Source organism: Oncorhynchus tshawytscha, linkage group LG19, assembly GCF_018296145.1.
Source record: "Oncorhynchus tshawytscha isolate Ot180627B linkage group LG19, Otsh_v2.0, whole genome shotgun sequence".
Lineage (NCBI taxonomy): Eukaryota > Metazoa > Chordata > Actinopteri > Salmoniformes > Salmonidae > Oncorhynchus > Oncorhynchus tshawytscha.
In genome coordinates, this window is record NC_056447.1 from 57017459 (window position 1) to 57142027 (window position 124569).

At 44.5% G+C, this 124569-nt stretch overlaps 4 protein-coding genes and 1 long non-coding RNA gene across 14 annotated transcripts; 2 read left to right on the forward strand and 3 right to left on the reverse strand.

Moving 5' to 3' along the window:
* Nucleotides 1-1401: 1401 nt before the first annotated feature.
* On the forward strand, nt 1402-18090 carry best1 (bestrophin 1). The gene is made up of 9 exons (XM_042301966.1): nt 1402-1637; nt 2400-2494; nt 7114-7347; nt 8402-8556; nt 9016-9093; nt 9331-9483; nt 10252-10332; nt 10414-10565; nt 15996-18090. The coding sequence occupies exons 1-9, from the start codon at nt 1486-1488 to the stop codon at nt 17176-17178; spliced, it is 2283 nt and encodes a 760-aa protein (XP_042157900.1). The 5' UTR covers nt 1402-1485; the 3' UTR covers nt 17179-18090.
* Nucleotides 18091-21743: 3653 nt separating this feature from the next.
* Nucleotides 21744-42588, reverse strand: fth1b (ferritin, heavy polypeptide 1b). Of its 2 annotated transcripts, XM_042301967.1 has the most exons (5): nt 42442-42588; nt 35318-35423; nt 30919-31065; nt 25675-25800; nt 21744-22650 (listed from the first exon to the last, which is right to left on the reverse strand). In XM_042301967.1, exons 2-5 carry the CDS (start codon nt 35417-35419, stop codon nt 22498-22500), a joined length of 528 nt encoding a protein of 175 aa, XP_042157901.1. In that variant the 5' UTR covers nt 35420-35423; nt 42442-42588; the 3' UTR covers nt 21744-22497. The 2 variants fall into 2 exon arrangements, with proteins under 2 accessions (XP_042157901.1, XP_042157902.1); XM_042301968.1 differs by lacking the exons at nt 35318-35423; nt 42442-42588 and adding an exon at nt 31450-31512.
* Nucleotides 42589-43077: 489 nt separating this feature from the next.
* LOC112219045 (inner centromere protein) lies at nt 43078-57220 on the reverse strand. Of its 3 annotated transcripts, none has more exons than XM_042301970.1 (18): nt 57021-57220; nt 56267-56415; nt 55552-55659; nt 52827-53482; nt 52343-52391; nt 50283-50346; nt 49742-49889; nt 49425-49540; nt 48851-48988; nt 48591-48608; nt 47864-48094; nt 46285-46407; nt 45867-46024; nt 45537-45633; nt 45121-45315; nt 44439-44495; nt 43992-44145; nt 43078-43467 (listed from the first exon to the last, which is right to left on the reverse strand). In XM_042301970.1, exons 1-18 carry the CDS (start codon nt 57021-57023, stop codon nt 43283-43285), a joined length of 2649 nt encoding a protein of 882 aa, XP_042157904.1. In that variant the 5' UTR covers nt 57024-57220; the 3' UTR covers nt 43078-43282. The 3 variants fall into 3 exon arrangements, with proteins under 3 accessions (XP_042157904.1, XP_042157903.1, XP_042157905.1); XM_042301969.1 differs by having other exon boundaries at nt 52343-52394; XM_042301971.1 differs by lacking the exon at nt 48591-48608 and having other exon boundaries at nt 52343-52394.
* Nucleotides 57221-62075: 4855 nt separating this feature from the next.
* Nucleotides 62076-63292, forward strand: LOC121840116. Its single transcript, XR_006079421.1, has 4 exons — nt 62076-62471; nt 62518-62662; nt 62930-63099; nt 63250-63292. It is a non-coding gene; the product is annotated as an uncharacterized LOC121840116 (long non-coding RNA).
* Nucleotides 63293-64763: 1471 nt separating this feature from the next.
* pgghg (protein-glucosylgalactosylhydroxylysine glucosidase) lies at nt 64764-91699 on the reverse strand. 7 transcript variants are annotated; one of them, XM_042301972.1, is made up of 16 exons: nt 91185-91697; nt 90909-90977; nt 89135-89424; nt 88380-88590; nt 84000-84181; nt 81163-81416; nt 80669-80788; nt 79278-79409; nt 75780-75891; nt 75379-75451; nt 71465-71601; nt 71180-71313; nt 69730-69825; nt 68379-68476; nt 67494-67717; nt 64764-64967 (listed from the first exon to the last, which is right to left on the reverse strand). In XM_042301972.1, exons 1-16 carry the CDS (start codon nt 91223-91225, stop codon nt 64891-64893), a joined length of 2250 nt encoding a protein of 749 aa, XP_042157906.1. In that variant the 5' UTR covers nt 91226-91697; the 3' UTR covers nt 64764-64890. The 7 variants fall into 7 exon arrangements, with proteins under 7 accessions (XP_042157906.1, XP_042157907.1, XP_042157908.1 ...); XM_042301973.1 differs by lacking the exon at nt 90909-90977; XM_042301974.1 differs by lacking the exon at nt 90909-90977 and having other exon boundaries at nt 89135-89456.
* Nucleotides 91700-124569: the final 32870 nt, after the last annotated feature.

Consider the following 124569-nt stretch of genomic DNA (forward strand, 5'->3'; position numbering starts at 1 on the left):
CTCCAACATTCAGACTGACAACGTACTTTCCCTTATCGCACAGTGAGTATATCATATACAATCTATCTGATCAATCCATCTAGTTATCTGATGGACACAATGGGATATAGATAAAGGATGTTACTGATATCGTTGCAATGTATGTGATGTCCAGTGAGTATATTGTAAATATGATAATACAATCAATCTGATTCACTCTGTAGTTAACGTAAAGATTGAATAGAGTGAAGATTTAAATAAAGTAATATAAATATTCTGAATATGTTTCTCGACTGAGTTGGACAGCTTGATTTTTTTTTTTAAAAACATTTTTTAGGCTCAATTGATTAATTGTGGATATCTCTGTATCACAGTAGTTTGGTGAGGAGAACACCCTCGTTCTAATAACTGGAGCAGAATCAGACATCAAACACGTGGTTTCCATGGTTTCCAGGTGGTTCATTCCATTCCATTCGCTCTGTTCCGGTTATTATTAAGAGCCGTTCAAAGTTTATATATGACTCTGTTAATTACCAACATCTTACTTCCTCTCTCTCTCTCTCCCCATCTTCTGCTGAACTTTACCCCCACTAGCACCATGTCTTCAGATAGTGGATCCATGAGCTAATATCTATAAGAATTGTCTCTCTGGATAGTTTGTTATCAAGTAGATATGTGATCGATATGTGTCACTATCAGGGTTTTGGAAAGTTGACATGTAAAGCAAACAGAGAAAGTGACAGTAGTTGACCATTTTGATACACCAAGGGCAGATTTCTCTGTTCCAGCCAGCCAGCCAACCAGACAGTAGTTGACCATTTTGATACACCAAGGGCAGATTTCTCTGTTCCAGCCAGCCAGCCAGCCAACCAGCCAACCAGCCAGCCAGCCAACCAGACAGTAGTTGACCATTTTGATACACCAATGGCAGATTTCTCTGTTCCAGCCAGCCAACCAGCCAGCCAGCCAGCCAACCAGACAGTAGTTGACCATTTTGATACACCAATTGCAGATTTCTCTGTTCCAGCCAGCTAGCCAACCAGCCAGTAGTTGACCATTTTGACACACCAAGGACAGCTTTCTCTGTGCCAGCCAGCCAGCCAGCCAACCAGACAGTAGTTGACCAATTTGATACACCAAGGGCAGATTTCTCTGTGCCAACCATTCAGCTAGTCATCCATCCATCCAGCTCTCCATCCATCCATCCATCCATCCATCCATCCATCCATCCATCCATCCATCCATCCATCCATCCATCCAGCTCTCCATCCATCCAGCTCTCCATCCATCCATCCATCCATCCATCCATCCAGCTCTCCATCCAGCTCTCCATCCATCCAGCCAGCCAGCCACCCAGCCAGCCACCTATCCATCCATCCATCCATCCATCCATCCATCCATCCATCCATCCAGCCAGCCACCTATCCATCCATCCATCCATCCATCCATCCATCCAGCTCTCCATCCATCCATCCAGCCAGCCAGCCTGGCCAGGGAAGGGTAGTGATGACGGTGACGTACTCGCGGAGGGTTGCTGACGCGGGGCTAGGGACCTTCTCTCATCTGCTCCTCCGATGGAAGGGGAGCATCTACAAGCTGCTGTGGAGAGAACTGATCATCTTCACCACACTGTACTACTCCTTCAGCATCATATACAGGTAACCTCACAACTTCACAGGTAACCCTGTAATTTACACAGGTAACCTCATTATATACAGGTAACCTCACAACTTCACAGGTAACCCTGTAATTTACACAGGTAACCTCATCATATACAGGTAACCCCGTAATTTACAGGTAACCTCGTCATATACAGGTAACCTCGTCATATACAGGTAACCTCGTCATATACAGGTAACCTCGTCATATACAGGTAACCCTGTAATTTACACAGGTAACCTCATCATATACAGGTAACCTCATCATATACCGGTAACCTCACAACTTCACAGGTAACCCTGTAATTTACACAGGTAACCTCATCATATACAGGTAACCTCATCATATACAGGTAACCTCATCATAGACACAGGTAACCTCGTCATTTACACAGGTAGCCTCGTCATTTACACAGGTAGCCTCGTCATTTACACAGGTAGCCTCGTCATTTACACAGGTAACCTCGTCATTTACACAGGTAACCTCGTCATTTACACAGGTAGCCTAGTCATTTACACAGGTAACCTCATCTGATCTAGTAGAGTTGGTCTACCTCTTTACAGTGACCATGCATTTGTGTATTTCTTTGCTTATATTGCTGGTCCCTTCAAATCAAAGAACACAGCTTTTTACAATCAAATGCCAGGGAACCGTTGTGGGAATATTAGGCCCCCTTCTCTTTTTTTGCAATTGTTGTCACTCCCTCCCTATCATGTTCAATCATACAGGAGTTAACTTTGTGACAGACCTGTTCTCTCTAGGTTTGTGTTGAATGAGGGTCAGAAGAGGCTGTTTGAGAAGCTGGCCATCTACTGTGACCGTTATGCAGAACTCATCCCTGTGTCCTTCGTATTGGGTGAGAATACTGTTCTGTTCTGCTCTGTTATGCTCTGTTATGTTATATTTTATGCTGTCTAACCGATTTGTGCACAGCAGGGTTTTGTGCACAGCAGGGTTGGGATCAACTCCATTTCTGAAATTCCAATTGTCCTCATTGCTTACAATTGTATTGGAATTTATTTTTACTACCTGAATTAAAGTGGATTTGACTCTTTCAAACACTGGTGCTCAGTAATCATTTAGCCACTCACTCTCAGGCCACAAGTCAATACTTCTCAAGCATCAAACAACCCCCTTTTGACAGACGTCATCAACAATTCTGAACTTCCTCTCTACAAAAACTTTAGCAGGTGTGAGCGGACCAAGTAATTGGGCGTCACTCTAAAGCGGAAAGGTGGAATAAACGAGTCAGGAGTAGGTTTTCTTGATTGAACACAGTTCTCTATTGAGGGCATTTGGTCAACACAAACACTCCAACATAATCAATGAAAATCTTCTAAGGAAAAAACATACATCTTCTTCTCCAGATGAAACAAGAACACAATAGGATTATCTTTAAACTACAACACAAGTCACGGGATTGTCACCGTCTTAGTGGTTCTTCCTGGATAGCTCCTCTCTCTCGGTGGCCATCTTCCAGAGATAGTTTCCCCCCCCATCTCTGCTGGTTCCATTCTCTCTCTTATAGGGGAAGGAGAGTATGTCATTAGTACCGTCAGCTGTGCTTAATTGCCTCTGGTTACCTTGTCTCCCATGCCTTGTTGGGCTACTATCCATGAGCCCAGCCTGCCCTCTGGTGGTCCTTCAACACAGGTTACAAATAAACACAGTGCGGTAGTGTAATAGTGTGGGGTCAAAGATAACCATTTTGAGGTCTCTGTACAGAGCCTCCTCTCTTTTCATTGTTCTGTCTTTGAAAGCAAAGAATGTAAAAAAGATTCAAATAGGTACATATGTACAGTTGAAGTCGGAAGTTTACATACATGTACACCTTAGCCAAATTTAAACTCAATTCCTGACATTTAATCCTTGGAAAAATGCCATGTCTTAGTAGGTCAGTTAGGATCACCACTTTATTTTAAGAATGTGAAATGTCAGAATAATAGTAGAGAGAATGATTTATTTCAGTTTTATTTCTTTCATCACATTCCCACATTCCCCTCACATACTCAATTATTATTTGGTAGCATTGCCTTTAAATTGTTTAACTTGGGTCAAACCTTTCGGGTAGCCTTCCACCAGCTTCCCACAATAAGTTGGGTGAATTTTGGCCCATTCCTCCTGACAGAACTGGTGTAACTGAGTCAGATTTGTAGGCCTCCTTGCTCGCACACGCTTTTTCAGTTCTGCCCACAAATGTTCTATAGGATTGAGGTCAGGGCTTTGTGATGGCCACTCCAATACATTTACTTTGTTGTCCTTAAAACTAAGTCATTTTGCCATAACTTTTGTGACCAAGCTTTAACTTCCTGACTGATGTCTTGATGTTGCTTCAATATATCCACATAATTTTCCACCCTCATGATGCCATCTATTTTGTGAAGTGCACCAGTCCCTCCTGCAGCAAAGCACCCCCACAACATGATGCTGCCACCCCCATGCTTCACGGTTGGGATGGTGTTCTTCGGCTTGCAAGCTTCCCCCTTTTTCCTCCAAACATAATGATGGTCATTATGGCCAAACAGTTCTATTTCTGTTTAATCAGATTATTATTATTTCTCCAAAAAGTACAATCTTTGTCCCCATCTGCAGTTGCAAACCGTAGTCTGGCTTTTTTGGAGCTTCTTCCTTCCTGAGTGGCCTTTCTTTTTACCTTTATTTAATAGTTTTAGTTTTAATAGTTTTAATTTTAATAGTTTTAGTTTTATTAGTTTTAGTTTTAATAGTTTTAGTTTTAATAGTTTAGTTTTAATAGTTTTAGTTTTAGTTTTAATAGTTTTAGTTTTAATAGTTTTAGTTTTAATAGTTTTAGTTTTAATAGTTTTAGTTTGAATAGTTTTAGTTTTATTAGTTTTAGTTTTATTAGTTTTAGTTTTATTAGTTTTAGTTTTATTAGTTTTGAGTTTGAGTTTGAGTTTATTTTTATTTTTACAGGGACAGTGCACATTAATCAACGTTTCAGTAAAAGTGCCGGTTTTAGCCAGCCGGCTAATTTTCAACCGCAGTCCCTGGGCAGGTTATTAAAAACAATTACAATACAGACAATAGCAACATAGAACAAGCAAGACATAGCAACATAGGACAAGCAAGACGTAGCATACAGACAGAGCAACATAGGACAAAAAGCAGCAAGACAAAATTCATAAAAGCAACAAAGTGTTTCCACACCTCACAAGCTACAGACAACAGACAACATGGAGAGCGGCAACACACAGCTAGGGACCATGTTCACAAGTCTGATTGACCTTTAGCCATGTCTTCAAGCATTTTGTGAAAGTGTGATATGTGGTGCAGTTATGTGTGTCTGATGGCAGTGTATTCCAGACATGGGAAGCTCTCACAGAGAATGCAGATTTACTAAAGGTGCTTTTCCTTAGGGGAACTATACAGTCACCTCTCATGGCAGACCTTGTGGATCTGCTGCCATATGTCTGGGTTTTCTGTTTAACAAAAATATTGAGTGGAGGGGGAGGAGCCAGGCCATTAAGGATCTTGAATACAAGACATGCGTCGGTGTATTGCACAAGATTTTCCCAACTCAAGAGCTCATGCTTTCTAAGGATGTGACAATGATGATGGCTATTGGGCTTCCTATCAAGCACTTTGAGAGCCTGTTTGTAGACAGACTGAATAGGTTTTAATGTTGTACAGCAAGCTTGGGCCCAACTAGTCAAGCAGTATGTTAAGTGGGGGAGTATCATAGATTTGAAGTACAGTTTTGCTACCTCTGTAGTCAAACAATTTCGTATAAATCGGAAATTAGCTAGGTTGAATTTGGTTATTTGAATTACCTTTTTCACATGCTTTTTGGAATCAAAATGAGGTACTTCAAATCAGATACCACCTGTTGGAATCTGGCTCAAGCATCAGATATGATGCCAAGGTACTTAAAATCATCTGGATACCACCTGGAGCTTCTCCCCTGACACATAGACATCTGGCTCAGTAGCATCTGTTGCCCTCTTTGTGAAGAACATGCAAACAGTTTTTTTCACATTGAGATGCAGACATGAGTCACTGAGCCAGAGTTCTTGTGCAGCTTGTTGTTTGCTCTTTGCATGCACATATCACTGTATCATCTGCATACATTTGAACTTCAGACCCTAAACTTTTAGTTTTAATAGTTTTAGTTTTAGTTTTATTAGTTTTAGTTTTAATAGTTTTAGTTTTATTAGTTTTTGTTTTAATAGTTTTAGTTTTATTAGTTTTAGTTTTATTAGTTTTAGTTTTATTAGTTTTAGTTTTAATAGTTTTATTAGTTTTATTAGTTTTAGTTTTATTAGTTTTAGTTTTAATAGTTTTAGTTTTAGTTTTATTAGCTTTAGTTTTAATAGTTTTAGTTTTAGTTTTAATAGTTTTAGTTTTAGTTTTAATAGTTTTAGTTTTAGTTTTATTAGTTTTAGTTTTAATAGTTTTAGTTTTATTAGTTTTAGTTTTATTAGTTTTAGTTTTATTAGTTTTAGTTTTAGTTTTAATAGTTTTAGTTTTAATAGTTTTAGTTTTAATAGTTTTAGTTTTATTAGTTTTAGTTTTAGTTTTATTAGTTTTAGTTTTATTAGTTTTAGTTTTAATAGTTTTAGTTTTATTAGTTTTAGTTTTATTAGTTTTAGTTTTAGTTTTAATAGTTTTAGTTTTATTAGTTTTAGTTTTATTAGTTTTTAGTTTTAATAGTTTTAGTTTTATTAGTTTTAGTTTTATTAGTTTTAGTTTTAGTTTTATTAGTTTTAGTTTTATTAGTTTTTAGTTTTAATAGTTTTTAGTTTTAATAGTTTTAGTTTTATTAGTTTTAGTTTTATTAGTTTTTAGTTTTAATAGTTTTAGTTTTATTAGTTTTTAGTTTTAATAGTTTTAGTTTTATTATAGTTTTAATAGTAGGTACATATAGAGAAATCATTGATGTGTACCCAGAATGTACTGTTTCTGGTGAAGGTGTTTTTCCATTAAATGCTTTCAAAAGTGATTTATTCAAGTATGTGTTGATGACTAGAAATGTACTTTTTTTTTTTTCCTTCCCATTCTTTGAATGTTTTTACTTAGTACATTTACATGTAACATACGTTACATTGTTTCAAGTACATCGCCCACGAGCAGCCAGGACTTCTGTGTATGTTCTGATAACGAGCTGGCCGAGAAGGGAAACCGACTGCTCAGTCCCAGAAAATACTATTTTAAACTTTATTTTACTTTATTTTAAACTTTATTTTAAGTTTTATTAGTTTTAGTTTTAATAGTTTTAGTTTTATTAGTTTTTGTTTTAATAGTTTTAGTTTTATTAGTTTTATTAGTTTTGAAATGGAACTATGGATTTTTCCAGAAGGGAAATGGGAAGTATTGAACCACAGAAATTCAGCTGGTTACTACTGATGTGGGTGGAGATGATGAGTATGAAGTAGATACATGGTGACATTTCCCTTTTAATGTCATTGATAAATAACATATTTTTTTGTCGTCTCCATGTGTGTTTGTCTCCCGCAGGTTTTTATGTGACCCTGGTGGTGTCTCGGTGGTGGGGTCAGTTTGAGAGTGTTCCCTGGCCGGACCGGTTGGGTGCGCTGGTGGGCGCTCACATCCGTGGTACCGATGAGATCGCCAGGCTGACCCGCCGCACCCTGATGCGATACGCCAACCTGTCCGGCGTGCTCATCTACCGATCGGTCAGCACGGCAGTCTACAAGAGGTTCCCCACCATGAAGCACCTGGTGCAGGCAGGTACGACCTACGACCTCAAAGCCTATGACCCCTAACCCTTACCCTCGTTGACTTCTAGGGTACGACACCAAACCTAGCCATAACCCTTAACCTAGTTGACCCCTAGAGGTTCCCCACCATGAACCACCTGGTGCAGGTACAGCCAGGTACGCTGTGATGTCTGATGTCACAACCCTCTACACCCTAGAGTTAAAACTCACAGCTCAACAGACTCTACAGGGCAGAGTAAAATAGCACATCTCACCGGCAGCCTGTATTCTCAGTGCCACCCTAAACAGATACCACAGCTAGTGCTAAACTAGCTTGCTTGTAATCTAGAACATTACATTTACACTTTAGTTTAACTCTTTTAAAAATATGTTATATAACCAGGTACATTGGCTGAGAACACGTTCTCATTTACGGCAACAACCTGGGGAATAGTTACAGGGAGATGAATGAGCCAAATGTAAGCTGGGGATGAGTAGGTGACCATGATTGTATGAAGGACAGCTTGGGAATTTAGCCAGGACACCATGGTAAACACCCTTACAATAAGTGACATGGGATCTTTAGTGACCACAGAGTCAGGACACACATTTTAACGTCCCATCCCAAAGACAGCACCCTACACAGGGCAATGTCCCCAAAAACTTGCCCTGGGGTATTATTTTAGACCAGAGGAAAGAGTGCCTCCTACTGGCCCTCCAACACCACTTCCTGCAGCATCTGGTCTCCCATCCAGGGACAACCCTGCTTATCTTCAGAGGCAAGCCAGCAATGGGATGCAGGGTGGTATGATGCTAGTGAGGAAATAACAATAAATAATAATAGTGTAAGAGGGGAGTTCCTTGATGCTGTAGCCAGCTGTTATTATAAGGCCATAATATTGGTTATCACAGTAAATGCCAGAATCCCCCACCCAGATCAAGCTTAGTCCTGGACAAAAACACTGTCAATTTGAGAATGACAACTAGAAGTAGGTTAAATCTGGGTCTCGGAAACCGGCTCTTACAGAAGGTTTGAAGCTCCTCCTAATTCCTACCCTTCGTGTGTGTGTGTGTGTCTCTCTCAGGCCTGATGACAGCAGAGGAACATAGGCAGTTGGAGGAGTTGCCCTCACCTCATAACAAGTTCTGGGTTCCTTGTATGTGGTTTGTTAACCTGGCACTGAGGGCCCGCACCGAGGGACGCATCAACAATGATGTGGCGCTGTCAGCCATTCTCAATGTGTCTGTTTCTGTGTGTGTGTGTCTGTGTGTCTGTGTGTCTGTGTGTGTCTGTGTGTGTGTGTCTGTGTGTGTGTGTGTGTGTGTGTGTGTGTGTGTGTGTGTGTGTGTGTGTGTGTGTCTGTCTGTCTGTCTGTCTGTCTGTCTGTCTGTCTGTGTCTGTCTGTCTGTCTGTCTGTCTGTCTGTCTGTCTGTCTGTCTGTCTGTCTGTCTGTCTGTCTGTCTGTCTGTCTGTCTGTCTGTCTGTCTGTCTGTCTGTCTGTCTGTCTGTCTGTCTGTCTGTCTGTCTGTCTGTCTGTCTGTCTGTCTGTCTGTCTGTCTGTCTGTCTGTCTGTCTGTCTGTCTGTCTGTCTGTCTGTCTGTTTATCTGTCTGTCTGTCTGTCTGTCTGTCTGTCTGTCTGTCTGTCTGTCTGTCTGTCTGTCTGTCTGTCTATTTGTTCCATCTTATCTCCTCTGCAGGAATTAAATACATTGCGGACACAGTGTATGAAGCTATACAGTTATGATTGGATCAGCCTACCCCTTGTGTACACCCAGGTTCTGTTATCTACATGTAGTAATGGTAGTAGTGGTAGTGGTAGTAGTAGTGGTGGTAGGAGTAGTAGCAGTAGTAACAACTAATAGTTGTTGTAGTAGTAGAACTAACACTAAAATAGTGAACATCGATCTTGATCCCACAAATTCTTTGTTAATGAAATCATGTGTCTGTTATTGTCAGTCATGATGAGGAACTAACTACAGGAACCTGGATTGTAAGTACTTCCTCTCTGTTAGGTGGTGACAGTGGCGGTCTACAGTTTCTTCCTGGCGTGTCTGATTGGTCGACAGTTCTTAGACCCCGCCCAGGGCTACGCTGGTCATGACATCGACTTCTACCTGCCTGTCTTCACCCTGCTACAGTTCTTCTTCTACGTGGGCTGGCTCAAGGTGGGGAGGGAGGGAGGGAGGGGAGGGAGGGAGGGGGAGGGAGGGGGAGGGAGGGAGGGAGGGAGGGAGGGAGGGATGGAGGGAGGGAGGGAGGGAGGGAGGGATGGAGGGGGGAGGGATGGAGGGAGGGGGGGAGGGATGGAGGGAGGGGAGGGAGGGATGGAGGGGGGGAGGGATGGAGGGAGGGGAGGGAGGGATGGAGGGGGAGGGAGGGAGGGATGGATGGAGGGGGAGGGAGGGGGTTGATGGAGGGATGGATGGATGGAGGGAGGAGGGAGGGGGAGGGAGGGAGGAGGGAGGGGGTTGATGGAGGGAGGGATGGAGGGAGGGAGGGAGGGGGTTGATGGAGGGAGGGATGGAGGGAGGGGGAGGGATGGAGGGAGGGAGGGAGGGGGTTGATGGAGGGATGGAGGGAGGGGGAGGGGGGAGGGAGGGGGTTGATGGAGGGAGGGAGGGTGTGGAGGGAGGGAGGGAGGGTGTTGAGGGAGGGGAGGGAGGGAGGGAGGGGGGAGGGAGGGAGGGAGGGAGGGAGGGAGGGAGGGAGGGAGGGAGGGAGGGAGGGATGGGGGTTGATGGAGGGATGGAGGGATGGAGGGAGGGAGGGTGGGGGTTGAGGGAGGGAGGGATGGGGTTGATGGAGGGAGGGAGGGATGGAGGGAGGGAGGGATGGTTCACTGATTGATACACATACACACAGTTCTTTTCACAATATGACAGAATTACTTGATGATGTATAACACATTTTACACTTCATTGTGATGTGGACAGGTGGCAGAACAACTGATAAACCCATTTGGGGAAGACGACGATGACTTTGAAACCAACTATCTGGTTGATCGTAATTTACAGGTTTGGCTGCCTACATTATAAAAATCTGTGTTTTCTTCCGTTTGATGCCAAATGAACACAATCTTGTTCTATCCCTCTCAGGTGTCCCTGCTGTCTGTGGATGAGATGTACGACACTATCCCATTGGTAGAGAGGGATAAGTACTGGAACGAATCAGAGCCCCAGCCTCCATACACTGCAGCCAGCGCGGAGCATCGCAAACCTTCCTTCATGGGCTCTGCTCTGGACATCAGGTACCTTACACACAGATACAGACACACAGATAAAGACACACACATATACAGACACACACAGATACAGACAGACACACACACACACACACACACACCGATAAAGACACATACCGATACAGACACACACAGATACAGACAGACACACACCTATTGGACCCGTTTCCCAGACCCCAATTAAGCCAATTCCTAAACTAAAAAAGCAATTTTGTTTCAAAGGAAATTCTTGCAGGAATAGACCTAATCTTTGTCATAACAAGCTTAATAAGATATACGCATATAAAATGCCAAGTAACTTCGTTTTCTTTTTTGTATTTATTATATTTTTTGTTAATAAATATATATATATATATATATAGATATATAGATATATATACATATACTTTTTTTTTTTAACGAATGTGTTATTAACCCCTCCCCCTCTTCGGAGGACAAATACACTACCTTTTTTTCAAATCCATAAACAATGTTTTTTTTAATGAATTTGTATATTTGAGTTTAACCACAACATTTGTTGTAATATTTGTTCTATATTTTCTGGAGGATAAAACTGAAATTGTAACGAGCTTTGTATGGCTTTTTAAGAAAGGGCGATACCTTTTTTGACCCCTTTTCTCCCCAATTTCCTAGTATCCACTTGTTAGTAGTTACTATCTTGTCTCATCGCTACAACTCCCGTACGGGCTCAGGAGAGACGAAGGTCGAAAGCCATGCGTCCTTCGAAACACAAACCAGCGCGCCTCCAACCCGGAAGCCAGCCGCACCAATGTGTCGGAGGAAACACCGTGCACCTGGTCACCTACCATCTACCTGCTCTGTTACTTCCTCTATTTCCTTTATTAGTCTAATCTCTTTTGACCTAAACTGGTTTTGTTTTAATGATGAGTATTGTATTGCATGGCCTCTAAAAGTACATTTAAAAGTGTCCCATACAATTACGGGATCTGCTGTACCTATGTTGTGCAAAAAAAAAGTCAATTATGAATTATTTTGTCTTAGCTAAGAACAAATTGTCATCCAATAGGCTTTGATTACATTTCCAATATCCCTGCCCATGTGGATATTCTGTAAGAGTTATATTGAGGTCATTTAGAAGGTGGTCCGATCGCACTCAATCTCCTATTAATACTTTTTTAAAATTTTGATGCCAGTGTAGCCGATGTGAAATTGCTAGCTAGTTAGCGGTGGTGCGCGCTAGTGGCGTTTCAATCGGTGACATCACTTGCTCTGAGACCTTGAAGTAGTGGTTCCCCTTGCTCTGCAAGGGCCGAGGCTTTTTTCGAGCGATGGGTAACGATGCTTCGAGGGTGACTGTTGTCTGTGTGCAGAGCGTCCCTGGTTCGCGCCCAGGTCGGGGCGAGGGGGACGGACGTAAAGTCTATACTGTTACACCAGCAAGAACGAGACTAAGAAGTAATCAAGATGGCTAGCTTGATTAAGCCTCCTCCATGTATATCTCACTAGGTCAGGATATTAAACCTCCGTGTATATCTCACTAGGTCAGGATATTAAACCTCCTCCATGTATATCTCACTAGGTCAGGATATTAAACCTCCTCCATGTATATCTCACTAGGTCAGGATATTAAACCTCCACGTATATCTCACTAGGTCAGGATATTAAACCTCCTCCATGTATATCTCACTAGGTCAGGATATTAAACCTCCATGTATATCTCACTAGGTCAGGATATTAAACATCCTCACTCAGGATATTAAACATGTATATCTCACTAGGTCAGGATATTAAACCTCCTCCATGTATATCCTCAGGATATTAAACATGTATATCTCACTAGGTCAGGATATTAAACCTCCTCCATGTATATCTCACTAGGTCAGGATATTAAACCTCCTCCATGTATATCTCACTAGGTCAGGATATTAAACCTCCTCCATGTATATCTCACTAGGTCAGGATATTAAACCTCCTCCATGTATATCTCACTAGGTCAGGGTATAAACCTCCTCCATGTATATCTCACGAGGTCAGGATATTAAAACCTCCATGCATATCTCACTAGGTCGGGATATTAAACCTCCTCCATGTATATCTCACTAGGTCAGGATATTAAACCTCCATGTATATCTCACTAGGTCAGGATATTAAACCTCCTCCATGTATATCTCACGAGGTCAGGGTTTTTCAGCATCCATTTGTCCACTAGTTCTAATGCATCCATGATCTTCATGATCTCCTTAAGTGCTTGAGGGTGATAGTTTGTAGAGTGATTTCCTTTACGATCCATTTGAGGTACTTAAAGCCGTATTATAATCTCCCACCATAATAATAAATTATTTCGTTGCTTGTGAGCTCAATAGATTATTATATATTTGAAAAAGTGTGTGGATCATCATTATTTGGCCCAGATTAATTATCCAGATCTGTTTTTGATCCAATAGCATATAATAATCCATCTTCCTTGCGGATCTGTTTACACAATCGGATCAACATTTGTATTAATTAGTATAATCACCCCTTTTGAGTTTCTTTGCCCATGACAGAAATATACTTCTCCCTCCCAATCCTTTTTCCACCCAACCTCATCTATACTCGTAGAATGAGTTTCCTGTAAATAATAGATATTATATTCTCTCTCTTCTTCTCCCTGACTCATGACACACCTTTGCAAAGCCTTGGCTGCCAATTGGCGTTGGCCAGAGGGAAACATGGGATAAGGATATGAAAAATTATTTTATCTAACAAAATGACACTTCATGTTATCTCTGGGACCCTTTGGATGATAAATCAGAGCAAGATTTCAGATTGTTAGTTCACATTTCCCCTTCAGAGGTGAATTCATCAAACCTATCGCGTTGAAAACAAGTATTTTGCGGTTAGGAGCTCTCCTCAAACAATAGCATGGCATTTTTTCGCAGTAATAGCTACTGGAAATTGGACAAGAATTGAAGCTTTTCAGCTGATATAAGACACTTATATGTACCGACATTTGTTGTTTCTCTAAAATCTTGTGACACAAAAAGCTGCTGTCCAGTTAACGGGACGCCTATCCCTTTAAGATAACTAACCAAATAACATGGAAAACAGTCAGAAAAAAATAATAGATCATAATTATAGAAATAATAACAGCACAATCTTATAAATGCATGCTCGTATTTTGAAACTCCTAGGGTCGTTGTAACTTTGTTTGTATTTGTATTTATTATGGATCCCAGTTAGCTGCTGCCAAAGCAAAATCAAAGCAGTTTATACAATTTTTACAAAACATTACAAAATATTCACAGATTTCACAACACACCATGTGCCCTAAGGCCCACCACTACCACATATATACAGGACTAAATCCATGTGTGTATAGTGCGTATGTAATCGTGTGTATGTATGCCTGTGTCTGTGCCTATGTTTGTGTTGTTTCACAGTCCCCGCTGTTCCAAAAGGTGTTTTTTATCTGTTTTTTAAATCACATTTTTACTGCTGCATCAGTTACCTGATGTGGAATAGAGTTCCATGTAGTCATGGATCTATGTAGTACTGTGTGCCTCTGTTCTGGACTTGGGGACTGTGAAGAGACCTCTTGTGGCATGTCTTGTGGGGTATGTATGGGTGTCACAGCTTGGTGCATTCAACATGTCAATACCTCTCAGAAATAAAAGTAGTGATGGAGTCGATCTCTCCTCCACTTTGAGCCAGGAGAGATTGACATGCATATTATTAATATTATCTCTCTGGTACATCCAAGGGCCAGCCGTGCTGCCCTGTTCTGAGCCAATTACAATTTTGGACAGACTTCTCCCCATCTTAGCTACTACTGCATCAATATGTTTTGACCATGACAGTTTGCAATATAGTGTTACTCCAAGCAGTTTAGTAATCTCAACATGCTCAATTTCCACATGATTTATTACAAGATTTGGTTGAGGTTTAGGGTTTAGTGAGTGTTCTGTTCCAAATACAATGCTTTAAATTTTCGAAATATTTAGGCAACTTATGCCTTGCCACCTACTCTAAAACTAACTGCAGCTCTTTGTGAATTGTTGCAGTCATTTCAGTCTCTGTAGTAGCTGACGTGTTGAGTTATCCACATAAATAGACACTCTGGCTTTACTCAAAGTCAGTGGCATGTCGTTAGTAATCGTTTTAAAAAGCAAGGGGCCTAAACAGCTGCCCTGGGGAATTCCTGATTCTAACTGGATTATGTTTGAGAGGCTTCCATTGAAGAACACCCTCTGTGTTCTGTTAGACAAGTAACTCTTTATCCACATTATATCAGAGGGTGTAAAGCCATGACACATACGTTTTTCCAGTAGCAGACTATGATCGATAATGTCAAAAGCTGCTCTGAAGTCTAACAAGACAGCCCCCACAATCATTTTATCATCAATTTCTCTCAGCCAATCATTAGTCATTTGTGTAAGTGCTGTGCTTTTTGAGTGCGCTTCCCTATAAGCATGCTGAAATTCTGTTGTCAATTTGTTTACTGTGAAATAAGTTTACTAAGGGTTGGTAACAGGTTGATTGGTCAGCTATTTGAGCCAGTAAAGAGGGCTTTACTATTCTTGGTTAGCGGAAACACTTTAGCTTCCCTCCAGGCCTGAGTGCACACACTCTCTAGTAGGCTTACATTGAAGATGCGTAAAATAGGAGTGGCAATATCGTCTGCTATTATCTTCAGTAATTTTCCATCCAATTTATCAGACCCCGGTGGCTTGTCATTGTTGATAGACAACAAAACAATGTTCACCTCTTCCACACTGACTTTACGGAATTCAAAGTACACTTCTTGTCTTTCATAATTTGGTCCGATATACTTGGATGTGTAGTGTCAGTGTTTGTTGCTGGAATGTCATCCCTAAGTTTGTTTATCTTGCCAATGGAAAAGTCATTAAAGTAGTTTGCAATATCAGTGTGCTTTGTGATGAATGAGCCATCTGATTCAATGAAAGAAGGAGCAGAGTTGGCTTTTTTTCAAAAAATGTAATTTAATGTGGTACCAGTGGTAGTCTTTTTTCTATCATTTTTAATATAATTTTTCTTTGTTTCATAGTGTAGTTTATTTTTATTTAGTTTAGTCACATGATTTCTTAATTTGCAGTATGTTTGCCAATCAGTTGGACTGCCAGACTTAATTGCAGCCTTTTGCCTCATCCCTCTCAACCACATAATTTTTCATTTCCTCATCAATCCAAGGGGTTGATTGTGCGCTATAACACTTCCAGTACCTAACTAGCTTGATACTTTGAGATCTATTACATTGCTCAGGGAAGTTTCTTCCTTTTAATCACTGAACTAGCTAACACTTTCCTATCATCACTCCAGTGTTCCTAAAGAGCAGATGGAATTAAACTAGCTAACACTTTCCTATCATCACTCCAGTGTTCCTAAAGAGCAGATGGAATTAAACTAGCTAACACATTCCTATTATCACTCCAGTGTAAAGAGCAGATGGTAAAGTCGTCTTCTTCTTCTCTCTAGTGTTCCCAAAGAGGAGATGGAGTTCCAGTCCAACCTGGAGCAGATCAAGGAGCATGAGGAGGCCAACCACTCTACTCCTCTCCTGGGGGGTCTGAGTCGCCTCCTGGGGGTTCAGTCCCCCGTTTTCCCCCGCTCCTCCACCTCCTCCCGGGTTTCTCTCCTGCGCCGGCGCCCAGGGGCTCCATTCAGCCGCTTCCCCCTCTTCCTGCACTCCGAGGGGGACCCCTCAACGCCGAGCCACGGCCCTGGTCCCCGCCACGACTCCAGCCACCCGGACTACGCCTTCTCCTCCATGCCGCTGTATGAGAGGTCCGGCTTTTATAGCTGTCCCCAGACCCCCATCCACTGTGTTCCCCCCGCTATGCCTCGTCCACGGCCCACCCGAGGAACTTACACCTGGGATCGCAGCTCCAGCTCGCTGGCTCCTCCGATGGTTGGCTCTGGAGGTCTGCTGCCCCCTGATACTCCAAGTCATATGCTCCCTCCACCCTCCTCTGCCTTCCCCTGGCTGAGTGAGGAGGGAGAGGGTCCTTGTGTTCCAGCCTTCTCCTTTCCTGACCCTGGCAACCTTCCGGAACTCTGCCCCATATCAAAGCTCCGGCCCGGGCAGGGCCTGCTGTCTCGACGGCCTCCGCCTCCACGCCTCTCTCTGGATAACACACCGTTGGCCGAGGGCCTGCAGACTGGACCCATCAGCCCACGGGGAGTGGGAGGTGGAGGAGAGCGGGTGTTCTCCTTTACCCCTCCCTCTCGCACCCCAGCTACCAATCCCAACAGCTCCTCCTCTAGTATCAATGCCACCAGCACTATCAACACCACCAACCCTAACACCACTACTCCAGCCAACGTCTTGAGTGGTACCAACACCACTTCTACAACAAACTTCTGCAATGGTACCAACTCCAACACCACTACTACGTCTAACGTCTGCAATGGTACCAACCCCAACACCTTTTGTAACCATGCCAACTTCAACAGCACAAGAGCAGCAGGTATCAACAGTGGAACCAATGGTGGTCTAAGCAACAACGTCGTGAACACCATTTCCATTTCTGGATCCTCTCAGCAAGAAGCCAATCAGCATCAAAACTCGCCAAACGATTCAGGGATTTCATTGGCTGAGGGGGGCCCTCACTGGCTGGGAGCTCTGAACAAGGCCCCTGGGGGGCGGGAGCAGGACTGAAGAAGGAGGGAGATGATTGGACAAGGCCCCTGGGGGATGGGAGCGTGGTTGGACAGACTCAGGGTTCAGAAGTAGTGTAAATATGACATTTCTTCTTCATGCTATTCCAGCTAGTAAACCAGTACGAAATCTACTGAAGAAAGACTCCTTTGTTTGCTGAATCTCACGAGGCCTACATACTGGAGGCCTACGTACTGGAGGCCTACGTACTGGAGGCCTACGTACTGGAGGCCTACGTACTGGAGGCCTACGTACTGGAGGCCTACGTACTGGAGGCCTACGTACTGGAGGCCTACGTACTGGAGGCCTACGTACTGGAGGCCTACTTGAACTACTGAAGAATCTCTATATCAATCATCAACCCCTTTTAGAAAAGATTGACTGATAACATTCTGGTAAGAGGTGCTAAGTACCTCAGCCGTCAATATCTCTGGTGTGTTTCTGCTAGGGTTGCCAGATTCCGGTAATTATTATTAACATTGTCAGAAATCACAGTTGGAGGATTCCTGGATTTCCTGATTTCCTTATTCTCTCCTGATTCCAGGATTCTTCCAACCAGGATTCCTGGATTTCCTGCTTATTCTCTCCTGATTCCAGGATTCTTCCAACCAGGATTTCTGGATTTCCTGCTCAATTCTCTCCTGATTCCAGGATTCTTCCAACCAGGATATCTGGAAAATTGTATTTGTCACGTGCACCAAATACAACAGACTTTTCCGTGAAATGCTTACTGACGAGCCTTTAACCAACAATACAGTTTTTAAAAAAGTAAGTATGAACAATTTGCTCAGTAAACTAAAGGAAAAATAGTAACACAATAAAATAACATTAACGAGGCTACATACTAGGGGTACCGGTACCGATGTGCAGGTATACAGGGTAGTCGAGGTAATTGAGGAGGATACACTGCATTCGGAAAGTATTCAGATCCCTTGACTTTTTCCACATTTTGTTACGTTACAGCCTTATTCTAAAATTGATTAAATAAATACAAAATCTCAGCAATCTACACATAATACCCTATAATGACAAAGCAAAACAGGTTTTTAGAAATTTTTGCAAATATATTAAAAATAAAAACAGAAATAGCTTATTTACATAAGTATGAATGTTTTAATTTGGCCCAGCCAGAGCCAGGACTTGAACCCAATCTAACATCTCTTGTAGCATCATACCCAAGAAGACTCGAGGCTGTAACCGCTGCCAAAAAGGTGCTTCAACAAAGTACTGAATAAATTGTCTGAATACTTATGTAAATGTGATATTTCAGTTTTGTATTTATTTATAAATAAGCAAAGATTTCTAAAAACCTGTTTTTGCTTTTTTCATTATGGGGTAAAACATTTGAATAAGAATAAAATAAGAGGGTCAATGCAAATAGTCCGTTTTGATCAACTGTGCAGCAGTCTTATGGGGTAGCAGCTGTTCAGGGGCCCTTTGTTCCCAAACGTGGTGCTCCAGTACCATGCGGTAGCAGAGAGAAGAGTCTAACTTGGGTGGCTGGAGTCTTTGACAATATTTTGGGCCTTCCTCTGACACCGCCTGGCTTAGATGTCCTGGATGACAGGCAGCTTAGCTCCAGTGATGTACTGGGCCGTACGCACTACCCTTTGTAGCGCCTTGCGGTCGGTCGCCGAGCAGTTGCTATACCAAGCAGTGACGCAACCAGTCAGGATGGTCTCGATGGTGTAGCTGTCTAACATTTTGAGGATCTGAGGACCCATGCCAAAACGTTTCAGATGACTGAGGGGGAATAGGTGTTGTTGTGCCCTCTTTATGACTGTCTTGGTGTGTGTGGACCATGATAATTCCTTAGTGATGTTGTCACAAATGAACTTGAAGCTCTCAACCCGCTCCGCTACAGCTATGTGGATGGGGGATGTTCTCGGCCCTCCGTTTCCTGTAGTCCACCATCAGCTCCTTTTGTCTTGCCCATGTTGACGGAGGTTGTTGTCCTGGCACCACACTGCCAGGTCTTTGACCTCCCTGTAGGCTGTCTTACCGTCGCGTCGTCAGCAAACTTAACGATTGGTGTTGGAGTCGTATGTGGCCACGCAGTCGTGGTTGAGCAGGGAGTACAGGAGGGGACTAAGCACGCATCCGAGGGGTGTGAGGGTCAACGTGGCGGATGTGTTGTTGCCTACCCTCACCACCTGGGGGCAGCCCATCAGGAAGTCCAGGATCCAGTAGCAGAGGAAGATGTTCAGTCCCAGGATCCTTAGCTTAGTGATGAGCTTGAAAGGAGCTATGGTGTTGAACGCTGAGCTGTAGTCAATGAACAGCATTCTCACATACTGTAGGTGTTCCTTTTGTCTTATTCACATCTGCTGCCGAGAGCGTGATCAAAGTCTTCCAGAACAGCTGGTGATCTCATGCATGTTTGTGTTATTTGCTTCAAAGCGAGCATAGAAGTAGTTTAGCTCGTCCTGTAGGCTCGTGTCACTGGGCACTGATGTGGTGTACTCCTCAATGCCATCGGAGGAATCCCGGAACATATTCCAGTCTGTGCTAGCAAAACAGTCCTGTAGCTTAGCATCTGCTTCATCTGACCACTTTTTTATTGATCTAGTCACTGGTGCTTCCTGCTTTAATTTTTGCTTGTAAGCAGGAATCAGGAGGATGGAATTATGGTCAGATTTGCCAAATGGGTGGAGAGTTTGTATGCGTCTCTGTGTGTGGAGCAAAGGTGATCCAGAGTTTTTTCCTCTGGTTGCACATTTAACATGCTGATAGAAATTTGGTACAATGGCTTCAAGTTTCCCTGCATTAAAGTCCTACTAGGAGCGCCACCTCTTGGTGAGCGTTTTCTTGTTTGCTTACAGCGGAATACATCTCATTCAATGCTGTGTTAGTGCCAGCCTCAGTCTGTGGTGGTATGTAAAACAGCTACGAAGAATACAGATGAAAACTCTCTAGGTAGGTAGTGTGGTCTACAGTTTATCATGAGATACTCTACCTCAGGTGAGTAATAGCTTGAGACTTCCTTAGATATCGTGCACTGGCTGTTGTATAACCAGCCAGCTGTATGTTGATATATGTTGATAGTGTCGTAGGCAGGTTATTCGGGCGTTCTTAGGCCCAGGGATGATCGTGGTCTGCTTGAAACATGTAGATATTCCAGACTGGGTCAGAGAGAGGTTGAAAAATGACAGTGGAAGACCCCAGTGACCTGAGAATTATGCAACCCTAGTTTCTGCTATATTGTAATCATCCGTTTCTTACGCACCCCATGGCTGGTGTTTATTTGTCCAACAGCTCTAGAAAAGGAAGGAATAGGGAACCCTCTTGGTCTCAACCACTGATCTGATCCCCCCTCATATCTATTCTATACATTACAGATCTGATCCCCCCTCATATCTATTCTATACACTACAGATCTGATCCCCCTCATATCTATTCTATACACTACAGATCTGATCCCCGCTCATATCTATTCTATACATTACAGATCTGATCCCCCTCATATCTATTCTATACATTACAGATCTGATCCCCGCTCATATCTATTCTATACATTACAGATCTGATCCCCCTCATATCTATTCTATACATTACAGATCTGATCCCCCTCATATCTATTCTATACATTACAGATCTGATCCCCCTCATATCTATTCTATACATTACAGATCTGATCCCCCTCATATCTATTCTGTACACTACATATCTGATCCCCCTCATATCTATTCTATACATTAGATATCTGATCCCCCTCATATCTATTCTATACACTACAGATCTGATCCCCCCTCATATCTATTCTATACATTAGATATCTGATCCCCCCCTCATATCTATTCTATACACTACAGATCTGATCCCCCTCATATCTATTCTATACATTACAGATCTGATCCTCCCTCATATCTATTCTATACACTACTAGAATAACTTACTCAACGGGGATCAATTAGCATGACATGACATCCCAGAACAATATAAACGTTTTGAAAAGACGTATCGTTCTAGAAGTCTCTGTAATGAGTAGTTCGTAGGGTTGCAGGAAAATTTCCCCAAATTCCCAGGTTTTATAGAACTCTGGGAGGGATTAAGCAGGAAATAGAGAATCCCCCAAACCAGGATATCTAGAACACTCAGGAATTTGGGAAAAGTTACCAGTATTTTGCAACCCTATGAGTGAGGGCGCAACACATTGCCCAAGTGGTCATATGAATAGGAAGTGCTGTATTAAAAAATAATATATGTACATATATTGTCTTGCCCTTAATGATACTGTGTATAGTTAGCTGGAGTAGTAGCCTTATTTTGGATGTTTTGCTCTGTAATAAATATGAACCTTTCAAAAAATATCCAATTTGTTTTGCTTATGTAATTTTTATTTTACCTTTATTTAACTAGGCAAGTCAGTTAAGAACAAATTCTTATTTTCAATGACGGCCTAGGAACAGTGGGTTAACTGCCTGCTCAGGGGGCAGAATGACAGATTTGTACCTTTTCAGCTCGGGGGTTTGAACTTGCAACCTTCCGGTTACTAGTCCAACACTCTAACCACTGGGCTATGAACATCTGACCCTCCTAATACTGAAACAGTCAACACACACACAGTGATTCTAATGTTTATCATCATACATCACCTTACAATAGATAAGAGATACAGACCAAATTCCAAAATATAGACATAATTTCATTAAAATGGCCAATTAATGAACTGTGTAGAAATAATAGAATGGAAAAGGTATTTTAAGTAACGTCTTTCCTACAATCACTCAATATTGGCTTCACAAATTAAATATGAAAAGCATTAGAGAGAAACAAAAACAAAAGTTACGTGGTCCTACTCACCACAGTCTCACTTTTAAACTCCACTAAGCTACGAGATATCTCTAGGGAGCAGTTAAGTCTTTATTTTGGCAAAACATGTCAATTGTAACGGACACATAGTGTAGGTAAACATAGGACCAGATCTGTTTGTGCTGTCTTTGTCAAGCCAAACTGAATGACAAGGAGTTGGTATGATAGCACAAACAGCCTGGAAGTCAGCTTCGGGAGATCATAGAAAAAGTAAATCACAATATAGAGCAGTCATGTAAATAGAGCAATGGCTTCTGGTCATTTTGGTCTTTAAAGCCAGCATATCTATGATACTAGAAGATTACCAGTCGTAAGGACAGACCAAACATGAAAAATTGACCAGCAGGCGGAAAATGGGTTGTGTTCATTCCTCACAAAAACGGGCTGAAACTGAGGTACTACAATCTGAATTTATCCAATAAGAAATGGCCGTTTCCTGTTTCAACGTATTTTGCTACAGTGTGCCCTAATGAACACGACCCTAGTAAAAGACGGGATGTTCAGCTGCTACTCCTTCCCCAGGGTGTGTTTGTCGAAGAGGTACTCTGCCATGCCGTTCTGAGGGGCACCCATGCGACGCAGGTTGGTGACCCAGTCACTCAGCTCCTTGATAGACTTGACCTGCTCATCCAGATAGTGGGTCTCTATGAAGTCACACATCTGAGGGAGGAAAGGTGTTTTGTTTCAGTCATTAGGAAAAAGACAAAATATCCAAACAGACACTGGTTTTTTTTCCCTGAGTTGGAGTCCATTCTGTTTAAATTCCAGCCAATTAAGGAAGAACACTGACATTTAAATTCCAATTCTCTTCAATGAGGAAAATATATAATGGCGGTGGAGAGGATGATGTTTTATGGACTCCTAACCAACTGTGCTATTTAATGTTTTTTCACATTGTTTTGTAACATATTTTGTACATAAAGTTGCTGCTACCGTCTCTTATGACCAAAAAGAGCTGCTGGAAATCAGAACAGCAATTGCCTCACCTCGAACTGGACAAAGTTTTTTTTTTCTCAATAAGTCCGATGCAAAGGATATACTGCTTCCCGGAGACCAGGCCCAAATCCCAGTCATTCGCGTGAAGAAAAGACAGAGATACAGAGGGCAAAGGCAGAGGTGCCTTGTGAGGATTTGGAGGCGACTGAGTAAATCACCACTACCATCGATTCTATTGGCCAACCACTGGAGAATAAACTAGATCTCCGGTCGAGACTATCCTAACAACAGGACATTAACAACTGTAACAACTTATGTTTCACCGAGTCGTGGCTGAACGACGACACAGATAATATAGAGCTGGCTGTGTTTTCCGTGCATCGGCAGGACAGAGCAGCTACGTCTGGTAAGGCGAGTGGTGGGAGTGTGTGTCTATTTCTCAATAACAGCTGGTGCGCAATGTCTAATATTAAAGAAGTCTGTTTTGCGGCACTGACTGGAATATGTTCCTCGATTCATCCAATGGCATTGAGGAGTACACCACCTCAGTCACCGGCTTCATCAATAAGTACATCGATGACGTCGTCCCCACAGTGACTGTACGTACATACCCCAACCAGAAGCCATGGATTACAGGCAACATCTGCATCCAGCTAAAGGCTAGAGCTGCCACTTTCAAGGAGTGGGACACTAATCCAAACAGAAATCCTGCTATGCCCTCCAACAAACCATCAAACAGGCAAAGCGTCAATACAGGACTAAGATTGCCTCCTACTACACCGGCTCTGACGCTTGTCAGATGTGGCAGGTCTTGCAAACTATTACAGACTACAAAGGGAAACGCAGCAGTGAGCTGCCCAGTGACGCGAGCCTACAATACGAGGTAAATGCCTTTTATGCTTCGAGGCAAGCAACACGGAAGCATGCATATGAGAGCACCAGCTGTTCCGGACGACTGTGATCACACTTTCCGTAGCCGATGTGGTCAACATTCACAAGTCCGCGGGGCCTGACGGATTACCAGGGCGTGTACTCAGAGCATGCGCGGACCAAGTGGCAAATGTCTTCACTGACATTTTCAACCTCTCCCTGATCAAGTCTGTAATACCTACATGTTTCAAGCAGACCATTATTATCCCTGTACCAACGAATGCAAAGGTAACCTCCCTAAACGACTACCACTCAACGTCGGTAGCTATGAAGTGCTTTCAAAGGCTGGTCATGGTTCACATCAACACCATCATCCCGGAAACCCTAGACCCACTCCAATTCGCATACCACCCCAACAGATCCACAGATTACGTAATCCCAATCGCACTCCACACTGCCCTTTCCCACCTGGACAAAAGGAACACCTATGTGAGAATGCTGTTCATTGACCACAGCTCAGCGATCAACACCAGTGCGTGCCCACAAAGCTCATCAAGCTAAAGACTCTGATACTAAACACCTCCCTCTGCATCTGGATCCTGGACTTCCTGACGGGCCACCCCCAGGTGGTAAGGGTAGGTAACAACACATCTGCCACGCTGCTCCTCAACACCGGGGACCCTCAGGGGTGTGTGCTTAGTCCCCTCCTGTACTCCCAGTTCACCCACGGCTTCGTGGCCTGGCACAAGTTCAACACCCTCATTAAGTTTGCTGACAACACCAGTGGTAGGCCTGATCACTGACAACAATGAGACAGCTTATAGGGAGGTCAGAGACCTGGCAGTGTGGTGCCAGGACAACAACTTCTCCCTCAATGCGAGCAAGACAAAGGACCTGATCGTGAACTGTCGGAAAATGAGGGCAGAACAGGCCGGGTCGGAACGGGTCGAGAGTTTCAAGTTCTTTGGTGTCCACATCACCAACGAACTATCATGGTCCAAACACATCAAGACAGTCGTGAACAGGGCAAGACAAAACCTTTTCCCCCTCAGGAGATTGAAAATATTTGGCATTGGCCCCAGGATCCTCAAGAAATTCTACAGCTGCACCATCAAAAGCATCCTGACTGGTTGCATCACCGCCTGGTATGGCAACTGCTCGGCACCCGACCGCATGGCGCTACAGAGGGTAGTGTGTACGGCCCAATACATCACTGGGCCAAGCTTCCTGCCATCCAGGATCTCTACACCAGGCGGTGTCAGAGGAAGGCCCAAAAATGTTTCAAAGACTCCAGTCATCCAAGTCATAGACCACACTGCAAGCGGTACCGGAGCACCAAGTCTAGGTCCAAAAGGCTCCTAAACAGCTTCTACCCCCAAGCCATAAGACTGCTGAACAATTAATCAAATGGCCAACCAGACTATTTACATGGACCCCCTTTCGTTTTTACAGTGCTGCTACTTGTTGTTTATTTTCCCCTACATGTACAAATTACCTCTACTAACTTGCACATATTGACTCGGTTACGGTACCCCCTGTATATAGCCTCGTTATTGTTATTTAATCTTACTTTAGTTTATTTAGTAAATATTTTCTTAACTCTATTTCTTGAATTGCATTGTTGTTTAAGGGCTTGTAAAGTAAGCATTTCACCGTTATATTCGGCGCATGTGACAAATATAATTTGATTTGAAATGTGGAATCGGAATTTGGTTTACTCTCTGAATGGACTCGAATTAAAATGGAATTGACCCCAACCCTGCTAAAAAGCATGCTCACAAGAGAACCTTACTTGAAAATTGAAAGTTCTTTTTAGTCTGTGACTAAGCTTAATTGGTGTCCTGGAAACTGTCCCCATGAACTGTGTTTGTAACTCACGTGCGGGTCATTGTGCTCTACGGCTACTTTGTGCAGGTCCAGTAGAGACTGGTTGACACTCTTCTCCAGCTGTAGGGCACACTCCAAGGCCTCCAACCCACTGCCCCACTCATCTCTGTCAGGTTTCTGAAACATACAGAGTAAAAGTTGATTCTAATGATGAATATCCATGCATCAAACTGCCAGAGCCCATTAAATGGTGACAATATGTTGAACCTATCAATCAATCTCTTTATTGGCCCAATTAGGACATGTGTTGTGCAGTCAGTGTTCAACAGTAAAAACAGCATTAACAACAGGGACCATACAACAGATATACACATAAGATAAATCAATAATGAGATCGGTTGCAGTCTTAGAATCAGTCAAAAGGAACAGTCATTGAATCAGTAAAAAGGAACAGTCATTGAATCAGTCTTAGATCAGTCAAAAGCAGCAGTCATTGAATCAGTCTTAGATCAGTCAAAAGGAGCAGTCATTGAATCAGTCTTAGATCAGTCAAAAGGAACAGTCATTGAATCAGTCTTAGATCAGTCAAAAGGAACAGTCATTGAATCAGTCTTAGATCAGTCAAAAGGAGCAGTCATTGAATCAGTCTTAGATCAGTCAAAAGGAACAGTCATTGAATCAGTCTTAGATCAGTAAAAAGGAACAGTCATTGAATCAGTCTTAGATCAGTCAAAAGGAACAGTCATTGAATCAGTCTTAGATCAGTCAAAAGGAACAGTCATTGTGAAAAAGTGCACCAATAAATATACATTATTTAATTTCATGTTCAGATTCAGGAAGTGTATGGCCTGTGGGATAGAAATAGTTATTGGATCTGTTGCTCTTGAGTTTGGGAAGTCTAAAACAACAAACCGAGGGGAGGAGCTCAAAGATCAGCAAAGAGGGCTTACTCAGGACAGTCGAGGATGCTGTTAGTGCTCCTCAACAAGATTACCAAACCAGAACATCATTAAACATCAACACTGATTCAATAAAGAGAGTTGTTGTTGTCCCCCATTTTACAGAGGGAGTCAGTGTTCTCCTCAAAAGGCCAACTTTTTGTCCAGCACAGTTCCCAGATACTTACAGGTACTGACCAGCTCAATGCCATTGCCCCTGACCAGAGTGGGTATGAGGTTCAGTGGCTGCCTTCTAAAAGTCAATGACCAAAAGACATTCAGTTGAAGGAAGCAGTTCTCACTCACACCATGACACACAGTCATCTATCACAGACCTGTGTTCTCAGTCTCTATCCTGCAGTAGGTGATCACTGTCTGTTTTCATATTCAGTGCCACAGTCATTGGTGTATAGTATATGTACAGGAGAGGAGAGGGTTGTGGGGGATCTGAAGGAGGAGCAGAGTTGGAGAGGAGAGGATAGGGCTGTGGGGGATCTGAAGGAGGAGGAGAGTTGTACAGGAGAGGAGAGGGTTGTGGGGGATCTGAAGGAGGGGAGAGTTGTACAGGAGAGGAGAGGGTTGTGGGGGATCTGAAGGAGGGGAGAGTTGTACAGGAGAGGAGAGGGTTGTGGGGGATCTGAAGGAGGGGGAGAGTTGTACAGGAGAGGAGAGGGTTGTGGGGGATCTGAAGGAGGGGGAGAGTTGTACAGGAGAGGAGAGGGTTGTGGGGGATCTGAAGGAGGAGCAGAGTTGTACAGGAGAGGAGAGGGCTGAGGGGGATCTGAAGGAGGAGCAGAGTTGTACAGGAGAGGAGAGGGTTGTGGGGGATCTGAAGGAGGAGCAGAGTTGTACAGGAGAGGAGAGAGCTTTGCTTTGACAAGACTCCATTCACTTGTCGGGACCGGTCGGTAAGGAAGTCCACTATCCAGCTCACAACACTCAGGTCCAGCTTAAAGCGGGAGAGGAGCTTCTCTGCTAGTATGTGAGGCTGGATAGTATTGAAGGCCAACGAGAAGTCAATAAACAGAAGGGCTGGAGTGGTGTCCTCCACCACCCCTCTTGACCCTGTAAAGCAAACTTCAAGGAATCTAGGGAGTTCTCCACCTGACAGTACATTCTGTAGGGGTCCACAGAGTTCTCAACCTGACAATACATTCTGTAGGGGGTCCACAGAGTTCTCAACCTGACAATACATTCTGTAGGGGGTCCACAGAGTTCTCAACCTGACAATACATTCTGTAGGGGTCCACAGAGTTCTCAACCTGACAATACATTCTGTAGGGGGTCCACAGAGTTCTCAACCTGACAATACATTCTGTAGGGGTCCACAGAGTTCTCAACCTGACAGTACATTCTGTAGGGGTCCACAGAGTTCTCAACCTGACAATACATTCTGTAGGGGTCCACAGAGTTCTCAACCTGACAGTACATTCTGTAGGGGTCCACAGAGTTCTCAACCTGACAATACATTCTGTAGGGGGTCCACAGAGTTCTCAACCTGACAATACATTCTGTAGGGGTCCACAGAGTTCTCCACCTGACAATACATTTCATTACCAGGGATGTCAGTACCACTGGCCTGAAGTAATTTAGTAGCTTGTGGAACTACAGTAGCATGCTTACAGAGTTCAGGCACCTTCTGGCCACAGGAACTACAGTAGCATGTTTCCAGAGTTCAGGCACCTTCTGGCCACAGGAACTACAGTAGCATGCTTCCAGAGTTCAGGCACCTTCTGGCCACAGGAACTACAGTAGCATGTTTCCAGAGTTCAGGCACCTTCTGGCCACAGGAACTACAGTAGCATGCTTCCAGAGTTCAGGCACCTTCTGGCCACAGGAACTACAGTAGCATGCTTCCAGAGTTCAGGCACCTTCTGGCCACAGGAACTACAGTAGCATGCTTCCAGAGTTCAGGCACCTTCTGGCCACAGGAACTACAGTAGCATGCTTCCAGAGTTCAAGCACCTTCTGGCCACAGGAACTACAGTAGCATGCTTCCAGAGTTCAGGCACCTTCTGGCCACAGGAACTACAGTAGCATGCTTCCAGAGTTCAAGCACCTTCTGGCCACAGGAACTACAGTAGCATGCTTCCAGAGTTCAGGCACCTTCCGCAGCTCGAGTGACAAAAGGAAAATGTGATGGAAAATGCCAGTGAGTTGCTCTGCAAATAACTTCAGTACCTGTCCACCAATGTTGCCTGGTTCTGGGCTCTGTGTATCAGACAACCCTAACCAGACAAGGTCCTGGGCTCTGTGTATCAGACAACTCTAACCAGATGAGGTCCTGTGCTCTGTACTAAACCCGGCTGGTGGCGCCGCACCCTGTTAGTGGGGACGCACCCTGTTAATAGTGACGCACCCTGTTAGTGGTGACGCACCCTGTTAGTGGTGACGCACCCTGTTAATAGTGACGCACCCTGTTAGTGGTGACGCACCCTGTTAATAGTAACGCACCCTGTTAATAGTAACGCACCCTGTTAATAGTAACGCACTCTGTTAATAGTGACGCACCCTGTTAATAGTGACGCACCCTGCTAGTGGGGACGCACCCTGTTAATAGTAACGCACCCTGTTAATAGTGACGCACCCTGTTAATAGTGACGCACCCTGCTAGTGGGGACGCACCCTGTTAATAGTAACGCACCCTGTTAGTGGCGACGCACCCTGTTATTGGCGACGCACCCTGTTAGTGGCGACGCACCCTGTTAGTGGCGACGCACCCTGTTAGTGGCGACGCACCCTGTTAGTGGCGACGCACCCTGCTAGTGGGGACGCACCCTGCTAGTGGGGACGCACCCTGCTAGTGGGGACGCACCCTGCTAGTGGGGACGCACCCTGCTAGTGGGGACGCACCCTGCTAGTGGGGACGCACCCTGTTAATAGTAACGCACCCTGTTAATAGTGACGCACCCTGTTAATAGTGACGCACCCTGCTAGTGGGGACGCACCCTGTTAATAGTAACGCACCCTGTTAGTGGCGACGCACCCTGTTATTGGCGACGCACCCTGTTAGTGGCGACGCACCCTGTTAGTGGCGACGCACCCTGTTAGTGGCGACGCACCCTGTTAGTGGCGACGCACCCTGCTAGTGGGGACGCACCCTGCTAGTGGGGACGCACCCTGCTAGTGGGGACGCACCCTGCTAGTGGGGACGCACCCTGCTAGTGGGGACGCACCCTGCTAGTGGGGACGCACCCTGCTAGTGGGGACGCACCCTGTTAATGGTAACGCACCCTGTTAGTGGTGACGCACCCTGTTAGTGGCGACGCACCCTGTTAGTGGCGACGCTCCCTGTTAGTGGCGACGCACCCTGTTAATGGTGACGCACCCTGTTAGTGGCGACGCACCCTGTTAGTGGCGACGCACCCTGTTAGTGGCGACGCACCCTGTTAGTGGCGACGCACCCTGTTAGTGGCGACGCACCCTGCTAGTGGCGACGCACCCTGCTAGTGGCGACGCACCCTGCTAGAGGGGACGCACCCTGTTAGTGGCGACGCACCCTGTTAGTGGCGACGCACCCTGTTAGTGGGGACGCACCCTGTTAGTGGGGACGCACCCTGTTAGTGGGGACGCACCCTGTTAGTGGGGACGCACCCTGTTAGTGGGGACGCACCCTGTTAGTGGGGACGCACCCTGTTAGTGGGGACGCACCCTGTTAGTGGCGACGCACCCTGTTAGTGGCGACGCACCCTGTTAGTGGCGACGCACCCTGTTAGTGGCGACGCACCCTGTTAGTGGCGACGCACCCTGTTAGTGGCGACGCACCCTGTTAGTGGCGACGCACCCTGTTAGTGGCGACGCACCCTGTTAAGTGGCGACGCACCCTGTTAGTGGCGACGCACCCTGTTAAGTGGCGACGCACCCTGTTAGTGGCGACGCACCCTGTTAGTGGCGACGCACCCTGTTAGTGGCGACGCACCCTGTTAGTGGGGACGCACCCTGTTAGTGGCGACGCACCCTGTTAAGTGGCGACGCACCCTGTTAGTGGCGACGCACCCTGTTAGTGGCGACGCACCCTGTTAGTGGCGACGCACCCTGTTAGTGGCGACGCACCCTGTTAGTGGCGACGCACCCTGTTAGTGGCGACGCACCCTGTTAGTGGCGACGCACCCTGTTAGTGGCGACGCACCCTGTTAAGTGGCGACGCACCCTGTTAGTGGCGACGCACCCTGTTAGTGGCGACGCACCCTGCTAGTGGCGACGCACCCTGCTAGAGGGGACGCACCCTGTTAGTGGCATATATTATGTGGACTTAAATGTTCAGACAAGAGAAGGCAAAATGGCCCCTAGTCTAATCAATATGAAGCCTTGTATAAGGTAACATAACCCCCGGTAGTGCTGTTGAGTTTATTTATACCCTGATGTCCTGGAGAAAGATGCGTCCTCCTCTCTGGTTCTGTTGACTCATCAGTTTCTCAGCATGCTCCTTCTCCTCCTTGGACTGAGTCAGGAAGAACTTGGAAAAATTGGGCAGGGATTTGTCGTCTCTGTCAAAGTAGTAGCCCTAGAAAAAAACACGTACAAGACAAAAGTGGAAGTGTCACTAACATGTCAAATGGTCAACACCATCCTGCAGAACTTTGAGCTGTAGTTTGTATGAAATGTTCTATAGTTAATATAGTTAATTATTAGATATAGTCTAAATTCCTTTAACTCATGTCTCCCTGTGCTAGAGATGTAAAGAGCAAACATGAGAATTGATCCAATTTCTCATTCGACTTTCGATCCCATCCCAAATTGAACCCATTCTCTTTTGGCACTATTTAGGTACGGGGAAGACACAGCAATGTCTTGCTATGGACATGCATAGCTATATTCACTGTGTTTAAATAATAGACCAGACAAAGATATATTAATTATGAGAGACAAACAGCTCTATTGGTCTCACCATAGACAGGTAAGGGTCAAGCAGGTGGATAACTATTGGTCTCACCATAGACAGGTAAGGGTCCAGCAGGTGGATAACTCACCATAGGCAGGTAAGGGTCCAGTAGGTGGATAACTATTGGTCTCACCATAGACAGGTAAGGGTCTAGCAGGTGGATAACTCACCATAGGCAGGTAAGGGTCCAGGGTGGATAACTCTCACCATAGACAGGTAAGGGTCTAGCAGGTGGATAACTCAGGCAGGTGGATAGGTGGATAACTATTGGTCTCACCATAGACAGGTAAGGGTCCAGCAGGTGGATAACTATTGGTCTCACCATAGACAGGTAAGGGTCCAGCAGGTGGATAACTATTGGTCTCACCATAGACAGGTAAGGGTCTAGCAGGTGGATAACTATTGGTCTCACCATAGACAGGTAAGGGTCTAGCAGGTGGATAACTATTGGTCTCACCATAGACAGGTAAGGGTCTAGCAGGTGGATAACTATTGGTCTCACCATAGACAGGTAAGGGTCTAGCAGGTGGATAACTATTGGTCTCACCATAGACAGGTAAGGGTCTAGCAGGTGGATAAACTCATTGGTCTCACCATAGACAGGTAAGGGTCTAGCAGGTGGATAACTCACCATAGACAGGTGGTCTCAGGTGGATAACTATTGGTCTCATAGACAGGTAAGGGTCTAGCAGGTGGATAACTCACCATAGACAGGTAAGGGTCCAGCAGGTGGATAACTCACCATAGACAGGTAAGGGTCAGCAGGTGGATAACTCTCACCATAGACAGGTAAGGGTCTAGCAGGTGGATAACTCTCACCATAGACAGGTAAGGGTCTAGCAGGTGGATAACTCACCATAGACAGGTAAGGGTCTCAGCAGGTGGATAACTATTGGTCTCACCATAGACAGGTAAGGGTCCAGCAGGTGGATAACTATTGGTCTCACCATAGACAGGTAAGGGTCCAGCAGGTGGATAACTATTGGTCTCACCATAGACAGGTAAGGGTCTAGCAGGTGGATAACTCACCATAGACAGGTAAGGGTCTAGCAGGTGGATAACTCTCACCATAGACAGGTAAGGGTCTAGGGTGGATAACTTGGTCACCATAGACAGGTGGATAACTCTCACCATAGACAGGTAAGGGTCTCAGCTCTCAGACAGGTAAGGGTCTGGATAACTCACCATAGACAGGTAAGGGTCCAGCAGGTGGATAACTCACCATAGACAGGTAAGGGTCCAGCAGGTGGATAACTATTGGTCTCACCATAGACAGGTAAGGGTCCAGGGTGGATAACCAGCAGGTGGAGTAGGTGGATAACTCTCACCATAGACAGGTAAGGGTCCAGCAGGTGGATAACTATTGGTCTCACCATAGACAGGTAAGGGTCTAGCAGGTGGATAACCAGCAGGTGGATAACTATTGGTCTCACCATAGACAGGTAAGGGTCTAGCAGGTGGATAACTATTGGTCACCATAGACAGGTAAGGGTCCAGCAGGTGGATAACTATTGGTCTCACCATAGACAGGTAAGGGTCTAGCAGGTGGATAACTATTGGTCTCACCATAGACAGGTAAGGGTCCAGCAGGTGGATAACTATTGGTCTCACCATAGACAGGTAAGGGTCTAGCAGGTGGATAACTATTAAGGTCTCAGGTGGATAACTATTGGTCTCACCATAGACAGGTAAGGGTCTAGCAGGTGGATAACTATTGGTCTCACCATAGACAGGTGGGTCTCAGGTGGATAACTATTGGTCTCACCATAGACAGGTAAGGGTCTAGCAGGTGGATAACTATTGGTCTCACCATAGACAGGTAAGGGTCTAGCAGGTGGATAACTATAGACAGGTAAGGGTCTGGATAACTACTCACCATAGACAGGTAAGGGTCTAGCAGGTGGATAACTATTGGTCTCACCATAGACAGGTAAGGGTCTAGCAGGTGGATAACTCACCATAGACAGGTAAGGGTCTAGCAGGTGGATAACTATTGGTCTCACCATAGACAGGTAAGGGTCTAGCAGGTGGATAACTATTGGTCTCACCATAGACAGGTAAGGGTCTAGCAGGTGGATAACTCACCATAGACAGGTAAGGGTCTAGCAGGTGGATAACTATTGGTCTCACCATAGACAGGTAAGGGTCTAGCAGGTGGATAACTCACCATAGACAGGTAAGGGTCTAGCAGGTGGATAACTATTGGTCTCACCATAGACAGGTAAGGGTCTAGCAGGTGGATAACTCACCATAGACAGGTAAGGGTCCAGCAGGTGGATAACTCACCATAGACAGGTAAGGGTCTAGCAGGTGGATAACTATTGGTCTCACCATAGACAGGTAAGGGTCTAGCAGGTGGATAACTCTCACCATAGACAGGTAAGGGTCTACCATAGACAGGTAAGGGTCTAGCAGGTGGATAACTATTGGTCTCACCATAGACAGGTAAGGGTCTAGCAGGTGGATAACTATTGGGTCTAGCTGGATAACTCTCCATAGACAGGTAAGGGTCTAGCAGGTGGATAACTCACCATAGACAGGTAAGGGTCTAGCAGGTGGATAACTATTGGTCTCACCATAGACAGGTAAGGGTCTAGCAGGTGGATAACTCACCATAGACAGGTAAGGGTCCAGCAGGTGGATAACTATTGGTCTCACCATAGACAGGTAAGGGTCTAGCAGGTGGATAACTATTGGTCTCACCATAGACAGGTAAGGGTCTAGCAGGTGGATAACTATTGGTCTCACCATAGACAGGTAAGGGTCTAGCAGGTGGATAACTATTGGTCTCACCATAGACAGGTAAGGGTCTAGCAGGTGGATAACTATTGGTCTCACCATAGACAGGTAAGGGTCTAGCAGGTGGATAACTCACCATAGACAGGTAAGGGTCTAGCAGGTGGATAACTCACCATAGACAGGTAAGGGTCTAGCAGGTGGATAACTCACCATAGACAGGTAAGGGCCTAGCAGGTGGATAACTCACCATAGACAGGTAAGGGTCTAGCAGGTGGATAACTATTGGTCTCACCATAGACAGGTAAGGGTCTAGCAGGTGGATAACTATTGGTCTCACCATAGACAGGTAAGGGCCTAGACAGGTGGATAACTATTGGTCTCACCATAGACAGGTAAGGGTCTAGCAGGTGGATAACTATTAAGGTCTCACCATAGACAGGTAAGGGTCTAGCAGGTGGATAACTCACCATAGGCAGGTAAGGGTCTAGCAGGTGGATAACTCACCATAGACAGGTAAGGGTCTAGCAGGTGGATAACTCACCATAGACAGGTAAGGGTCTAGCAGGTGGATAACTCACCATAGACAGGTAAGGGTCTAGCAGGTGGATAACTCACCATAGACAGGTAAGGGTCTAGCAGGTGGATAACTACCATTGGTCTCACCATAGACAGGTAAGGGCCTAGCAGGTGGATAACTCACCATAGACAGGTAAGGGTCTAGCAGGTGGATAACTATTGGTCTCACCATAGACAGGTAAGGGTCTAGCAGGTGGATAACTCACCATAGACAGGTAAGGGTCTAGCAGGTGGATAACTCACCATTGGGTCTCACCATAGACAGGTAAGGGCCTAGCAGGTGGATAACTATTGGTCTCACCACCATAGACAGGTAAGGGTCTAGCAGGTGGATAACTAACTCACCATGACAGTCTCACCTCACCATAGACAGGTAAGGGCCTAGCAGGTGGATAACTATTGGTCTCACCATAGACAGGTAAGGGTCTAGCAGGTGGATAACTCTCACCATAGACAGGTAAGGGTCCAGCAGGTGGATAACTCACCATAGACAGGTAAGGGTCCAGCAGGTGGATAACTCACCATAGACAGGTAAGGGTCTAGCAGGTGGATAACTCACCATAGACAGGTATACATAAGAAGCATACAGTTCCAGGTTGATCTGCCTGTTGATGGCAGCCTCACATTCCTGGTGGAAGTTCTGTCGCACCTGGGATGTCATGGTTCTGGAAAGAGAGACAGAGGCAGACAGACAGGCAGACAGACAGACGACAATTATCAGCAACCATCACTCCTGTGTTCCAATGGCACGTTGTGTTAGCTAATCCAAGTTCATCATTTTAAAAAGGCTAATTGATCATTAGAAAACACTTTTGCAATTATGTTAGCACAGCTGAAAACTGTTGTTCTCATTAAATAAGCAATAAAACTGGCCTTCTTTAGACTAGTTGAGTATCTGGAGCATCAGCATTTGTGGGTTTGATTACAGGCTCAAAATGGCAGGAAACAAAGATCTTTCTTCTGAAACTCGTCAGTCTATTCTTGTTCTGAGAAATGGAGGCTTTTCCATGTGAGATCACGTACAACGTTGTGTACTACTCCCTTCACAGAACAGCGCAAACTGGCTCTAACCAGAATAGAAAGAGGAGTGGGAGGCCCCGGTGCACAACTGAGCAAGTGGACAAGTACATTAGAGAGTCTAGTTTGAGAAAAAAATGTCTCAAAAGTCCTCAACTGGCAGCTTCATTAAATAGTAACCACAAAACACAAGTCTCAACGTCAACAGTGAAGAGGCGAATCCGGGATGCTGACCTTCTAGGCAGAGTTGCAAAGAAAAAGCCATATCTCAGACTGGCCAATAAAAATAAAAGATTAAGATGGGCAAAAGAACAGACACTGGACAGAGGAAGATTGGAAAAAAAGTGTTTTGGACAAACAAATATAAGTTTGAGGTGTTCAGATCACAAAGAAGAACATTTGTGACAAGCAGAAAGATGCCTGAGGAGTGAACCATCTGTCAAGCCTGGTGGAGGAGTGAACCATCTGTCAAGCCTGGTGGAGGAGTGAACCATCTGTCAAGCCTGGTGGAACCATCTGTCAAGCCTGGTGGAGGAGTGAACCATCTGTCAAGCCTGGTGGAGGACCATCTGTCAAGCCTGGTGGAGGAGTGAACCATCTGTCAAGCCTGGTGGAGGAGTGAACCATCTGTCAAGCCTGGTGGAGGAGTGAACCATCTGTCAAGCCTGGTGGAGGAGTGAACCATCTGTCAAGCCTGGTGGAGGAGTGAACCATCTGTCAAGCCTGGTGGAGGAGTGAACCATCTGTCAAGCCTGGTGGAGGAGTGAACCATCTGTCAAGCCTGGTGGAGGAGTGAACCATCTGTCAAGCCTGGTGGAGGAGTGAACCATCTGTCAAGCCTGGTGGAGGAGTGAACCATCTGTCAAGCCTGGTGGAGGAGTGGTCAAGCCTGGTGGAGGAGTGAACCATCTGTCAAGCCTGGTGGAGGAGTGAACCATCTGTCAAGCCTGGTGGAGGAGTGAACCATCTGTCAAGCCTGGTGGAGGAGTGAACCATCTGTCAAGCCTGGTGGAGGAGTGAACCATCTGTCAAGCCTGGTGGAGGAGTGAACCATCTGTCATGCCTGGTGGAGGCAATGTGATGGTCTGGGGATGCTTTGGTGGGGGTGAAGTGAGAGATTTGTACAGGGTCAAAGGGATCTTGAAGAAGGAAGGCTATCACTCCATTTTGCAACGCCATGCCATAACCTGTGGATGACGCTGAATTGGAGGCAATTTCCTCCTACAACAGGACAATGACCCAAAGCACAGCTCCAAACTATGCAAGAACTATTTAGGGAAGAAGCAGTCAGCTGGTTTTCTGTCTATAATGGAGTGGCCAGCACAGTCACCGGATCTCAACACTATTGAGCTGTTGTGGGAGCAGCTTGACCGTATGGTACATAAGAAGTGCCCATCAAGCCAAACCAATTTGTGGGGGGGGTGCCTCAGGAAACATGGGGTGAAATCTCTTCAGATTAGTGATGGTCATTCTGGCTATTTTCGGAGAGCCAGCTCGTTCGGCTCAGCTCACCAAAAAGCGTCTTTTGGCTCCCAAACGGCTCTTTAATTTGTATTTTTTTGGTGTGTATTTTTTCAAGTCAAACAGTTTGCGATAGTTTGACTATGATTGGTGTTAAAACAATTCTAATTAATTTATTAAATGAAATCATACTCTACCTTAACCACAATGTATTTAAACATGCATTGGTTTGTTATGGAAAATAATGCTGTGAAACATTTGCATTTAAAGTATAACTTTTTAATGTATATAAACAAAGTGTATATCAATCCATATTCCATTCGGTGTATCTTCCTGTCCATTGATGAACATAGGTTGTCCATCAACTCTGTCACATGTCCTGTGGTTACGTTTGCTTCTCTCTGACAGCTGGCTGTGATTGGCTGCAGACCCTTACACAGGAGTATTATTGTTGAGGCTGTCACATAGCTGAAAAGAGAGAACAGGTAACTTATTAGTTCAGGTTCATGTTTTGTCTACTGATACTACATTCTCATCTACTGCTCATATACATATATAATACTGGATTAAATAGTGATGTAGTAATAACTGCTTACTGTACCTCTCTCCACTGACCTCCACAGTGACCTGCTCAAAGGGTTCCAGGACTCCTCCTCCTCCACCTCCCATTCCTCTTGGGTCAGAGCATCAACAGGTGTATTGACAATGGCCAGGGTAGAGATGCTGTCATCCTTTGACTCAAGAAACCACTTCAACATATAAAATGTTGAATTCCACCTTGTAGTGGAGTCTTGTTTAGGCCTCAGCTCAGGCATCTCCCATCTAGCGTTGTGTAGACGTTTAGTTTTTCAGCACCTACTGTGCTCCTGTGCTGCTTTCACTTTGTCCACAGTGGACTTCATCACCCGCAGAGCATCTCTTACAATCAGGATGATTGTGTGGGGAAGACACAGATGATGGGTCCATTTAAACATTTTCATTGCTTTGGTTTTGTTAGCTGCATTGTCGCTAAGACAACAGACCACTTTTCCATCTACTTGGCGTTCTCTGGCCCCTCTGCCAAGTTCTCTGAGGTGTGTCTGTCGCTGAACTCATAGTAGTCCAGAAGACAGCTAGACATCGATAAATCTTCAATGAAGAGACGTGTAAGAAGTGGTTACCCCTGATGTCCAGCAGTCAGTGGTAAGGCAAACTGCAGTAGCTTTCTGGACTCTTTCCCGCATTGAAGCCTGTGTGCTCTGGTACAGTTGTGGAATAAGTGATTTTAAAAGGGTTTTCCTGTTTGGAATTGTGTACATTGGATTTAGACTATTGCTATAATTTCTAAAACCTCTGTCCTCCACGATCGAAAATGGTTGGAAATCGGTGGCAATCATTTTAGCCAATGCAATATCAATTTGGCCTTGTTTTGCTACAGACATAGACTTTGGCATAAACTGGTCCATAGAAGACTGCGTTGCTGTGGGTCGCGGAGTAGGCCTACTTGACTGAGTGGATACATCTCTACGTGTGGAGGTGCTGACTCCACATGTGGAGGTGCTGGTTCCACCACTCACTAGCAGGCCTAGACTGCCTAGGTGCTGACTGACCTGACTGAGTTGATATATCTCCACATGTGGAGGTGCTGGTTCCACCACTATCACTAGCAGGCCTACTTGACTGAGTGGATACATCTCTACGTGTGGAGGTGCTGACTCCACTACTATCACTAGCAGGCCTACTTGACTGAGTTGATATATCTCCACATGTGGAGGTGCTGGTTCCACCACTATCACTAGCAGGCCTACTTGACTGAGTGGATATATCTCCACATGTGGAGGTGCTGGTTCACTCCACTATCACTAGCAGGCCTACTTGACTGAGTGGATACATCTCTACGTGTGGAGGTGCTGACTCCACTACTATCACTAGCAGGCCTACTTGACTGAGTGGATATATCTCCACATGTGGAGGTGCTGGTTCCACCACTATCACTAGCAGGCCTACTTGACTGAGTTGATATATCTCCACATGTGGAGGTGCTGATTCCACTATTATCACTAGCAGGCCCGCTAGTTTCTGGAAGCTCCGCTACAGCTTCACAGTTGGGTGCACAGTTCACATATGCTGGTATAGGTTGTGCGTAGAACCGGCTTTATGAGATTTTGTTTTGGCAAATACTACACTGTGCTCTAACATAGTCTATATTATTAAAATGCATCCAAATGCTACTGTGCTTTCGACTCGTTTTCACAGCTGTCCTTCCTCGCTCTCCTCAGCTGCTAAGTGTGTGACTGAGTGAGTTGGCTCCGCCTTCCCTCACACATCTTTGGTTCATTGGTTGACTCTGCGTGTCTGATTGACAGGAACAACAGGTGAGGCTGTTAGTCTGAGCAGACAGTCAGATCAAATGTGTGTACGGTTGTGCATTTAGGCCTATACTGTTTTTGTTCTTTGAAATAGTAAATTCTACTCATTTAAATCTTTTGATTATTCATATATAATTTAAAAATATATATTTTTATAAAAAGATTTGGCTCTTCTGATATGCGAGCCGGATCCCAACGTTCGCTTACAAAAGCCGACTCGTTTGCGAACAACCCATCACTACTTCAGACTACCTCAACAAATTGACAACTAGAATGCCAAAGATCTGCTAGGCTGCAATTACTGCAAATGGAGGATTCTTTGACCAAAGCAAATTTTCACTATTATTTCAATTAAAAAACCTCGTCAACGTCTTGATTATACAGTTGAAGTCGGAAGTTTTACATACAATTAGGTTGGCGTCATTAAAACTATTTTTTCAACCACTCCACAAATTTCTTGTTAACAAATGATAGTTTTGGCAAGTCGGTTAGGACATCTACTTTGTGCATGAGACAAGTAATTTTTCCAACAATTGTTTACAGAGATTATTTCACTTATAATTCAAGGTATCACAATTCCAGTGGGTCAGAAGTTTACATACACTAAGTTGGCCTTTAAACAACTTGAAAAATTCCAGAAAAAAATGTCATGGCTTTAGAAGCTTCTGATAGGCTAATTGACATAATTTGAGACAATTGGAGGTGTACCTGTGGATATATTTCAAGGGCTACCGTCAAACTCAGTGCCTCTTTGCTTGACATCATGGGAAAATCAAAAGAAATCAGCCAAGACTTCAGAAAAAGAATTGTAGACCTCCACAAGTCTGGTTCATCCTTGGGAGAAATTTCAAAACGCCTGAAGGTACCAAATTCATCTGTACAAACAATAGTACGCAGGTATAAACACCATGGGATCACGCAGCCATCATACCGCTCAGGAAGGAGACGCGTTCTGTCTCCTAGAGATGAACCTACTTTGGTGCGAAAAGTGCAAATCAATCCCAGAACAGCAAAAGACCTTGTGAAGATGCTGGAGGAAACAGGTACAAAAGTATCTATATCCACAGTAAAACGAGTCCTATATCGACATAACCTGAAAGGCCACTCAGCAAGGAAGAAGCAACTGCTCCAAAACCACCATAAAAAAGCCAGACTACGGTTTGCAACTGCACATGGGGACAAAGATTGTACTTTTTGGAGAAATGTCCTCTGGTCTGATGAAACAAAATTAGAACTGTTTGGCCATAATGACCATCGTTATGTTTGGAGGAAAAAGGGGGAGGCTTGCAAGGACGAACACCACCATCCCAACCGTGAAGCGCGGGGTGGCAGCATCATGTTGTGGGGGTGCTTTGCTGCAGGAAGGACTGGGGCACTTCACAAAATAGATGGCATCATGAGGGAAAATGTGGATCTATTGAAGCAACATCAAGACAGCCAGGAAGTTAAAGCATGGTCGCAAATGGGTCTTCCAAATGGACAATGACCCCAAGCATACTTCCAAAGTTGTGGCAAAATGGCTTAAGGACAACAAAGTCATGGTATTGGAGTGGCCATCAAAGCCCTGACCTCAATCCTATAGAAAATGTGTGGGCAGAACTGAAAAAGCGTGTGCGAGCAAGGAGGCCTACAAACCTGACTCAGTTACACCAGCTCGGTCAGGAGGAATGGGTCAAAATTCACCCAACTTATTGTGGGAAGCTTGTGGAAGGCTACCCGAAACATTTGACCCAAGTTAAATTATTTAAAGGCAATGCTACCAAATACTAATTGAGTGTATGTAAACTTCTGACTCACTGGGAATGTGACGAAAGATAAGATTCTCTCTACTATTATTCTGACATTTCACATTCTTATAATAAAGTGGTGGTCCTAACTGTCCAAAGACAGGGAATTTTTACTAAGATTAAATGTCAGGAATTGTGAAAAACTGAGTTTAAATATGGCTAAGGTGTCTGTACACTTCCGACATCAACTGTATATACACACACACATTGTGGGACGCGCTGTATATTGTACAATTCGACTGCGCGACAGACCACACCATTTAATAACCAGCATACTAATTTATGTTAGTATTAAACGTATCAACTTCCTCAAACCATAAGATTAATGTGTAAAATAAATAGAGACATTATTTAGTTACAACACTGAAGAGGTTGATGAAGAAACTACATGAGGGCGCACCGGGCAACCCAATATAAAAGTAGGACAGACAAGTGATTTGTACTGGAAAGTCAACTAATATATTTACTATAGTCAACCAGCTCCCTTAGCATCCCAGGCTGGTCTCTTTCTTTGAACAAAATTAAAAAACAGATATATCTTGTATTTGAACAAAATAGTAAAGGTGGTCAATAACTGGGGTCCGTATGCCGATAATACGGAAAAACCGCTTATGGAAAAAGCTGATTGTAGTAAAGGTTAGTATTTCCACTGAAATGGCAAACATGCTAATTGCTAACCCGTTAGCTATTTATTTTTATTTTTACGACACCCAAAATAAAATCACTAAACATTGATGGCTTGATCACAAGATAACACTGTTTGAAGGTAATATATTTCTTAAAACCCTGTTGAATTAATGCCGATAATACGGGCTTTACAACGTCGTCCGCTAAGAACAACAATAATGGTTTTGGTAGAAACAGGTCGGATGTTTGACGACGTTGAAACAACGTTAGTTGGCTACTCATGACAAGGCGCTTAGGAAACGGGCTCTCAAGGTTATTGTCGCGAACAGGTAACGTCTAGTAGCAGAGCTGCAAAAGTGGCCCAACAAATAAATGCAACGTCTGGTAATAATATTATACAACTAGTCATCACAGTAACGCAGGTATAAAACACCGTAAACTACCTCGGGAGTGGTACGAAAGCTTGCCGGTCGACTCCCCTCCAAATGGTATCCACTTGCCCAGTTAAATAAAAGGTTAAAGAAATAAAAAAGCTGTGTTGACTGGGTGACAGTGGTTTCTGACGGACTACAGCATCACGTACTAGTCAGCGTACACTTTTCAAAATAAAAGTCCTCAACACTGCCAAAACATGTTCATTGTTGATCCTGTGGTGTAGTCCCATCTCCATATTCAGAAATAAAACTGAATGTAGTGCTCGTTAACGCATATAAAACCACAATTCAATAAATGCATATCTAGAGCTCTCTAAATATTGGAGTCAGGGAGGCAAAAACACAGTGATTATATCTGTATTCACATCTATGAGCTACTTGTATGTATGAGATATTCCCAATTCCTTTTTCAATGTGCAGAAAATGTATTTTATTTGTAAATGAGATTATTACACTATATAGAATAACGTTGTGTGGTTAGTATTTCTGCACAGACGAGTAGCTCATGTTTTAACCCCCCAGTCCCTTATAAAATAATAATTGGTTGTACAGTTACCTTCAAGTTGTGATCCTTGCCTGTCAAATAGTTAATGGATTTCCCTTCATGTGAACTTTTATTTTATTTTAAATGACCATCTTCAAAAGTTGTGGAGATGTTATATCCATTTTATTCAGAAGAAATGTAAAAATTTATACAAGATTTATTTTTTTTAAAGAAATTTTAAAAAAGAAAAAGGTTCTATATTCCTTACACTTCCCTTCAAGTGTCCGCCAGCTAGGAATCTTAATATAATACATGAAAGAACAAACATTACCAAAATGAAAAAATAAAACCATTTTATCCCAGTGCTTAAAGGGGTAGAGCTCCCATTCGAGGCGGCGAGTGCCAGACAGCAGAGCTGGTACGTTTAAAGTAGCGAGGTTTGCTCTTGCAAAAGATGCGATCCAGCTTTGGGGGTTCAATCGCCCCGTAGTGAGAGTCCACGTCAGCTGGGTGAAAATATTGCTTCATCATAGACTGCTTCAGCTGGTTGCCTAGAGGGGAGGGAAGAAGGAGTTCACACTTTAGCATCGTGACCAAGGTCTTGTAGTTATAAAAGCTAGCACTTTGCCATCATGCTTCCAGTCGTGCTAATGGCTAGTTAGCAATGGCACCATGAACACTTGACTTGCCTTCAAACTGCGCAGCGACATAAACAAATGGTATAAACAAATGGTATCCATGAGTTCATCTAACTCTGGGTATGTAGAACCCCCCCCCCCCGAGCTTGATTACCAAAATCTCAAACTATCCCTTTAAGATAGTTTGGGGCGGCAGGTAGCCTAGTGGTTAGAGTGTTGGACTAGTAACCAAAAGGTTGCAAGTTCAAATCCCTGAGCTGACAAGGTACAAATCTGTCTTTCTGCCCCTGAACATGCAGTTAAGAACAATTATTTGGTGGGTTAACTGACATGCCTAGTTAAATAAAGGTAAAAATAAATTTAAAAAGCACAGTGAAAGGCATAAACGAGGCCTTGTGTGGAGGCGTTATACGAGGCCTAAAGTCAGTCAAACGTACCCTCAGCCCATGTGGGGATGGGTTTCCTTGGTGCCGATTCGTCGTCAGTAGAGTCATCACTGTTCTGATCCATCCCATAGTCCTCAGGGTTGGTGTTGAGAACAACGGGCTTGTTCCCCCCTTTAGGAGTGATCTCATACGACTGGGGAGACTGCTGCAAGGGCAAGAAGACAGGGATTTCTTCTCTTAGAATTCAAATAGACAAGTTGTGATTTCTACACCCAGCCAAGGTTGGACTGATAAAGTAGGTCCAGCAACATTAGAAGTCATATTGAGAGTCCTCATCTCCTACTTCCATTTATCAGATGCTTTTATCCAAAGAGACTTAGTCATAGTCTGCATACATTTTACGTATGGGTGGCCCCAGGGAATCGAACCCAACAACCCCTGGCGTTGCAAGAGTCATGCTCTACCGACTATGGCTCTAAACGAGAGTGTGATCCATACCTCGATATCCACAGTGACGTTGAGGACTCCTCCCTTCCCTACAGGCGTCTTCAACACCTATAGGCGAGAACAGGAGAAGTGCACACGAACATCTGTAAATCTACCACAGGATCAATATAGGCCTATGAGATACACAACACTCTGCAAAGATGAGGAAAATCATTACTGACAACCCCATAGGCATCCACTCCTTCCAGCCCCATGGGACAAATAGGAAAAAAACAAAAAAAACCATTTACCATTTACAACAAAAAACCATTTACATTCAAAACAATGGACGCGCCATGTTACCACAAGCTCCCCCTCCTCGATGTTAATAGTCATGTTGGGGCCAATCCCACATCTTCCCCTACTGGCGGGCCAACAAACTGTCATTGTTGGACAAGACACCAGGAAATCAGCACCAAGTCATTTTTAATTTAGGAAATCAGTTCCCAGGTATCCCCACGTGTAATAGAGAGATGTGATCGTATACACATGTAAGCAAGGTTTGAAATGATTCTGTTTTAGTCAAATATCCGTTGGGGCTTCTTGGCTTCAAACTGGACTAAACACATTATTTGTAATCATCTTCCGGCCCCACGACCACCTCCCCAAGAAAACAAAATGGACCCGGGGGGGTTGATCTATTTGATGCTCCCTGCCCTACTTTTTACCTGTCAAAGTAGAGAAGTGTTCTCACCTGAACTTCAGCAGTCAGGTGTCTCTCAGCGGCTTCTCGCTGTCTCTCCGCGAGTCTCTCGGCTTCTCGCTGTCTCTCCGCGAGTCTCTCGGCTTCTCGCTGTCTCTCCGCGAGTCTCTCGGCTTCTCGCTGTCTCTCCGCGAGTCTCTCGGCTTCTCGCTGTCTCTCCTCCTCAGCCTGCCTCTGTTGCTCCTCCTATTGACAGAATAAAAACATTTCATTAGTACTTCAACCTGCCGTTAATGTCTTCTAACCGAAAGTGTACATGTACGTAAGTCCCCAATATTAACACCTTTTAAATGTTATGTACAAACCTGAAAGTACCTTCAAACCAAGTCTACACAATGTTTAAGACAGGAACAGACATGTTAAATTAATGCTTAATCCAAACAAGACAGGTATGGTTGAAGACTTACCCTCTTCCTCTTCTCCAACTCTCTCCTCTCCTTCTCCCGGGCAGCTTTCTCCACATCTCTCTGAAGAGCAATGGCCTTCTCTCGCTCTACCCGCTCCCTGAAACAGACACAATATTCAGCAACAGCCTTCTCTGTCTCCACATTAAAACCAAACAATTCACAGTCCAAAGCTTCGAACATCAACAATAACAATGCCAGTTTAAATAGAAGATCAAACTAATGAATAATTAAAGCCCATTTTACATCAGCAGTTGTCGGCCATTTTACAGTTGTCGTAATTCCATAAGAAAATAAACACTTCCATTCATCAAAGGTTGACAGGAAAACTACCTCTCAGCAGATGCTTGTCTCTCTCTCTCCAGTTCTCTCTCTAGTTCTTTCTTCAGCTCCAGTGCTCGTCGGGCCTCAGTCATCTTACGAGCCCTCTCCTGCTCTTCTTCAGCTCTCCTCTTCGCCTGCAGCTCCTGCTGACGCTTCTCCTCCTCCTCCTGGGTCAAGGGTCAATCATTTAACAACCCACATGCAGCACCTTCAAGAGGCATTCGAATTAAAAACAAAACAAAATGTCTGTCCTTGGGGCTGGTCTAGCGGGCAATGCTGCAGTTTGGACATTAATGGGTCAAGAGTGGGTACAGATTCTACCTCTCCTATGGGCGGCATTCCGCCTACCTCTCCTATCTGCCCACTAAACAATAAATCATACTACTACTACTAATAAATATGAAAGTAGGAAACAGGAGTGTCTTACAGACTGTTGAATCTTCTTCCTCCTGACGTCCTCCTCCATCTTCCTCCTCAGTTCCAGCTCCTCCTGGCGTTTGGTGGCCACCTTCTTCTTGGCTTTCTCCTCTGCCATGCGCTCCACTCGCAGCTGCGGGAACAGGGGGAAAATAGTTTTACGAAAACAAGTTTCCTATTGGATAAGTTCAGATAGTATCTCCTCTTTTACACTCCATTTCAAGGCGGTTTGTGTCCAAATGAACAGGACCCCCATTACTGTAGCTTCACCTCTGCATCAGATGTAATCCGTCCGTCATTCAGTAAAGTCGCGTCTCTCGTCCACACCTCACCCTGTCGCGTCTCTCGTCCACACCTCACCCTGTCGCGTCTCTCGTCCACACCTCACCCTGTCGCGTCTCTCGTCCACACCTCACCCTGTCGCGTCTCTCGTCCACACCTCACCCTGTCCACACCCTCACCCTGTCGCGTCTCTCGTCCACACCCTCACCCTGTCGCGTCTCTCGTCCACACCCTCACCCTGTCTCACCCTGTCGCGTCTCTCGTCCACACCTCACCCTGTCTCGTCTCTCGTCCACACCTCACCCTGTCTCGTCTCTCGTCCACACACCCTCACCCTGTCGCGTCTCTCGTCCACACCTCACCCTGTCGCGTCTCTCGTCCACACCCTCACCCTGTCGTCCACACCTCACCCTGTCTCTCGTCCACACCTCACCCTGTCTCTCGTCCACACCTCACCCTGTCTCTCTCGTCCACACCTCACCCTGTCGCGTCTCTCGTCCACACCTCACCCTGTCGCGTCTCTCGTCCACACCTCACCCTGTCGCACCTCTCTCGTCCACACCTCACCCTGTCGTCTCTCCACACCTCACCCTGTCCACACCCTGTCACCCTGTGTCGCGTCTCTCGTCCACACCTCACCCTGTCGCTCTCTCTCGTCCACACCTCACCCTGTCGTCCACACCTCACCCTGTCGCGTCTCTCGTCCACACCTCACCCTGTCGCGTCTCTCGTCCACACCTCACCCTGTCGTCTCTCGTCCACACCTCACCCTGTCGTCGCGTCTCGTCCACACCACCCTCACCCTGTCGCGTCTCTCGTCCACACCTCACCCTGTCGTCTCTCGTCCACACCTCACCCTGTCGCGTCTCTCGTCCACACCTCACCCTGTCGCGTCTCTCCCACACCTCACCCTGTCGTCGTCCACACCTCACCCTGTCGTCCACACCTCACACCTCACCCTGTCGCGTCTCTCGTCCACACCTCACCCTGTCGCGTCTCTCGTCCACACCTCACCCTGTCGCGTCTCTCGTCCACACCTCACCCTGTCGCGTCTCTCGTCCACACCTCACCCTGTCGCGTCTCTCTCACCCTGTCGTCCACACCTCACCCTGTCGCGTCTCTCGTCTCTGTCGTCCACACCTCACCCTGTCGCGTCTCTCGTCCACACCTCACCCTGTCGCGTCTCTCGTCGTCTCTCGTCCACACCACCCTCACCCTGTCCACACCTCACCCTGTCGTCTCTCGTCCACACCTCACCCTGTCGTCTCTCGTCCACACCTCACCCTCGTCTCTCGTCCACATCTCACCTTGTCGTGTTTCTCGTCAATCTGGAGCATTTTCTGCTCAATCTTCTTCTTCTTCTCCTCCTCTTTCTGTTCTTCCTTCACCCGGGCCTCGACTACCCTCCGCAGCCGTTCATCCCTCTTCTTCTTCATCTCTTCCTGTTTTCTCCTCTTCTCTTCCTCCATCTTCTTCTTCCTCTCGTCTTCCTGCTCTTGTTTCTTCTTCAGTGCTTCCAGTTTCAGGCGTTCTCTTTCCTAGAAGAAAATTACACTTAGGAATCTGATATAGACACATGGCGTAAAAATAATAATATATATATATTTTTTTTAACATTCTAGTGGCATTTCATTTAGGTCTGAGTGAAATGGTAGTATTAATTTTATATGGAAAGAGAGCCCATTAAGAGGGAATAAGATTAATATGGAACTAAAGGCACCAAGTGTGAAAGAAAATGCATCTCAAGGACGTCTACACAGATTTAAGGCGAAGAAAATAATTTAAATTTAGTTAGTGAGGGGCAAACGTATGTTCTTGCAAAGAGCCGGTAACGCGCTTGACGTGTAGGTGCCCGAAAACACGTTAGACATAAATCGGATGAAATCTAAATCACAAAAGCCCCCGCCTTTGTGCCCCTTAGAACCCAACGTTAACTCGGGTGGTGTGGGAGGGAACGATGACAAGTGGCATGTACCAGTTAGAGCACACAAAGACCAAACACCACATACCACACCATATTACTATGATACATACCACTACACCACAGCCTGACTGTAGAGGGGACAGGGAAAGAGAGATCCAATTAACAAGGCTACATATGTTGTCTGGTAACATTGTTTAGGAAGTTTAAAAACAAATCACGTTTGGCTCAAAATGATCACAAAATGGTTATGATGTGATCATGACAACATAGAGGGGGAGGGGGATAATGTCACGAAGGCAGGAATTATTCAGGAAACATCACGTCGCAAAATTAGGGAGCCTCTGAAATGAGTAGTGATCTGTAAACGAACCTTGAGGTCGGCTCTGCCCGGCGTGGTGTGTTTAATGAAGGACTTCATGACCGTGTTGCGACCCAGAGAACTGGGGGTCATCATCAGCATCTGGTTCTTCTGGACCGTGTGGAGGAAGGACCTCATGTTGGGCCTCACCTACAGTAGACAACATTAGGGGTCTATTCATGGCAAGTAAACGTTTCAGTATATTTTGAAAAATAACACTTGCTTCCGAACGTAAACCTATAAAATGGGATTACAAAAGTGAACTTGATACAGTGATAGTCCCACCACTTAATATATTTACTTGTTGGGAGAACTGCCAGGTAAAAGACAGCTAGTTGGTGTGAAGAAATGCCTTCAGCTTACTTATCGTCAGAGTAGGGTTGTTAACCCCGGTGTCCTGGCTAAATTCCCAATCTGGCCCTCAAACCATCACAGTCACCTAATAATCCCCAGTTTACAAATTGGCTCATTCATCCCCCCTCCTCTCCCCTGTAACTATTCTCCAGGTTGTTGCTGCAAATGAGAATGTGTTCTCAGTCAACTTACCTGGTAAAATAACAGATAAATAAAATATCTTGGTTCTTACACTCTGGCTCTTAACAGGGGGTGATGGCTTCTTCCGTGGGCTCTGGAATTCATCGGCAGCTGCTCTGCGCTTGGCACTGAGACGAGGACCCAGACTTGGCTTCTTACCACTACCATCTAGGAGAACACAAACCAGTTAACCACCAATACATCCAACATATTTGCCAGTGTGCACACACACACACACGTTGGCTCCCTCTCTAAAGCATAGCTATAACCTATTGACGTTAAATGATTCAGAAAGTGTGGGGGGGTGCATCTTTAGTACGTGTGCCAGTCTTTGCTGATGAGTGTGTGTGAGGAAATGACGGCCTGCACCTGATCCAGAGTCTGGTGTGGCGGTCTTGGCTTTGCTGATGATCGAGGCTGGTGGCGGCACGGTGGGAGTGGTCTGGGCCATGGAGCGAGTGAAACGACGAACCTCCGTAACACTGAGAACCCCCGGGTGGTTCTGCACCGTGTTATCCTGCGCAAATTAAAAATGAGTTTAGGGAATCATTTCACTATGATCATCAATATAGTTACATAAGGAACAGACAGAAACAGTAGAGCTAGATATCAACGACTAAATCAGGGTTGGGGGTTCAATTCCATTTCAGGAAGTAAACGAGGAACAGACAGAAACAGTAGAGCTAGATATCAACGACTAAAATCAGGGTTGGGGGTTCAATTCCATTTCAGGAAGTAAACGAGGAACAGACAGAAACAGTAGAGCTAGATATCAACGACTAATTCAGGGTTGGGGGTTCAATTCCATTTCAGGAAGTAAACGAGGAACATCTGAATTGACCCCCAACCCTGATATGAATGTATATTTCAGATAAACATATCATCCAGGTACAATGGGGATGTTTCCTACCTCAGGAGAAGTCTCAGGAGATGGGCTGTCGGTCTTAGTCTTTGCAGGCTCCTCTGACAACACCCTGTCATACACAACAGCGTATCAGATGCATAATAACCTCGGGTGTATTCATTAGTGGGCACACCGTAACAAAAAAACGTTTCACAAGCATTGTAAACAGAAACACTGGGAACTACGGTAACAGGTGAAATGAAGAAGGCCATCTACTTTATCTCTTAACATATTGCACAAGTTGACTGCAGGTATTTCCTTAGAAAGTAGCGATCAATATTCACACACACACATACATATATATATATACACATACATACATACATACATACATATATATATATACACACACACACTGCTCAAAAAAATAAAGGGAACACTTAAACAACACAATGTAACTCCAAGTCAATCACACTTCTGTGAAATCAAACTGTCCACTTAGGAAGCAACACTGATTGAAAATAAATGTCACATGCTGTTGTGTAAATGGAATATAGACAACAGGTGGAAATTAAAGGCAATTAGCAAGACACCCCCAATGAAGGAGTGGTTCTGCAGGTGGTGACCAGACCACCTCTCATTCCTATGCTTCCTGGCTGATGTTTTGGTCACTTTTGAATGATGGCGGTGCTTTCACTCTAGTGGTAGCATGAGACGGAGTCTACAACCCACACAAGTGGCTCAGGTAGTGCAGCTCATCCAGGATGGCACATCAATGTGAGCTGTTGCAAGAAGGTTTGCTGTGTCTGTCAGCGTAGTGTCCAGAGCATGGAGGCGCTACCAGGAGACAGGCCAGTACATCAGGAGACGTGGAGGAGGCCGAGGAGGGCAACAACCCAGCAGCAGGACCGCGACCTCCGCCTTTGTGCAAGGAGGAGCACTGCCAGAGCCCTGCAAAAGGACCTCCAGCAGGCCACAAATGTGCATGTGTCTGCTCAAACAGTCAGAAACAGACTCCATGAGGGTGGTATGAGGGTCCGATGTCCACAGGTGGTGGTTGTGCTTACAGCCCAACACCGTGCAGGACGTTTGGCATTTGCCAGAGAACACCAAGATTGGCAAATTCGCCACTGGCGCCCTGTGCTCTTCACAGATGAAAGCAGGTTCACACTGAGCACATGTGACAGACGTGACAGAGTCTGGAGACGCCGTGGAGAACGTTCTGCTGCCTGCAACATCCTCCAGCATGACCGGTTTGGCGGTGGGTCAGTCATGGTGTGGGGTGGCCGCACAGCCCTCCATGTGCTCGCCAGAGGTAGCCTGACTGCCATTAGGTACCGAGATGAAATCCTCAGACCCCTTGTGAGACCATATGCTGGTGCAGTTGGCCCTGGGTTCCTCCTAATGCAAGACAATGCTAGACCTCATGTGGCTGGAGTGTGTCAGTAGTTCCTGCAAGAGGAAGGCATTGATGCTATGGACTGGCCCGACCGTTCCCCAGACCTGAATCCAATTGAGCACATCTGGGACATCATGTCTCGCTCCATCCACCAACGCCACGTTGCACCACAGACTGTCCAGGAGTTGGCGGATGCTTTAGTCCATGTCTGGGAGGAGATTCCCCAGGAGACCATCCGCCACCTCATCAGGAGCATGCCTAGGCGTTGTAGGGAGGTCATAAAGGCACGTGGAGGCCCCACACACTACTGAGCCTCATTTTGACTTGTTTTAAGGACATCACATCAATGTTGGATCAGCCTGTAGTGTGGTTTTCCACTTTAATTTTGAGTGTGACTCCAAATCCAGACCTCCATGGGTTGATACATTTGATTTCCATTGATAATTTTTGTGTGATTTTGTTGTCAGCACATTCAACTATGTAAAGAAAAAAGTATTTAATAAGAATATTTCATTCATTCAGATCTAGGATGTGTTATTTTAGTGTTACCTTTATTTTTTTGAGCAGTGTATATATATATATATATATAAAACCATCTCATGGCTATTTCCAAATATCCCGGTATACTGCCCAAGCCTACATCATTCACAACAGACGTGTTTAAAGACAAGACAATGGTTGATAAAAAAACCACACTAAAATAGGGCTAATAAATGTGATCACTCACCCATCAGTCTGCACCTGGACCTCATGTCCATCAGTTTCCATCCACACATCTTCTACAGCGGACAGACAGACAACACAATGCTATCATTCATTAGCACAGTATATATCATTACATTGTCAAGGCGTAATATGGAGAGATAAATACATTTTTAAAAAATTAAAAAGGCACGCTCAACTCAGACTGAGCTCTGAAGCAGTAAATTAGTAAATCTGACTGGTATGAAAACAAAATGCTGGCTGCACACCAAACCATATCGCTCACATCCAGTGGAGGCTGCCGAGGGGAGGACCGGCTCATGATAAATGGCTGGAATAGAGTCAATGGAATGGTGTCCAATATCAAAAGACGTGGTTGCCCCCACTCCATTGACTCCATTCCAGGAATTAGTACGAGCCGTCCTCCCCTCAGCAGCCTCCACTGCTCACATCACAAACTCCAGTCAAGGTATAAATGGCAGAATGTCAGGTCATAACTCGCCCCTCACCATGCCCGCTGACGTTACTGCTGCAGGTGGAGCTACCCATACGAGCCTTCTTCTTCAGGAAGGATCTCCTGGAGGCTCTGCGGACAGACTCCTGGGTCATGCTGTGTCTCAGCCCTGCCAAGGAGCGCCGCACGGTCAGGGAGTGTCTCACGGAGCTCCGCCTGGGACCCGGGGGCGTGGTGCCGGCAGCGATGGCTATCTTAGTGGCGGTGCGGCTTGGAGAGCGCTCTGGGTTGGGGTTCATCTGGAGATCTGCAGAACGCCGCTCTGAGGCCGAGATCTTGACTATGGCTTCAGCTATGTGACTCTGAGTCTGAGGGGGTGTTAGACAGTGGGGCTGGGAGGCGACAGAGCTGAACGACTCCCTCTTACTCTCAGCTTCCTCTGGCTGCATCCTCTCCTCCTGGATGTGTTTGCTAGGAGCCTCATATTCCATCTCCTCCGGCTGAGAGTTGGTGGTCGGAGCAGCTCCTTTGCGGGTGCTGCATACGGGTGGCGCCGCCTCAGGCTGGGTCGTCTGTTTGGCTCTGCGGGAACGAGGGGGCTTGACTATATCTTCCAACGTGACCGGAGATCCTCCGTCATCCTCTGCTATCAGGTTCAGGGAGGTAGACACAGAGGAGCGACGCAGGTTGCTGCGTTTGCCCTTTGAGAAGCTGCAGGGATGACAAAGACGGCATTATAGCAGACTGGGGGAGGGCATTATAGCAGACTGGGGGAGGCATTATAGCAGACTGGGGGGGCATTATAGCAGACTGGGGGGGCATTATAGCAGACGGGTGGAGGCATTATAGCAGACGGGGGGGACATTATAGCAGACGGGGGGGGGGCATTATAGCAGACGGGTGGGGGGGGACATTATAGCAGACGGGTGGGGAGGCATTATAGCAGACGGGTGGGGGGGGACATTATAGCAGACGGGTGGGGGAGGCATTATAGCAGACGGGTGGGGGAGGCATTATAGCAGACGGGTGGGGGAGGCATTATAGCAGACGGGTGGGGGGGGCATTATAGCAGACGGGTGGGGAGGCATTATAGCAGACGGGTGGGGGGGACATTATAGCAGACGGGTGGGGGGGCATTATAGCAGACTGGAGGGGGCATTATAGCAGACGGGAGGGGGGCATTATAGTAGACTGAGGGGGGCATTATAGCAGACGGGAGGGGGGGCATTATAGCAGACGGGAGGGGGAGGCATTATAGCAGACGGGAGGGGGAGGCATTATAGCAGACAGAGGGGAGGCATTATAGCAGACAGAGGGAGGCATTATAGCAGACAGAGAAGGTGGGGGCATTATAGCAGACTGAGAAGGTGCATTATAGCAGACTGAGGGGGGCATTATAGCAGACGGAGGGGGGGGCATTATAGCAGACGGGAGGGGAGGCATTATAGCAGACGGGAGGGGGAGGCATTATAGCAGACAGAGGGAGGCATTATAGCAGACTGAGAAGGTGGGGGCATTATAGCAGACTGAGAAGGTGGGGGCATTATAGCAGACTGAGAAGGTGGGGGCATTATAGCAGACTGAGAAGGTGGGGGCATTATAGCAGACTGAGAAGGTGGGGGCATTATAGCAGACTGAGGGGGAATATAGCAGACTGAGGGGGGCATTATAGCAGACTGAGGGAGGCATTATAGCAGACGGACGGACGGGGGGCATTATAGCAGACGGGGGGAGGCATTCTAGCAGACGGACGGAGGGCATTATAACAGACGGGGAGGGGGCATTATAGCAGACGGGAGGAGGGGGCATTATAGCAGACGGGGGGGGGGCATTATAGCAGACTGGGGGGGGGCATTATAGCAGACTGGGGGGGGGCATTATAGCAGACTGGGGGGGGCATTATAGCAGACTGGGGGGGGCATTATAGCAGACGGGTGGAGATATTATAGCAGACGGGTGGGGCATTATAGCAGACGGGAGGGGGGGGCATTATAGCAGACGGGTGGGGGAAGGCATTATAGCAGACGGGGGGGGGCATTATAGCAGGCGGGAGGGGGCATTATAGCAGACGGGAGGGGGGGCATTATAGCAGACGGGAGGGGGGCATTATAGCAGACTGAGGGAGGCATTATAGCAGACTGGGGGGGGCATTATAGCAGACGGGAGGAGGGCATTATAGCAGACTGGGGGAGGGCATTATAGCAGACTGGGGGGCATTATAGCAGACGGGAGGGGGGCATTATAGCAGACGGGAGGGGGTGGGCATTATAGCAGACGGGAGGGGGAGGCATTATAGCAGACTGGGGGGAGGCATTATAGCAGACTGGGGGAGAGGCATTATAACAGACAGGGGGAGGCATTATAACAGACAGGAGGGAGGCATTATAACAGGGGGGGAGGCATTATAGCAGACGGGAGGGAGATTAGGCATTATAGCAGACGGGAGGGAGGCATTATAGCAGACTAAATACGTGTTTCAACCTGTCCTCAAATTAATATTGTGGGTTCACTGTTGGTTTTGGTACTTTAAACCTGCGTGTCATTAAATGTGTCTGGTCGGGTAAAATTATAACGTGCACGATGAAGAGCACACGTGGGATCGGTCTAGTCAGGGCGTTAACTCTGTTTATTGTGAAATTCCTGGCACAAGCCCTTGGTGAATGAAGGTGATTCTGATTCCTGTACTAAATGTACAGTGTCACATGATGACTGAACGGCTGAAACGCTGCTCTGAGACAAAGGAACATACTGTAGTAGAATAAATTAACAGAATAACCTACCGCCTCTTGGTGCGGTTCTCATTCTGACCCACGGATAGGCGCTTCCTACGGTTGCTCTTCTTCTGTGATGGAGTCTTTGGCATCAGTTCTGGCTCCGCACTGAAGTCACTGAGACAGGAAACAAAAAAATGTGAATGGCTCGGGAGATTTTTTTTTTTGTGAATATACAAGACACTAAGAACACCTGCTCTTTCCATGACAGACTGACCAGGTGAAAGCTAGGATCCCTTAGTGATGTTACTTGTTAAATCCACTTCAATCAGTGTAGATGAAGAAGGAGGAGACGGGTTAAAGAAGGATTTTTTAAGCCTTGAGACAATTGAGACAGTAAATTGTGTGTGTCATTCAGAGGGTGAATGGGGCAAGACAAAAGATTGAAGTGCTGGGGTATGGTAGTAGGTGCCATGCGCACCGGTTTGTGATCAAGAACTGCAACGCTGCTGGGTTTTTCCACACTCAGTTTCATCATGAGCAAAATCATGCCAATAAAACTAAAAAGGTTTGGTCGACCGCTAGTTTTTTTGTGTATTTTTTCCCCCATATAAACACATACTATGCATTTTAATCCAATCAACTATATGTACCGTGTTTGTATAATGCTTTAAGGGCACCGTTTGAAAAAATAATTACGACACAAATGACTAGAAGGACTCCGCCCGCAATAGATTTGATTCTGATGGGGTCGTTTTTTCCCTGTACACGTCAGTCCTCCTACCTTGAAAACATGCGGTTGGCTTCCTGCTGGATCTCCTCGAGCCACACCATGTGGACATTTTCTATTTCGTTGGCAAACTCCTGAATCTTCCCATTAAACATCTGCATCAGGGTATGCGTCGACGACAGTACAGAGGTCATGGTTGCGACCTGGTGAACATAAAGGAGTTAAGAATCAATTGTTTTCAAACGTTTGATGGGATGGTGAAACCTCCCACAAAACTCTAACGCTCGAACTAAATTGGCAAGCAGTTACATTTTAACAAGGAAGGCCAAAAAAATTCAGAACAAAATATTGTACAAGTCGAGACATCTGACACAAAGACACATGCAGGGGGGCGAAGTGACACGACAACCATTCCAGACAAATCCAATACAATAACTCAAACATTACCCACAAAAACGTTACATTTAACCAAATGTTCATTGACACCTTGTTTGCAGTAACAAAATGGCTTACTAGTTAGCGAACTGTAACTAGCTACCATTTTTGAATTTTCGAGCTAAACCCGCGAAATTTAACTACTTATTAACGTAGCCAGTCTCCCGGACAACTTTTGTTAGCAGCTAGCCAAATATATATATATATATATATCCTGTAATAATATGCAAAGTAAAATCAGATCATGTTGAAGAAACAAAGATAGTCAGTGTTGTCTTAGCAATCTAGCGAGTTGTTGTTGAGATTTTAAAAGTCAACGTGAAAAGATGGCTAAATGAAGCTAGCTAACGATAGCCAAATAAAATTCCCATACCATAAAATTCCTCCAGTTTTCGAGAAAAATAAAAATCCGTTTCGCTTCAATAGCAGATGACTTCAACAATCTTTATCAACAAAAACAAATATATATATATTAAATGGTAAAATACGCCATTTATTTCTCTGCACAACCACAACAAAGTAACGTTAGTCCGACTTGACTTCAACACCCGCTGAAAACGGTTTAAAATGTTCCAAACTGTCTTAGCAAATCAGAGACGGGTTTGTAAATGACGTACTCAAATCAGCTCCTCCCACTGACCAATCATATTTAAAGAGGAAGTGTCGAGGGGGCGGAATCACTGATTCTTTTCATGATTCAAACCATCCAATCGTAGGAGAGGGTTTTGTTTCTTCTTCCGGATAGTGCTATTTAGCGTTAATAAACGTCGGAAATAAAGCCTGAGGTTAACACAGGGGTATAGGAGCTGTTAAATACCGTTTGTTCTACTATGTAATAGCAGTCAGTTGACATGATCTGAATTATGAAGCCTTTACGTGCTTTATATGTTTTATTTATTTATTAGATAATTTCTTTAAAATTAACTAAATGTGACGTTAGCTGATTGAAAGTATATCATAGAACAAAACAGTATATATCCTACACCTGTGTTTACCAAATACCTTCAACGTTTATCCAAAAAACGCCATTCATTTTCTCCATAGGGATTTACTACGTGCGACAATTTTAGTACTCATCACTGCATTCTCATCCAGAAAGTTGCTTGGACCTCAACGATGTCATGTAGGTTGATACATTGCTATGTTTTAATTTATAAAAAGCCATTTTACAAAAAAAATCCCACTGTACCTAACATTACTTAACATCAGACATAAGAGTTACCGCACCCTGTCTCAAGGATAGCTAACGTAACTCTGGAAATTCCTTTGGGCTCTACTGAGTTAAGTAAATCAGTTTTTCGTTGTTTTTTTTTGCACCTTATTTGTGGAAACAATTTTCTTAAGCGTGATGCTTTGGTGCCGCTAGGCCAATTCAGAAAGATGGTTGAGGACCTTATTACTGATGAATGTGTTTGTTCTGGTGCCGCTAGGCCAATTCAGAAAGATGGTTGAGGACCTTATTACTGATGAATGTGTTTGTTCTGGTGCCGCTAGGCCAATTCAGAAAGATGGTTGAGGACCTTATTACTGATGAATGTGTTTGTTCTGGTGCCGCTAGGCCAATTCAGAAAGATGGTTGAGGACCTTATTACTGATGAATGTGTTTGTTCTGGTGCCGCTAAAGATGCCAATTCAGAAAGATGGTTGAGGACCTTATTACTGATGAATGTGTTTGTTCTGGTGCCGCTAGGCCAATTCAGAAAGATGGTTGAGGACCTTATTACTGATGAATGTGTTTGTTCTGGTGCTGCTAGGCCAATTCAGAAAGATGGTTGAGGACCTTATTACTGATGAATGTGTTTGTTCTGGTGCTGCTAGGCCAATTCAGAAAGATGGTTGAGGACCTTATTACTGATGAATGTGTTTGTTCTGGTGCTGCTAGGCCAATTCAGAAAGATGGTTGAGGACCTTATTACTGATGAATGTGTTTGTTCTGGTGCTGCTAGGCCAATTCAGAAAGATGGTTGAGGACCTTATTACTGATGAATGTGTTTGTATTTTATGACCGTGTTTTTCTTTCTGCTTGCATTTTGTATTTATATTTTGTTCTGGTGCCGCTAATCAATTCAGAAAGATGGTTGAGGACCTTATGAATTCAGAAAGATGGTTGAGGACCTTATTACTGATGAATGTGTTTGTTCTGGTGCCGCTACGTGTGTATTTTTTGTAATTCAGGGCATCTGTAAAAGAGACCTTGTTCTCAGTATGAATCCTTAATAAAAATATAATAATGAAGGTTAAATATATAGACATTGTCCAACGAACCATGGAGGAGTCCCAACAAAAGGACGCCGTTACTATTTTTTAAATTTAAATCTAGAATTGGCTTCCTATTTCGCAACAAAGCATCCTTCACTCATGCTGCCAAACATACCCTCGTAAAACTGACCATCCTACCAATCCTTGACTTCGGCGATGTCATTTACAAAATAGCCTCCAATACCCTACTCAACAAACTGGATGCAGTCTATCACAGTGCAATCCGTTTTGTCACCAAAGCCCCATATACTACCCACCACTGCGACCTGTACGCTCTCGTTGGCTGGCCCTCGCTTCATACTCGTCGCCAAACCCACTGGCTCCAGGTCATCTACAAGACCCTGCTAGGAAAAGTCCCCCCTTATCTCAGCTCGCTGGTCACCATAGCATCTCCCACCTGCAGCACACGCTCCAGCAGGTATATCTCTCTGGTCACCCCCAAAACCAATTCTTTCTTTGGCTGCCTCTCCTTCCAGTTCTCTGCTGCCAATGACTGGAACGAACTACAAAAATCTCTGAAACTGGAAACACATAAACAAGAGCCATTACTATTTCTCTAGCTTTAAGCACCAGCTGTCAGAGCAGCTCACAGATTACTGCACCTGTACATAGCCCACCTATAATTTAGCCCAAACAACTACCTCTTTCCCTACTGTATTTATTTATTTTGCTCCTTTGCATCCCATTATTTTTATTTCTACTTTGCACATTCTTCCATTGCAAAACTACCATTCCAGTGTTTTACTTGCTATATTGTATTTACTTCGCCACCATGGCCTTTTTTGCCTTTACCTCCCTTCTCACCTCATTTGCTCACATTGTATATAGACTTGTTTATACTGTATTATTGACTATATGTTTGTTTTACTCCATGTGTAACTCTGTGTCATTGTATGTGTCGAACTGCTTTGCTTTATCTTGGCCAGGTCGCAATTGTAAATGAGAACTTGTTCTCAACTTGCCTACCTGGTTAAATAAAGGTGTTCTCAACTAGCCTACCTGGTTAAATAAAGGTGAAATAAAAAGAATAAAAAATGAATCCTTAATAAAAATATAATAATAAAGGTTAAATATATAGACGTTGTCCAACGAACCATGGAGGAGTCCGAACAAAAGGACGCCATTACTATTTCTCTCTATTGGTGTCTTTTTGTCTGCACTAAGTCCGCCTTAAAGCACATAAAGGCTTCATATTTCATAAAGGTCATGTTAACGGACGTATAAGATCTCATAAGCCTGTGTTAACCTCAGACCTTATTTTCGGCGTTTATCCCGAACCTGATTTTTTTCTGTGTGGAATTTTCATTGTTGGACATAAAAAAAACAAGTAAATCAGCTCTAAGTGATTTTATTTTAAGACATCTGTTCCCAAGTATTCCCACGCTAAATAGAGAGACACGATGTGGTCGTAGACAAACTTAAGCAAGGTTTCAAATGTTTTAGTTAAACATATCTCTTTAGGCTTCTTGCAGTCAATTTGTAGTCTACAAATTATGTTCCGGGCCCTTGACCATCAACTCAATAAAAAAAATCCTTCCCCAGCTGAATCGAGTTGATGATCCCTGCACTATAAAGTGTAGGCTATATCTAAAAAATGTTTTGATGTTATTCATATAACAGCCAGTCTAATATTATTAAAGTCTAAGCATGTTTAGAGATCAAGGCTCAGGAAAATATCTTTATCACAGTTGAAGAAAACAAAATCTCCTTTTACAAGCCATGCAACAAAAATGGAGGAAAATGCATCTTTGTTTGAGGTCTGCTAAGATAAAGACCCAACACTTTTAGGTGGGTTGAAATATTAGGTATGTATGGTTAAAATAATTGCAATACACAATATCTTCTTTCATTTTCCAATGAGTCCATGCTGCAAGATGTTTTAATGAAAAATATCACTCACTAAAATGTTCTCATTCCAAATGTATATTTTATTGCAGCTTTAAGTATATCAGTATAAAAAGGCATTTGATCCATCTCTACAAACATACAGTACATTTACTGAGATGTGAATGACAAATCAAGTCACACTAAATACATGGTTAAAGCACAATAGATGAAATCCTTCTTATACACAGAAAATAATTTCCAGTGCATGAATAAACCAGGAATAACAATGAGCCCCAAATGGCAGTCTATTGTGCGTTACTTTGGGCTATGGGCCCTGCGATAGGCTAGCGTCCTTTCCGGGGGGTGGAGTTGTACATCAAGCTGCCTCACGGGGGTGGAGTTGTACATCAAGCTGCCTCACGCTACAGAAACAGGAGACAGGCTCCTGCCCTATGGGACATTCTGGTTCAGACAAGGCTACTTACTTTATAAAAGGGAATAGGATGCCATTTGGGACTCACATAATGACATATAGGTTCAGGGCCTTCAGGAAGTATTCAGACCCCTTGACCTTTCCCACATTTTGTTGTGTTACACCCTGGATTTAAAATGAAATAAATGGAGATTTTGTGTCACTGATCTACACACAATCCTCCGTAATGTCAAAGTGGAATTATGTTACCAGGGAGGTTTTCCAATGGTTCGCAAAGAAGGGCACCTATTGGCAGATGGGTAAAAAAAAGAAGAAGCAGACACTGAATATCCCTTTGAGCATGGTGAAGTTATTAATTACACTTTGGATGGTGTATCTATACACCCAGTCACTACAGAGATACAGGTGTCCTTCCTAACTCAGTTGCCGGAGAGGAAGGAAACCGTTCAGGGATTTCACCATGAGGCCAATGGTGACTTTAAAACAGTTACAGAGTTTAATGACTGTGATAGGAGAAAACTGAGGATGGATCAACAACATTGTAGTTACTCCACAATACTAACATAAATGACAGGATGAAAAGAAGGAAACCTGTACAGAATAAACATTTTCCAAAACATGCATGCTGTTGGCAAACAAGGCAATAAAGCAATACTGCAAAAAAAAATGTGGCACAGAAATTATGTTTGGGGCAAATCCAACACAACACTGAGTACCACTCTTCATATTTTCAAGCATGGTGGTGGCTGCATCATGTTATGGATATGCTTGTCATCGGCAAGGACTAGGGAGTTTTTCAGGATAAAAAGAAACGTATTAGAGCTAAGCCCCCGGCAAAATCCTAGAGGAAAACTTGGTTCAGTCTGCAAATATACACTGGAGTTACTTACCAAGAGCACATTGAATGTTACTGAGTGGCCTAGTTACAGTTTTGACTTACTTAAAAATCTATGGCAAGACTTGAAAATGGCAGTCTAGCAATGATTAACAACTAAATTGACAACGCATGAAGAATTTTTGGAAGAATAATGGAAAAATATTGTACAATCCAGACGTGCAAAGCTTTACCAATTTACCCAGAAAGACTCACTGCTTTAATTGCTGCCAAAGGTGATTGTAACATGTTGTTGAATACTCAGGATGTTGAATACTTATCTAGTCAAGATACATTAGTGTTTAATTTTCCATAAATTTATTTGAGTATTTTGTATAGATTGTTTACAACAACAAAAAAGGCAATTCAATCCCACTTTGTAACACAACAAAATGTGGTAAAAGTCAGGGGGGTGTGAATACTTTCTGAAGGTACTGTACTGTATAATTAGAAGGTACTGTACTGTATAATTAGAAGGTACTGTACTGTATAATTAGAAGGTACTGTACTGTATAATTAGAAGGTACTGTACTGTATAATTAGAAGGTACTGTAGAGTATAATTAGAAGGTACTGTAGATAGAAGGCACTGTGGATAGAAGGCACTGTACTGTAGATAGAAGGTACTGTACTGTAGATAGAAGGTACTGTACTGTAGATAGAAGGTACTGTAGATAGAAGGTACTGTACTGTAATTAGAAGGTACTGTAGATAGAAGGTACTGTGGATAGAAGGTACTGTACTGTAGAAAGGTACAGTGGATAGAAGGCACTGTACTGTAGATAGAAGGTACTGTAGATAGAAGGTACTGTAGATAGAAGGCACTGTGGATAGAAGGTACTGTACTGTAATTAGAAGGTACTGTAGATAGAAGGCACTGTAGATAGAAGGTACTGTAGATAGAAGGTACTGTAGATAGAAGGCACTGTGGATAGAAGGTACTGTACTGTAATTAGAAGGTACTGTAGATAGAAGGCACTGTAGATAGAAGGTACTGTAGATAGAAGGTACTGTGGATAGAAGGCACTGTACTGTAGATAGAAGGTACTGTAGATAGAAGGTACTGTGGATAGAAGGCACTGTGGATAGAAGGTACTGTAGATAGAAGGTACTGTGGATAGAAGGCACTGTACTGTAGATGGGTACTGTAGATAGAAGGCACTGTACTGTAGATGAAGGTACTGTAGATAGAAGGTACTGTGGATAGAAGGCACTGTACTGTAGATAGAAGGTACTGTAGATAGAAGGCACTGTACTGTAGATAGAAGGTACTGTGATAGAAGGTACTGTAGATAGAAGGCACTGTGGATAGAAGGTACTGTACTGTAATTAGGATGTAGATAGAAGGCACTGTAGATAGAAGGTACTGTAGATGGACTGTGGATAGAAGGTACTGTACTGTAATTAGAAGGTACTGTAGATAGAAGGCACTGTAGATAGAAGGTACTGTACTGTAATTAGAAGGTACTGTAGATAGAAGGTACTGTGGATAGAAGGTACTGTACTGTAGAAAGGTACAGTGGATAGAAGGTACAGTGGATAGAAGGTACTGTGGATAGAAGGTACTGTGGATAGAAGGTACTGTGGATAGAAGGTACTGTGGATAGAAGGTACTGTGGATAGAAGGTACTGTACTGTAATTAGAAGGTACTGTAATTAGAAGGCACTGTGGATAGAAGGTACTGTGGATAGAAGGTACTGTGGATAGAAGGTACTGTACTGTAGAAAGGTACAGTGGATAGAAGGTACAGTGGATAGAAGGTACAGTGGATAGAAGGTACAGTGGATAGAAGGTACTGTGGATAGAAGGTACAGTGGATAGAAGGTACAGTGGATAGAAGGTACAGTGGATAGAAGGTACAGTGGATAGAAGGTACAGTGGATAGAAGGTACTGTGGATAGAAGGTACAGTGGATAGAAGGTACTGTGGATAGAAGGTACAGTGGATAGAAGGTACTGTGGATAGAAGGTACTGTGGATAGAAGGTACTGTACTGTAATTAGAAGGTACTGTAGATAGAAGGTACTGTACTGTACAAAGGTACAGTAGATAGAAGGTACTGTGGATAGAAGGTACTGTACTGTAATTAGAAGGTACTGTAGATAGAAGGCACTGTACTGAAGATAGAAGGTACTGTACAGTAGATAGAAGGTACTGTCCTGTAGATAGAAGATACTGTAGATGGAAGGCAATGTACTGTAGATAGAAGGCACTGTAGATAGAAGGCACTGTAGATAGAAGGCACAGTGGATAGAAGGCACTGTAGATAGAAGGCACAGTGGATAGAAGGTACTGTGGATAGAAGGTACTGTGGATAGAAAGTACTGTACTGTAGATAGAAGGTACTGTACTGTAGATAGAAGGTACTGTAGATAGAAGGCACTGTGGATAGAAGGTACTGTGGATAGAAGGTACTGTGGATAGAAAGTACTGTACTGTAGATAGAAGGTACTGTACTGTAGATAGAAGGTACTGTACTGTAGAAAGGTACAGTAGATAGAAGGTACTGTACTGTAGATAGAAAATACTGTACTGTAGATAGAAGGTACTGTACTGTAGATAGAAAATACTGTACTGTAGATAGAAGGTACTGTAGATAGAAGGCACTGTACTGTAGATAGACGATACTGTAGAAAGGTACAGTATATAGAAGGTACTGTAGATAGAAGGCCCTGTACTGTAGATAGAAGGTACTGTAGATAGAAGGTACAGTACTGTAGATAGAAAGTACTGTACTGTAAAAAGGTACAGTAGATAGAAAGTACTGTATATAGAAGGTACTGTATGGAAAAGGTACTGTAGATGGAAGGTACTGTGGGTAGAAGGCGATGGGGTTTGACAGGGATGGTCCTCACATGGGCCAGCAGGATAAGGCACCATCCACTTTACAGATCATTCCAGACTCCCGTGGGAAAGTCACTGGTTTTCCTGAGGAAACAAACATAATGACCTTTATTTATTATATCAAATATATTTATATTAACCAGGTGTCATAACCTGCCATAAATTAACGCAATATAAACTCAGCAAAAAAATAAACGTTCTCTCATTGTCAACTTCGTTTATTTTCAGCAAACTTAACGTGTAAATATTTGTATGAACATAACAAGATTCAACAACTGAGACATCAACTGAACAAGTTCCACAGACATGTGACTAACAGAAATGGAATAATGTGTCCCTGAACAAAGGGGGTTCAAAATCAAAAGTAACAGTCATTATCTTGTGTGGCCACCAGCTGCATTAAGTACTGCAGTGCATCTCCTCCTCATGGACTGCACCAGATTTGCCAGTTCTTGCTGTGAGATGTTACCCCACTCTTCCACCAAGGCACCTGCAAGTTCCCAGACATTTCAATTCCCAGACATGCCCTAGCCCTCATCCTCCGATCCAACAGGTCCCAGACGTGCTCAATGGGATTGAGATCCGGGCCCTTCGTTGGCCATGGCAGAACACTGATATTCCTGACTTGCAGGAAATCACGCACAGAACGAGACAAAACCGCGACTCGTCAGTGGAGCACTTTTTGCCAGTCCTGTCTGGTCCAGCGACGGTGGGTTTGTGCCCATAGGCGACGTTGTTGCCGGTGATGTCTGGTGAGGACCTGCCTTACAACAGGCCAACAAGCCCCCAGTCCAGCCTCTCTCAGCCTATTGCGGACAGTCTGAGCACTGATGGAGGGATTGTGCGTTCCTGGTGTAACTCGGGCAGTTGTTGTTGCCATCCTGTACCTGTCCCACAGGTGTGATGTTCGGATGTACCGATCCTGTGCAGGTGTTGTTACATGTGGTCTGCCACTGCCAGGACTATCAGCTGTCTGTCCCGTCTCCCTGTAGCGCTGTCTCAGGCGTCTCACAGTACGGTCATTGCAATTTAATGCCCTGGCCACATCTGCAGTCCTCATGCCTCCTTGCAGCATGCCTAAGGCACGTTCACGCAGATGAGCAGGGACCCTGGGCATCTTTCTTTTGGTGTTTTTCAGAGTCAGTAGAAAGGCCTCTTTAGTGTCCTAAGTTTTCATAACTGTGACCTTAATTGCCTACGGTCTGTAAGCTGTTAGTGTCTTAACGACCGTTCCACAGGTACATGTTCATTAATTGTTTATGGTTCATTGAACAAGCATGGGAAACGGTGTTTAAACCCTTTACAATGAAGATCTGTGAAGTTATTTGGACTTTTACAAATGATCTTGGAAAGAAATTGTCCTGAAAAAGGGACGTTTCTTTTTATGTTTATGTCACAACAGGTCTAAATATGTGTTATGACATATTATGACATGGTTATGACCGTTACATAACGTGTTATAACATATTATGACATGGTTATGACATATGACATGGTTACATAATGGTTATGACATATGACATGTTATAACATATGACATGGTTATGACTGTTACCATAACGTATAACATATGACATAACGTTACATAACGTTATAACATATGACATGGTTATGACCATTACATAACGTGTTATGACACATATAACATATGAATGGTTATGACCGTTACATAACGTGTTATGGTTATGACATGGTTATGACCGTTACATAACGTGTTATAACATATGACATGGTTATGACCGTTACATAACGTGTTATAACATATGACATGGTTATGACCGTTACATAACGTGTTATAACATATGACATGGTTATGACCGTTACATAACGTGTTATAACATATGACATGGTTATGACCGTTACATAACGTGTTATGACATTATGACATGGTTATGACATATGACATGGTTATGACCTTTACATAACGTGTTATGACATTATGACATGGTTATGACATATGACATGGTTATGACCGTTACATAACGTGTTATAACATATGACATGGTTATGACCGTTACATAACGTGTTATAACATATTATGACCGTTACATAACGTGTTATAACATTATGACATGGTTATGACCGTTACATAACGTGTTATAACATTATGACATGGTTATGACCGTTACATAACATGTTATAACATATGACATGGTTATGACCGTTACATAACATGGTCATAACCATGTCATAATATGTTATAACCGTTACATAATGTGTTATAACACTAGGTTCCAAGTAAAGTGTTACCGATTTTTCCTCACCCCAAAACAACGAGAAAATCTGAATGTGTGTGTGTGCCTTCATAACAATTATAACTTTACTATAATATCCATACAGTATTTAATTCTAACTTTACTATAATATCCATACAGTATTTATAACTTTACGGTAATATCCATACAGTATTTATAACTTTACTATAATATCCAGACAGTATTTAATTATAACTTTACTATAATATCCAGACAGTATTTATAACTTTACGGTAATATCCATACAGTATGTAATTATAACTTTACTATAATATCCATACAGTATTTGAAGGCTCAGTTTCAGCATTTGTGAGTTGGTAGAGAGTAAAATAAAATGGAATAGAATAGAGTTTACCTGGTATAAGAGGGATCTTGGTCCCAGAGTTCTTGAGGACCACCTGCAGAGCGCAGGGTTTGGTATTCCCAGCATGCTTTGCTCCCTCTCTCAGTATGATGTAAACTTCCTGTCCCCTCACCAGCCAGTCCATCTTGTTGCCCAGGTAACTGATCCCCCGGATACACAGCTGAGTGATGTCATCAGGGATGGAAGGGGCGAAGGCCAGACAATCCTTCTGTACTCTGAGAAGGAAAATGAAAACGAGAGAAGGGTACATACTGCAGATCCCCTCACAGAGGAGCTCATTGTTGCCTTATGTCCCAACAGTTAAAGACATTCTCTGGTATTGTGGACACTAAGAAAGTATTTTTTTTAAAACTTTGATGGCTGATATGTCAATGTGTAGATCATTCATTCATAATCTAGGAGCATAATTTTTGTCTAACCTCAATTATTCACAATTTCCCTAGTTGGAAAGCGACTGTTTTCTTGAAGCTATGCTGCACGATTTCCCCTACACTTCTCCCCACGTGGGCCAGCCCCCTAGCAATTGGAGTTCTAGCCAATTTGTGTGACAGCTAGCAAGAGGCCTGCCCAGCGTTATCCAATGAGGTTGTAGGGCGGGCCCAACGGCTCCGTCGACACAGCAGACAGAGAGAGACACGACGTACATATATGACGTAGTATGTCATTGTCTTGGGGGGGGGGGCTTTTGGCTCGCGAGCGCTACGTTCAGAACTACTGTCTAGAAAGTATACAAAAGTACTGAAGAATCTCTTTAATTAAGACAGGAAGTAGGTACATACACTTGTATTCTGCAATAATAGTATAATGTACGTCTTATGATGCCGCTATATGACAGTTTGGTTTCAAGCCAAGTGATGTGTGGTGGATATAACGGACCTGAATCCAGTGTAGCCAAACAGAACAGCCTGCAGGAATCCTCCCATACCAGTGAGAAAGTTCACCGCCCCAGAACCATCTGACGATTCACTCCATACCTGAGAGACATTAATGTGACACATACTGTGTGTGTGAGTATAGAGAGAAAAGAGAAAGAAATAGATATATAGAGAGAGAGCAGCACAATTAGACCCAACCAAATCATGAGAAAACAAAAAGATAATTACTTGACACATTGGAAAGAATTAACAAAAAAACAGAGCAAACTAGAATGCTATTTGGCCCTAAACAGAGAGTACACAGTGGCAGAATACCTGACCACTGTGACTGACCCAAACTTAAGGAAACAATGTGCTCACTGCCCACAAAATGAGTTGGAAACTGAGCTGCACTTCCTAACCTCCTGCCCAACGTATGACCATATTAGAGACACATATTTCCCTCAGATTACACAGATCCACAAAGAATTCGAAAACAAATCCAATTTTGATAAACTCCCATATCTACTGGGTGAAATTCCAGTGTGCCATCACAGCAGCAAGATTTGTAACCTGTTGCCACGAGAAAAGGGCAACCAGCAAAGAACAAACACGATTGTAAATATACAACCCATATTTATGCTTATTTATTTTATCTTGTGTCCTTTAACCATTTGTACATTGTTAAAACACTGTATATATATATATATATATATATATATATATATATATATATATATATATATATATATGACATTTGTAATGTCTTTATTGTTTTGAAACTTCTGTATGTGTAATGTTTACTGTTAATTTGTATTGTTTATTTCACTTTATATATTATCTACCTCACTTGCTTTGGCAATGTTAACACGTTTCCCATGCCAATAAAGCCCTTGAATTGAATTGAGAGACAGGGATATATAGAGAGAGAGACAGAGAGAGAGACAGAGAGACAGAGAGAGAGAGAGAGACAGAGAGAGAGAGACAGAGAGAGAGAGAGAGACAGAGAGAGAGACAGAGAGACAGAGAGAGAGACAGAGAGAGACAGAGAGAGACAGAGAGAGAGAGAGAGAGAGAGAGAGACAGAGAGAGAGAGAGAGAGAGACAGAGAGAGAGAGAGACAGAGAGAGAGAGACAGAGAGAGAGAGAGAGAGACAGAGAGAGAGACAGAGAGAGAGAGACAGAGAGAGAGAGAGACAGAGAGAGAGACAGAGAGAGAGACAGAGAGACAGAGAGAGAGAGACAGAGAGAGAGAGACAGAGAGAGACAGACAGAGAGAGACAGAGAGAGAGAGAGACAGAGAGAGAGAGACAGAGAGAGAGAGAGACAGAGAGAGAGACAGAGAGAGAGACAGAGCGTTTTCTCATTCTGACCTGGAATGGTCCCTGGATATTTTTGAAACACTTCTGGAGTAGATGTCCAGCCTTCTCCACCTCCCCCAGCTCCAGCCAGCCCACTGCAAACATACCCTGGCACCATACAGAGACAAACACACTTGACAAATGGGCTTCGACATCCCCAACTAGGTAAAACTCATCTTCTGTAAAAAATGATTATATATTATATATGGGATCTAACCCCAGGCTGTAGACGCCTCAGACCTCTGCACCACTCAGGAGGCTGGTAAAACCCTTCTATATCCCCAACTGACTGACACCCTTCTACACCCCCAACTGACTGACACCCTTCTACACCCCCAACTGACTGACACCCTTCTACACCCCCAACTGACTGACACCCTTCTACATCCCCAACTGACTGACACCCTTCTACATCCCCAACTGACTGACACCCTTCTACACCCCCCCAACTGACTGACACCCTTCTACACCCCCAACTGACTGACACCCTTCTACACCCCCAACTGACTGACACCCTTCTACACCCCCAACTGACTGACACCCTTCTACACCCCCCCCCAACTGAGTAACACTCTTCTACACCCCCAACTGAGTAACACCCTTCTACATCCCCAACTGACTGACACCCTTCTACATCCCCAACTGACTGACACCCTTCTACACCCCCAACTGACTGACACCCCCAACTCTACACCCCCAACTGACTGACACCCTTCTACACCCCCAACTGACTGACACCCTTCTACACACCCAACTGACTGACACCCTTCTACACCCCCAACTGAGTAACACTCTTCTACACCCCCAACTGAGTAACACTCTTCTACACCCCCAACTGAGTAACACCCTTCTACATCCCCAACTGACTGACACCCTTCTACATCCCCAACTGACTGACACCCTTCTACACCCCCAACTGACTGACACCCTTCTACACCCCCAACTGACTGACACCCTTCTACACCCCCTTCTACAACTGAGTAACTCTTCTACCAGTAACACTTCAGACCCCCAACTGATAACACCCTTCTACATCCCCAACTACTGCATTCATCCCCAACTGACTGCACCCTAGAAAAAAAACTGCTTATGTACTGAGTAACTCTACCAGTAATTTCAGAACACATTCATGTATACTGTTCATGTAGTAGAAAAAAATGCTTATGAATGGGTTATGAATGGGTTATGTATGGGTTATGTATGGGTTATGTATGGGTTATGAATGGGTTATGAATGGGTTATGAATGGGTTATGTATGGGTTATGAATGGGTTATGTATGGGTTGTGTATGGGTTATGAATGGGTTGTGCATGGGTTGTGCATGGGTTATGCATGGGTTATGCATGGGTTATGTATGGGTTATGTGTTATAAAGTCCCCTTTGTAGGTAGGTACCCCTTTCAACAGTACAGTTGATAAATTGACCCGTTCTTGGCAGTGGGTAATACCAGTATGTGACATACCCATGTCATAGCTGGACCACCAGGGTCTGTGACAGCCTCGTAGAACTCCAGGTCATTTCTCCTGACCTCAGGGGTCATAGGTAGACCCAGGGGATAGCCTAGCATCACTGTGTCAGCCTGCTTCACGAATTGTCCTGGGAGAAAGTCAAATTAAAATTGAAAAAGCGGAGACTCAATGACACTGCATGTGTTACATGTCCTTATTACTGAAATGACGAGCTCTATCTAACATCACACCTTTAAACAGACAGCTAAGTGAACGTGGGCAGTGGGGGAAACACTCGCCTTTTTTGTAGCCGTCAAATTCAGGATGATATTTCTGCTTCTGATCGAAAGGGATTTTGATCTTGTCTGCTACCTGCTGCCACTCCCGAGGAGCAGGGTACTTCAGCAGGGCAGCCAACTCCACAGCGAACTCCAGACTGGGTAAGAGATGAGAAAGAAAGTACTTGATGTTATCATTTACAATGTTTTTCATAGACTTTAAAAATATATATATATAAAAAAAGGGAGCTCCCGCTTTTTACAGGCAAAAAGCCTGGATGTGGAACGACGTTGGCTTCCACATGAATAAGGTCTATGGAAAATAAGGTGAGATTGGGAAATAGCTGATGGGGGGGGGGTATCCTACGAAGCATGTTTGAGGAAATAGCCACGTAATTGGGACGGCAGGTAGTCTAGCGGTTCATAGCGTTGGGCCAGTAACTGAAAGGTCGCTGGTTCGATTCCGTGAGCCGACTAAGTGAAAAGTGTGTTGCTGTGCCTTTGAGCAAGGCATTTAACCCTAATTGCTCCTGTAAGTCTCTGATGTGTTAAATGTAAACGTTACTTTGGTCAACTCGGAGTTCAACTCGGGATAATATTTTAGCCAGGTACATTTTTATGGTAATGAATCTTTCAGAACTAACCTGCTCCGATGCAGGCTAACTAAAAGGCTAACTCCTGAATGAAGGGGTCTGAGTCAGAACTAACCTGCTCCGATGCAGGCTAACTAAAAGGCTAACTCCTGAATGAAGGGGTCTGAGTCACGAGTTGAGGACCAATTAAATCAGAATCGACCGATCACATTTGTTTGAATAACAAAAAAAGTGTGTAAAGAAAAAAAATACAGTCATGTTAAAATATCACATTTAGTTATGACAGCATTTGCTTTCCAAACTGTACGTTTTACACGTGATTATATTTAACAAAATGTGTGAAAGGCCAATGACAGCCACATCCAACCATAGACATATTATCCATAGATGGCAGTTCCCTTTCAGGTCAAGACTGGCAGCCATTGTTAGTGTTTAACAGCCTAATTGTCAGGTTCAGAGGTTCTAAAACTCTTCTAAGGATTGTATGTCTATGGCCACAACAAGCTGTTCCACAGATAGAAGGGGGAAAGGAGTGGGGGGGGGGTGCTTGGGCATTGATAAGCTTGGGGGTGCTTGGGCATTGATAAGCTTGGGGGTGCTTGGGCATTGATAAGCTTGGGGGATAAGCTTGGGGGTGCTTGGGCATTGATAAGCTTGGGGGTGCTTGGGCATTGATAAGCTTGGGGGTTGCTTGGGCATTGATAAGCTTGGGGGTGCTTGGGCATTGATAAGCTTGGGGGGTGCTTGGGCATTGATAAGCTTGGGGGGTGCTTGGGCATTGATAAGTGCTTGGGCATTGATAAGGGGGGTGCTTGGGCATTGATAAGGGGGGTGCTTGGGCATTGATAAGCTTGGGGGGGTGCTTGGGCATTGATAAGCTTGGGGGGGTGCTTGGGCATTGATAAGCACATCAAAGATGGCATTAACAATCAGTAATCAAATCAAGATGGCACTTCTAAAAGCCCATTTCACACCATCGCCTGGTGAATTAAGATAACTTTCACTGACTCGGCCCATGGATTGGATGTTTCAGCGTTGTCTCAATGAAGAGTTCGGTGTTCGACTAGCCATGTGTGAAATGCACACGCAGTTACAAGCCTGCTAGAGTTAGCGGCATTGATAAGCATGAGGGCTTGGGCAATATCCAGTGACGTTGCTTGGGCATGAAGCCTCAAAGATGGCATTAACAATCAGTAAGCAAATCAGTGGAAGCCTGAAAAGCCCATTTCAACTGAAGCTGGTTAAGATAAAGCCTGAGCTGGAATGTGAAGCTAACTGAAGCTGGTTAGTGGAAGCCATGAGCTGGAAATGTGAAGCTTAACTGAAGCTGGTTAGTGGAAGCCTGAGCTGGAATGTGAAGCTAACTGAAGCTGGTTATGAAGCCTGAGCTGGAATGTGAAGCTAACTGAAGCTGGTTAGTGGAAGCCTGAGCTGGAATGTGAAGCTAACTGAAGCTGGTTAGTGGAAGCCTGAGCTGGAATGTGAAGCTAACTGAAGCTGGTTAGTGGAAGCCTGAGCTGGAATGTGAAGCTAACTGAAGCTGGTTAGTGGAAGCCTGAGCTGGAATGTGAAGCTAACTGAAGCTGGTTAGTGGAAGCCTGAGCTGGAATGTGAAGCTAACTGAAGCTGGTTGGTGTTAGACAAGCCTGAGTAAATCTACAGTGCATTGGGAAAGTATTCAGACCTCTTGATTTCCCCCCACATTTTATTACATTACAGCTTTATTCTAAAATTGATCAAAACAATATTTCCCTCATCAATCTACACACAATAGCCCATAATGACATCACAATAGCCCATAATGACATCACAATAGCCCATAATGACATCACAATAGCCCATAATGACATCACAATAGCCCATAATGACAATGCAAAAACAATGTTATACAATTATTATACATTAAAAAAATAAGTATTCAGACCCTTTACTCAGTACTTTGTTGAAGCACCTTCGGCAGCGATTACAGCCTCGAGTCTTCTTGGGTATGATGCTACAAGCTTGGCACACCTGTATTTGGGGAGTTGCTCCCATTCTTCTCTGCAGATCCTCTCAATCTCTGTCAGGTTGGATGGGGAGTGTCGCTGCACAGCTATTTTCAGGTCTCTCCAGAGATGTTCGATCAGGTTCAATTCCAGGCTCTGGCTGGGCCACTCAAGGACATTCAGAGACTTGTCCTGAAGCCACTCCTGTGTTGTCTTGGCTGTGTGCTTAGGGTTGTTGTCCTGTTGGAAGGTGAACCTTCACCCCAGTCTGAGGTCCTGAGCACTCTGGAGCATGTTTCCATCAAGGATCTCTTAGTACTTTGCTCCGTTCATCTTTCCCTCGATCCTGACTAGTCTCCCAGTCCCTGCCTCTGAAAAACATCCCCACAGCATGATGCTGCCACCACCATGCTTCAAGTAGGGATGGTGCCAGGTTTCCTCCAGACGCTTGGCATTCAGGCCAAGGAGTTCAATCTTGGTTTCATCAGACCAGAGAATCTTGTTTCTCATGGTCAGTCCTTTAGGTGCCTTTTGACAAACTCCAAGCGGGCTGTCATGTGTCTTTTACTGAGGAGTGGTTTCCGTCTGGCCACTCTACCATAAAGGTCTGATTGGTGGAGAGCTGCAGAGATGGCTGTCCTTCTGGAAGGTTCTCCCATCTCCACAGAGGAACACTGGAGCTCTGTCAGAGTGACCATTGAGTTGTTGGTCACCTCCCTGACCAAGGCCCTTCTCCCCCGATTGCTCAGTTTGGCCGGGCGGCCAACTCTAGGAAAAGTCTTGGTGGTTCCTAACTTTTTTCCATTTAAGAATGATGGAGGCCACTGTGTTCTTGGGGACCTTCAATGCTGCAGACATTTGTTGGTATCCTTCCCCAGATCTGTGCCTCGAGACAATCCTGTATCTGAACTCTATGGACAATTCTTCAACCTCATGGCTTGGTTCATGCTCTGACATGCACCTGTCAACTGTGGGACCTTTATATAGACAGGTGTTTGCCTTTCTAAATCATGTCCAATCAATTGAATTTACCACAGGTGGACTCCAATCAAGTTGTAGAAACATCTCAAAGATGATCAATTGAAACAGGATGCACCTGAGCTCAATTTCAAGTCTCATAGCAAAGGGTCTGAATACTTATGTAAATAAACTATTACTGTTTTTTTTTTTAAATTTTAAACAAAATTTGCAAAAATGTCTAAAAACCTGTCATTATGGTTTATTGTGTTTAGATTGACGAGGAACTTGTTTTAATTAATCTATTTTAGAATAAGGCTGTAACGTAACAAATTGGGGAATAGGGTCAGGTGGTCTGAATACTTTCTGAATGTAGCTTCGTATGACACCCCTCTGGTACCTGAACTTGGCCACAGTGTTTGTGTACACCGAGTTGTTGACGTTGTAGTAATACTCATCGGGGGGCATGACACCTGGCAGAAAACAGACAGAGATACTTTGGTAAATGTCTTGCATACTCGTGTTTACTCAAGCAACAGGGTTGCTACGACCAATAAGCTAAGTAGCTTACCTAGTGTGCTTGACAACGAAATCAGTTGCAATACATTTGTTATTTAACAGACGCTCTTATCCAGAGTGGATTCATTTTAAGATGGCCCCCGGGTGAGATAACTACAGGTGAGACAACTGAATATCACAGTCACAGTCAGTACATTTTAACCTCAAACTAGCTATCATTAAAGTTAGTACTAGCAATAAGCTGACATCAGCTGGCATGACAATTTCTAAACATGTCTTTACCTAAGATGTGGTAGTTCTGTTCTTCAGCGCTCCAGGTTACCCTGGAAACCCAGTAATCAGCCACGCCCCAAATCACTTCGCTGCCACGCCCCTCTGTGAACATAGACATGTCCTAGAAGAGAGACAGGTTGCAGGTCTTTAAAGTGGAGGTGATATGGTGGAAGCAGCTTATACCTTTGCCGACCTTTCAGATCAGAAAATAACTAGGCCCAAATGAGAAGCGCTAGGGAGCCGGCTGTGAATGTAGATGACTGGCCTAGATGTGACCATACCCGTGTGAGGTAGTGTTGGGGTCAGGTGTTACCTGTGTGAGGTAGAGGTAGTGTTGGGGTCAGGTGTTACCTGTGTGAGGTAGAGGTAGTGTTGGGGTCAGGTGTTACCTGTGTGAGGTAGAGGTAGTGTTGGGGTCAGGTGTTACCTGTGTGAGGTAGTGTTGGGGTCAGGTGTTACCTGTGTGAGTGGAGGTAGTGTTGGGGTCAGGTGTTACCCGTGTGAGGTAGTGTTGGGGTCAGATGTTACCTGTGTGAGGTAGTGTTGGGGTCAGGTGTTACCCGTGTGAGGTAGTGTTGGGGTCAGGTGTTACCTGTGTGAGGTAGAGGTAGTGTTGGGGTCAGGTGTTACCTGTGTGAGGTAGTGTTGGGGTCAGGTGTTACCTGTGTGAGGTAGTGGTAGTGTTGGGGTCAGGTGTTACCTGTGTGAGGTAGTGGTAGTGTTGGGGTCAGGTGTTACCTGTGTGAGGTAGTGTTGGGGTCAGGTGTTACCTGTGTGAGGTAGTGCTGGGGTCAGGTGTTACCCGTGTGAGGTAGTGTTGGGGTCAGATGTTACCTGTGTGAGGTAGTAGTGTTCAGGTGTTACCTGTGTGAGGTAGTGTTGGGGTCAGGTGTTACCCGTGTGAGGTAGTGTTGGGGTCAGGTGTTACCCGTGTGAGGTAGTGTTGGGGTCAGGTGTTACCTGTGTGAGGTAGAGGTAGTGTTGGGGTCAGGTGTTACCTGTGTGAGGTAGAGGTAGTGTTGGGGTCAGATGTTACCTGTGTGTCGTAGTGTTGGGGTCAGGTGTTACCTGTGTGAGGTAGTGGTAGTGTTGGGGTCAGGTGTTACCTGTGTGAGGTAGTGGTAGTGTTGGGGTCAGGTGTTACCTGTGTGAGGTAGTGGTAGTGTTGGGGTCAGGTGTTACCTGTGTGAGGTAGTGGTAGTGTTGGGGTCAGGTGTTACCTGTGTGAGGTAGTGTTGGGGTCAGGTGTTACCTGTGTGAGGTAGTGTTGGGGTCAGGTGTTACCTGTGTGAGGTAGTGTTGGGGTCAGGTGTTACCTGTGTGAGGTAGAGGTAGTGTTGGGGTCAGGTGTTACCTGTGTGAGGTAGAGGTAGTGTTGGGGTCAGGTGTTACGTGTGAGGTAGTGTTGGGGTCAGGTGTTACCTGTGTGAGGTAGTGGTAGTGTTGGGGTCAGGTGTTACCTGTGTGAGGTAGTGTTGGGGTCAGGTGTTACCTGTGTGAGGTAGTGTTGGGGTCAGGTGTTACCTGTGTGAGGTAGTGTTGGGGTCAGGTGTTACCTGTGTGAGGTAGTGTTGGGGTCAGGTGTTACCTGTGTGAGGTAGTGTTGGGGTCAGGTGTTACCTGTGTGAGGTAGTGTTGGGGTCAGGTGTTACCTGTGTGAGGTAGTGTTGGGGTCAGGTGTTACCTGTGTGAGGTAGTGTTGGGGTCAGGTGTTACCTGTGTGAGGTAGAGGTAGTGTTGGGGTCAGGTGTTACCTGTGTGAGGTAGAGGTAGTGTTGGGGTCAGGTGTTACCTGTGTGAGGTAGTGGTAGTGTTGGGGTCAGGTGTTACCTGTGTGAGGTAGTGGTAGTGTTGGGGTCAGGTGTTACCTGTGTGAGGTAGTGGTAGTGTTGGGGTCAGGTGTTACCTGTGTGAGGTAGAGGTAGTGTTGGGGTCAGGTGTTACCTGTGTGAGGTAGTGTTGGGGTCAGGTGTTACCTGTGTGAGGTAGTGTTGGGGTCAGGTGTTACCTGTGTGAGGTAGTGTTGGGGTCAGGTGTTACCTGTGTGAGGTAGTGTTGGGGTCAGGTGTTACCTGTGTGAGGTAGTGTTGGGGTCAGGTGTTACCTGTGTGAGGTAGTGTTGGGGTCAGGTGTTACCTGTGTGAGGTAGAGGTAGTGTTGGGGTCAGGTGTTACCTGTGTGAGGTAGAGGTAGTGTTGGGGTCAGGTGTTACCTGTGTGAGGTAGAGGTAGTGTTGGGGTCAGGTGTTACCTGTGTGAGGTAGAGGTAGTGTTGGGGTCAGGTGTTACCTGTGTGAGGTAGAGGTAGTGTTGGGGTCAGGTGTTACCTGTGTGAGGTAGAGGTAGTGTTGGGGTCAGGTGTTACCTGTGTGAGGTAGTGGTAGTGTTGGGGTCAGGTGTTACCTGTGTGAGGTAGAGGTAGTGTTGGGGTCAGGTGTTACCTGTGTGAGGTAGAGGTAGTGTTGGGGTCAGGTGTTACCTGTGTGAGGTAGAGGTAGTGTTGGGGTCAGGTGTTACCTGTGTGAGGTAGAGGTAGTGTTGGGGTCAGGTGTTACCTGTGTGAGGTAGAGGTAGTGTTGGGGTCAGGTGTTACCTGTGTGAGGTAGAGGTAGTGTTGGGGTCAGGTGTTACCTGTGTGAGGTAGAGGTAGTGTTGGGGTCAGGTGTTACCTGTGTGAGGTAGTGGTAGTGTTGGGGTCAGGTGTTACCTGTGTGAGGTAGTGGTAGTGTTGGGGTCAGGTGTTACCTGTGTGAGGTAGTGGTAGTGTTGGGGTCAGGTGTTACCTGTGTGAGGTAGTGGTAGTGTTGGGGTCAGGTGTTACCTGTGTGAGGTAGTGGTAGTGTTGGGGTCAGGTGTTACCTGTGTGAGGTAGTGGTAGTGTTGGGGTCAGGTGTTACCTGTGTGAGGTAGAGGTAGTGTTGGGGTCAGGTGTTACCTGTGTGAGGTAGAGGTAGTGTTGGGGTCAGGTGTTACCTGTGTGAGGTAGAGGTAGTGTTGGGGTCAGGTGTTACCTGTGTGAGGTAGAGGTAGTGTTGGGGTCAGATGTTACCTGTGTGAGGTAGAGGTAGTGTTGGGGTCAGATGTTACCTGTGTGAGGTAGAGGTAGTGTTGGGGTCAGGTGTTACCTGTGATGCGGTAGAGGTAGTGTTGGGGTCAGGTGTTACCTGTGATGCGGTAGAGGTAGTGTTGGGGTCAGGTGTTACCTGTGTGAGGTAGAGGTAGTGTTGGGGTCAGGTGTTACCTGTGATGCGGTAGAGGTAGTGTTGGGGTCAGGTGTTACCTGTGTGAGGTAGAGGTAGTGTTGGGGTCAGGGGTTACCTGTGTGAGGTAGAGGTAGTGTTGGGGTCAGATGTTACCTGTGTGAGGTAGAGGTAGTGTTGGGGTCAGATGTTACCTGTGTGAGGTAGAGGTAGTGTTGGGGTCAGGTGTTACCTGTGTGAGGTAGAGGTAGTGTTGGGGTCAGGTGTTACCTGTGTGAGGTAGAGGTAGTGCTGGGGTCAGGTGTTACCTGTGTGAGGTAGAGGTAGTGCTGGAAGGCCAGAGTAACGTCTCCGTTGATGTGGATCTCTTGTTGTCCGTATATATCTTCAGGACACACCTCTCTCCCTGACACAGCACTTTCCCACGGGAACTTTAGTCCCTGTTAGGAGGACAACATAATATCTCTTTCATCAGAACAGAACACACTGACCCACATACACTACACTACAAACAACACTACACACAACACACCACCACACACTATAAACACAACACCACACACTACAAACACTAAACTACACACACTACAAACACAACACACCACCACACACTACAAACACTAAACTACACACACTACAAACACAACACACCACCACACACTATAAACACAACACTACACACCACCACACACTACAAACACAACACACAACACACTACAAACACAACACACTACACACCACTACACACTATAAACACAACACTACACACTACAAACACACCACCACACACTACAAACACATCACACCTATAAGTACAGCGAGGGAATACATTTTTAGTGTGTGATGCATGATCCTGTGGGACCACTAACAGGGTCTTCAGAAACTATTCACACCTCCTGACTTTTTCCACGTTGTTGTTTACAGCCTGAATTTAAAATGGATTAAATGTAGATGTTGTGTCACTGGTCTACACACAATACCCCATAATCTTTACAAATTAATAAAAATGCCTTGAGTCAATAAGTATTCAACCCGTTTGTTATGGCAAAGCCTAAATAAGTTCAGGAGTAAACATGTGCTTAACTAGTCACATAATACGCTGCATGGACTCACTGCATGTCAAATAAGTGTTCAACATGATTTTTGAACGTCTACCTCATCTCTGTACCCAACACATACAACTATCTGTAAGGTCCCTCAGTCGAGCAGTGAATTTAAAACACAGATTCAACCACAAAGACCAGGGAGGTTTTCCACTGCCTTGTAAAGAAGGGCACCCATTGGTAGATGGGTAAAAAACAGCAGACATTGAATATCTCTTTAAGCACGGTGACGTTATTAATAACACTGTGGATGGTGTATCAATACTGTGTGTAGATAGGTGAAAAATAAAAATATATTTCATCCATTTTGAATTCAGGATGTAACAACAACCAAAATGTGGAGTAGGTGGAGGTGTGTGAATACTTCCTTTAAGGAACTGTAGGGTAGGCGTTCACATGACACTCAACAACACACAGTATGACCAAGATACAGGTTTCTACGTGAAGCTGAAATCCTATAGTCACTATACTGTACCTAAAACATTTTTTTTTTAATATGACACCGAATATAAAACTTGCATCCAGAAGATCACCACGAAGCCTGACTGTGAATAGGGAGGGTGTGAACACATGGCTTCAGAGAGAGAAGCCTGTACCTTGTAGCCTTGCTTCTCAGCATTGTCCTTAGCGCCATCTACTGTCCTCACCCGGTACTCAAGCACGGCCCGTGCTAACTGAGGGTAGAAGAGACCAATACTGGGGTACATCCAAGTGTCCTATACAGGGAGACAGAGGGCGAGGGACATTTCAGTCACACTAAAAGACACGTGGTTCAGTAGGTAGAGGTTAGCCTAACACAGGTTTCTTCCTAGGTTTTGGCCTTTCTAGGGAGTTTATCCTAGCCACCGTGCTTCTACACCTGCATTGCTTGCTGTTTGGGGTTTTAGGCTGGGTTTCTATACAGCACTTTGAGATATCAGCTGATGTACGAAGGGCTATATAAATAAATTTGATTTGATTTGACAATGAACCCTCTCCTTGAATACAGCCAGTTCCACTTATGTGTTGTAATCCAGTACACCTGATGGGTCAACTAACCACCTTTCTCTTCATTAGATACATCATCAAATAAACAGAACATTGTCCTCACCTGGTCCCAGAACACGTGTCCCCAGTAGTCTTGCCCTGACCCCCCGTTAGACAGTCCTCCAGGACTGACGCCGCCGAAATGACCGGGCGCCTCGTGCAACGAAGGGAAGGCACTGAGCAGGTAGAACATGCAGCCAATCAGAGCCCTGCTCAGGTCGTCTGGACCAGTCAGCTCCAGGGTGCTGCCCGCCCACAGCTCCTCCCACGCCCGGAGGTGCGAGGGACGAAGGTTCCCATTGGCCATCAGCTCCAGAGCTGTTAACATGTTTACGCTCGTTGCCATGACAAGTTTCTTTTTTATTTTTTTATTGGTAAAAAACATAATCAATAATATGTCCAATATACTGTATCCCCACTTAGAAGTATTCATTAAAACACTTGTTTCCAAAGTGGTCCTGGATGATAAAACATCTAATGATGTACCCACTGTGCTAACACCTATATCACTACTACTACTACACCTATATCACTACTACATCTACTATACTACTACACCTATCACTACTACACTACTACACCTATATCACTACTACTACACCTATATCACTACTACATCTACTATACTACTACACCTATATCACTACTACCATACTACACCTATATCACTACTACATCACTACTACACCTATATCACTACTACACCTATATATCACTACTACACCTATCACTACTACACCTACTATACCTATATCACTACTACACCTATATACACCTATATCACTACTACCATACTACACCTATATCACTACTACACCTATCACTATAACACCTATATCACTACTATACCTATATCACTACTACACCTATATACACCTATATCACTACTACCATACTACACCTACATCACTACTACACTACTACACCTATATCACTACTATACTACTACACCTATATCACTACTACATCACTACTACACCTACATCACTACTACACCTATATCACTACTACCCTACTACACCTATATCACTACTACACCTATCACTACTACACCTACTATACCTATATCACTACTACACCTATATACACCTATATCACTACTACTATACTACACCTATATCACTACTACACCTATCACTATAACACCTATATCACTACTATACCTATATCACTACTACACCTATATACACCTATATCACTACTACCATACTACACCTACATCACTACTACACTACTACACCTATATCACTACAACACCTATATCACTACTATACTACTACACCTATATCACTACTACACCTATATCACTACTATACTACTACACCTATATCACTACTACATCACTACTACACCTACATCACTACTACACCTATATCACTACTACACCTACATCACTACTACCCTACTACACCTATATCACTACTACACCTATATCACTACTATACTACTACACCTATATCACTACTACACCTATATCACTACTACCCTACTGCACCTATATCACTACTACACCTATATCACTACTATACTACTACACCTATATCACTACTACACCTATATCACTACTATACTACTACACCTATATCACTACTACACTACTACTACACCTATATCACTACTACACCTATATCACTACTACACTACTACTACACCGACATCACTACTACACCTACATCACTACTACACCTACATCACTACTACACCTACATCACTACTACACCTACATCACTGCTACACTACTACACCTACATCACTACTGCACCCTGCATCACTACTGCACCTGCATCGCATCACTACTACACTACTACTACACCACATCTGCTACTACACCGACATCACTACTACACCTACATCACTACTACATCACTACTACACCTACATCACTACTGCACCTACATCACTACTGCACCTACATCACTACTATCCTACTGCACCTATATCACTACTATACCTATATCACTACTACCCTACTACACCTATATCACTACTATACTACTACACCTATATCACTACTACACCTATATCACTACTACCCTACTGCACCTATATCACTACTACACCTATATCACTACTATACTACTACACCTATATCACTACTACACCTATATCACTACTACACTACTACTACACCGATATCACTACTACACCTACATCACTACTACACTACTACTACACCGATATCACTACTACACCTACATCACTACTACACCTACATCACTACTACACCTATATATCACTACTACACCTATATATCACTACTACACCTACATCACTACTACACCTACATCACTACTACACCTACATCACTACTACACCTACATCACTACTACACCTACATCACTACTACACCTACATCACTACTACACCTACATCACTACTACACCTACATCACTACTACACCTACATCACTACTACACCTACATCACTACTACACCTACATCACTACTACACCTACATCACTACTACACTACTACTACACCGACATCACTACTACACCTACATCACTACTACACCTACATCACTACTACACCTACATCACTACTACACCTACATCACTACTACACCTTTATCACTACTATACCTACATCACTACTACACCTACATCACTACTACACCTTTATCACTACTATACCTACATCACTACTACACTACTACACCTATATCACTACTGTAATGGCTGAGTTAAACTGACGTTAACTTGACGGGGCTGGTCGTGTTCTTATTATGTTCTGGTCGTGTTCTCTAATTATGGAGTAAAGCCACACCTCTTGTCCTAACGAGCCTCAGTCCGACATGTCCTACTACATGTACCGCAGCGGAGACCTCAGCTGCAACTTCATCAAGTTAGTTTTCATCATTATGAGACGCAGGAGGATAGTTGAGCTCACTCCCTTTCTTTACCTGTGTCGTAGTGAGCCTGTACGCTGTCCTGACTGCCCGCCACCGCCACCATGAACCCCCAGCGGGACTGGGCCTGGTCGGGCAGCAGGGTAAGGGAAGGGGTGATGGGGGTCCAGATGATGTGGACGCTGGGACAGACGCCACCAGAGACCTCAGCCGTGGTGGTCTGGCCCTGGATGTAACTAGGGAAGGAAAAGGGTGATTGTGAGCTGAGCTGAATGCTGGGGACTTTTGTAATTAGAAAGGTCCAATGCAGCAGTTTTTATCTCAATATTAAATCATTTCTGGGTAACAATTAAGTACCTTACTGTGATTGTTTTTTTATCATTTTAAATTAAAACAAACAAAAATATCTTGTTAGCAAAGAGCAATTTCTCAAGCCAAAATTTTGCTTAAGCCTGTCTGGGAGTGGTCTGAGTGGGGAGGGGGAAAACTCAAAACTAGCTGTTATTGGCTGAGAGGTTTGGAACTCTTTCTTATTGGTCTATTAACAAACGTACTGCCTGGGGATGTCACAGCTTTCAAACAGCTTGTACACTAAAAGGGCATTATCATTATCATCATTATCAATATCATTATCACCATCATCATCGTTATCACCATTATCTAGATCATCATTATCACACTTTCACAGTAGAATTCCAACCTCATAGTGTGGAAATATACACCGAACTAAAATATAAAACACAACAGGTAAAGTGTTGGTCCCATGTTTCATGAGATGAAATAAAAGATCCCAGAAATGTTCCATTCGCACAAAAAAAAGCTTATTTCTCTCAAATGTTATGCAGACATTTATTTACATCGCTGTTAGTGAGAATTTCTCATTTGCCAAGAGAATCCATCCACCTGACAGGTGTGTCAGATCAAGAAGCCGATTAAACAGCATGACAATTACACAGATGCACCTTGTGCTGGGAACAATTAAAGGCCACTCTAAAATGTGCAGTTTTGTCACAAAACACAATGTTCATTTCTCTACAATAATCCGCCTCCAATAGATAAGTGTGTCATTGTAGCAAAGTATTTATAAACAAACAAAAAATGCGATCTCTTTAAAGGTTCCTTTCTTTGTGATCTGTGCAATAGGCCATGATTAATTTTGGCCAAATAGACCTGGCATATTCCAACTTTCAAGGAGCTCTCCATTTTGAATGGGTTATTTTACCTAAAAAAAAATAAAAAAAAACCTTTAGGCCTACCTATAGAAGAAAAAAATATATAACTCTGCATCTCTGGCCAGCCTGGCAAGAGAGGCCTAAAGGGTGTTGAGCATCCCCAGTGGCTCTGCAAGTCTGGAGAGGATAATCTCCACTGCTGTCCAGCTCTCCAGGAACCATCATATGAGCCTGAAGCCCCAGACTGGCCAAACTGCTGTTTCTAAAAATGAACTCAAAAAGCACTGTAGACTGAGCCAAAGGCATTTTTCGCTTAATTTGTATTTAATTATAAAGTAAGTCACAGTCTATATGCATTTATAGACTATAATGATTTAATACAATGACATGTTGTTTAAATGCTGAATGGTTTATTTCCCTACCATTTCCCTAGCGGTGGTATACAGAAGATGGCCTTATTTGGTAAAAGACCAAGTCCATATTATGTCAAGAACAGCTCAAATAAGCCAAGAGAAATGACAGTGTTTTTTTTTACATTTACATTTTTTTTTTAACCTTTATTTAACTAGGCAAGTCAGTTAAGAACAAATTCTTATTTACAATGACGGCCTAGGAACAGTGGGTTAACTGCCTGTTCAGGGGCAGAACAACAGATTTGTACCTTGTCAGCTCGGGGGTTAGAACTTGCAACCTTCCGGTTACTAGTCCAACGCTCTAACCACTAGGCTACCTGCCGCCCCATCATCATGACTTTAAGACGGTCAGTCAATACAGAACATTTCAAGAACTCTGAAAGTTTATTCAAGTGCAGTCGCAGAAACCATCAAGCGCAATGATTAAACTGGCTCTCATGAGGACCGCCACAGGAAAGGAAGACCCAGAGTTACCTCTGCTGCAGAGGATAAGTTCATTAGAAATAACTGGCTCTCATGAGGACCGCCACAGGAAAGGAAGACCCAGAGTTACCTCTGCTGCAGAGGATAAGTTCATTAGTTACCAGCCTCAGAAATTGCAGCCCAAATAAATGTTTCAGTCAGTTCAAGTAACAGACACATCTCAACATTAACTGTTCAGAGGAAACTGTGTGAATCAGGCCTTCATGGTGGAATTGCTGCAAAGAAACCACTACTAAAGGACACCAATAATAAGAAGAGACTTGCTTGGGCCAAGAAACACGAGCAATGGACATGTGGACACAAGCAATGGACTGGTGGAAATGTGTCCTTTGTTCTGGAGTCCAAATTGGAGATTTTTGGTTCCAACCGCCGTGTCCCAGTGTGGGTGAAGGGATGATCTCCGCATAGGTAGTTCCCACCGTGAAGCATGGAGGAGGAGGTGTGATGGTGCCATCCCATCTGGTTTGGGCTTAGTCCCACTATCATTTGTTTTTCAACAGGACAATGACCCAACACACCTCCAGGCTGTGTAAGGGCTATTTGACCAAGAAGGAGAGTGATGGAGTGCTTTATCAGATGACCTGGCCTCCACAATCACCCCAACCTCAACCAAATCGGACCTCCACATCTGGCTTCTTCACCTGCGGGATTGTTTGAGATCAGCCACCAGGACAGCTGATGAAACTGTGGGTTTGGACAACCAAATAATTTCTGCACAAATGGTCAGAAACCATCTCGGGGAAGCTCATCTGTGTGCTCTTCGTCCTCACCAGGGTCTTGACTTGACTGCAGTTCAGCATCGTAACTGACTTCAGTGGGTAAATGTTGACCTTCGATGGCGACTGGCACGTTGGAAAAGTGTGTTCTTCAGGGATGAATCCCGGTTTCAACTGTACCGGGCAGATGGCAGACAGCGTGTATGGCGTCGTGTGGGCGAGCGGTTTACTGATGTCAACGTTGTGAACAGAGTGCCCTATGGTGGTGGTGGGGTTATGGTATGGGCAGGTATAAGCTACGGAAAAGGAAAACAAATGCATTTTATTGATGGCAATTTGAATGCACAGAGATACCGTGACGAGATCCTGAGGCCCATTATCGTGCCATTCATCCACCGCCATCACCTCATGTTTCAACATGATAATGAACAGCCCCATGTCTCAAGGATCTGTACACAATTCCTGGAAGCTGAAAATGTCCCAGTTCTTCCATGGCCTGCATACTCCCCAGACATGTCACCCATTGAGCATGTTTGGAATGCTCTGGATCGACTTGTACGACAGGGTGTTCCAGTTCCCGCCAATATCCAGCAACTTCACACAGCCATTGAAGAGGAGTGGAACAACATCCCACAATCAACAGCCTGATCAACTCTATGTGAAGGAGATGTGTCATGCTGCATGAGGCAAAAGGTGGTCACACCAGATACTGACTGGTGTTCTGATCCACACTCCTATTGTTTTAAGGTATCTGAACAACAGATGCATATCTGTATTCCCAGTCATGTGAAATCCATAGATTAGGGCCTAATGAATGTATTTGACTGATTGCCTTATATGAGCTGAAATTGTTGCATTTAAAAATAAAAAAATGTGTTCAGTGTACATAAAACACAGGATGATCAAGTCTAAGAGTAGGAATGCTGATCTAGGATCAGTTTGGCTTGTTAGATTATAATGAGTAGATATGAATAAAGGACCTGGTGTTTCAGTCTTTTGATCTACCGAAACAGTACAACTGACACACCTATCATATTACCAAGTGAAAAACAACACGGAGAAAGGCTGTATAAACCCAATGGGAAAGCAACTACAGCTCACTGCTGCTACAAACAAGAAGGCCATTGAATCTTTCTGTTTCTGTCCATCTAGCTTCCTTCCTAGTTCTCCCTTCCTTCCTAGTTCTCCCTTCCTTCCTAGTTCTCCCTTCCTTCCTAGTTCTCCCTTCCTTCCTAGTTCTCCCTTCCTTCCTAGTTCTCCCTTCCTTCCTAGTCCTCCCTTCCTTCCTAGTCCTCCCTTCCTTCCTAGTCCTCCCTTCCTTCCTAGTCCTCCCTTCCTTCCTAGTTCTCCCTTCCTTCCTAGTTCTCCCTTCCTTCCTAGTTCTCCCTTCCTTCCTAGTCCTCCCTTCCTTCCTAGTCTTCCTTCCTTCCTAGTTCCTCCCTTCCTTCCTAGTTCTCCCTTCCTTCCTAGTTCTCCCTTCCTTCCTAGTTCTCCCTTCCTTCCTAGTTCTCCCTTCCTTCCTAGTTCTCCCTTCCTTCCTAGTTCTCCCTTCCTTCCTAGTTCTCCCTTCCTTCCTAGTTCTCCCTTCCTTCCTAGTTCTCCCTTCCTTCCTAGTTCTCCCTTCCTTCCTAGTTCTCCATTTATTCTCACCTGGCTCCTTTGTAGTCCGGTTCGGAATGGAACACTATGTCATCGCTTTGAGGCGTGAACCTACTGTCCAGCTTGATTGTGATTGGCTCCCGGGAGGTGCCCTGACGAATCAGCAGGACCTCCATGACCAAGAGGTTGGGATGGTGTCGATGGGTGTAGAGAGACTGGGAGGCAATAACACTAACTGTCCTCAGAGAGTGGGTGAATATACCTGGAGAGGAGAGGACAGAGACAGACAGACACAAATGCAGTGATACAACTGTAAAGCTTGGAAACAATTTAATTCAAACGAGGCTACCTCAAGTCAAGTGTTATCGGTCACATTCACATGGTTAGCAGATGTTAATGTGAGTGTAGCGAAATGCTTGTGCTTCTAGTTCCGACCTTGCAGTAATATCTAACAAGTAATCTAACTAACAATTCCACTACAACTACCTAATACACACAAGTGTAAAGGAATTAATAAGAATATGTACATATAAATCTGTCGTTCTGCCCCTGAACAGGCAGTTAACCCACTGTTCCTAGGCCGTCATTGTAAATAAGAATGAGTTCTTAACCGACTTGCCTCGTTAAATAAAGGTTAAAAATAAAGTGATGATGAATGTGTCAGCACATGGTATTCAGCCCTTTACATGTAGAATACACAGACCTCATCATCTGTTCTTGATCTGCAGTGAACCACATGTACCAACATACCTGTGTGTGTCTAGACTGTACCAACGTACCCGTGTGTCTAGACTGTACCAACGTACCCGTGTGTGTATCTAGACTGTAGGAGTGTTGCAGATGCCCTGCCTTTTCCACCTCATCTATATCCATCCTCACAGCCAGAGGACAGGGGAGATTGGCACGGTGACAGTCCCCGCCCTCGCCGTTATAGACTCCGCCCATGTGCATGATGTCACCGTACACCCTCCAACCCAGCAGCCCATTGGCCAGCGGAGGAAGGAAGCGAGGGTCAAGAGGCAGGAGGTCAGTGGTGAAGATGTAGGGGTCAACTGGGGTCTCATTGGTCATCGTGGGGAGAGCGTGTCCTCTTCCACTTAGGATGATAAAAGGTTAAATCAATGGTACCTACAACAGAACAGTACAACACACACAGAATGCCTATGTCACACACAGAATGCCTATGTCACACACACAGAATGCCTGTCACACACACAGAATGCCTATGTCACACACAGAATGCCTGTCACACACACACAGAATGCCTATGTCACACACACACAGAATGCCTATGTCACACACACACAGAATGCCTGTCACACACACACAGAATGCCTATGTCACACACACACAGAATGCCTATGTCACACACACACACAGAATGCCTATGTCACACACACACAGAATGCCTGTCACACACACACAGAATGCCTGTCACACACACACAGAATGCCTGTCACACACACACAGAATGCCTGTCACACACACACAGAATGCCTGTCACACACACACAGAATGCCTGTCACACACACACACAGAATGCCTGTCTCACACACACACACAGAATGCCTGTCACACACAGAATGCCTATGTCACACACACACACAGAATGCCTGTCAGTGGCAGATCCACAAGATTCAGCCACAAACTTCTACTTTAACCCCAGATCCTCCTACAACAGCCCAATGCTCTGCTGTCCTACCCAGACTGACAGGTAGTACAACAGCCCAATGCTCTGCTGTCCTACCCAGACTGACAGGTAGTACAACAGCCCAATGCTCTGCTGTCCTACCCAGACTGACAGGTAGTACAACAGCCCAATGCTCTGCTGTCCTACCCAGACTGACAGGTAGTACAACAGCCCAATGCTCTGCTGTCCTACCCAGACTGACAGGTAGTACAACAGCCCAATGCTCTGCTGTCCTACCCAGACTGACAGGTAGTAAAACAGCCCAATGCTCTGCTGTCCTACCCAGACTGACAGGTAGTACAACAGCCCAATGCTCTGCTGTCCTACCCAGACTGACAGGTAGTACAACAGCCCAATGCTCTGCTGTCCTACCCAGACTGACAGGTAGTAAAACAGCCCAATGCTCTGCTGTCCTACCCAGACTGACAGGTAGTACAACAGCCCAATGCTCTGCTGTCCTACCCAGACTGACAGGTAGTACAAACAGCCCAATGCTCTGCTGTCCTACCCAGACTGACAGGTAGTACAACAGCCCAATGCTCTGCTGTCCTACCCAGACTGACAGGTAGTACAAACAGCCCAATGCTCTGCTGTCCTACCCAGACTGACAGGTAGTACAACAGCCCAATGCTCTGCTGTCCTACCCAGACTGACAGGTAGTACAACAGCCCAATGCTCTGCTGTCCTACCCAGACTGACAGGTAGCACAAACAGCAGTAGGCCTACCTTCTATTTAGCATTTTAAACCGGTTGTTTAGTTTCTCATTTATTTGTATGTGAGCTTCTGTATGCTACAATTCTGCTTTCAGCTGTAAAATGTGTTTCCTACTATTAAGATAAAGGTTCAAATATATATTTGATATATTAATTTATATTTCATATATACTTACCACACAAGGGACAATTTGGGTATGAGTAAATGAGAATAGTAGAGCCTATAGTTTAACAAAGAGAAACAACTACAGCAAGAAAAGAAAGAGAAACATGCATTAGTCTCATACTGTAACTGTAGAAAGTAATAGTATTGAACTGAAATGTCCTGAAAGCGCCTTACTGAAAACCAATGCGACATCTGTTTTTTGTCACAAGCACTCCTCATGACATGTGATGTGTCATACGTGTGTGAGTGAGATAAAAACATGACAATAAAAAGTGGATCGCCTCACCAAAACACAAAGAGCAGCATGACATATTGAATTAATCTCATGATCTCGAGAAAGTAAACCGTAATGAATGATGAGAAGATGATAACGGCAAAAAGTTCATGGCGACCCGTTAAATGCCGAAGAGCAACAAGTCTTAAACGCAACTCTGTCAGCGTCAGTCTCTTGTCATGTGAAAACTGTTGCTGTCTACAGACCGCAGTAATTCTCAACAACTCCTTGGTATTTCTGACCGGGGAACCGTCGCACACTCACGTGAGAAGAAGGGGGCATCCGCCGTTACCGGGGATGAAAGGAATGCAGAAAATAAATAAGGAATAGAAACAAAGGTCAAATAAACAGGTAACGTGTCTCACATGAGTAGAACAAATATCTGGAACTAAACGAAGTGTTGATGTTCCCGAGCCCCAAACGTGTATTTAGTTGAAAAGAAACTCCTAAAGGTACTGTCAGTTCTTCTTCCAGACTGTATAGAGGAAAACAAAATGTAGGTTTCTCTCCGGTATGGAACTATGAAGGGGAGGAGGCATAGCGAGGGGTTCCACTAGTTACCACAGACAAAAAGTCGAAATGGCCAATATAGTACAAATTTATGAAAACTTTTTTTTTTTGTCTTAATTTAAAGTTAAAGTTAGGCATAAGGTTAGCAGTGTGTTTAAGGTTATGGTTAAGGTTAGGTTTTAAATCACATTTTGAAATTGAAGAAATGGGCGGGGCGTATGACTTTGCGGCTGTGGTAACTAGTGAATACCATATCAAGGTTGGTCAACGGACAAACCTGGACAGGATTCCTATAATACGGATTGGATTTAGATTAGTTGTTGGGTTTCTAAGGGATTGAAATGGAACCATGATTGTTTGTGAAGATTTAGATTGTAAACCACCTCTCAGCCGCACCGAGCCCTCGCAGCGAGTTTGGCCTAATCTAGGACAACTTCATAAAGACATCAGGTATGCTAGGTTTCTACAGGAAAAACTGCAATACATAGGTTATTGTACTGTGCACATGCTAGGCATTGGTACGTCGATGTCAGATCGTCATTTAAATGCATTCTGATAGGATCCTAATACGCTAGTAGTCTATGTCGGGGACAATATCCCCCCCCCCCTAAAATCAATGTCCAACTGCTGACACAAACAAGCAAAGTATGGTAAAAAATAAAGATATGTGGAGGATGGTCATGCTTAGGCAAACAAACTATTAAGGAAAACAAGTGGCAACCATTTACACATTTTTTAAGTTATTTAATTATTGTTTTTGGGAAAGGTGTATTTCCCCCCAATTACTGGGGTAACTGTCTCCCCCCCTTCCCCCAGGCCCCCAAAAGATCAGTGCGTAAAAATCTATTGTATCATTTTTTTGGGGACATTTTTGTTATTAATTAACTCTTAAAAGCTAAAGTCTAGGTATCTTATTTTGATTAAATCAAATACTGAATAAAATGGCATTGCACAATTGGCATCACTATTAATATCCTCACGATGTCGAGGTTTTGATGTAAGGTCCCTATTTACTTTTTTGCACCAAAAATTTTGAAATTTTAACGCTACAGAATACAATTACATTCTAGACGATTCTGTGCTTCCAACTTTGTGGCAACAGTTTCAAATCAAATTGTATTGGTCACATATTTAGCAAATGTTATTGCGGGTGGTGTGAAATGCTTGTGTTCCTAGCTCCAACAGTGCAGTAGTATCTAACTAAATGCTTGTGTTCCTAGCTCCAACAGTGCACTAGTATCTAACTAAATGCTTGTGTTCCAGGCTCCAACAGTACAGTAGTATCTAACTAAATGCTTGTGTTCCTAGCTCCAACAGTGCAGTAGTATCTAACTAAATGCTTGTGTTCCTAGCTCCAACAGTGCAGTAATATCTAACGAAATGCTTGTGTTCCTAGCTCCAACAGTACAGTAGTATCTAACTAAATGCTTGTGTTTCTAGCTCCAACAGTGCAGTAGTATCTAACAATTCACAACAATACACACACATCTAAAAGAATGGAATAAATATATAAATATTAGGACGAGACCTTTGGGGAAGGTCCTTTGCTGTTTCAGCATGACAATGCGCCATTCACAAAGTGAGGTCCTTGTAGAAATGGTTTGTGGAGATCGGTGTGGAAGAACTTGACTGGCTTGCACAGAGCCCTGACCTCAACTCCATCGAACACCTTTGGGATTAATAGGAACGCGGACTGTGAGCCAGGCCTAATTGCCCAATATTAGTGCCCGACCTCACTAATGTTCTTGTGGCTGAATGGAAGCAAGTCCCAGCAGCAATGTTCCAACATCTAGTGGGAAGCCTTCCCAGAAGAGTGGGGGCTGTTATAGCAGCAATGTTCCAACATCTAGTGGAAAGCCTTCCCAGAAGAGTGGAGGCTGTTATAGCAGCAATGTTCCAACATCTAGTGGAAAGCCTTCCCAGAAGAGTGGAGGCTGTTATAGCAGCTATGTTCCAGCATCTAGTGGAAAGCCTTCCCAGAAGAGTGGAGGCTGTTATAGCAGCTATGTTCCAGCATCTAGTGGAAAGCCTTCCCAGAAGAGTGGAGGCTGTTATAGCAGCAATGTTCCAACATCTAGTGGAAAGCCTTCCCAGAAGAGTGGAGGCTGTTATAGCAGCTATGTTCCAACATCTAGTGGAAAGCCTTCCCAGAAGAGTGGAGGCTGTTATAGCAGCTATGTTCCAACATCTAGTGGAAAGCCTTCCCAGAAGAGTGGAGGCTGTTATAGCAGCTATGTTCCAACATCTAGTGGAAAGCCTTCCCAGAAGAGTGGAGGCTGTTATAGCAGCTATGTTCCAACATCTAGTGGAAAGCCTTCCCAGAAGAGTGGAGGCTGTTAAAGCAGCTATGTTCCAACATCTAGTGGAAAGCCTTCCCAGAAGAGTGGAGACTGTTATAGCAGCAATGTTCCAACATCTAGTGGAAAGCCTTCCCAGAAGAGTGGAGACTGTTATAGCAGCAATGTTCCAACATCTAGTGGAAAGCCTTCCCAGAAGAGTGGAGGCTGTTAAAGCAGCTATGTTCCAACATCTAGTGGAAAGCCTTCCCAGAAGAGTGGAGACTGTTATAGCAGCAATGTTCCAACATCTAGTGGAAAGCCTTCCCAGAAGAGTGGAGGCTGTTAAAGCAGCTATGTTCCAACATCTAGTGGAAAGCCTTCCCAGAAGAGTGGAGACTGTTATAGCAGCAATGTTCCAACATCTAGTGGAAAGCCTTCCCAGAAGAGTGGAGGCTGTTAAAGCAGCTATGTTCCAACATCTAGTGGAAAGCCTTCCCAGAAGAGTGGAGGCTGTTATAGCAGCTATGTTCCAACATCTAGTGGAAAGCCTTCCCAGAAGAGTGGAGGCTGTTATAGCAGCAATGTTCCAACATCTAGTGGAAAGCCTTCCCAGAAGAGTGGAGACTGTTATAGCAGCAATGTTCCAACATCTAGTGGAAAGCCTTCCCAGAAGAGTGGAGGCTGTTATAGCAGCAATGTTCCAACATCTAGTGGAAAGCCTTCCCAGAAGAGTGGAGGCTGTTATAGCAGCAATGTTCCACCATCTAGTGGAAAGCCTTCCCAGAAGAGTGGAGGCTGTTATAGCAGCAATGTTCCACCATCTAGTGGAAAGCCTTCCCAGAAGAGTGGAGGCTGTTATAGCAGCGAAGGGGAGACCGACTCTATATTAATGCCCATGATTTTGGAACGAGATGTTTGACGAGCAGGTGTCCACATGCTTTATGTTTTTTTTGGTGTGTTTTAAAAAAGTACCAGATGGATGGCCATTCATAACATTCCATTGCGGCCTGACACTGTAGGTTACACCCAGTAAGCACGGACCGATGCTTCCTACTTTTGGACGTATTTATTTGGTTGTTTTTTGCCTCAGGCCGCAGAACGGCCAGGACTGGGCCTGACACTGTAGGTTACACCCAGTAAGCACGGACTGATGCTTCCTACTTTTGGACGTATTTATTTGGTTGTTTTTTGCCTCAGGCCGCAGAACGGCCAGGACTGGGCCTGACACTGTAGGTTACACCCAGTAAGCACGGACCGATGCTTCCTACTTTTGGACGTATTTATTTGGTTGTTTTTTGCCTCAGGCCGCAGAACGGCCAGGACTGGGCCTGACACTGTAGGTTACACCCAGTAAGCACGGACTGATGCTTCCTACTTTTGGACGTATTTATTTGGTTGTTTTTTGCCTCAGGCCGCAGAACGGCCAGGACTGGGCCTGACACTGCTGCTGTAAACCGTTCAGCTGAGCTTCTAGAAAAACACTCTGCTTTTTGAATGAATCGAATAAGGATTTTCAGACGCACAGACGTCATGTCCCGGCGGCGTATATTTTTAGAACACTTTCCTCATGATGGCGACTATGAGGGGTGAGTGATGGCACGGAGGAAACTTCATTTGATGGCACGGAGGAAACTTCATTTGATGGCACGGAGGAAACTTCATCTGATGGCACGGAGGAAACTTCATTTGATGGCACGGAGGAAACTTCATTTGATGGCACGGCGGAAACTAGCTAAGCGAGCTATCGTACCAAAACAGGAAGGGTCATTCAAAATCATTATAAAGCATATTAATATGTCTGGATTTGATTACAGCTTTATCCAATACACACTGTATATAGGAGGCATATAGGAGGCATACTGTATGTAGTAGGCTCTTTCTCTGTCTATTGTTGCTTCATTCCTTCCTCGCTTTCAACAGTTAAATAAAATACGTTTCGTTGTCCTTATCATTCTAATGACATCCTTGAATAATATAGGACAATAAATTAGATGTATAAACCTTTCACTTGTCTTCGGGAAGACTGAACGGTTACGGGTCTGAATATATAGCTGTTGTAGTCTACCGTCATCAGCGTTCGTTCTTCCTTCAAACTACCCGTGAGTTCTATTGGCTGCTGTATTTAACATTCAGCCAACAACAGCATCCGTACCTCTTTGAATAGTCTATTCTATTGGTATAAGAAATGATACAACAACAAAATAATGTCCAGCAATCTATTCTAGTCTATCTTTTTCTGCATGGGATTGCCAAGAGCTCAGGAGTGAAACACGCTGTTTCCATGTGTTTGGTACCATTCCATTCCAGTCTTTACAATGAGCCCATGCTCCTACCTCTTCCCCCTCCACAGCACAGACATCCCACCACCCTCACAGGAAATGTCTCTCCCACGACCACGGACGGCGAGTTTCCACCATGAAGATAAAGACTATGGGTTTCTGTACAGCACTTTGTGACATCGGCTGATGTAGAAAAGGCGTTATAAATACATTTGATTTGATGACCGACACATACACATCATATGACCAATTCAGTTTCAGTTGATTTATTCTCAGATGAAACTGAAGAAATGCATAATTTACATTATTAATAATTGCAAAACATTCATTTAAAATCCATAAAATATAATAGTTGACATAAGTAGAATACTGAACACTTGAAACATTACAGGACATTTTTCATGATGGAAATTAACATATTCAAATGTTATTAAAACATTTTTTTGGGGGGGGGCATTTAAGAGCAAGAGTTATTATACAGTCTGATAGCAGGTAGAGTGGTGTTATACACTCTGATAGCAGGTAGAGTGGTGTTATACAGTCTGTTATACAGTCTGATAGCAGGTAGAGTGGTGTTATACACTCTGATAGCAGGTAGAGTGGTGTTATACAGTCTGATAGCAGGTAGAGTGGTGTCATACAGTCTGATAGCAGGTAGAGTGGTGTTATACAGTCTGATAGCAGGTAGAGTGGTGTTATACAGTCTGATAGCAGGTAGAGTGGTGTTATACAGTCTGTTATACAGTCTGATAGCAGGTAGAGTGGTGTTATACACTCTGATAGCAGGTAGAGTGGTGTTATACAGTCTGTTATACAGTCTGATAGCAGGTAGAGTGGTGTTATACACTCTGATAGCAGGTAGAGTGGTGTTATACAGTCTGTTATACAGTCTGATAGCAGGTAGAGTGGTGTTATACAGTCTGATAGCAGGTAGAGTGGTGTCATACAGTCTGATAGCAGGTAGAGTGGTGTCATACAGTCTGATAGCAGGTAGAGTGGTGTTATACAGTCTGATAGCAGGTAGATAGCAGGTAGAGTGGTGTTATACAGTCTGATAGCAGGTAGAGTGGTGTTATACACTCTGATAGCAGGTAGAGTGGTGTCATACAGTCTGATAGCAGGTAGATAGCAGGTAGAGTGGTGTCATACAGTCTGATAGCAGGTAGAGTGGTGTTATACACTCTGATAGCAGGTAGAGTGGTGTTATACAGTCTGTTATACAGTCTGATAACAGGTAGAGTGGTGTTATACACTCTGATAGCAGGTAGAGTGGTGTTATACAGTCTGTTATACAGTCTGATAGCAGGTAGAGTGGTGTCATACAGTCTGAGGTAGCAGGTAGCAGGTAGAGTGGTGTTATACAGTCTGATAGCAGGTAGAGTGGTGTTATACAGTCTGATAGCAGGTAGAGGGTGTTATACAGTCTGTTATGTTATACAGTCTGATAGCAGGTAGAGTGGTGTTATACAGTCTGATAGCAGGTAGAGTGGTGTTATACAGTCTGTTATACAGTCTGATAGCAGGTAGAGTGGTGTCATACAGTCTGATAGCAGGTAGAGTGGTGTCATACAGTCTGATAGCAGGTAGAGTGGTGTTATACACTTTGATAGCAGGTAGAGTGGTGTTATACAGTCTGTTATACAGTCTGATAACAGGTAGAGTGGTGTTATACAGTCTGATAGCAGGTAGAGTGGTGTTATACACTCTGATAGCAGGTAGAGTGGTGTTATACAGTCTGATAGCAGGTAGAGTGGTGTTATACAGTCTGATAGCAGGTAGAGTGGTGTCATACAGTCTGATAGCAGGTAGAGTGGTGTTATACAGTCTGATAGCAGGTAGAGTGGTGTTATACAGTCTGTCTGATAGCAGGTAGAGTGGTGTTATACAGTCTGATAGCAGGTAGAGTGGTGTCATACAGTCTGATAGCAGGTAGAGTGGTGTTATACAGTCTGATAGCAGGTAGAGTGGTGTTATACAGTCTGATAGCAGGTAGAGTGGTGTTATACAGTCTGATAGCAGGTAGAGTGGTGTTATACAGTCTGATAGCAGGTAGAGTGGTGTTATACAGTCTGATAACAGGTAGAGTGGTGTTATACAGTCTGATAGCAGGTAGAGTGGTGTTATACAGGACAGTTATACAGTCTGATAGCAGGTAGAGTGGTGTTATACAGGACAGTTATACAGTCTGATAGCAGGTAGAGTGGTGTTATACAGTCTGATAGCAGGTAGAGTGGTGTCATACAGTCTGATAGCAGGTAGAGTGGTGTTATACAGTCTGATAGCAGGTAGAGTGGTGTTATACAGTCTGATAGCAGGTAGAGTGGTGTTATACAGTCTGATAGCAGGTAGAGTGGTGTTATACAGTCTGATAGCAGGTAGAGTGGTGTTATACAGTCTGATAGCAGGTAGAGTGGTGTTATACAGTCTGTTATACAGTCTGATAGCAGGTAGAGTGGTGTTATACACTCTGATAGCAGGTAGAGTGGTGTTATACAGTCTGATAGCAGGTAGAGTGGTGTTATACAGTCTGATAGCAGGTAGAGTGGTGTTATACAGTCTGATAGCAGGTAGAGTGGTGTTATACAGTCTGATAGCAGGTAGAGTGGTGTTATACAGTCTGTTATACAGTCTGATAGCAGGTAGAGTGGTGTTATACACTCTGATAGCAGGTAGAGTGGTGTTATACAGTCTGTTATACAGTCTGATAGCAGGTAGAGTGGTGTTATACAGTCTGATAGCAGGTAGAGTGGTGTTATACACTCTGATAGCAGGTAGAGTGGTGTTATACAGTCTGTTATACAGTCTGATAGCAGGTAGAGTGGTGTTATACACTCGCAAAACGTAACACAACCCTTCTCCCCTCGTCAATTTTATGATAAATTAGACAAAATCATTGCAGATTTTCCATGCAAAATGTCATTGTTACCACAGCAAAATCAAACAACTATCACAAACAAACAAAAAATCTGGAGGCACTGCATAATGCCGGTCAAAAAGCCGAATAAAATGTATTTTCCTTCAGAGTGGATATTGGCATCAAGCTCTTAGAGAACATGTGGAGAAAACACAAAGGGACTGATATGAAAACCACAGTAGCAACATGAAAACAGATGTATGTTTACAGATGTATTTAACCATATGGTTACTAACCAGGCACTCTGACCACTACACTATCAGACACAGTTAACCTCAAAAAGGGCAAAGCTAGTCAAAGAAGACCGTAGAATGCAAACAGCCATTGATTTTAATAGATCTTTTTTTTTCTGCTTTGGAAGAAACTAGCCACTTTAACTGGACTAGAGATTTGTTTAGGAACACAGGAGAAATGTAAAAATGGTCACACCATCACCATCATCACCACACAGTAACCTCACCACACCATCACCACACCATCATCACTTCATCACCTCATCATCACCACACCATCACCTCACCATCACCATCTTGACTTCATCACCTCACATCATCACCTCACCATCACCATCATCTCACCATCACCTCACCATCATCACTTCATCACCTCACATCATCATCAAACCATCAACATCACATCATCACCAAACCATCACCACACCATCAAACCATCACCATCACATCATCACACCATCGCCACACCATCACCACATCATCATCATACCATCACCATCACCACACCATCATCACTTCATCACCTCACCATCACCATCATCACACCATCACCACACCATCAAACCATCACCATCATGACTTCATCACCATCTCACCATCATCACTTCATCACCTCACATCATCATCAAACCATCAACATCACATCACCACACCATCAAACCATCACCTCACCATCAAACCATCACCATCACATCATCACACCATCGCCACACCATCATCACACCATCACCATCACCACACCATCATCACTTCATCACCTCACCATCACCATCATCACACCATCACCATCACTACACCATCATCACTTCATCACCTCACCATCACCATCACCATCATCACACCATCACCACACCATCAAACCATCACATCATCACCACACCATCAAACCATCACCATCACCACACCATCACCACACCATCACCACACCATCAAACCATCAACATCACCATCACATCATCACCACACCATCAAACCATCACCACACCATCACCACACCATCAAACCATCACCATCACACCATCGCCACACCATCACCACATCATCACACCATCACCATACCATCACCTCACCATCATCACCTCACCACCATCACATCATCACCACACCATCAAACCATCACCACACCATCACCACCACATCACACCATCGCCACACCATCACCACATCATCACACCATCACCACACCATCACCATCAAACCATCACCACACCATCACCACACCATCAAACCATCACACCATCACCACACCACACCATCGCCACACCATCATCACACCATCACCACCAACCTCACCACACCAGCACCACACCATCACCACCAACCTCACCACACCATGGCCACACCATCACATCATCACACCATCGCTACACCATCACCACCAACCTCAACACACCATCACTACACCATCGCCACACCAGCACCACACCATCACCACAACATGAAATCTGAAGATATTCATGTCATCCACTGTGTTATGGTTGGGACACAAACAATGAATGATTAATGGTTTACTGAAATACAGGGCATTGCAAAAGTATTCAGACCCCTTGTATTTCATTGTTGTTACAAAGTGGGATTGCAATTTATTTAATTGTTGTTTGTCAAATAAAATCTACGCAAAATACTCTGTCAAAGTGGAAGAAACATCGTCGCATAAGTATTGAGCTCCCGGAGTCAGTATGTTAGAATGACCTTTGGCATCGATTACAGCTGCGAGTCTTTCTGGGTAAGTCTCTAAGAGCTTTCCACACATTGATAGTGCAATATTTTCCCATTATTCTTTAAAAAAAAATGTTTAAGCTCTGTCATAGTTGTTGTTGATCATTGCTAAGACAACCATTTTCAGGTCCTTAAAAAGATTTTTAGTCAAAACTAACTTGGCCACTCAGGACAGTCACTGTCTTCTTGGTATGAAAATCCAGTGTTGATTTGACCTAGTGTTTTAGGTTATTGCCCTACTGAAAGGGCAATAGTGTCTGATGGAAAGCAGACTGAACCAGGCTTTCTAGGATTTTTCCTGTGCTTAGCTCCATTCCGTTTCTTTTCTTATCCTGAAAAACTCCCCAGTCCTTAACAATTACAAGCATACCCATAACATGATGCAGCCACTACTATGCTTGAAAATATGGAGAGTGGTACTCAGTGTTGTATTGTATTTGCCCCAAACATAACACTTTGTATTCAGGACAAAAAGTGAATTGCTTTGCCACATTCTTTGCAGTATTACTTTAGTACCTTGTTGCAAACAGGATGCATGTTTTGGAATATTTTTTTATTCTGTACAGGCTTCCTTCTTTTCACTGTCATTTAGGTTAGTATTGTGGAGTAACTACAGTGTTGTTGTTATAGTGTTGTTGATCCATCCTCAGTTTTCTCCCAGCACAGCCATTAAACTCTGTTATTGTTTTAAAGACACCATTGGCCTCATGGTGAAATCTCTGAGCAGTTTCCTTCCTCTTCGGCAACTGAGTTAGGAAGGACACCTGTATTTTTGTAGTGACTGGGTGTATTGATACACCATCCAAAGAGTAATTAATAACTTCACCATGCTTAAAGGGATATTCAATGTCTGCTTTTTAAATTTTTACCCATATACCAATAGGTGCTCTTATTTGCGAGGTATTGGAAAATCACCCTGGTCTTTGTGGTTGAACCTGTGTTTAAAATTCACTGCTCAACTGAGGGATGTTACAGATAATTGGTATGTGTGGGGTACAGAGATGAGGTAGTTATTCAGAAATCCTGTTAAACACTATTATTGACTCAGAGTGACTACATTAAACTATTATTGACACAGAGTGACTACATTAAACTATTATTGACACACAGTGACTACATTAAACTATTATTGACACACAGTGACTACATTAAACTATTATTGACACAGAGTGACTACATTAAACTATTATTGACTCACAGAGTGACTACATTAAACTATTATTGACACACAGTGACTACATTAAACTATTATTGACACACAGTGACTACATTAAACTATTATTGACACAGAGTGACTACATTAAACTATTATTGACACAGAGTGACTACATTAAACTATTATTGACACAGAGTGACTACATTAAACTATTATTGACACAGAGTGACTACATTAAACTATTATTGACTCACAGAGTGACTACATTAAACTATTATTGACACACAGAGTGACTACATTAAACTATTATTGACACACAGAGTGACTACATTAAACTATTATTGACACAGAGTGACTACATTAAACTATTATTGACTCACACAGTGACTACATTAAACTATTATTGACACAGAGTGACTACATTAAACTATTATTGACACACAGAGTGACTACATTAAACTATTATTGACACACAGAGTGACTACATTAAACTATTATTGACACAGAGTGACTACATTAAACTATTATTGACTCACAGAGTGACTACATTAAACTATTATTGACACAGAGTGACTACATTAAACTATTATTGACTCACAGAGTGACTACATTAAACTATTATTGACTCACAGAGTGACTACATTAAACTATTATTGACACAGAGTGACTACATTAAACTATTATTGACACAGAGTGACATTAAACTATTATTGACACAGTGACTACATTAAACTATTATTGACACAGAGTGACTACATTAAACTATTATTGACACAGAGTGACTACATTAAACTATTATTGACACAGAGTGACTACATTAAACTATTATTGACACAGAGTGACTACATTAAACTATTATTGACACACAGTGACTACATTAAACTATTATTGACTCAGAGTGACTACATTAAACTATTATTGACACAGTGACTACATTAAACTATTATTGACACAGAGTGACTACATTAAACTATTATTGACACAGAGTGACTACATTAAACTATTATTGACTCACAGAGTGACTACATTAAACTATTATTGACACAGAGTGACTACAATAAACTATTATTGACACAGAGTGACTACATTAAACTATTATTGACTCACAGACTGACTACATTAAACTATTATTGACACAGAGTGACTACATTAAACTATTATTGACACAGAGTGACTACATTAAACTATTATTGACTCACAGAGTGACTACATTAAACTATTATTGACACAGAGTGACTACATTAAACTATTATTGACTCACAGAGTGACTACATTAAACTATTATTGACACACAGAGTGACTACATTAAACTATTATTGACACAGAGTGACTACATTAAACTATTATTGACTCACAGAGTGACTACATTAAACTATTATTGACTCACAGAGTGACTACATTAAACTATTATTGACACAGAGTGACTACATTAAACTATTATTGACACAGAGTGACTACATTAAACTATTATTGACACAGAGTGACTACATTAAACTATTATTGACACAGAGTGACTACATTAAACTATTATTGACACAGAGTGACTACATTAAACTATTATTGACACAGAGTGACTACATTAAACTATTATTGACACAGAGTGACTACATTAAACTATTATTGACTCACAGAGTGACTACATTAAACTATTATTGACTCACAGAGTGACTACATTAAACTATTATTGACACAGAGTGACTACATTAAACTATTATTGACACAGAGTGACTACATTAAACTATTATTGACACAGAGTGACTACATTAAACTATTATTGACTCACAGAGTGACTACATTAAACTATTATTGACTCACAGAGTGACTACATTAAACTATTATTGACTCACAGAGTGACTACATTAAACTATTATTGACACAGAGTGACTACATTAAACTATTATTGACTCACAGAGTGACTACATTAAACTATTATTGACACACAGAGTGACTACATTAAACTATTATTGACACAGAGTGACTACATTAAACTATTATTGACACAGAGTGACTACATTAAACTATTATTGACTCACAGAGTGACTACATTAAACTATTATTGACTCACAGAGTGACTACATTAAACTATTATTGACACATTAAACTATTATTGAGTGACTACATTAAACTATTATTGACACAGAGTGACTACAATAAACTATTATTGACACAGAGTGACTACATTAAACTATTATTGACACAGAGTGACTACATTAAACTATTATTGACACAGAGTGACTACATTAAACTATTATTGACTCACAGAGTGACTACATTAAACTATTATTGACTCACAGAGTGACTACATTAAACTATTATTGACACAGAGTGACTACATTAAACTATTATTGACTCAGAGTGACTACATTAAACTATTATTGACTCAGAGTGACTACATTAAACTATTATTGACTCAGAGTGACTACATTAAACTATTATTGACACAGAGTGACTACATTAAACTATTATTGACTCAGAGTGACTACATTAAACTATTATTGACTCGAGACATTGCAGCTTTTCATTTTTTATTCATGTGTAATCCATTTTTTAATTCAGGCTGTAACATGTGGGAAAAGGGGTGTGAATACTTTCTGAAGGTTCCTGCCGTTCATTGACTTCCGCTCAGCGTTTTTATTTGATTTATTTTTTTATTTCACCTTTATTTAACCAGGTAGGCTAGTTGAGAACACCTTTATTTAACCAGGTAGACTAGTTGAGAACACCTTTATTTAACTAGGTAGGCTAGTTGAGAACAAGTTCTCATTTGCAACTGCGACCTGGCCAAGATAAAGCATAGCAGTGTGAACAGACAACACAGAGTTACACATGGAGTAAACAATTAACAAGTCAATAACACAGTAGAAACAAAAGAGAGTCTATATACATTGTGTGCAAAAGGCATGAGGAGGTAGGAGAATAATTACAATTTAGCAGATTAACACTGGAGTGAATAATGATCAAATGGTCATGTACAGGTAGAGATACTGGTGTGCATCAGAGCAGAAAAGTAAATAAACAAAAACAGTATGGGGATGAGGTAGGTAAATTGAGTGGGCTATTTACCGATGGACTATGTACAGCTGCAGCGATCGGTTAGCTGCTCAGATAGCAGATGTTTAAAGTTGGCGAGGTAGATAAAAGTCTCCAACTTCAGCGATTTTTGCAATTCGTTCCAGTCACTGGCAGCAGAGAACTGGAAGGAAAGGCGGCCAAATGAGGTGTTGGCTTTAGGGATGGTCAGTGAGATACACCTGCTGGAGCGCGTGCTACGGGTGGGTGTTGCCATCGTGACCAGTGAACTGAGATAAGGCGGAGCTTTACCTAGCATGGACTTGTAGATGACCTGGAGCCAGTGGGTCTGGCGACAAATATGTAGCGAGGACCAGTCGACTAGAGCATACAGGTCGCAGTGGTGGGTGGTATAAGGTGCTTTAGTAACAAAACGGATGGCACTGTGATAAACTGCATCCAGATAAACTGCGTTCAACACCATAGTGTCCTCCAAACTCATCACTAAGCTAAAAACCCTGGGACAGAAGACCTCCCCCTCTGCAACTGGATCCCGGACTTCCTGAAGGGCCGCCCCCAGGTGGTCAGGGTAGGCAACAACACATCCGCCACGCTGATCCTCAAAACGAGGGTCACTCAGGGATGTGTGCTTAGTCCCCTCCTGTACTCCCTGTTCACCCACGACTGCGTTGCCAAGCATGACTCCAACACCATCATTACGTTTGCTGACGACACAACAGTGGTAGGCCTGATCACTGACGACAATGAGACAGCCTATAGGGAGAAGGTTAGATACCTGGCAGTGTGGTGCCACGACAACAACCTCTCCCTCAACATCAGCAAGACAAAAGGAGTGCCGAGCCACGCCCCGATTCACATCAACATGGCTGTAGTGGAGCGGGTCGAGAGCTTCAAGCTCCTCGGTGTCCTCATCACTAAGGAACTATCATGGTCCACACACACCAACGCAGTCCTGAAGAGGGGCACGACAACGCCTTTTCCCCCTCAGGAGGCTGAAAAGATTTGACATGGGTCCTCAAAATCCTTCCGCTGCATCACTGAGAACATCTTAACTGGCTGCATTATCGCCTGGTACGGTAACTGCTCGGCCTCCAACCGCAAGTTGCTACAGAGTGTAGGGCGTACGGCCCAGTACATCACTGGGGCTGAGTTCCCTGCCATCCAGGACCTCTGTACCAGGCGGTGTCAGAGGAAGGCCCTAAAAATGGTAAAATATAGCCACCCAAGTCAAACTATTGTCTCTGCTACCGCACGGCAAGCGGTGCTAGAACTGCAAGTCTGGAACCAACAGGACCCTGAACAGCTTCTACCCCCAACCTATGCAAACAGCTGGAAGGCTCCATCAGACAAGATGACAGTGATTCGTAGTCGTGATAATGCCTAGGAGATAAAATTCAAACAATACACGTGTGTATGTGAATGACAGTGATCCTACATTGTTGATGGTAACATTCGGCCATCAGAATGTTGCTGTTCCATGCTTGTGCATTCCATGACATTTTGTTGAAACTATGCCAGTTTAACAAGGCGCGGCTTTGTAGCCACCTGAAGGGAGCTCAACATCTCCAGTTGGGCTGATCTGTGTCCTGCTAACACCCTTTTCCCCGGTCAGAGGGGAATGAGGCAACCTCCAACAGTTACATACTATACTGACTTACAGCTGATCTGGATTGACAATGGTGGTAATGGTAGTGGGAGCGTTAAATGCTACGTGAACCTGTGTGACATCACAAATACGCTGTGAACCTGTGTGACATCACAAATACGCTGTGAACCTGTGTGACATCACAAATACGCTGTGAACCTGTGTGACATCACAAATACGCTGTGAACCTGTGTGACATCACAAATACGCTGTGAACCTGTGTGACATCACAAATACGCTGTGAACCTGTGTGACATCACAAATACGCTGTGAACCTGTGTGACATCACAAATACGCTGTGAACCTGTGTGACATCACAAATACGCCGTGAACCTGTGTGACATCACAAATACGCTGTGAACCTGTGTGACATCACAAATACGCTGTGAACCTGTGTGACATCACAAATACGCTGTGAACCTGTGTGACATCACAAATACGCTGTGAACCTGTGTGACATCACAAATACGCTGTGAACCTGTGTGACATCACAAATACGCTGTGAACCTGTGTGACATCACAAATACGCTGTGAACCTGTGTGACATCACAAATACGCTGTGAACCTGTGTGACATCACAAATACGCTGTGAACCTGTGTGACATCACAAATATGCTGTGAACCTGTGTGACATCACAAATACGCTGTGAACCTGTGTGACATCACAAATACGCTGTGAACCTGTGTGACATCACAAATACGCTGTGAACCTGTGTGACATCACAAATACGCTGTGAACCTGTGTGACATCACAAATACGCTGTGAACCTGTGTGACATCACAAATACGCTGTGAACCTGTGTGACATCACAAATACGCTGTGAACCTGTGTGACATCACAAATACGCTGTGAACCTGTGTGACATCACAAATACGCTGTGAACCTGTGTGACATCACAAATACGCTGTGAACCTGTGTGACATCACAAATACGCCGTGAACCTGTGTGACATCACAAATATTCACAGAGGTAGAATACAGCAAATAGTAACAAAAATAAAGAACAACTAGGAGAACAAGCACAACTAAACGGTAAAACACTCACAGCCTCCATTATGTCCAAAGACCTACGAGTTCAGTGGTCGATGTGCACGACAGAGATGAGCTTGTTGATGCTTGTGCGACTGGACGAGTCAGAAGGACAGGCAGATGTCAAGCCCCGCTAGAAACTGGGCCCTAGTGACAAACCAACCAGAGAGCAGGATCATAGGTGTCAAAGAGCTGTGAGACTTCTACAACATGTGAATGGGGTCAGCTGGTATGTTCAACACCTACTGAAGATTGGGCAGCACTAACTCAGTCAGTCATCCAGATACAAGCTAGGAAAGGAGGAGAAAGCAATGAAAAGGAGGGAAGATAACAAGGAAACGATTCAACCTGGCGAACAGATGGCGATAGTAGAGATGGGGGTGATTCAACCTGGCGAACAGATGGCGATAGTAGAGATGGGGGTGATTCAACCTGGCGAACAGATGGCGATAGTAGAGATGGGGGTGATTCAACCTGGCGAACAGATGGCGATAGTAGAGATGGGGGTGATTCAACCTGGCTACCAGATGGCGATAGTAGAGATGGGGGTGATTCAACCTGGCGAACAGATGGCGATAGTAGAGATGGGGGTGATTCAACCTGGCTACCAGATGGCGATAGTAGAGATGGGGGTGATTCAACCTGGCGAACAGATGGCGATAGTAGAGATGGGGGTGATTCAACCTGGCGAACAGATGGCGATAGTAGAGATGGGGGTGATTCAACCTGGCTAACAGATGGCGATAGTAGAGATGGGGGTGATTCAACCTGGCTAACAGATGGCGATAGTAGAGATGGGGGTGATTCAACCTGGCGAACAGATGGCGATAGTAGAGATGGGGGTGATTCAACCTGGCTAACAGATGGCGATAGTAGAGATGGGGGTGATTCAACCTGGCTAACAGATGGCGATAGTAGAGATGGGGGTGATTCAACCTGGCGAACAGATGGCGATAGTAGAGATGGGGGTGATTCAACCTGGCGAACAGATGGCGATAGTAGAGATGGGGGTGATTCAACCTGGCGAACAGATGGCGATAGTAGAGATGGGGGTGATTCAACCTGGCGAACAGATGGCGATAGTAGAGATGGGGGTGATTCAACCTGGCGAACAGATGGCGATAGTAGAGATGGGGGTGATTCAACCTGGCTACCAGATGGCGATAGTAGAGATGGGGGTGATTCAACCTGGCTACCAGATGGCGATAGTAGAGATGGGGGTGATTCAACCTGGCTAACAGATGGCGATAGTAGAGATGGGGGTGATTCAACCTGGCGAACAGATGGCGATAGTAGAGATGGGGGTGATTCAACCTGGCGAACAGATGGCGATAGTAGAGATGGGGGTGATTCAACCTGGCGAACAGATGGCGATAGTAGAGATGGGGGTGATTCAACCTGGCTACCAGATGGCGATAGTAGAGATGGGGGTGATTCAACCTGGCTACCAGATGGCGATAGTAGAGATGGGGGTGATTCAACCTGGCTAACAGATGGCGATAGTAGAGATGGGGGTGATTCAACCTGGCGAACAGATGGCGATAGTAGAGATGGGGGTGATTCAACCTGGCTAACAGATGGCGATAGTAGAGATGGGGGTGATTCAACCTGGCTACCAGATGGCGATAGTAGAGATGGGGGTGATTCAACCTGGCTAACAGATGGCGATAGTAGAGATGGGGGTGATTCAACCTGGCGAACAGATGGCGATAGTAGAGATGGGGGTGATTCAACCTGGCGAACAGATGGCGATAGTAGAGATGGGGGTGATTCAACCTGGCGAACAGATGGCGATAGTAGAGATGGGGGTGATTCAACCTGGCGAACAGATGGCGATAGTAGAGATGGGGGTGATTCAACCTGGCGAACAGATGGCGATAGTAGAGATGGGGGTGATTCAACCTGGCGAACAGATGGCGATAGTAGAGATGGGGGTGATTCAACCTGGCGAACAGATGGCGATAGTAGAGATGGGGGTGATTCAACCTGGCGAACAGATGGCGATAGTAGAGATGGGGGTGATTCAACCTGGCGAACAGATGGCGATAGTAGAGATGGGGGTGATTCAACCTGGCGAACAGATGGCGATAGTAGAGATGGGGGTGATTCAACCTGGCTACCAGACGGCTAATAGATGGTTTAGCTGACGTTGTCACAAAAACGATGCACACGCTTCAATGGGGCAGAAATCTGAGTTGTTGTGATTCTGGATAGCCAGATGACTACCAACAATAACAAGAAGCTGCCATTGTGACTAATTTTAGATAGTTTCGTATCAATGCTAATATGTCTGAAATGCCCTACCTAGCTAACCAACAACTGTAACGATGTATTTGAGAGACAACAAGTGCTCATTGAGCACATTTACAATAAACACTGTCAATAATCTAAGCCAACTCTGTCTGTTTTGCCCCATAGATACACACACATCTATTGGTCTAAAGGAACAGGAGAGGGGACAACAACCAGCCCATCTATTGGTCTAAAGGAACAGGAGAGGAGACAACAACCAGCCATCTATTGGTCTAAAGGAACAGGAGAGGAGACAACAACCAGCCCATCTATTGGTCTAAAGGAACAGGAGAGGAGACAACAACCAGCCCATCTATTGGTCTAGGGACAGGAGAGGAGACAACAACCAGCCCATCTATTGGTCTAAAGGAACAGGAGAGGAGACAACAACCAGCCCATCCATTGGCCTAGGGACAGGAGAGGAGACAACAACCAGCCCATCTATTGGTCTAAAGGGACAGGAGAGGAGACAACAACCAGCCCATCTATTGGTCTAGGGACAGGAGAGGAGACAACAACCAGCCCATCTATTGGTCTAAAGGAACAGGAGAGGAGACAACAACCAGCCCATCTATTGGTCTAAAGGGACAGGAGAGGAGACAACAACCAGCCCATCTATTGGTCTTTAGGGACAGGAGAGGAGACAACAACCAGCCCATCTATTGGTCTAAAGGAACAGGAGAGGAGACAACAACCAGCCCATCTATTGGTCTAAAGGACAGGAGAGGAGACAACAACCAGCCCATCTATTGGTCTAAAGGAACAGGAGAGGAGACAACAACCAGCCCATCTATTGGTCTAAAGGGACAGGAGAGGAGACAACAACCAGCCCATCTATTGGTCTAGGGACAGGAGAGGAGACAACAACCAGCCCATCTATTGGTCTAGGGACAGGAGAGGAGACAACAACCAGCCCATCTATTGGTCTAAAGGGACAGGAGAGGAGACAACAACCAGCCCATCTATTGGTCTAAAGGGACAGGAGAGGAGACAACAACCAGCCCATCTATTGGTCTAGGGACAGGAGAGGAGACAACAACCAGCCCATCTATTGGTCTAAAGGGACAGGAGAGGAGACAACAACCAGCCCATCTATTGGTCTAGGGACAGGAGAGGAGACAACAACCAGCCCATCTATTGGTCTAAAGGAACAGGAGAGGAGACAACAACCAGCCCATCTATTGGTCTAAAGGGACAGGAGAGGAGACAACAACCAGCCCATCTATTGGTCTAGGGACAGGAGAGGAGACAACAACCAGCCCATCTATTGGTCTAAAGGGACAGGAGACGAGACAACAACCAGCCCATCTATTGGTCTAAAGGGACAGGAGAGGAGACAACAACCAGCCCATCTATTGGTCTAAAGGAACAGGAGAAAAAGGAAAGGGAGTTAGATAAGGAACCTAGCAAAGGGAGTTAGATAAGGAATCTAGCAAAGGGAGTTAGGTAAGGAATCTAGCAAAGGGAGTTAGGTAAGGAATCTAGCAAAGGGAGTTAGGTAAGGAATCTAGCAAAGGGAGTTAGGTAAGGAATCTAGCAAAGGGAGTTAGGTAAGGAATCTAGCAAAGGGAGTTAGAGTTAGGAAAAGGGAGTTAGGTAAGGAAACTAGCAAAGGTTAGAGTCTTTTGTGGCAGGTACCAGTCATGTCGCCAGTCTTGTGGAGCAACCAGTCATGTCGCCAGTCTTGTGGAGATCTTTTGTGGCAGGTACCAGTCTTGTCGCCAGTCTTGTGGAAGGCCGGTCTTTTGTGGCAGGTACCAGTCTTGTCAACCTCTTTTGTGGCAAAGTCTTGTCACCAGTCTTGTGGAGTTCTTTTGTGGCAGACCAGTCTTGTCACCAGTCTTGTGGAGGTCGCCGGTCTTTTGTGGCAGGTACCAGTCTTGTCACCAGTCTTGTGGAGGTCGCCGGTCTTTTGTGGCAGGTACCAGTCATGTCGCCAGTCTTGTGGAGGTCGCTGGTCTTTTGTGGCAGGTACCAGTCATGTCACCAGTCTTGTGGAGGTCGCCGGTCTTTTGTGGCAGGTACCAGTCATGTCACCAGTCTTGTGGAGGTCGCCGGTCTTTTGTGGCAGGTACCAGTCTTGTCGCCAGTCTTGTGGAGGTCTTTTGCCGTCTTGTCGCCAGTCTTTTGTGGCAGGTACCAGTCTTGTCGCCAGTCTTGTGGAGGTCGCCGGTCTTTTGTGGCAGGTACCAGTCTTGTCGCCAGTCTTGTGGAGGTCGCCGGTCTTTTGTGGCAGGTACCAGTCTTGTCGCCAGTCTTGTGGAGGTCGCCGGTCTTTTGTGGCAGGTACCAGTCTTGTCGCCAGTCTTGTGGAGGTCGCGGTCTTTTGTGGGTACCAGTCTTACCAGTCTTGTGGAGGTCGCTGGTCTTTTGTGGCAGGTACCAGTCTTGTCCAGTCTTGTGGAGGTCGCGGTCTTTTGTGGCAGGTACCAGTCATTGTCACCAGTCTTGTGGAGGTCGGCTTGGTCTTTTCTGGCAGGTACCAGTCTTGTCGCCAGTCTTGTGGAGGTCGCTGGTCTTTTCTGGCAGGCAGGTACCAGTCATGTCGCCAGTCTTGTGGAGGTCGCCGGTCTTTTGTGGCAGGTACCAGTCTTGTCGCCAGTCTTGTGGAGGTCGCTGGTCTTTTTCTGGCGGATGCCGGTCAGTTTGCCGGTCTTTTGTTGTGGGTTGCCATAAGGTCATCCCTTTTCTTCCTCTATTGTCTGCTCTTCTCTTCGTAGGTGTTCTGCATTTTCAAATGACAAACATTGTTTCTTCAATGGGTCTTCGATTGTTTTTTCCAATCAATTACATTGAATAATATTTTCTACATTGGAGGACGTGAGTCCCCGTGTGCACTTTCAGCGTCCTGTTGGTGCTGAATCCACAGTCACCACAGTGATTTAGTTTCTCTCCTGTGTGAGTCCTCATGTGCACTTTCAGCGTCCTGTTGGTGCTGAATCCACAGTCACCACAGTGATACGGTTTCTCTCCTGTGTGAGTCCTCATGTGCACTTTCAGCGTCCTGTTGGCGCTGAAACCACAGTCACCACAGTGATACGGTTTCTCTCCTGTGTGTGTCCTCATGTGGATTTTTACAACATCCTCCAACTGAATGTTTTGCCACAAGCATGACAACGATGTGGCTTTTACCCCTGTGTGAATCATGGTGTTTTTTTTTTCAGATCACCGCTGTTGTTGAATTCTTTGCCACAATTCCCACAGTGATATGGTTTCTCTCCTGTGTGGGTCCTCATGTGCATTTTTAGAGGTCCTGTCTGACTAAATGATTTCTCCCCCATGTGTGGATAGTGACATGATTTCTCCCCCATGTGTGGATAGTGACATGATTTCTCCCCCGTGTGTGGATAGTGACATGATTTCTCCCCTGTGTGACTCTTCATGTGCTCTATCAGCCTACTGTTGAAGGTGAACCTTTTACCACAAACATGACAAGTAAACCTGTCTGCAACATTGAGTCTGGAGGTGATATTTCATACTTTCTGTGGACTGAAAATGGATTCCACAAACACCACAAAGCTGTTCTTTATACTTTGTATGGGATTGCACATGTTTAATCAATGAACCTCTGTAGTAGAAATCCACGCCACACACCTTACAACAACTGTGAGTAGCATGACTTTTACTGGGTCATTTCAGAATGGACAACTGTGTTTATTTTCTACCCTTGGTGTTGATTTTGGAAGATTTGTCCTTTTGCCATATGTGTTCTCGTTGATTTGACTGGCTTAAAACCTGACAGAGGTCCTTCCAGTCTTCATACCACTGACACTTCCACTGTTTTCACTGTGAGCTGCAGAACAGTCTGGATGTGCTGCAGAGAGTGGCTGGGAGACACTGATTTGGTTGTGATTCTCTGTAGTCTTCTCCGTCAGGCTCGGTTGGGATCTGTTCAGGTGTAGTACTGGGTCGAGTCTCTCTCTCTCTCTCCACTTCCTTCCTTCTGTGCTTGTTAGAGATGTGAGGGCTGAGTTGGATCCTCATCAAAGTCCCTTTTCACATAGGGAGGACAGATTAAAGGGATATTCAATGTAAAAAAAAATGGTATTACCCATCTACCAATAGGTGCCCTTCCTTTGCGAGGCATTGGAAAACCTCCCTTGTCTTTGTGGTTAAATCTGTGATTGAAATTCACAGGTCCCCGAGTCGAGCAGTGAATTTCAACCACAAAAGAACAGGGTAGTGTATTTCACACTACTTTTGGCTGATAATTGGATTTTAAGGCCCGTATGAAAGTCCTGCTTAATATAATGTTTGTGTCACCATCGCAAATCAACCGCGTTATACTTAAACAGGTCAACCTCTTCCTGGTTCTCTGCTATCGTTTTTTTTCAACGACCTCGAATATCTCCTCTATAGACGGTCAACCTCTTCCTGGTTCTCTGCTATAGTTTTTTTTCAACGACCTCGAATATCTCCTCTGCAGCGGTTGTTAATCTCTCGTTGATAAAAAAAACCCCTCAACAACCAAATCTTTTCCATTTTTAGATGACCTTTTAGTGTGAAGTACTTCTTCTTCGGTGGGGGTTTATCGGCTGTTGGCAGCCGACGTTATGGTGCATTACCGTCACCCACTGTTCTCCAACCTGCCAGCCCTGTTGCTCTTAAAAAAGATAACACAATATTTGAGACTATATCTAAAGATGTTCTACTCAATATACTAATGTTCTATATCCCCTTCTCCCTCTGATACGAGATCTCAGCTTCTCTCTTTCCCTCTGATAATGGAGCTCAGCCTCTCTCTTTCCCTCTGATACTAGATCTCATCCTCTCTCTTTTCCTCTGATACTAGATGTCAGCCTCTCTCTTTCCCTCTGATACTAGATCTCAGCCTCTCGTTCCCTCTGATACTAGATGTCAGCCTCTCTCTTTCCCTCTGATACGAGATCTCATCCTCTCTCTCTCCCTCTGATACTAGATCTCAGCCTCTCTCTTTCCCTCTGATACTAGATCTCAGCCTCTCTCTCTCCCTCTGATACTAGATCTCATCCTCTCTCTCTCCCTCTGATACTAGATCTCAGCCTCTCTCTTTCCCTCTGATACTGGAGCTCAGCCTCTCTCTTTCCCTCTGATACTGGAGCTCAGCCTCTCTCTTTCCCTCTGATACTAGATCTCAGCCTCTCTTTCCCTCTGATACTAGATCTCAGCCTCTCTTTCCCTCTGATACTAGATCTCACACTCTTTCCCTCTGATACTAGATCTCACACTCTCTTTCCCTCTGATACTAGATCTCAGCCTCTCTTTCCCTCGGATACTAGATCTCAGCCTCTCTCTTTCCCTCTGCCCACATTGTATCAATACATGCTCCACAGTCTCTGTTTCCTGTCAATAATCAGACTTTCCTGTTTGATGCTTTCCTATCACATTTAAAGTCTATTCAACCATCTGTGTCCCGTAATCTTGTAAAAATAGCCTCCTCTCTTCTGTCCCTTCCTGCCTTCCTCGACTTTCCTCTGTACTTTAAATAAATGCCTGCCCTTAGTATCTCTATTCCACTGCTCCTGCCATCTCTACACCATCACTGTCCATATCAGACTATTAACCTGCTCCTGCCATCTCTGCACCATCACTGTCCATATCAGACTATTAACCTGTCATCTCTACACCATCACTGTCCATATCAGACTATTAACCTGCTCCTGCCATCTCTGCACCATCACTGTCCATATCAGACTATTAACCTGTCATCTCTACACCATCACTGTCCATATCAGACTATTAACCTGTCATCTCTACACCATCACTGTCCATATCAGACTATTAACCTGCTCCTGTCATCTCTGCACCATCACTGTCCATATCAGACTATTAACCTGTCATCTCTACACCATCACTGTCCATATCAGACTATTAACCTGTCATCTCTACACCATCAACACCATCACTATCCATATCAGACTATTAACCTGCTCCTGCCATCTCTGCACCATCACTCACTGTCCATATCAGACTATTAACCTGCTCCTGTCATCTCTACACCATCACTGTCCATATCAGACTATTAACCTGCTCCTGTCATCTCTACACCATCACTGTCCATATCAGACTATTAACCTGCTCCTGCCATCTCTACACCATCACTGTCCATATCAGACTATTAACCTGCTCCTGTCATCTCTACACCATCACTGTCCATATCAGACTATTAACCTCACTGTCATCTATTAACTATCTCTACCATCACTGTCCATATCAGACTATTAACCTGCTCCTGTCATCTCTACACCATCACTGTCCATATCAGACTATTAACCTGTCCATATCAGTCCATACAGACTATTAACCTGCTCCTGTCATCTATTAACTGTCCATGACTCCTGCCATCTCTACACCATCACTGTCCATATCAGACTATTAACCTGCTCCTGCCATCTCTACACCATCACTGTCCATATCAGACTATTAACCTGCTCCTGTCATCTCTACACCATCACTGTCCATATCAGACTATTAACCTGCTCCTTTCATCTCTGCACCATCACTGTCCATATCAGACTATTAACCTGCTCCTGTCATCTCTGCACCATCACTGTCCATATCAGACTATTAACCTGCTCTCTTTCATCTCTGCACCATCACTGTCCATATCAGACTATTAACCTGCTCTCTTCACTCATCTCTGCACCATCACTGTCCATATCAGACTATTAACCTGCATCCTGTCATCTCTACACCATCACTGTCCATATCAGACTATTAACCTGCTCCTGTCATCTCTACACCATCACTGTCCATATCAGACTATTAACCTGCTCCTGTCATCTCTACCATCACATCAGACTGTCCATACTCAGACTATTAACCTGTCATCTCTACACCATCACTGTCCATATCAGACTATTAACCTGCTCCTGTCATCTCTACACCATCACTGTCCATATCAGACTATTAACCTGCTCCTGTCATCTCTACACCATCACTGTCCATATCAGACTATTAACCTGTCATCTCTACACCATCACTGTCCATATCAGACTATTAACCTGTCATCTCTGCACCATCACTGTCCATATCAGACTATTAACCTGCTCCTGTCATCTCTACACCATCACTGTCCATATCAGACTATTAACCTGTCATCTCTACACCATCACTGTCCATATCAGACTATTAACCTGCTCCTGTCATCTCTACACCATCACTGTCCATATCAGACTATTAACCTGCTCCTGTCATCTCTACACCATCACTGTCCATATCAGACTATTAACCTGCTCCTGTCATCTCTACACCATCACTGTCCATATCAGACTATTAACCTGCTCCTGTCATCTCTACACCATCACTGTCCATATCAGACTATTAACCTGCTCCTGTCATCTCTACACCATCACTGTCCATATCAGACTTTTTGTCTTTGTCTGTCTTGCTCATTGAAACTACAACATCAACATCCCCACTACTAAGTGCTTGTTTAGCCAGTACATCAACTGCCTCGTTTCCCTCCACTCCCACATAAATCTGATCTGTATACCCAACTCTCTAATCCTGCCATGTGGTTGTAGCACCTCATACAGCAGGTATTGTCTGCTACTTTTATTTATTTTATTTCACCTTCATTTAACCAGGTCGGCCAGTTGAGAACAAGTTCTCATTTACAACCCGTGACATGGCCAAGATAAAGCAAAGCAGTTTGACACAAACAACAACACAGAGTTACACATAAACAAACACAGTCAATAACACAGTAGAAAACGTCTATATACAATGTGTGCAAAGGAGGTAGGATCAGGGAGGTAAGGCAATAAATAGGCCATATTGGCAAAATAATTACAATATAGCATTAACACTGGAGTGATAGATGAGCAAGTAGAGATACTGGGGTGCAAAGGAGCAAGATAAATCAAATAAATACAGTATGGGGATGAGGTGGTTGGATGGGCTATTTACAGATGGGCTATGTACAGGTGCAGTGATCTGTGAGCTGCTCTGACAGCTGGTGCTTAAAGCTAGTGAGGGAGATATGAGTCTCCAGCTTCAGTGATTTTTGCAGTTCATTCCAGTCATTGGCAGCAGAGAACTGGAAGGAAAGGTGGCAGAAGGAGGAATTGGCTTTGGGGATGACCAGTGAAATATACCTGCTGGATCGCGTGCTACGGGTGGGTGCTGCTATGGTGACCAGTGAGCTGAGATAAGGCGGGGCTTTACTTAGCAGAGACTTAATGATGACCTGGAGCCAGGGGTTTTGGCGACGAATATGAAGCAAGGGCCAACCAACGAGAGCATACAGGTGGCAGTGGTGGGTAGTATATGGGGCTTTGGTGACAAAACGGATGGCACTGTGACAGACTGCATCCAATTTGCTGAGTAGATTGTTGGAGGCTATTTTGTAAATGACATCACCGAAGTCAAGGATCGGCAGGATGGTCAGTTTTACGAGGGTATGTTTGGCAGTATGAGTGAAGGATGCTTTGTTGCGAAATAGGAAGCCAATTCTAGATTTCATTTTGGATTGGAGATGTTTGATGTGAGTCTGGAAGAAGAGTTTACAATCTAACCAGACACCTAGGTATTTGTAGTTGTCCACATATTCTAAGTCAGAACTGTCCAGAGTAGTGATGCTGGATGGGCGGGGAGGTGCGGGCAGCGATCAGTTGAAGAGCATGCATTTAGTTTTACTTGCATTTAATAGCAGTTGGAGGCCACGGAAGGAGAGTTGTATGTCATTGAAACTCGTCTGGAGGTTAGTTAACACAGTGTCCAAAGAAGGGCCGGAAGTATACAGAATGGTGTCGTCTGCGTAGAGGTGGATCAGAGAATCACCAGCAGCAAGAGTGACATCATTGATGTATACAGAGAAGAGAGTCGGCCTGAGGATTGAACCCTGTGGCACCCCCATAGAGACTGCCAGAGGTCCGGACAACAGGCCCTCCGATTTGACACACTGAACTCTGTATGATAAGTAATTAGTGAACCAGGCGAGGCAGTCATTTGAGATACCAAGGCTGTTGAGTCTGCTGATAAGAATGTGGTGATTGACAGAGTCAAAAGCCTTGGCCAGGTCGATGAATACGGCTGCACAGTATTGTCTTTTATTGATGGCGGTTATGATATCGTTTAGGACCTTGAGCGTGGCTCAAGAGGGGGGGGATGACCGCAGCTGCTTTCCAATCTTTGGGAATCTCAGACGATACGAAAGAGAGGTTGAACAGACTAGTAATAGGGGTTGCAACAATTTCGGGCGGGATAATTTTAGAAAGAGAGGGTCCAGATTGTCTAGCCCGGCTTATTTGTAGGGGTCCAGATTTTGCAGCTCTTTCAGAACACCAGCTATCTGGATTTGGGAGAAGGAGAAATGGGGAAGGCTTGGGCCAGTTGCTGTGGGGGGGTGCAGTGCTGTTGACCGGGGTAGGGGTAGCCAGGTGGAAAGCATGGCCAGCTGTAGAAAAATGCTTATTGAAATTCTCAATGATAGTGTATTTATCAGTGGTGACAGTGTTATCTAGCCTCAGTGCAGTGGGCAGCTGGGAGGAGGTGCTCTTGTTCTCCATGGACTTTACAGTGTCCCAGAACTTTTTGGAGTTACAGGATGCAAATTTCTGTTTGAAAAAGCTAGCCTTTGCTTTCCTAACTGCCTGTGTGTATTGGTTCCTAACTTCCCTGAAAAGTTGCATATCGTGGGGGCTATTCGATGCTAATGCAGAACGCCACAGGATGTTTTTGTGCTGGTCGAGGGCAGTCAGGTCTGGAGAGAACCAAGGGCTATATCTGTTCCTGGTTCCATTTTTTTGAATGTGGCATGCTTATTTAAGATTGTGAGGAAGGCACTTTTAAAGAATAGCCAGGCATCTCCTACTGACAGAATGAGGTCAATATCCTTCCAGGATACCCGGGCCAGGTCGGTTAGAAAGGCCTGCTCGCAGACGTGTTTTAGGGAGAGTTTGACAGAGATGAGGGGTGGTCGTTTGACCGGGGTGTTAAGCATGTCCCAGTTTAGATCACCTAACAGCACGAGCTATGAAGATAGACACCAACAGAACACAATTGTGAAGAGTGTACACATATAATGCAACATTTTCAAATATTTTACTGAGTTACAGTTCATATAAGGAAATCAGTCAATTGAAATACATTCATTAGACCCTAATCTATGGATTTCACATGACTGGGCAGGGGCACAGCCATGGGTGGGCCTGGGAGGGCATAGGCCAACACAGAGCCAGGCCCAGCCAATCAGAATGAGTTTTCCCCACAAAAATGTCTTTATTACAGACAGAAATACTCCTCAGTCCACCCGCCACCCTCAGACAATCCCGCAGGTGAAGAAGCCGGATGGGGAAGGCCTGGGCTGGCATGGTTTCACGTGGTCTACGGTTGTGAGACCGGTTGGACATACTGCCAAATTCTCTAAAACGACATTGGAGGCGGCTTATGGCAGAGAAATTAACATTAATGACATTCTCTGGCAACAGCTCTGGAGGACATGTCTGCAGTCAGCATGCCAATTGCCCACTGCCTTGAAACTTGATACCTCTGTGTTGTGTGACAAAACTGCACATTTTAGAGTGGCCTTTTATTGTCCCCAGCACAAGGTGCACCTATGTAATGACAATTCATAGGTCATTAATCATTTTATTGATATGCCACACTTGTCAGGCGGATGGATTATCTTGACAAAGGACAAAATGTTCACTAACAGGGATTTTTGTTCAGTGTAGAACATAAAAGGGTTCATCGGCTGTCCCCATAGGAGACCCCTTTGAAGAACCCTTTTGGTTCCAGGTAGAACCACAGGACCCTTTCCGCAGAGGGTCCTACCTGGAAACCAAAAGGGTTCTCCCTTGAAAAAAAGGGTTCTTCTATGGGGACAGCCGAAGAACCCTTTTGGAACCCTTTTTTTCTAAGTGTAGATAATACGCTGTAGTCAGGTTACCAGGTCAGGGCGAGGTCTTAACTATGACCAGTAGGCTACATAATACAGTGGTCACAATTATGACCAACTGGTCAGATAGAGGTCACAATTATGACCAACTGGTTGTGTGGCTGTCAGAAAAATACGTAATATTCTGGTCAGTAAAAAGACAATGCCCCTTTCAAACCAGTTTGCGACCAGAATAAAATGTCATAAAAATAGATAATCCTGGCGGCTTTTCAACCAGGTTTTGTTCACTAGGTACCGGGACAAGATCCCTAGACCCCGGATTGGATTTAGGCTTGTGGGAAAATATGGTTAGGAATTTGAAGAGATGGATTTGAAACCAACCAAATACAGTTCATCTGAAATCCAACACTGCTGCAGGTCTACCACTAGATGTCGCCAGGGAGCTGTTTGTCCTCTGTTGGCTGGCTGGCTGCCGTGGGTGAACTCCACAAACCCTGGGAAAAGCAGCGCTTTGCCCATAAAAGGCTGCAATCCATCCGCTTCTCTCTCTTCCCCCCTGCTCCTTTCCTCTCTCTCACTCAGTCTTTCTCAGACTGGAGGGATATTTAGAAAGAGTGGAGGCTAGGCCAGCCAGGCCTACCTTATGAGGAGCTGAGTCAGCCAGGTCTACTTCATGAGGAGCTGAGTCAGCCAGGTCTACTTCATGAGGAGCTGAGTCAGCCAGGTCTACTTTATGAGGAGCCGAGTCAGCCAGGTCTACTTTATGAGGAGCCGAGTCAGCCAGGCCTACCTTATGAGGAGCCGAGTCAGCCAGGCCTACCTTATGAGGAGCTGAGTCAGCCAGGTCTACTTTATGAGGAGCCGAGTCAGCCAGGTCTACTTTATGAGGAGCCGAGTCAGCCAGGTCTACTTTATGAGGAGCCGAGTCAGCCAGGTCTACTTTATGAGGAGCCGAGTCAGCCAGGTCTACTTCATGAGGAACCGAGTCAGCCAGGTCTACTTTATGAGGAGCCGAGTCAGCCAGGTCTACTTCATGAGGAGCCGAGTCAGCCAGGTCTACTTCATGAGGAGCCAAGTCAGCCAGGTCTACTTCATGAGGAGCCGAGTCAGCCAGGTCTACTTTATGAGGAGCCGAGTCAGCCAGGTCTACTTCATGAGGAGCCGAGTCAGCCAGGTCTACTTTATGAGGAGCCGAGTCAGCCAGGTCTACTTCATGAGGAGCCGAGTCAGCCAGGTCTACTTCATGAGGAGCCGAGTCAGCCAGGTCTACTTCATGAGGAGCCGAGTCAGCCAGGTCTACTTTATGAGGAGCCGAGTCAGCCAGGTCTACTTCATGAGGAGCCGAGTCAGCCAGGTCTACTTTATGAGGAGCCGAGTCAGCCAGGCCTACCTTATGAGGAGCTGAGTCAGCCAGGCCTACCTTATGAGGAGCTGAGTCAGCCTTGTCTACTTCATGAGGAGCTGAGTCAGCCAGGTCTACTTTATGAGGAGCCGAGTCAGCCAGGTCTACTTCATGAGGAGCTGAGTCAGCCAGGTCTACTTCATGAGGAGCTGAGTCAGCCAGGTCTACTTCATGAGGAGCTGAGTCAGCCAGGTCTACTTCATGAGGAGCTGAGTCAGCCAGGTCTACTTTATGAGGAGCTGAGTCAGCCAGGTCTACTTTATGAGGAGCTGAGTCAGCCAGGCCTACTTTATGAGGAGCTGAGTCAGCCAGGCCTACTTTATGAGGAGCTGAGTCAGCCAGGCCTACTTTATGAGGAGCTGAGTCAGCCAGGTCTACTTTATGAGGAGCTGAGTCAGCCAGGTCTACTTTATGAGGAGCTGAGTCAGCCAGGTCTACTTCATGAGGAGCTGAGTCAGCCAGGTCTACTTTATGAGGAGCTGAGTCAGCCAGGTCTACTTTATGAGGAACTGAGCTTGTTGTCAGCAGCAATATTCCTAAAGGAGGACAGAGGTCAGATGTGACTGTCTGCTCTCTCTCTACTCTCACTGCTCACAGCACACATAGTTGGAACTAACATTCTCTCATTATCTCTGTCGCGGATGGATGGAACCGTCGTGTCACGGATGGACGGAACCATCGTGTCGCGGATGGATGGACAGAACCGTCGTATTACGGATGGATGGACGGAACCGTCAGCCAGGTCTACGGATGGACGGACGGAACCGTCGGTCTACTTTATGGACGGACGGAACCAGGTCTACTTTATGAGGAGCTCCAGGTCTACTTTATGATGGACGGAACCAGGTCTACTTTATGAGGAGATGGACGGAACCGTCGTGTCGGTCTACTTTATGATGGACGGAACCTACTTTATGTGCCGCGGATGGACGGAACCGAGCTTGTCAGTGTCGCTGATGGACGGAACTCCCTCTACTCGTGCTCACAGCACACATGGACGGAATTCTCTCATTATCTCTGTCGCGGATGGATGGAACCGTCGTGTCGCGGATGGATGGACGGAACCGTCGTGTCGCGGATGGATGGACGGAACCGTCGTGTCGCGGATGGATGGACAGAACCGTCGTGTCGCGGATGGATGGACGGAACCGTCGTGTCGCGGATGGATGGACGGAACCGTCGTGTCACGGATGGATGGACGGAACCGTCGTGTCGCGGATGGATGGACGGAACCGTCGTGTCGCGGATGGATGGACGGAACCGTCGTGTCGCGGGGAACCATCGTGTCGCGGATGGATGGACGGAACCGTCGTGTCACGGATGGATGGACGGAACCATCGTGTCGCGGATGGATGGACGGAGCATCTCCGATGTCTATATCATGCTCAATTAAGTGGGTTTGCGATGGGGTGTCAGAAAACAAAACAGGGTAGTTTCTAATAAGAGCTACCAATTCATCACGTTTCTCAGTCTAAATGATCTACCAAAACCAAGGTTTTGCAAAGTCTGAGTTTTTCAACTGACCTTGTAAGACCTCATCCGAAACCGTAACGTCCTCCTCTTCTCCCCCCTCCACCAAATGAAAGCCACAAGATGCAGTGACTGGAGCAGCAGTCAACGCTGACCTCACCGCTGGAGGGCCTTCTACTTTGCTTAGATCCCGGGAGTGATAACATTTTAACAGGTTCACATGGCATAATTTAGAGGACTTCCTATGACCAGGGGTTTCAAGAAGATAGTTCAAATCTGACACTTTACGCAACACATTGAAAGGACCACAGTATTTTGCCTGAAAAGGTGAACTGACAAGAGGCAGAAGAGCAAGTACACGATCACCGGGACTAAACTCACGAAGCTCAGCCTGTCTGTCATATTTCACTTTCATTTTCCGTTGAGAAGATTTTAGTTTTTCTTTCGTCAGTTCACCAGCCCTATAGAACTTCATCCTAAAACCATTTACATCGTCAATAAGGTTCAGAGGTGGTTCCTCAGGCAAACAACCATCCTGCAACACTGCTAAAGGCCCACGCACCTTATGACCAAACACTAAGTCATTTGTGCTAAACCCTGTGCTTTCCTGCACTACT

Coding starts and splice junctions, on each gene's coding strand:
- pgghg (XM_042301972.1), bottom strand. CDS start 91,225: ATGAGATTAATTCAATATGTCATGCTGCTCTTTGTGTTTTG. Junction 69,826..71,179: donor GTGGTCCAGCTATGACATGG/GTATGTCACATA, acceptor GTATGGTGCCAG/GGTATGTTTGCAGTGGGCTG. Junction 64,968..67,493: donor CAAGATCCCTCTTATACCAG/GTAAACTCTATT, acceptor TTGTTTCCTCAG/GAAAACCAGTGACTTTCCCA.
- LOC112219045 (XM_042301969.1), bottom strand. Junction 48,989..49,424: donor CCCCTGTTAAGAGCCAGAGT/GTAAGAACCAAG, acceptor TGTCTACTGTAG/GTGAGGCCCAACATGAGGTC. Junction 46,025..46,284: donor GGAAGAAGATTCAACAGTCT/GTAAGACACTCC, acceptor CCCTTGACCCAG/GAGGAGGAGGAGAAGCGTCA.
- fth1b (XM_042301967.1), bottom strand. CDS start 35,419: ATGACATCCCAGGTGCGACAGAACTTCCACCAGGAATGTGAGGCTGCC. Junction 25,801..30,918: donor TCTTTCTCCAGGACATCAGG/GTATAAATAAAC, acceptor TGTATGTTTCAG/AAACCTGACAGAGATGAGTG. Junction 22,651..25,674: donor TAGAGCACAATGACCCGCAC/GTGAGTTACAAA, acceptor TTCCTCCCTCAG/ATGTGTGACTTCATAGAGAC.
- best1 (XM_042301966.1), top strand. CDS start 1,486: ATGACGGTGACGTACTCGCGGAGGGTTGCTGACGCGGGGCTAGGGACC. Junction 1,638..2,399: donor TCCTTCAGCATCATATACAG/GTAACCTCACAA, acceptor TGTTCTCTCTAG/GTTTGTGTTGAATGAGGGTC. Junction 2,495..7,113: donor CCCTGTGTCCTTCGTATTGG/GTGAGAATACTG, acceptor TGTCTCCCGCAG/GTTTTTATGTGACCCTGGTG.